General features: G+C 41.9%; 3 protein-coding genes across 7 annotated transcripts; 2 read left to right on the plus strand and 1 right to left on the minus strand.

The window, feature by feature from the left end:
* Positions 1–9,536: 9,536 nt before the first annotated feature.
* ZC3H12B (zinc finger CCCH-type containing 12B) lies at positions 9,537–50,187 on the plus strand. Of its 2 annotated transcripts, XM_074882928.1 has the most exons (6): positions 9,537–9,850; positions 38,427–39,201; positions 42,265–42,404; positions 43,147–43,381; positions 43,473–43,579; positions 44,145–50,187. In XM_074882928.1, the coding sequence occupies exons 2-6, from the start codon at positions 38,591–38,593 to the stop codon at positions 45,563–45,565; spliced, it is 2,514 nt and encodes an 837-aa protein (XP_074739029.1). In that variant the 5' UTR covers positions 9,537–9,850; positions 38,427–38,590; the 3' UTR covers positions 45,566–50,187. The 2 variants fall into 2 exon arrangements, with proteins under 2 accessions (XP_074739029.1, XP_074739030.1); XM_074882929.1 differs by lacking the exon at positions 9,537–9,850 and having other exon boundaries at positions 37,517–39,201.
* LAS1L (LAS1 like ribosome biogenesis factor) lies at positions 36,865–90,253 on the minus strand. Of its 3 annotated transcripts, XR_012630751.1 has the most exons (16): positions 90,057–90,253; positions 89,277–89,402; positions 89,020–89,089; positions 87,739–87,820; positions 86,510–86,701; positions 84,552–84,598; positions 81,700–81,809; positions 72,433–72,518; positions 71,247–71,462; positions 69,877–70,012; positions 68,906–69,285; positions 68,011–68,152; positions 43,772–43,990; positions 42,360–42,431; positions 37,335–37,380; positions 36,865–36,977 (listed from the first exon to the last, which is right to left on the minus strand). XR_012630751.1 is itself a non-coding variant. In XM_074882930.1 (13 exons), exons 1-13 carry the CDS (start codon positions 90,251–90,253, stop codon positions 53,631–53,633), a joined length of 1,875 nt encoding a protein of 624 aa, XP_074739031.1. In that variant the 3' UTR covers positions 53,307–53,630. The 3 variants fall into 3 exon arrangements, 2 of the variants coding, with proteins under 2 accessions (XP_074739031.1, XP_074739032.1); XM_074882930.1 differs by lacking the exons at positions 36,865–36,977; positions 37,335–37,380; positions 42,360–42,431; positions 43,772–43,990 and adding an exon at positions 53,307–53,721; XM_074882931.1 differs by lacking the exons at positions 36,865–36,977; positions 37,335–37,380; positions 42,360–42,431; positions 43,772–43,990; positions 90,057–90,253 and adding exons at positions 53,307–53,721; positions 89,649–89,916 and having other exon boundaries at positions 87,739–87,910.
* Positions 90,254–92,909: 2,656 nt separating this feature from the next.
* LOC141949373 (voltage-gated potassium channel KCNC1-like) lies at positions 92,910–98,183 on the plus strand. Of its 2 annotated transcripts, XM_074882880.1 has the most exons (4): positions 93,117–93,133; positions 94,117–94,237; positions 94,812–95,349; positions 95,956–98,183. In XM_074882880.1, the coding sequence occupies exons 3-4, from the start codon at positions 94,858–94,860 to the stop codon at positions 96,757–96,759; spliced, it is 1,296 nt and encodes a 431-aa protein (XP_074738981.1). In that variant the 5' UTR covers positions 93,117–93,133; positions 94,117–94,237; positions 94,812–94,857; the 3' UTR covers positions 96,760–98,183. The 2 variants fall into 2 exon arrangements, with proteins under 2 accessions (XP_074738982.1, XP_074738981.1); XM_074882881.1 differs by lacking the exon at positions 94,117–94,237 and having other exon boundaries at positions 92,910–93,133.
* The last annotated feature ends 6,092 nt before the right edge of the window (positions 98,184–104,275 follow it).

Here is a 104,275-nt window from a genome sequence, read left to right on the forward strand (position 1 = left end):
TTGAGTTAGGGCTTATGGTTGCGGAACTGAACGCCTTGAGCCAGTTGTATCTACAGTTGCAGACTGAAGGGCAAGTGGTCCCCCTCATGTATGAGTATCTGTGCCTGGAAAGCTAGTAAACTGCAGTATGAGGTAATAAGCAGACAGTGTGAGCCATCAGGGTGTTGTGCTCTGGCTCCAGCACTAAGCAAATAGGATGGTATAGTTGTAGCTCGTAATAATAAGAATAGCCTTTCAGTGTGAAAAAGGTATTAGAGGAGCCATCATAGCAAATAATCCACTAGGTCAGCTGGGAAGAAAGTCTAAAAAGTAATCTATATCATGAGAAATACAGAAAGTTTAGGACAGATTTCAGTAAAATGTCCAACTACAGAGTGCTTCACTAGGAAGGGCCATCTGGGAGGTGGAGGAGTCTCTGTATTACTTTTAAGAACTACTTAGATAAGAGATCCTTGCTTTGAGGTAGGGGTTTTGACATGATCAGGGTTGAGTTACCCTTACAAATGTGGCACATAGCCTGCCACTACAATGACCTGGTCCTGCTTCTTCAGTGACCCCTTAACATGGCCAGGGGCCTGGGGACTGGATGAGTTGCCACACATGAGCATGGATTTAAGCGTCTGCATTAGGTTCTCAGGTCAGAGAGTACACTTTTGAGAGGGCTGAAAAATGAAAGAATGTGTCCTGGCAGAGGAGGACCTCTCACCTGGAGTCACTGAGAATGAAAAAGGGTAGACAACCAGGAGGGTTTGTCTGGAGAAGGGATGGGGCCTGAGTCAGGAGCGGCAGCTGGGAGGAAGGCAGGCAAACAGATCTGAAAATAAAGCTAATTTGGAATTTTTGTCTACTGAAGGCTTCAAAGGGGTAACTTCTACTTCTCTGTAAATATTTCTAGTCCTGCTCATTTATTTTAAAGAAACTGAGGTGTGTTCTCATTCAGTTGCTGATGCATTTATATCAAATATTGACCATAACTTTCCCATTTATTGCCATGATGAGGAATCGGTCTTCTCTTGTGCACTCAGCTGAGCTAAAACTAAGACTGCAATAAAAATATCACTTGCTACCTTTGGAAATGACATGCATAGTCTAAAACAAATACAGAAAACCTACTGAGAAACCAGGCACAAAAATGAAAGCAAAAAAAGAAAACCACTAAATGTTCTGTGTAACAAAAGAGATTTAGGCCTGTAGAAGGGAATGTGACAGGCTAGCGTTCCCTCTGCCTTCTCTTGAGTTCTTGTTAAGAAGGAAGAAAAGGCTTAAATTCCTGAATTCTGATACCAGGCCAGACTCCAAAGAACTTTTGCTAGTATATACCTTCTCTGCCCTGCCCTGCTTTCCTGGTCATGATGTTTAAGCAAACCTTTTGTAACTGAGGCGCAAATGTTTATCAGTGGGATTTTCTTTTTCTTAAACAAATTGTATTGAGTGATCAATGTAATGTGATGCAGACCAGACCCTGTCCCAGGCAGTGTGAGAAGCTGAAACTCCCCAGAGATGCAGTTTGGCCCTTTTTTTTTCTGCTTCCACTGATCAGTGGAAATGAATGATCCAGGAAATCAGGTCAGTCATAAAAACTCTTCAGCACTCGAGGATGACATAAGAACCAATGCACTGCAGCTTTCTGCTCATTTTTTTCCCCGATAAGAATAGCTTGAATAATCTTTTAAAATGGTTTTAATACCTAGTGAAGTAAACAGGAATCTGGAATGAATGCAGACTCCATTATCAGACCCCCATTTATTTAAAAAATTGGGTGTTTTAATAGCAAAAAATGATTCGTTTTCATTAAGCACAGGGAAGCAGGGTTTGGGGATTTTCCCCTCTGGTTTACCTGTGTTGTCCAACATGCTCTTTTCTATTCTCATGTTCTCTGTGGCAGTCTGTTTTCTCTAAGTGCTTTTACTGCTGCTTCTATTTACTGCTGTTGTCCCGTGTGCTGCTTTGGAGCAGGGACCCCATTTTCGTATACACCTGTAAAGTAATATAAATTTGCATGAGGTTATGAAGACAGCATAAATCTCAGAAACTAATGCCATGTATTACTGCAATACTTGGTAACTGAACTCATATAGTCTTAGGTAAAATAGCTGGTTCTGAGCTAAAATCTGTCTTGGAAACTCTTCGCATGCCACGGACTGCAGCATTTCACATGGAAGATTTGTGCAGTATAATGGGCTTCGAGGTCTTTGGAATCACCCTTATTAATTTTCTACCCATATGGGTTTTTTTTCAGGGAAGTTGTAAACTGAAGATGTGGAGAGGCTTAGATGAGGGCATTGGAGTTGGAAGAAATAAAAAGACAGAAAATAGGCTTCAGAGCTGAGCTGCTGTGACTGAGGTTTTCCCTTAGTCTGATGTAGGGAAGTTCCTAATGGCTGGAGTAAACAGCCCCAAACTGAGATTCATAAATAGCCACAGTTAGGGAAAATAGCTGAATTGATTTTTGTATGTCCTGCCTTTCACTCTCTTAACCATAATAAAGATAAATCCCTTGATGGGTTGCTTTGGACTAGCCACTGAAGCACCTGGGTTGGTACAGGATGTGAAACAAGCCGCATTCTCTCAAGGATTAATAGTGGATAGTTTGATTACTTTTTTACACTTTATTAGTAATTTGGTATTTGCTTTTTGAGAAATGTTTTTCATGACAGTAGCAGCGTCAGCTCTGAGACAATGAGAGTTGTAGGCAGTTGGTATCGCTGAACAGTGAGATCTTCCCTGTCATGAATTTCATCACATTAGTGTCTGCAGTCTTAAGCTATGGAGCAGGCTCCCTTCAAAATCAGCACTGTAGAAATCCAAGGACAAATGCTGGTGGTTCCTGTTCCAAATAATTTACCTAAATATAAGGCAAGAAATAAGAAGAGAGAATGAAGGAAAAAAGATGAGGGCACTGGACATCGTAAGAAGCAGTGGCTGAGGTTCACCTAATGCCTGAGCAAGTGGCAGTAGTGATCAAACATTCCCCATCACACAAAAAATTATTAGTGTTGATAATCTATTTATCACTTATTATAATTAATAATCAATAGTTAAAGAGAGTTAAGAACTCTGATGACTTGCACAAAACAGCTACCTTCTTTTTCTATCAATTCCACTAGACAATAAATTAAGAAATAACTTGAAGGTTTCAAGCATTATAAAAATTATTTTGGAGTCTTCTTATGAATCTTCCAAGTAATGATTTTGAGGATTTATCTGTATTATACAAATCCAAGTTTTGCAATTGCACCCTTGCTGACATTGCAGAAAACATATTTCTGGAACAGATAATGAATAAACAGCGGTTGTGAATGGGGAGGTGTTTTAGTTATTTTCTGAATTATTTAAGGACATGGTGTTGTGTTCTTCAATTAAAGAAAAAAGAAGATGAAGGAAAACGGTGGTAGGCATTAGCATCCTCTTCATCATCTCACAGCTTTTGTAAAGAAATTAGAACATACAAGTTCTGATCCTGATGTAATTTGAGTCAATTGCAAACTTGCTGCCTTAAAAATTGAAGACTAGGATTGAGCCCTTAAGTGAGCTGTGTGCTCAGAGGGGGCAGGCTTCTTTGATGCATGATTTAAACAGATGAACTAATTGATTTGAGGGGGTAGGAGACAAGTTAGCTACAGTGGGCCAGTGAATCTTGTTGCTAAGACACTGAGGGAGTGAGAGAAGGGAGGGTGAAGATAAGAGAGGAAAAGAAGGGAAGTCCCCTCTAACAGGAGTGATGAGAATCCCAGCCAACATTTGCAATGTTCATCCTATTTTTCATTTCTGATTTTACAGGCTAAACTGAAGGGTCAAGGACAGAAAATGAAAATGCAGATGTTCTACTTGTTACTTTACTCTGCTTTGAACAACATAAAGAAAACCCCTTCACAAAGTGTTATGAAATATTTGGAAATTCTTAGACAGGAAGTGAGCCTACCCACGAGCATTAGCAATTATTTTTCTCCCCATGTTTAAAAAAAGGACAGAAAATACTACATCTGCATATTTCAAAGTACTTCAAAGTGGTCACGAACTTTGACACTCATGGTATGTTATATGGATTTAGGAATACTTTTAATGATGTAATACAGATGTAGAGATGCTTTTAATGTTATATAAACAACAGCTGAGGAACAGTTCCTATCACCCTTCTTCCTTACCTCTGGGATAGAATCTTCCAGTCCACTCCTGCATTGCTAAAATTCAGATCACTTGTCTGTTTGGGCTGTTCTTGGATGATCTTTTGAGGTCCCTTTCAACCTGGGCTATTCTGTGATTCTAATACTTCACCCACTGTACTGGGTTTGCGTGGCCAGGTTTTGGTAGTAGGGAGGCTACAGGGGCAGCTTCTGTGAGAAGATGCTAGAAGCTTCCCCCATGTCAGACAGAGCCAGTTCCAGCCGGCTCCAGGATGGACCCGCTGCTGGCCAAGGCCAAGGCCATCAATGACAGTGGTAGCGCCTCTTGGATAACGTATATAAGAAGGGGAAAAAACTGCTGTGCAGCAGCAGCCAGAGAGAGAGGAGTGAGAATACGTGAGAGCAACAGCCCTGCAGACGCCAAGGCCAGTGAAGAAGGAGGAGGAGGAGGTGCTCCAGGCGCCGGAGCAGAGACTCCCCTGCAGCCCGTGGTGAAGACCATGGTGAGAGGGCAGGCTGTGCCCTGAAGCCCGTGGAAGTCCACGGTGGAGAAGATACCCACCTGCAGCCCGTGGAGGAACCCATGCCAGAGCAGGTGGATGTGCCCTGAAGGAAGTGTTGGACAGTTGGACTAGATGATCATTGTAGGTGTTATTGAAATGATGCATGTCAGCCACCATAACAGGGTTCAACTCCAGGTTTCTGCATAAGCTGAGAGATTTCTTTATGAAAGTGCTATTTATATTACTAGCACTGCATCTCGAGCTGGGTGCCTCTGAAGAGGGACCCTGAACAAAGAAATCCCTAGGCAATTACACCCTTACAATCTAAGTTCCCCACCCCTCACGTGATAGTTTCGACCAATAGTAATGTTAATGGCTGGGGTCTTCTTGCTTTTTTATTGGTTTGATTTGTTTGCTGTTTTGTTACTAAGTGGTTGCTATGTGGTCATCTTCTTATATGATAGCAATCCTCTTAGGTTGGTTTCGGCCAGTTCTGTCGTTCACTATTTGGCATGTTGTAATCTGGTTGTTACAGTTCATATACCACAATCTATAGGCTTTGACTACTCTAGCTATTAATGTTTAAGTTGCTACCTCTAAGTTTCACCTTTTTCTACCTCAGTAGGTCCCTTCCAACTGAAAATGTTCTGTTCTATTATTCTACGCTATGCTGTGCTGTGCTGTGTGTGCTATTCTATTAAGCTGTCACCCCGTGGGAAGCCCGCGCTGGAGCAGGCTCCTGGCAGGACCTGTGGCCCCATGGAGAGGAGCCCACACTGGAGCAGATTTTCTGGCAGGACCTGTGGCTCCATGGGAGACCCACGCTGGAGCAGTCTGTTCCTGAAGGACTGCACTCTGTGGAAAGGACCCACACTGGAGCAGTTCGTGAAGAACTGCAGCCTGTGGGAAGGACCCACGCTGGAGAATTTCGTGGAGGACTGTCTTCTGTGGGAGGGATCCCATGCTGGAGCAGGGGAAGAGTGTGAGGAGGAAGGAGCAGCAGAGATGACGTGTGATGAACTGACCATAACCCCCATTCCCCATCCCTCTGCACCACTCAGAGGGAGGAGGTAGAGAAGCTGGGAGTGAAGTTGAGCCCAGGAAAAAAGGAAGGGGTGAGGGGAAGGTGATTTGTTCTTATTTCTCATTATCTTGCTCTGATTTAGAGTGGTAATAAAGTAAATAAAGTAAATTAATTTCCCCAAGTCGAGTCTGTTTTGCCCGCTCTTATTGTTCTTCTCTCAACCCATGAGCCTTTCATCCTATTTTTCACCCCCTGTCCGGTTGAGGAGGGGGAGTGATAGAGCGGCTTGGTGGGCACCTGGCAGCCAGCCCAGGTCAACCCACCACACCCATCAAAACATTATTGGAGCATGTTTAAGACAGTCTCTTGGGCCTAGCAGGTCCCTGCAAGCCTTTCCGCTTCATTTCCCCAGAAGAATGAGACTTTAAAGGTTTTTATATAGCTTCATTTTTGTTTTATTTATACAATACACATCTGTTTATATAAAAGCAAGGTCAAAGAAGTACCACTTGTGCTCAATATGCATAAGGGTCAAAAACCAGCTAGGTATGAGGTGTGTTAAGTCTCATATAAAGTAATTAAAAGTATATGAATATGAACTTCATAATTTGTACAAAATTACAAATAATTAGGTGTGCAGAATAACAAGGGGAAGAAACAAGACTTAAAAGCATTCAAAAGAAATGAAGGCTTGAGGTGAACTGTATTTCATGTCGGTAGGTAGATTCCCATTGCTTTCAGCAGGTTTTAAATCAGACTCTAGATAAAATAGTAGTCTACTGGAGCATGCAATTAGCTTGAGCTCAGCATCCACAGGAAATCAGCGCCTGCTTTAGGAACGTATCTTGTGCTTCTCTCAGTTGTGGAATCAGCATGTCTATTTTCTAGTGCTTTCTTCCCTGTGCTGCCTTTGAAGTACTGTGAATCTTCTTTGCTGTTTGTACCCTCTCAAGTCTCTGTAGTTTTGGTAATGCAGTGCCATTTTTTCTCCCCACCATTGAAGAATACAGTCCTTTATATGCTGCTTCTGCTGTTGCTGTCAAATTTCTGAATAACTTTTCAGTGTAACTTTCAGCAAAGTGACAGAGGAAGAAGAGGGAAGTATGTACTATCAGCTGAGGTAACAAGGTGAGGAAAAGGCACAATGTACCCTGGAGAGATTTGTCAGTATTCTGATAGATGTACACTCTGAGATCCCTAGTGTTTCCAGAGGTTAAAATCTTTTTTCAGATTGCAAAGTCAAGAATCAGTACATCATAAGGCGTGTTGCTTTGAGGGTAGAGCAGCAGGCCAGGGGTCTGGACATCAGGATTGCTCTTTCAGCTCTGATGCTCATATTTGCAGTTCAAGCACATTCAAATCGGTAGCATTCAGCTTCTGCTTCATGGCTTTGGTCAAGTGTCTGTGTTTCACTTTTCCCCGTGTACAAAATGGGTCTGACAGTTCTTTATATGATCTGAAATCCCTGCACTGATGTTTAATGTCTATTCTGCTGCTATTTATAAACTTCGATATGTGGGATCTATATAACAATCAGTTTTTCCCAGCATGCAGATTAGATTTTTCAAAAAGAGCTAAGGGACTTAATCACAAAACTGCCATTGAAAAAAATCTTTCATTTGACCCTGAAAAAATCAACCTTGTTTCTATTTGATCCTTTCTAAACTGAAAGCTAATAGGCAGATACATTTCAAAACAAGTTGCAGTATTATGCAGAATTAAATCAATGCTAAAATACTCCCCTACTCCATTGAGCACAGGATTGAATTTTGTTGCATGAAAAAAAAATTAGCCGCTTCCATTTAACAGTCTTAACGTCAGTCCACACAGCCTTATCATTGTGACAACAAATCCGGTACAGAACAATTCCAACTGCAAGAATTATTTATTTTTTCCCCCCTAGGTAATCACCCTGGCTAGAGCAATCAATTTTACAAGACTGGATGTAACGATGAAAATTTTTCTTTCTTTGCTCAGTATATGCTAGATATAACACATTGATGTATAATTTTTTCCTTTTTAATTTCTTCACTATTTTCTTTTTTTGTTGTTGTTGTTTTAACATCTGGAAGATGACCCTAACAAAAGTATACTGATGTTTAATTTGGACATTTCTTCACTATTATTTACAGAAAACTTGACATGTTATAAAGAGCGCCCTGACATAACAAACTATCATCAGAGTTTATTTAAAATAAGTCAGTATGACATATTAATTTGTAGAATAAAAATGACATGTATAGTAATACTGTATATTTTGTCAACTTTTGCAATTTTTTCATCAGAGTATCTGAAACATCTTTACAGACAAATATCAGCAAGTCAAAGCAGCCAACCTGTATGATTTCTTTCTTGCAGATGATAAAACTCAGACGTTTAGTATTTCATAAGGTTGCCCAGCTAGGAGGGCAAGCTTGGAGGGCATGTGAAAATTTGTAAGGATTGACATTAAAATACCTCAAGCACTGAGCGTGGTTCCAGGCCCCACCATTCAAAGATGTGAAGGTGCTTGAAGGCGTTCAGGGGAGGGCAGAGCAGCTGGTGGAGGGCTGGAAGGCAGGTCCTGTGAGGAGCAGCTGAGGACTCCAGAGGGTTTGGCTCGTTTGGAGAAAAGGAGGGTGAGGGGCGACCTCATCGCTCTCTGTGGCTTCCTGAGGAGGGGACGGGGAGAGGGAGGTGCTGAGCTCTGCTCCCTGGGATACAGGGGCAGGACGCCTGGGAATGGCTCAGAGCTGCGTCAGGGGAGGTTCAGACTTGGCGTGAGGAGACATTTCTTTACCCAGAGGGTGGTCAAACCCTGGAACAGGCTTCCCAGAGAGGTGGTCGGTGCCCCCAGCCTGTCAGGGTTTAAGAGGCATTTGGACAATGCCCTTAATAACACGCTTCAACTTTTGGTCAGCCCTGAAGTGGTCAGGCAGTGGGACTAGATGGTTGTTGTAGGTCCCATCCAACTGAACTAATCTGTTATAAAAAAATGTGTGCAACATGTTTTATGAAACAAATGGCATTCACAGAAATATTAAAGACTAACGGAGAAGAGCCCCTAATAAAACACACAACAGGACTGAACCTTGGGTGACGTAGTGCTTGAGGTGCTCGTGGTACAAGTCACCCTGAGTACAATGGGTAGCGATGTTGTCAAACCTAAGCATCAGAAAATTAATGGGTCCAAATGGTGTATCCTAAATTGTGAAATTTGCTTTAAATTCCTGAGTTTTTAAAATGGAAATGCATTGTTTTGGTATCCCATTGGGTTTTTGAGCCTTCAAAATGTACTCAAGTCACACGTGCAGCATTTTTTCCTACAACCGGGCCACCCCAATTGTGCCGGCCCACTTCATCCTTCAAGGGAAAGCTGGTGCTGGTTTCAGGAAGCTCTGGGAAGCCAGAGGCAGTCATCAGCAACACGAAACTGGTAGGAACCAACTGCATGCCAGCCCTCAGCTCTGAAGAGCATCACGTCTTTAAATGTCAGATTTATGCAAAGCCTGCAGTATTTGCCTTTTTTTGGGTCAATCCTTCCATGCACACTATGTGTAAGAGCATCCTGGCGAGCCGAAGGCACAAGTACCTGTGTGCGTTAATCTCCGCCCATTCCCAACTGGGCCTAAACGTGTCCGAGGTCACTCACGTCCTTTGTCTCACCCCCGGCCCCAGGATCTGCACAACCGGCAGAACGCGCCATTCCCGCCGCCGCCGCCGCCGCCCCCCGCGCGCGCACAACCGGAGGGGGGGGAACGTGCCTGCACCGCCCCCGCGCCGGGCGGGAGGGGGAGGGGCGGGCGGGCGCGCGCCGCCGCGCGGAGGCTGCGCGTGCGCTGCCCCCGGGAGCGCGCGGGGCCCCGCCAGGAGCCGGCCGCCTGCAGCAGCGGGGGCCGGGCGCGGTTGCTAGGCGACGGCGCCCGGGCAGCGGCGCTGGCCCGGCTGAGGCGCAGGCAGGGATGAGGCGGAGGCAGCGGCCCCCGGGCTCCTGCGGGCGCTGAGCCCCACTCCCACACCGGCCCCTTCCTCCCCGACCCGGCCCGGCCCCGCTCCTCCTCCTCCTCTCCCCTCGCTCCGGCCTGCCCTTCCCCCTCCATGCGGCGGGAGCGCCCGGAGTGGGGCCCGTGCCGCGGCCGCGCCGAGCCCCGCCGTCCCTCGCCTCGCCGCCTCCGGATCCCGCAAGCAGCCGCGGGCGGTGTCTGCAGCGACGACAGCGGGTGAGGCCCCGGCTGGGGAAAGGGGGTGCTGGCGGGCGGGGGGGGGGGGGGGGGATGTCGCGCCCCGGCGGCTCTGGAGCCCGCTCCGACCCCGCGGCCTGTCGGGGGGGGTGGGGGGGGGGGCTGCGCGCGGGGCGAGGCCGGTAGGGCGCCCCCTGCCGCCCCGCCGGGCCGCCTTGGGGCGCGGCCTCCTCCTGCCGCCCGGCCCCCGCCGCCTCTCCCGGCCGCTGCCCCGGGGCCGCCTGCGCCACCGGGACGGGACGGGACGGGGGGTGGCTGCTCGCTCTCCGCCTCCCCTCCGCAGCGCGGGCGCGGTCGTCGGCGTGCTGCGGCCCGGCCCGGCTCAGGTGCTGCCGGGCGCGGGGCCCTCCCGCCGGCGCTGTGCCCGCGGCTGCCCGCGGGAGCGCGCTGGGGCCCGGACGCTGGTGCGGGGGGCGTAGAAAGGGCTGGGCAGCGGGGTGCGGGGCCGGGGAAGCCAGCTGGCGTCGTTTAGTGGTGATGGGTGCCGGGGCGGGGGTGCGAAGGCTGCGTGAGCACGCTGGCTAAGGTGGTGTTCGGTGTCTGGGCGTGGGAAGCAGAGACAGAAACTTGCATTAACGAAAGCAGGTGGTGAAATAAGGAAATGACTTTTGTAGAGGGTACCTGATGGTCACTACTCGCATCCTTCCATTTTGCTTCCTAGTGCAAGTGTGAATAAGTAACTAGACACTTACTGCAGTACACGTGAGGTTTGAGATACTTTCTCTGATCAGTTAATTAAAAAATGTTATTTTGTGTAGCGTTCTCCTTTTCCAATTGTTATTTAATCCTTTGGAGATTGTATTTCACAAGCGCTGTATGTTTTCTTTGCAAGTTAGCAAACAGTAAAATTGAATCAAAAACTATATCGTGTCTTAAATTGATAAATGTGAATCTAAATTAGTGCAGGTTTACTGAGATACGAGTGATTTTATTTTTTATTTTTTTTTAAATCTTGCGATGTGTTTCAATGATTAGCATGTGTTGTCATAAATGAGAAGTAGGAATAGAAAGAAAATTGAAATACTGGTCATTTATGAACTTCTGTTATGCGTATCAGTAGTTCTGAGTGTCTGGCAGTGTGCAGCATTCCAGATCCACCTGATTTCTTATGCTTGGTATGTTTGTTGATTAAAATGGATGTGTCTGTCAAGGTGTCATTTTTGTATAGGAGGTATCCTTTATTGATGAGATACATCTTTTGCTTGCCAGATGTTATAAATGGACTATGGTATGTAGAACTGAAAGGTGTATTTCACAAATGTAGCAGTGCTGCTTATAAAATTATCTTTGCTTCTTGCTGGAGAAATGGGTTAGTAGGAATGTCAAGGTCATCCTCAAATTTAGAACAATTTAACTGCCATTGGAATATGTCTTTTCTTCTTTGTGGTTCTGTGTTTTCCATATATTGATCCTGTGGCTGTTGACATTTTCTGGTCCTGTGATCTGTTTGTCTTCTAAAATGATCTCATGCTTAGTGAGTTTTAATAGAAGCAATCTGTAAAGCTTCCAAAGTCAATTGCATTTGAATGACCTCTTTAAGATGTATTTAAAAGGAAAAGAAAATCTAAGGGCATCCAAAATCGCTATTCAGACAGAATGGAAACAAAAGGTGTTAAGAGGGTGAATGGATACCAGTGTCATTTTATACCAGATGAACTAGTATGAAAGTAAATTCTTACTGTCAGCTGCTGTGAATGAGGCAAATTCTCTCTTTCTGTTCTTTGATCTTTCTGGATGCCTTTTCCAATGCAAATTACTCCATTGTAGACATCTACTGGTTTTGACTTTCTTAGCCACTTTACAGTTTGCAACTGAAATGTCATTTTGTTAAACACTTATAATTCTACTATAGATCTGTGAATAATAGAAATAAAACAAATTGCTTCTGTCACTGGCAGTCTGTTACTGTTTACATCAAGAGCAGAAGCATTGGAGCTTTTGGGAGTAACAAAGGCAGCAGGTAAGTTATGGAAGCATGGCTTGGAAAGGTTAAGAAATGTAATCTATAAACTCAGAAGAAGTTTCCATGTGTTGCCACAATATAAATTAGTTTGATATATTGCTTTGTCCCTCTCGTAATATAAAAAAAAAAAAAAAAAAGGCTGTAAATGCTACCTAGACCTCACACATATCCCTGAGAACGTGATCCTCTTTTCATCATGGAATATGCTAGACATAAAGGTCTTTGAAGAGCCGTGTGTACAAATATATATTTTTATATATAAAAACTTTTATTTTCTGTAAGTTTATTGTAAAAGGCTATTTTTTGTGGGGCATTATAAATGAAAAGCATGTCTGAGTAATAATACTGGTATTTTGAAAATTCTTTACATTTGTTAATGTGCTTTTTTTAATTTCCTGAGAATTGTCACTTTTTGTTGATAAGCTGTATTTGGTACGATACATTAATCGTAGCACAAATAATTCATCTGGAAGTAAGAATACCATGACCACCTTTACAGATCTAGGTCTTCTGATGCCATGATATGTAGTATTGTGTTTGATATATTTCAGATTTAGGAAACATATTTAGAAGCACAGAACTAAGCAGTATAGCATTTCCTAAGATTAAGTTTTATTGTTCCGAGGTGAACACTTTGTTCATGAGATTGACCATAATAAGAAAAACTCTTCATTAGCTGACAATTTTGAATCAAATATATACATTCTTTCTATACTTAAACAAGTACTTCAGCTAAGTGTCTTTTCGTTTTAAATGTAGATATTGTATTTCATTTTCTTACATGAGTTATTTTTGACATTGCTTGGTAGCAAAGCACATTGAATCACCATGTCAGAATAAAACCTAGGCTTTCCATGGATTGTTGTGGGCCTCTTCTAGAATTTCACTAGGATATCATGGTGCAGTATAACTAAAGCCTTTTACAAATGCTGGTATAGGCCAAGGTGCTTGTTGGTTACATAGCTGAAATATAAGAGTGCCTTTTCAGCATTCAGTCCATCTGGAGAGAGTCCCCTCATCAAAATGAGTATCTGTTCTGATTATCTAAGTCAACTTCAATTTCCTCTGGAGAGGAATGCTAGCAAGGACAGGGTAGCAACCTTAGGCTAAAGCCAAACGTTGCAACTAATTATTTTTAGTGAGGACATTCACAAGAAATTTAACATATATGCTTCTTTAATGAGCCTGCAGACACCTCAGCCAAATCATGTGGTCAAAACTAAGTCTGAGAATTTTAAACTAAAAACCATGTGCAATTTCCCCTCTGACACTCCTGCCATTTTTTTTTTTTTTTTTGAGATCAAACACTAATTTCAGACTCTTTGCCAAGTCTTTCCCTTTTCTGATTTCTAGGTTGTCCTGGTTTAAAAAGTGAACAAAACCCCATCCCTTGAAACAAAATAACCCACCACACCAAAAAAACTTTCTCTCTCAGGCCTAGTTCATATATAGATTTCCTTTTAGAAAGGAAGAGATGAAGCTGCTGGAGCATGGGGATTTGCTGTTTTCATTTTCCAAAGCAAAGCAGTAGGCTTTTTCTCTTGTCTTCTTGAAGGTGACTTTCCAGATTCTTCACCTTGAAAATGAGAAGTGTTGTCATGATGAGAAAGAAGGAATCTTAGAATAAGAGAATAGTTAGTTTGGATTGGTCTTCAGGAGGTCATCTAGTTCAACACTGTGCTCAAAGCAGACCTAATTAGCAATGGACTGACTTTGTTTTTTGCAAAAGCAGAGTAACAAGTGTGAAAATGTAAAAGTCACAAGATGGCTTTAAACTCCTCTTGCTGCTCTCCATAAAGATACTGTTTGATGCTTACTGAGCAAGGTGCCTCTCTGCTTCTGGCATTTTTTAGTAGCTTCTAAGGTGGTCATTTTAGTTTATCAGAAAGCATATGTCCTAACAGCTGAGTACATCCTGCCTCTTGCTGGATGGCATAGCATGAGGATCCACTCCGTATGTTGAGACCTTTAGAAACAGAATACACTTTGTTTTTCAGATTTCTCAAAGATTGCTTCTGGATGAGATTTTTGGTTAAAGGAACATTTGATTTAGTCTATCAAAGTAGTCTTCTAAACATTCAATTACAAAATTAGAATTAGTGTAAGTTAAGATGATAAGATGCATCACATCCTCAATGTCTTTGATTTAGCTGCAATCACTACTTTTTTTTTTTTTTTTTTTTCCTTCCCAGAGCATTAATGAGTCATTTAGATCTGCAGAGTAGGTACTACCAGAGGGCCTCCTATCAGATTGTGGATGACTAGGAGTAGTGTATTGCTTTGGTTTTAGATCTGAATACATGATCTCAGTTTATAAGGAACTGCTAACAAGTGATCTTTTAAGGGGTTACACTCCTGCTCCTATTTTACATAATGTTGTCAGCTGAAGTGTAAATGTTGCTTTGGTAGTGACAACAGACTTTTTGAGTAGCAATAATGCTAGCTGTAACTGCTTAAGATTATTAGAGAAGATTGGTGCAAAGAGGTACTATGTTGTTGTTAGAACACATTTTTTTTAAAGCATGTTTATTGTCTACTTATTTCTGGCTTTTTTTTTCTATCCTGGAAAGTACGGTTGAATACCTAATGCAATCGAAATACTCAGTTTCCTTCCCTTCAGAAGTCTGGCCTGTAATTTATTTATGTCTTGTGCTCAGCACTACCTGTTCTTTCTAAGTCAAGAAATCGGTTAACTCCATACACAAATCATATATCCTAGAAACCAGCTAAAATGACACTTCCTCTATTTATAATTACTATAACAACTATGTCCATTCTGTCCCTTTGAATTCGTACTTAGGAGTGTGACAAAATGAATGAAGTTTGAGGTAAGGTGTTTAAATTCTATACTTGGCGTTTCCCTTCACACTTGATTTGTAGTTGACTCCTGCACAAGTGATTTCAAGTCCTCTATTTATGTGACATGCTAGACATGGCTTGCTTTTATGTATAGTCTAATACTGGTGTCAGGGATCATTTGAAGTATTTACTGCAATAAATTTGAAGTACCTCAAACATTGATGCTGCGTTGTAGTTTCTTAGTACAATTTTTCAGTTTAACCAAACTCCACAATATGCTTCCTACGAGGTTTTCTATTTATGATATTGCTTCTGTTGTATGTTTTAAATTAAATCCTATAGTCATCACCAAAGCAATATTATTTCTTTGCAAGTTTAGGCTTGGTAAAAGGTATAGATTTGGGCATGGGGATTCACACATATTTGCACAGCAAAGAATGCTTTGTTTTATTTAATGTTCCCAATCTACTGTGATCTTAGTGTTTAAGAGGTTTTATTTTGGATTTTCAGAAGTGGCCATGGTTTTGCAAACTTGTAGCTAGTTGAAATGCTTTTACTCATTTCCCTGATGTCTCTTAATGGGACCATGTTTTGCTTTTGCTGGCATTGTCTGAAATGATCTCTAAGTTGATTTCTGAATCCTTTACGAAAGATTAGCCATGGAAAAGTGCCACAGATGTTCGGTCATACTCATTAAACTTGTCAGACAATCCCGCAGGGCAGATACCTAATGTCTGTGACATACAATAGTACAGTTTGAGCAGAGTTAGAAAAACGAAGTTCTGAGCACCTTCTCTGTCTTATTTCTGATGCAGCAAAGTGCTATGCTTTTCTGTTTAGTGTCTTGCTTGTTATGGGGAGGTTGAGCATAATAGCATAGTAACTCAGTACCGTTTCTGCTAAGCTGAACAAGGAACTTTTCATCAAGGTCAGCCAAAAAAAGATCTGTAACTTTGTAACCTGACGGAACTCAGTGGCAGATATGGGAAGTTTTTTGGGTTTTTTTTAAGTCTCGATCACTAGAATTGTTGTAGTATTTAATCTAATTTTGTTCAAATAAAAAGACCAGAGTTGTGCTCATTAACTTTCACAGCCTGGAAAGTAAGTAATGGCTCTTGAATGTAATTCCACTGAATGTCTTACATTGCTGAATGACACTGTCACTCTCTGATGCCTTGTTCAGTCGTCCAGCCAAACACCAGTCCCTTTCCAGCTGGCATGTGTGTAGGGAGAGTCATGGACAAGTAGGTTCCTAGCTTAGGTGTTTTGTTTAAGAGTCTGTCGCAAGATTGCATGAATCTAGGTTTTCATACTCCCAGATATTCTCATCAGATTTGAAAATAAGTTGATCTACTAGCTCAGTGGCTTGCCTTACATCATTGGCAGTGACCCTGAATTTCTATAGTTCATAATTTGTTGTAAACTGAGCCAGCTGTGGTAAAGGGATTTCAGGGGTGGTGGGCTAGGAGTTGGTGAGGAAGAACAACTGTGTGACTGAGATCTTGCAGCATTTGGGAAGGAAGAACTCTATTTCACTTTTCTAAATTGGTCTGTGAAATGTATCAAGTGATACACTGACAGATTAAGAATTTATGTATATGTATGGGTGTATCTATGTTTGTGTGTGTGTATGGTGGGGTTTTTTCCATCACTATTCAGTGTAGACAGGACACATGTAGGGACAAAAAGATACAGAAGATCAGAAGGGTAAAGTTTAGTGGTATTTCTGAAGTCATTGCTAGTTCTATATATTCTGGTGTGTGGATTCCTAAAATTCAGTCCTCTCTGCACAGCTGAACCTCTTCTACTGTTAACAAGTGTTCCCTCAGCATTTGTTAAGAAAGAATATCCCCTTCAAGGCTGGGTGGTGGTGATGATTACATTCATCTGTTAACTGGTGAGTCAATGCTGAAAATCTTCCTTTGCTTTTTGCCTCTGTAACAGAAGTGTGCTAAGTCACATTCCTCATTGTTCTCCTTCAGAGGTGGTTAAGAGAGGGAGAGGGACAGATGCAGAAACAAAAATGGCAAATTTGCTTTTCTTTTAAGATACTACATCTGAATTGACTCAGAAAGGAGGAAGCTTCTAAATATAAGTTATTACTATCCATAGCCAGCAGGCTGTTTCTCAATTGTGGTTTCAATATTAATTTTAAGGACAAAGGTGTTCACTGCTGGTGTTACCTGCTAGTACCTTACTTTAGACTTAATGTATATCAGTGTTTTATTTCAGAGAAGTCATAATGAGTAGAAAAAGTAAAATATTTTTCTTGATGTTGTTCTGAGTTTGGCTTGATAAAAGGCTATATACAATATTAGGCCTCAGGTTTGTGTAAATTTAAAGTTTCTCCATCAAAATGACAGTGTTGAAACCTCCTATTAATGTGTTGAGACTGACATTGCATAGTAAGGTAAGAAAAAAATCCATTAAGCTGAGTCAAAATGCTGTCATTTATATGGTTCATTATCAAGGGACTCAAAACTGTGATCTGCCATTTTAATGCTTCTGTTAAAAATGCTGTTTGACTTAGTGCGTACTCTGGGAATACTGATTATACATGTCTCTAGATGTATAAACGAGCTGTAGATCTGTGCTCAGGTCTTTAGTTTCAACCAGCTCTTCTAGAACGGAGAAGTGAGTTGGTTTAATTTGTTGGATTAAAAAGTACAAGAAGTATTTGAACATGTGTTCATTTTAAGTATCTTAAAATAAGATTATTCCTTTTAAATGAGGAAGCTTCCTTGTTCCTCAGTGAACAAAGTACTATAAGTGGCTAATGCCAGATATTTGCATCAAAAGCCAGCTGCTTTTATCTTGGTTACAGACTGATATAGTTGTATTTCTTCACTGAGCGACTTGTGGAAGCTGTATCAGAATATATATGCTATATGTCTGTCAATTAGTTGATGCTTGTATGAATGTTGCTTGCTAAGTACAAAAGCTCTTAGGACAGTCTTAATAAAACTATGTAAAATACAGTTTTAAAAGGAATAAAAGGGCAGAACTTTTTATTCCAGGTCCTGCTAGTTAAATTTAGAGTGCTTGGTCATGTGATCTTCTTGACATTACCAAGAGGTGCACTTGAAACTGTGACTACAAATTATGAATATTTTATTTTTGCAAAAGCATCACGTGTTGGAGTTTAATTTCAAAATGGCCAGCTTAAATAGGAAAATTATCTGCAAAGCCTATTTTATCCTGTTTTCCTACAGTCTTACAACACTTGACACAGAAAAAGAAAATGAAACATGCGAAGCTACCTCATTTGTTACATGCTGAAAATAATTCATTCTAAGGTTCAAAAAATAAATTGGTGAAAGTGATTAATTCCTGTTGAATTTCAACATATGTATTATTATGGTATGCATGTGTAAACTGTAATGTATTCCTGTTATCTCTGTTTAAAATAATGATAAATATGAAAATCTAGTAGTTCAAAGTGTAAAAACACACAGACAAAATGTTACAAATCACTAATCCTTTTTCTTAAGGACAAAAGATAATTGCACATAATGTCACACAGTGCAGCTCTTTCAATTATTTTTTAATCCATTCCAAAATACCCAAATGTTAATTTTAGAATATTTTCTGCTTTTCTTCAGTTGTGAGTCTGTCCCAGCAGATGTGTACCACCTAAGTATATAATTAGAATGAGAAAAAAACTACCATTTTTGTGACTCACATACTTTGTCAGCTTTAAGTGCTTCTTTCTCAATAGATCAAATAGTTCACTACCTCAGAAAATATTCAAAGCAGCAAGCAGTAACGTGTAATATCTGTGCTGCTCCTGAAATAAGAATACAACAAGAAGGTTGTCTTTAATGCCATGAAAACACCAATGTTTAGTTGTGTCACTTTTTTCATGAGCACTGTAGAAGTGCAGTTTTCAAAATTAAAGGCTAATCCAAAGTCCAGTTCCATCTGTGCATCTTGAGCTGCTCTTTGTCTATGTCCTCTGACAATAACAGCTGCCTAATAAATACTTTTTTGTCACATTCCTGAAAACCTGTGCAGTGCATTTCAGGGTTGGTGGTTTTTTTGTGCTGCAGGTCCAAATTGTAATGTCTTTAAAACAGCAATTAGTCATATGTTGTGGAAGTTTTTAAAGATCACAAAAAGTTCTCTGAGAACGTGTCTGTAGTGTAACCACTAGTCTGTGCTGTGGCACACCGCAGTGTTGCAGATCCTGTTGGATGTAGTGTCTCTGAACACTGAATAATTTTTAAAAAGACTTCTCTTCCTCTTTGTCTCTACTCATATTGTTTCCCTGGTTTTAGACTCTTAATTTACCATAATTGGTATGTGTGTATCTAGGAAGTTGTCAGCATTTATGTTAGTAGGCTTATCACCGTCTACACTGATCATGAGGTGTAGTTGTAGTAGATACATAGTGTACCTGTTGTTTAGTTGTGAAGGTGCTGGAAGGGATTTCATTCATTCACGTGTTGTAGAACAAGTAACCTGGGATCGTGGTAGATTTACACAGTCTGTGTTCAAGTCCATGTTGTTGTGATTTCGTTGCTCTTTGTGCCTGAGCTGGCTACATGAGAATTAGTTAGGGTGTATGTCTTTGTGTACTTAAGTCAGCTTCTGATGATGTAGAAATAGCCACAGTACTCAAAAACTTGGCTGTTGTTTAGAACAGCCTTCTTCCAGAAAGATGCCTCTTCTGTATGCCTGTCTTACAGGGAGGGATCTATACAGAGGAGCACGATAATGATAAGTTAGTGAAATGAAGAGAGATACTAAGACATCAAAATTCATGCTGAAGCCATGGAGGGCATAATTTAATTTTTTTAATAAAAAACATGCCAGGTTTTTTAATTCTTGTGAAGATGTTTATTTGACAGTTTGAGATACAAAAGGAGAAATTTGCAATATTTATTCCTCACTGTGCATATGGAACTCCACTAGATGTTACCATTTCATGTGTTGCTATTCAGTTAGATTTTTTTTTTTTCTTGGAGTGTTACCAAAAAAAAAAAAAGACTTATTAACTACATGTACCTCAAAAATACACAAGGGCAAGCAAACAATCTTCCCTCTCCTTAAAATAAATCCTATAGTATCATTGTCATATGTATTTATTATCTAGGTGAGAGAGACATTTGAGAAAACACTTGGGTTGGGTTTTTTTGGTTTTGTTAATTTATTTTGCGTTTTATATCTGCAGTGACAGAAAACAAGTAAAGCTGCTTAAAAGTTGATGAAAGGAGTTAACGAAATACTTTTCATTTCAAGATTCTTCCTCATAATAGATGTGTGCATCAAATAATTGCCCCTTTGAAGGGCATGGCTCAGAGCACACTGAGGTGGTGGAAAGATAGTGTCATAAGGGATCAAAAGAAGTTGTTCGAGCCATTCTTTCTCCCGTCTTCTCTGATTCTGTTGGTCCTGCTGAGATGAACAGTCTTTGAATAGAGTATTTCCAGCACCAGCTCTTTAATAGTCATTGTAATTCAAATAGTAATTGTTAAATATTTCCCAAGTATTTTTCATAAATATTACAGTACTTTATTACTGAGCAGACATTTTCCTCTGTTTCAATACCAGCAAAATTAAATAGATGCTTTCAGTTTGGTTCTTTATGAACAAAATATAGATAATTTTGCCTCACTCTCTTCTCTGAATCACATTATCAATTCTACTAGTCAGTCGTGACTGTGCTGAAAGAGGTGTTTAGTAAGAAAACTTGGTTGCTTAGCAATGCACATCATGAGAATTAAAATTTTAAAGCTGCAGTATATATATTTCTGAGTTATAATATCTTCAAATCAGAAATTGGTGATAGCTTTGTTTTCTCTCAAGTGTGTATTCATATTTGTTGTCTTTGGAGAGAATGTAACTCATACTGAACAAACACTAAAATTTCAGCAATACAGTGTTACTCTATGATCTGTGAGATGAGCTTTTATTACATCTTTGAGAAAATTTTGAGGCATGGTGACTTATTTCTCAATTTTGTAGTTATCAGCAAATTCAAGTGTTACTAATTATTTATGTTTTTTAATGCTTGTTCTGGTTTTGCTTGTAAGTAGATTATTTTTTTTCTTAATTTACTCCTGTGTGATAACTCCTTAATGCATCTATACTAACTTTAAAAAGTGTAGTGTATAAGCAATAACAAAACAAAACTGGAAAATTATCTGCAATGATAGTTCTGTAAACTGATTATTAGTGCTTTTTTCCAGTAACTTTTTTCTGTGCATATAAGGGCAAAGTGAGCATAAAGGCAAAGAGATAATAGAGAATTCTCAGTGGATCACCTATTGCTTCCAGAAATAGAGCTCAACTAAGATATCCCTGTCCAGAGACTTTGCCTGAAAGCTGTCATTTTGTTCTGCATGATGCATGAATTGCTTGCCCTAGATTAAGCGTAATCCATAGTTCACTCTTGTACTATTCAGTCTGATGCTACCCTGATACAGATGGACTGTGTTTGCAGGCTAACTTTGTATGCAGTTGAGTTTATCACTTTGTCTCTTCACTTTATCCTCCTCTTCCCATCCTTCTTCCTTCTGTAAAGGGTTCCAGAGTCTCATCATTGTCTCCTTTCAGTCTTTATTCTATACCATGTTACTGAGGAGTTAAACCAAATGGCTTGAACTGTTTATTTGCTTCACAAATTTCTCATCTATGGATCTTCTTTCCTTTTGCTCAGCCTTCTGGCTTGAGTAGAATTTTACAATTCCCCCTAAACGTTCAGCTTCTGATTTCAACTGAAAATGGCTGAAATGCTGCTTTCATTTCTTCTGGATATGTGGGCCTGAAATCTAGGAGTCCTCTTAGATTCTTAGACCCGTGCAGCCAGACTACTTCTGAAATTTCTCAGTGTTATGGCTGGGGAGATCGAGTCTTCCGTTTCTGTTAATCCACCAAAACATTTATCCAGGCTCTCACTTCATACTGAGATCCTTTACTAAGCTGCTTATTTTGATGTGTACGTGTACATTTGCACACGTGCATATTAAATGTATAATTTCTTTTCACTTGCCCCTTTAAAACTTCTCCATAAACTCCCTTAGTGTGCCCACAAAGTACTACCTTCTAAAGGTGTCTGAACAAACAGTGAACTGAAACATTACCAAAATGTTTCATGAAGCCTTTCTGATATTCCAGTTATCACTTGTTTAAGTCATTCATAGCCTGTCATCATAATTCTAGATTGTATTTTCTTTTGGGCAGGGACTATAGAGTTAGAATTCCTAGGTACAGCTGTACTATCACTGCTAGATAATGTAATCAGAAAGAAAAGAAATTCTTCATTATTGTGAGTACTCTGCAAGATGACGTGTTTGAATTTCTGAGAAGTGCAGTGTGGAAAACCAAAAAAATTATACTGTTGCAGCTTTGAGGTTTTTTTTTAGTCTAAATGCCAGTGAGTTAACTGCATACATATGTTGCTACTGTCTGGAAGTTCTCTCGGACATGTGGCACTGATAATGGTTGTTTTCACATGTATCAAAGAAATGATGAACTTTGTCACTTAAAGTGGAAAGCAGGAGGAAGATTAATAGCCAGGAGTTGTTTTCATATGAATGTATAAAATGTGAACTACCAAATCATCTTTCATTAAAAAAAAAAAAAAAAAAGGTTTTAAAATTTTGCACGTACTTTCTTTTAGAATATATGCATACAAATTATGCATATTACATAGACGATCACTTTAAAGTTTGGATATAATCTTTACTTCATCTCTTTTATTGTAGAAAAATTTAGTGGTGACTTTGCTGATTCAAAAAATGAATCATGGGGGACCTGATGCAATTGTTAGAAAAGAAGTTGAATATATATATCTTTACCTGTTTCCTTTACAAAACGTGGAAGTTTGCAGGTTTAAGTGCACCACATGAGATGTGTGCTTTGTACAGTTGCTAGTAACAAAGGCTTGTAACTCAGTAACAAAGGTACATTAATTCAGATGTTAAGTTCTTTGCAATGTATTTTTGTATTTTGTACTTTATTAAATCCTTTTTTTAAAAGAATTTAAAGGCAAAATTACAATGTTTGGACAAAACATGATATTTAAGTTGAGAGAAATGTGTGTAATATTGAAGTAATACTTATCATTTACATTGCAATTCTTAAATATTATGTATATTAAGAGTTTTAGTACTAGATCTAGCTTTTGCTGTTTGAACCTTTTCTAACCTTTTGTTTACGATGCTAGAATATTTGATTGTCCTTCAGCTGTATGGAAAACATTCTAACAGAAATACTTGCAACAAATTACTTAGCTCAAGTAGTGAAAATGTAGATATTTATATACACATAATAAAAAATGCATCTTGCCTGAAATGTTTGAAATAAACTGTTACAGTGTGTGATAAAAGGCTCGTCTCCACAACTGCAGAGGAGGATGGGGTCACAATGGCAGGCAAGGGAACCCCAGCAAGGCAGTCAGAGGAATGGTGGCCCAGCACAGACTTCTCTGGGGCCTGTCACAGGAGAGCCATCAGCCCTGTGCTCTGGAGGCGACACCCGTCACAATGAGTTGACTAAGGGTAGAGGCTGTCTGGACCATCTCAGAGTCTGAATGGGTGTGGGACACAGTTGGGTGATGAAAGGAAAGAGCATTTTGTGGTTGCATATGGCTTGCGCAGTCTGAGGAGGAACCAAACGCGTTGTAGGTGTCAGGGGAGAGAATGGACATTTCAAGATGATTTGTGAAGGAACCACCATGGGAAAATAGAGCGATAAGGGGATGAAAGGGACAGGTTGCCTGCAAAGGGGTTGGTGATCAGCATGCTTGTCTGGCCGTGTTATGAACCTGGGCAGCACACTGTCCTGTCGTCACAATAAACTAACTGTTTTTGTGGGTCAGGGGCTCTCTAGGGACCTGTGTGTCTGTGGTGCAAGCAAGTGGAGGATATGCATGTTGGTGCATGACTGCTAGCAAATATGAAGCTGAACTAGCTGGCAAGATGTTCAAGTGGCTAGGAAGCCACGTATATGTGTGTATCTCTGGAGTGAGACAACAGGAAGAGTTGGCTACCAGAGGGACCAGCAGGTCCAGGCCAACTGCTGAGAGACTGTAAGGTCTGGGGGTCGACCAAGAGTGCTGGTTCTGTCTGTCTGTTTGTGGAGGATGTAACAGGGGAGGCTGAGGGAGACAGAGGTGCCACCAGCATCGCTGATGGTCTCAGCTTTGGCCAGTGGTGGGTCCATCTTGGAGCCGACTGAGACTGGTTTTGTCTGACATGGGGGCAGCTCCTGGTCTCTTCTCACAGAAGCCACCCCTGCAGCTCCCCCGCTACTGAAATCTTGCCATGTAAACCCAATACATATGTATGTATGTATTTCCTGATAACGGACCTTCCTCTTTATCAGCAGAGAGGGAACAAGATGAGGCCATTGGTAGTGCTGGTTCTTGTGTGAGTGCTGAGTGTTTGTGTACGTCTGTGTGGCTGGCTGGCTGGCTGTGTGTGTGTGTGTAACCTGGGATGACATGCTCAGCCTTGCTAACGGCTGCAACTGGGGCTGTGCAGCTGCTGAGGGTTTCCTGAACACAAACCACAGTTACTTGGTACAGTCTGTAGCATGTATTTGACAAGTGATACTTAAGAATCTATAAGTGGTGTAGGAAGCAGGAAACAATGCTAGCAACTATAAATGGGTTTTAAATTCTTTATTAGGTTAGGCTTCAACGGCAACAGATACAAACAGTGAAGCAACAACCTCATTTTAGTTGAAGAGGTAGTGAGGGGAAGACAAGACAAGCTACTTATGAAAAGCATAATAAAATACCCAAAACTTGCTCAAAAATGCATTAGAAATTGTAAGAACAGTTAAAAAACCAGGATTTGGACTTGACTTAATGTCAAGATAAAATGTTAATCTTTTATCTGCTTAACACCATTTCACCTTTCCTGTGAGAAGGTGTAAAGAGCAGTAGCCACAACTCTTCCTTGGGCCCTTCTTTTATTTGAGGTACCAAGATAGAATCTGGTCAGTATCTCATTCATTCTTTATTTCCTGGCAGCATCAAGCTTCTTTTAAAGAACTTCGTAAGTTCTTACTTAGGTTTTTTAATCAGCAATTTCTTTAGTTTGACTGTTGCAAAAGAAACAGGTGTACAGTTGAGATAGATAGGTGGTGAATTCAAGTCACTGAGCTTAAATGCTTTGAACATACAGAAAATGCATTTTTCCCTGATAAGCCCGCATAATAGATGACTTCTTTATTTGAAGGAGAACCATGTGGTCTACTAAGAAGGGATAATATACTGAATGCTTGCCACACTGTAGGTGGAGAGGTAATGATAGCAAGTAGGGGTACTTAACTGGAAGTCAGAAATAAACTGAGACCAAATTATGGTTTCAGACATAAAGTGGTACAGAGCAGAGACCTCAGCTTTCCAGGCCCAGGGCATCTGAGCCTTTTGAGAGTGGTGGTACTGATTATGCCTGGATTAATGGTATTGACAAAGGCAGTGACTGACAGGCTTGTTAGATCACAATACTGACTGACTGAAAAGAGATACTATCTGTTCTGGGCTCCAGAATAAGATTGTAGATTTATTTAAAAAAAAGCATGACCGCAATTTGAGGACAAGTAGTAGTCAGTTTCTGTAGCTATGCCTTTTCTCACTGTTGAGAGCTGGCTTGCTCAGGGACAAGGGTGTGGATCATAGTCTGTGAACACTCATAGTAAATCTGTAGTGATAACTGTGGAGCTATAGGTTGTTCCAGAGGTTGCAATAGGGTATAGATTGGACTCTTCAGGGCTGTGAAGAAATGACAGAGGAGACCATAGTGCTGTTTTTGTAGCTGAAGGGTGGTATTACAAGTCTGATCTCTAATCTGAAGGGTGTCAAGAAAGGTGCTGTGTTAAAGTAGTGGTAGTAGATGCTGCTGCTTTCTCTTGCTCAGTTCTTCATTCCGCTATGTTTGCTGGCCTAGGACCAACACAACAGTTCTTCCTTCCTAGGTGCCCTCTCTCAATGCTCAGTGGGAAGACTTGGTCCTGTGCTGTAATTTTGTTGTTGTTTTTTGTTGAATTTTTGTTTGTTTGTTTTGGTGCTCCTGACCCAACAATGAGATGACCCTTGTTGTTTGAGAATCTTAACCTTATGCATTTGGGAACAAATCCTACAATGTTCTTAAGTCTGTGGATGCAGCGGAACAGTTAAGTTGCACAGATGGAGTGACTGGCTAAAGGTGGAGAGGCTTCAGGGCAAGCTGACTTGTTTCCTAGGAGCTCTTTGTATGAAAGTGTACAGGGTTGTAGAGAGAGGCTCCGGAGACTGCCTGCCTCATATTCTGTCAACATGGCAGTTGATGCTAAAACAGGTTATCTAAACTATCTGGCAAAAATCGCCTTTTCAGAAATTGACTTTGTGTGCTGGATGTTTAAAGAAAATGGGGAAAACCTCCTTACTTTTCCAGAAGTGACAATGTCTTTTTTTGTGGAAGGTCTGTGATATATCTTGGTAGAAATGACTACAGTTGATACAGACAGGACCTTTTGACTTTCAGTGCTTCCCTCACAAGATCCTAGATGGATATGAAGAGAGGATTTTTATAAAACACTGTGATTTATTTTTTAAATAGTTTGAAGATAACTAAAAATCTGCTAAAAAAGAAATAAATTTCTAATTTCCATCTCAAATATTTGAAAGATAATGGTGATCATTATGTCAGAGACCAAATATTTTCCACTGCTATGCAAGAGAGGGGTGAGACAGCTAAAATTTCCCTAGTTAGTGGCTTTCAACCAAAGACTGAAAGAGATGAAAAAAAAAGGCAAGAAACTCCAAGATGAATCATAGAAGTAGGCGTTTCCATAGAGTGAGCTTTCATAATAGGTCCACCAATCTATCACTAGCAACCAAAGAATAGTAAACGGCAGCATAAGGACTGGCAGAGAGCAGTCCTAGATACACAGTACTGCTTCCTAACATGGATTGTTTCTATATCTGAGCCGCTTTCTTTGTAAGCATGACAGAAGTGAGTATGCCAGCAGCAGTGATAGTAGTTGTTTTTAGGATTAAATTTCCTTGTTTATTTTAAATAATTTTTGAATTCACAGTTATTCAGATCTGACTGTAATAAAACTATCTTGTTAAAATAAGGTCTTACTTTCAGGGAAGGACAAATTAAATGTATGATAAATTGCTTATATGATGTTAAATAACAGAAAACTAGACATATGTATGTGGAATTGTGACAGTGCAACAAAATGGTGAAATCAGTTTATATGCTTAGATAAGATATATTGTTTTCCAGCTAAGAAAGAGGGAAATAAATTAAGAGCAAAACTTGTATAATTGTCATTTACCAAAAAAAAAAAGGCTGAAAAATCTAAATGTGGAAGTAGTAGTGATACTGTTAACCAGATTATTTTGTTACTGTTAAAAAAAAAAAAAAAAAATCACTCTCTTTGAGTCCGGTTGATTTAATTTCCAGTTGGGAAAGAACATATTATGCTTGTAGTGTAAATTAATACTTGTTTATAAGAGAATGCAAATTTGGTCCTCTAAAAGCTGGTTTAAATGGTTTACTTCTGGAAGATCATTTGCTGAAATAAAACCAAAGGAGAAGTTAACAGTAAATTTGAAAACCTAAACAACCTCCTTTCTCTTCATCATACTTTCAAAGCTCTTTCGAGTTCTGAGAACCTTTGAGTGATCATTCTTATGAGATTTCTGCTGGCAAAAGGTTTAGGATTATTTACTAGAGGTGGAAAAACAGGCATAAGTTTAACAAAAGCCAAAAACATTCTTGTGACATTACGCTTAAAGAAATGATGACAACTTGTGAAAAAGAATGGAGATCTTTAAACTCGGATCCACAGAATTACACCATTCTTTGTCCACTGCCAAAACAGTACAGTGTCATAAATTTGAAAAAGTGAGTCTTACTGCAGATATTGTAGTGTATTCCTTAGTGTAGTATTTTGTAAGCTGAGGGTGCAGTGTGTTGATAACTTATTTTTTTAATCTTCTTTTATAATAATTTTTTATATCCTTTGTTTTAGTTTTGGCAAGGTACAAGGTTATACATGAGACCTAATTATCATCCATTCCAGATTAAGATGATTAATACATCTATGCTGGCAATACTTTGGTTGTAAATATACTGCTGTTAGTGCTATGTGAGAGAAAATCACCTCAAATGAAAATAAGAGGGTACTATAATAATAATGATATCTAAGTATTTAGAGGGATACACTTTGAATGCATAATATTAAAGAACAAGAAGTATCTAAATCTAACCCAGTCTGAGTCTAACCTAAACCGAACTAATAAACATTGGAATTTCCATTCAAATGCAAGGAAACATTTTTTTATTCCATATTGCATAAAGGACTTAGAATATGGTGGTTCTTCATTAAAAAATAGTGTTGATTGACTCAAAGCTTGGCCTTTTAGGTTTTTTTAGATAAGTGATTAGCATTTTCTTTAATTAGCTGGATTTCCGAAGCAAACTAGGCTTTTGACCAGCCCTCTCTGCATGCATGTTTGTGTTTGCATTTATGTGCATCACAAAAAGAGCATAAACAAGTCAGAGTCATTACATCTGGCACTGTTTGGAGAAATTTTGAGACCATTAATGTTGAAAGAACGCAGAGGGAGCCCAGCCATCATTTAATGCACAAAGGCTCAACTTTATTAGTACTCACACTTCTTTTATATCCACAATAATTAGTTCATACATATTGCAAAAAGCAAGCTCCTTATAGGTTGCTAAGGTTAGATACTTTGGTTGCTAAGGTTAAATACCAATCTCTCCCCTTATGATTTCTGCAAGGCCTTCTACATAGTCCTGCTTCTGTTCTTTGTTCTTCTTTGATACTTTTCGGTATTCTCCCATCACGTCGCCGTTGTCAGCAGTTCCTCGGTGCTGTGCCCTTTCTCACGTAGCCAGTTGTTAGCAAACTGCTCCACATCTCCCCCGTTTTCTTTTTGCACTTGTGCTAAAAATATTGCAGAGGCAGTCTTCTGCAGGGCCCTTTGCAGAAGATTGACAATACATGGCAACATCAAAAGCACAACCACAATTACCAAGATCATGACCCCCACAGACTTGATCAGAGATATTAACCATCCTGAAAGTCCCCATCCTTTAAACATCCTTGTTAACCAATCTAATCCATCATCTTCTGTTAAATGTTTGACACCATCCTTTAGCTGCTGTATGCTTTTGAAAATAGATTCTGAGTGGTCAGACAAATTCATGCAACACATTCCTTCAAATTCCTCACATCCATGTCCTTGCGCTAAAAGCAAAAAATCAATTGCAGCTCTGTTCTGTAAAGTAGCATGTCTAACACTATCAACATCAGTTAAAAGACCACTTAAAGCTAAAGAAGTAGCGTTAGTCTGTTTGCTAAGCCAACATCCCAACTTATTCAAAGTAGTTAAGGCATTTGCAACACCAACTCCTGGTGCCAATATGGAGGCTGTTATGATTTGGCCTGGATTCCAGAATTCAATGTTATCTCGACAAGAACTTTCAAACCGATGAACGGTCCTTGGGACTCGCTTATGTTTTCGAGTCATATTCAGAATCATTGACACATTTGGTGTTAATAACGTGAGACGTCCGAGGCTACACGGGCCTCCATTCAGTTTAGATGGGACGCCTCCCCAGGCACGATCTCCACAGATTAGAAACACACCAGGAGGTAATGCAAGAGGAACAGCAAAAGATCGTGAGATGTTAGTCGAAGTATAATTGCACCAAGCAGTTGAATTACGATAAGCAGCATTAGTTGCATTCACATTTTGCCCTCTCCGTGTGGTGTTATAGGAGTAATTAAAAAACACACAAGCATCCATTATAACAGAGCCTAGCAACTCTAGCTCTTGAGGTTCTTGCGTAACCTGTGGAAGGTGACTGTATACACCATCCCAATTATCTGTACAATTTTTTGGAGAGTTGCAAAGAGAGAAAATCTGAAGGGTTTGTGGGATTGGCCATGTGTCTACTGGCACTCCCACCAGACAGGTGGAGAATGGATTTTCCGGATTCGCAGTAGAAAGGCACAAGGTTTCTTGATGTGTCATGTTTGCCAAAGTTACCCAGACATTTTGTTTAGGTTGTGAAACCATCCAGCCTTCAGCTTGATATATTGTCCAAAACAGGCCAATCACGCTGGATAGGATCTTAATGAAGGTTGCCATCTGTGGAGACACAAATAAATTCCTAATCCTGATTAATCAATTGTTCTTTGTACTTCCATCTTTTATTGCTACATAACGCCTTTTCATCTGTCCCCACCTACGGGGAGCAATCTGTATCCACGTAGGAATAGCACTATGTATGAAACACTCAGTCTGTAAACATGCAGATTTTGATTCCTGTTCTAACCATTGCTTATGGTGCTGCAGCCACCAAACAGCCGCTGCCAGGGATAACGACTCTCGATTTTCCCACAAACCAAAACATTCTTGAATTGGCTGTCCTGCAAACCTTGCTAATGCCCTCTGTGGGTTGTCATTAATCCATGTGTTACGACAGTTAATACATCTTAACCCAAAATATAGCTGTGATTGGTGTATCCAATATCTTTTTTCACATCCTCCACAAAACACCTTTACCCACGCTTGATGATCTGGATTGTTGCAGTTTAAACAATTTTGCCCACTTCTTATTACATTCCCATTTAACCACTCAATAATTCTCCATACATCTGACAATGTTGCCCAGTAAAGTGAATGTCCGAGTAGACCCTCAAGTTGGGTCAAAACAGGCTGGATCTTCAGCCGCTGTCGATGAGCTTGTCTCTCCTCTGGTGTCATTGGGAGGTGCGGCAGGTTTCGCCCATCTCGCTGGAACCCATACGGTGCCTGTTGGTGTAGAAACACAAAGATATCCCCTTCCCCATATTACTACTTTAGCTGGTCCTTTCCACAATCCATCTTTTGGATCCTTATAATTTACCCATATCTCTTTCCTTCCCTCACTTACTTTTGCCTTCTCATAATGTAACATAGCTGGTGGTTGTTCTGCGTCTCCAAATATACACAAGTGATTCATTACAAATAATGTTTTTGCTAATCTTTCCTGTACATCCTGTATTTCCTGATATTTTGCTACATAACGTTTCAAGGTACCATTTGCTCTCTCAACTATGGCCTGTCCTGTGGGAGAATGCGGTATCCCTGTTACATGCTTCACTCCCCACTTGCTTAAAAATCTTTGCACTCGACTTCCGACATATGCTGGTCCATTGTCTGTCTTTATAGTATTCGGGACTCCCATTATTGCAAAACAACATGTTAAGTGTCTGATTACCTGTATGGCCTTTTCTCCACTCTGCGCAGAGGCCCATATATATTTGCTATAAGTATCTATAGTAACATGTACATATTTAAGTCTACCAAAACTTTGTATGTGAGTCACATCCATTTGCCATACTTCATTAGATTTCGTCCCTCTAGGATTGACTCCTATTCCAATACCAACCCCTTTATTGTGAAAACTACAAACAGGGCATGTTTTTACTATGGCCGTTGCTTCCGCCATTGTGATGCCAAACTGTGTTTTTAGCCCTTTTGCATTCTGGTGGAATATGTCATGTGCTTCTTTTGCCAATTTGTCTTTCGGCATGGGAACATGTATAACAGTGGATACCAATTTGTCCGCTCGAGCATTACCTTCCCCAAGTCCTATATCCCATTTATGACTTCTAACATGAATTACAGCATACGGTTGTTCCCTTATTTTTATGGCCCTCTGTAATTGTAAGAACAACTCATAGAGACGCTTATTTTGTACTTCCCTGACTTCTGCATCTTCTATCCTTGCTACTATTCCTGCTACATACATAGAATCAGTTACAATATTCAATGGTTCATTAAACTTAACCATCGCCCAAACTACTGCCAACAGTTCCAAAGTTTGTAGTGTGTCTTGTGCTGTGGCTTTTAATATCTCGTGTTTCCATGTATTATCTTCCTGCCACGTTATAGCTGCTGTCTGAGATTTCTTTCCTGCATCTGTATAAACTGTGATGGCATTCGGGATCGGCGCCTGTTGTCTTTTTGGCTGTTCAATCCAATGTAATTGTCCCAACCATCTCAAAGGTTCCATAGATAATTGATCAGTTGACAACATCATTGGCCCATTTAACATGGCTTCCTGCAATGCTGTGCTATTTGCCAGGTACCACTGCATGGTTTCCTTCTGCATTGGACAGTATATGAATTGAGGTTCTCTTCCACTTATTTGAATAACTCGCACACGACCTTTCTTTACTAAATTTGCTAATGCCTCAATTTTTTGAAGTAGAGATTTTGATTGTTGTAATGCTGGCGTGATCCATTCTAGCACCCATGTCTCCCCCGTTTTCTTTTTAGACTGCGTAATAGCTCCGAGCAAATGCTGTGAACCCATCCACACAAGTATGTCCAGGGGGAGCTCAGCGTCTCTCCGACACACTTGTCCAGAAGTAATACGATCCATAATTTGTTGTAACACTCGCTTCTGATCTGCTGATAAAGACACTACCTGTGCAGGATCATTTCCTTTTAACAGTGGTCTTAATTGTTGTAAAAGCTCGTTTGGAATACCCACTATAGGTTTTAGCCATTGTAAATCTCCTAATAGCTTTTGAGCATCATGCAGTGTTGAAATTTCAGGATTAATTGTCAATTTTTGTGGTGCTACTATTTGTTTCATCAAAGACAATCCCAAATATTTCCATGGAGCTGTTTTTTGTATCTTTTCTGGTGCAATTACTAATCTTTGCTTTGCAAGGGTGTTTACAATTTCTTTTATCTGTGCTTCTGTAAATGGTTCTTTTTGTGCAAATAATATATCATCCATATAATGATAAATTATAACATTAGTCCATTTTTGACGTAATGGCTGTAAGGCTGCATCTACAAAAATCTGACATAAAGTTGGACTATTTCTCATTCCTTGCGGTAAAACTGTCCATTCAAACCGTTGATCTGGCCCTTCTCTATTTATTGTTGGTAAAGTGAAAGCAAATCTGCGCATGTCCTTTTCATGAAGCGGAATCGTAAAGAAACAATCTTTTAAGTCCACAATCAATATAGGCCATTCATAAGGTAACATAGCTGGATTCGGCATACCTGGTTGTAAAGCCCCCATTGGTTCCATTTGTTTGTTTACTTCTCTAAGGTCATGCAAAAGTCGATATTTGCCTGATTTCTTCTTTATGACAAATATCGGAGTATTCCAAGGACTAGTAGATAATCTTAAATGTCCTTGCTGATATTGTTCTTGTACTAGCAAGTGTGCTTGCTCAAGACTTTCCCTTTTTAGTGGCCACTGCTTTACCCATATTGGATCGTCAGATGTCCAAGTTATAGGGATCGGGAAAGTCCAAGCAATGGCCATTAGAATAAATGGTGATCGTTTGTCAAAACTATTCCCATTTGTGCTAACACATCTCTTCCAATTAAGCAATTTACCCCTGGAGGTAGTTGCACTACAGCAAGCACCGCTGTGACTGTTTGTCCTTCAATTGTTAATTGTAGGGGCGGCGTTCGATTAGCTAAAGTTAAACCACCCACGCCAGTGATGGTAGTGGTATGCTCTTGTAATGGCCAGCCTTGTGGCCAAGAAGAAGGCGACAGTATGCTGGAATCTGCACCTGTGTCTAACAACCCTTCCACAGTTATTGCGTTACCTTGAAATGACAGGTGAACAGTCTTTCTGGGTCTCGTACTCAGATCCAGTGTTAGCAGGGTCAGGCTTCCTGTGGATCCGAAGCCTTTATTTCCACGACTCTCCTCAGTTATTGGTCGTATTGTTTGAGTCACTTGTGGCAGGGGCACCAGCTGTGCAATCCGTTGTCCCTGTGCAATCTTTACTGGTGGATTCAGTGTATATGCCATAATATAAATTTCACCTTCATAATCTGCATCAATAACTCCCGGTAAAACAAATAGTCCACATTGTGATGCCGATGATCTTCCTAATAATAAAGCTCCCATGGCTCTCCCATTAATAATGATAGGTCCTCGTACATTCGTAGATATTGTTTGAGGATTATTTGTTAACAGAATAACATCTACTGCTGCTGCCAGGTCCAACCCGAGACTTCCCCGGGTGGCGGGTTGAAGGACTGCGCTGCGGCTGCAATTTTGGTCGTCGCGCGGCGGCCGGCGAACGCGCTCCGTGTGGAGTTTCCCGACCGTCTGCAGCAAGCCACCTCATTATGGGAGTTGGATCGGCAAGTTTGACACCATACATTTCTGGCTGTACAACTCTTTCGTACATGCCCTGGAGCTCCGCATCGGTAACACCGCAGCTGCCCCTTTTTAGGTGTTTGCACTTTAACTGCTGTTGCTGCTGAAGTCTGGAGAGGCGCAAGGGCTGCCATAACCTGACTTTGAGTAGCCTGAGCCTGTTCTTTCATTCCTTCCCCTAATTTCTTTATTGCCTCTACAAGAAAAGCCTGAGGTCCAGTGGGTATCGAGGACGCTTTTTCAAGTGCCTCCTCTACAGTCCAATGTGCCCTTAATGTATTCAATAAACTCTTTGTAGCAGGATTGCCATTTTGTGAAATACACTGTTTTAAGAGAGCACCCTGCATGTAGAGAGGTACTCTTGCTCTTTCAATTGCATTTACCAACTTATCTACAAAACTGCCCAAAGTCTCTTCTCTCCCTTGCTTAATTCCCATATACATTGGAACTCCGCCTGGCTCTTTCACTTGCTCTATGGCTTCTCTCACTAACCTCATTGCCTCTCTCACTTTATCCGGACCGAGCAGTGCTTGAGCTTCTACTCTAGCATAAGGTCCTAACCCCATTAATTCATCCATTGTAACCCCTTGTAATGGATCTCCTGCTTGCCGCTGTACCGCTATCGATTCTAACACTTTCGCTTGCCAATGCGCATTAAACAACAACCACTGACTAGGAGAGAAAATTAACTTTGCTATACCCCGACAATCTGCAGGCAAAAGAAGTTGAGTGCTCCAGAGATAATCTAACATTTGACGAGTCGGTTCACCAGTAACACCATAAGAACTCACTGTAGAGCGCAATTGTGATAAAAGCTTCCAATCTAATGCCGTAACAGTAGCATTTAGTCCACCAGCTGGGTTCGGCTGAAACTGAACTGGAAAAGCCATTGCTGTCGCCATCTGAGTCATCTCCTCATCCCCTTTTTCTAACCCCTCTCGTGCCAATGCATTCCAAGCCCGACACCTTTCTTTAGCGATCTCTATCCCCAGCCCATCTTCTGAGCCAGGAGTAGAATTCTCGCTTTCCGGCGTCACAGTGTGGCTGGACGCGTCAGGGCTACTCAGGGCAGAAGCGGGGGGAGCGGTAGGGAGAACTCGTTCTGAGCTTTCCTGTCCCGTCTCTTCGGAACGTAAAGGTGGTAAAACAAGCTCACGAAACGTAGGCGGTAATGGCCACTTAGTTTCCTCCTCCCCATATCTGGTGTTTTTCTCTTTTGCCGCAATTGCGCCCTGTGCAGCTCTTTTTTTCAGCCTGATACCTGAGCAATTCATTATGAACCACCCTCCATAACTTTCCCAACTTTTTTGCTGTCTTTTCATCATTCAATGTTAATTCCCATAACTTATCTCCAAATTTTCTCCATTCCGATAACTCATGAACTGTATGTGGATTAATAAAACAACCTTGCTCTACCCCATAAGCTAAAAGCCCCTGAAGATCCTTTTTTACATCTATTCCCTCAACCCGGCGTTGTGCCAGCCAGGATGCAAATAAATCATATGCTGCTTGCCTGTCCATACCTTAATTTTTTCCGTTGCAGCCTTTCCAGGTCTCGGCAGCACGTATCAGCAGAGCTCACCTCTTGTGACACCCTGGGCGCGGGCCTTTTTAGTCGCCTTTCGCCGTCCTCGCTGCTTAAGGACCTGAACAACCTTCTCTGGTCTTTATCCTTCGTGGTGCCTGATACGTCCTTTGGCACGTATCACGTCGGGGTCACCATTTGTTGAAAGAACGCAGAGGGAGCCCAGCCATCATTTAATGCACAAAGGCTCAACTTTATTAGTACTCACACTTCTTTTATATCCACAATAATTAGTTCATACATATTGCAAAAAGCAAGCTCCTTATAGGTTGCTAAGGTTAGATACTTTGGTTGCTAAGGTTAAATACCAATCTCTCCCCTTATGATTTCTGCAAGGCCTTCTACATAGTCCTGCTTCTGTTCTTTGTTCTTCTTTGATACTTTTCGGTATTCTCCCATCACGTCGCCGTTGTCAGCAGTTCCTCGGTGCTGTGCCCTTTCTCACGTAGCCAGTTGTTAGCAAACTGCTCCACACATTAAGGGTTACTGGCCAAGCTAGTCACCTTTGCTATGTGCTTTTCTTGCTTACTTAAGAACCACCCAGTTGTAGTGGAAAATCTTGCTGTTCATATTCATCAAAAGAAATTTTCACTCAGACTGTGCTTCATATGATATGGGAACTAGGACTGTATTTTAGAATATTCTATTTTTTTCTTCTAAACCTTTTTTTCCCATTGTACAGTTAATGATGGGAATAATGCCCTCTTAGCCACTCTCAAGAGGCCACAAGTGAATTGAACAGAATATGAAAGATCTTTATCCCCAAAGCAAACAAAGAGTGCAAATAAATAAAATTGCAATCTAAGATGTTTACCTAATATTACTCATTTGTAAACATACGTATTCTTAAAATACCTACCTTTAGTAGGTAGGTAGGTACTTTCCACTGTCACTGGAAAGGTGGATTGAAGTTCATTGTATTCTGGATATATACCTGCCATCTCCACCAGTATGTAAATGTATAACTAAAGAGCATAAATTGGAGTGCAGTCTTGTAGAATGTTGCTGTTTGGCCTCTTTAAGGTAATTATATATTACTGTGTAAATGTTTCATGGATTAATAATGTTTGTTTCACTTTGCGACAATTTTAGGGTTTTTTGTTGTTATTAGGCCAAGAGGGGACCTGTCTTAGAGATCCTTTGATGTTTTTATGGTTTTGATCATCAAATTTTACAACTCTTCTAGACCTGTTCTCTGAAATACTCTGATAGGCAACAGAAAACCACCATTTAATGTAGGGAAACAGTCAAGGAAGAAAGCTTTCTGAGATGAGTGATATATCAGGGGCTATGATTTTCAGCATCTTATGACCTAAAAATGAAGGGATACGAAAACTCAGAATGAATAAGCTTTGACTTATGTGCACACCGGTGGTTCTTTCATTTTTCTTAGTGGTTTATAATGTGGTGTAAAATGTCCATACTGTTTTTCAGGAAGAAAAAAGCAGATCAGTTTTTAAAGACAGTTTTAGTATGTAAGATTTTGGTTTTATGTTTATTATATTTGTTTTACATCTCTAAATTAATATATCCATGCATGTCAGCATTTCCATTATTATTCTCTTGATTTCAGTATCTACCAAACTTCATCCTGTGAAAAAATATAAAGTTCTATTCTTAGGAAGAAAATCAAATAAATAATAAAATAAACAATGTCAGAGATGCTCTTTTTCTAGCTACACTAGACACAACTTTCCCCCCAAGACAGATTCCAATACTTATTTTAGTACCTAGATTTGGCATTACTGTACATCAAGGGAGTTACACTGCTCTACATTAAGGGAGTATTTTTCCTATTATTTGCTGGTTTGGTAGACCACAGTAAATTGAATAAGAGACTCTGGTCTCTTGGAGAGATAGGAATCAGATTTTTAAAAAGTTTTTGAATACAATTGTATTTGATAATGTCCTGTATATAAATAATTCATATACTTGGTTGAGAGCTTACGGTGTTTTGAGGAAAATGTTGTCTTCTTTTAATGTTTGCTCATAGCCTGAAAGAGTGGAAGAGACATGAGAGGAGATGAAAAAGGTGCATGAAAGAGATATAAATTTATTCTTAGTTACAATAGTGACCAACAACACCCTACCCCACCCCCCCCCCAGATGTTATGCTTTTGATTTTTTTTTTTTAAAGTGGAACTTGCAGCTTTCTGAAAGTAGGCCTCTAGCTAATTACTTTGGTAATCCAATTTTCTCCAGTTACCTGCATTTATATCTAGGTCTTAGTTTACCACTTTATCTAAAACATGCATTGCTGTAGATGCAATTCCTTTTTAAGAACTATTTTTCAAAGGCTCAGTGATGTCAGTTCAGCCCTTCACAGGTCACTTGAATCTTCTGGTTTGTCAGACCTCTCACTAGAATTCCTTGTACAATTTTTCTTCTGGTATAGGACAAGAATTGTGAGTGTCTATCCTGTCTTTCTGACAAAATGCAGTAATATCTACCCTTGATTATGGAATTTTCAGCGCAGTAGGTACAGTAAACAGAGCACAAAATTGATGGTCATGTAGAACCTTTGTGCATGTTGTTATTGACCTTTACATGTCTAGCAGCCAGCTTGCAGCAAACTTAACTTGCTGGTTCTGATAGTAAATTGTCCTTACTGAAAGAGGCTGAAATGGTTTGTGTTAAATTTTGTGCATACTGGAACTCCACACAGTTGTTCCTGATGTAGACAGGCTGTTCCTGCAGTAGAAGGCTGTAAAGACATGTTTCTGGTGAAAGTGCTGGGGTCACCCTTTTCTGTTTTATTATCTTTAAATATTACTAAGATACTCCATTAATTGCAGCTGTAAGTTTACTGTGTGGGAAGTGTAATTTTGTGTGTGTGTGTGTGTAGAGTAACTGGGGGAGGGAAAGAGTTTAATTTGTGATTAAGGAGGCAACATAATTATATGCTTTATAATGTTCAATTTTTACACAGAAATGTGAATGACTAGGGACCTCTACTGATTTGTAAACACAATCATTGTAGTTGAGTATTTTGCAGAATTTGTCAAAAGCTAATATTTTTTTTTTTTTTTTTTTTTTTAAGGAACTTCATGTTGGTGTTGTTTATGCCAGAACATAGTAAGCAAGGCAAATTAACTCCAGCCTCGTGTAAGCTTTTAGTTGGCCAACACAATGCAACTGAGTATGAATTCCAGGTGGCTTTGGAAATGAAAGAGAACTGAGCTCTCTGGCTGGAAGCTGAACGGGATGACGGCCTGGTCTATGGTAGGGAAGCTGAAAATGGAGAAGAGGCACTCCAGAGAAGACAGAAATGTGGAACAAGATGCTGGGGAATGCAGTGCTGAATCTGAGGAATGGACGAGCTCAGAAAGTGAACCTGAGCAACCATACTTCAGAAGCAGCTGTAGCAATACTCAGTGGAGAGAAAAGGAGGTTTCCACTAAACCACATCGGCCACTCTGTCGATCCCCTTGTTTGGATCGCCCAAGTTTTTCACAGAGCAGTATCACACAAGACTTGAAGCTAGACGAATGCAAAACAAATTTGGACAAGGAATACCAAGCTAAAATGGATTTTGCTTTAAAGCTTGGGTATGCAGGAGATCAGATCCAGGCTGTACTGAATAAATTGGGAGCAGATGCGCTCATCAATGATGTTCTGGCAGAGCTTGTGAGACTTGGCAACAAAAGTGAATCAGAGGGACAAAGCAGTGCCAGCAGTACCACTAGTACTCTGGTGCCAAGAGGCCCTTGCCCAAAGGAAATAGCAAGCCCTGAATTGTCGCTTGAAGATGAAGTTGTGGATAACAGTGATAACTTGAGGCCAATTGTCATTGATGGAAGCAATGTGGCTATGAGGTGGGTCTCCCTGTCAAGACACTTGAAAAGGATAAATCACTAAAATACGAGAAAAATCAGTATTGATGGCAAAGTAATTTTAAGTCATGTAGTATATTTACACTGATAATACATCCTGTTTTATGCACTCTTTAGTCCAGGCTTTTAATTATGCCCTTACTCCCTTATATGTAATCTGTGTTCCAATTCCCCTCCCTGCTTTTTCAAACCAAGTTCTCCCCTCAAATCTTTTGTTTGAGCAATCTAGCTGTAGTGAGCTTTTGTGTGGATGGGTTTAATTTTTTTAAGTCCTTGAACAATGTTGAAAATTATTTTTCTTTAATGCCCAGAGGCAACCAAAAATGGGATGAAAACCTGGTTCCTTCCAAAATGCCATGCAGTGTATGCTGATGATAAGTAGCGGACTTCAGGGTATTTGAGCTCCTGCTGATCAAGCCTGCTCAGAATTCAAAGCAATTGAGCTGTGTCAGGACAGGGATATGCATGAGCTGAACTTGCTGACTCACAGCTGTGGTGCTTGTAGTTTCAGACACGTGCACTCATCTGCTTGGGTCAACACTAGCTCAAGAGTTATCTGTCCTGTGCCACTTCTGAGCATGTCTGTAGAGTACACAGTTCAGCTAGCCAATGGTTTGTTTATCATTGAGAAAATATGATTTTCTGTGAGGGAGTTCTTTAAACAGTCTGAGTGATGAGTGGATACAAAGATTTCTTCAGGTAGTGTTTGCACACTAGATTTCCTTTGGTATCAGCTTTCTGCTCTAAGAAATTTGTGATATGAATGATTTTTTTTTTCAGTGTATTAATAAGAAAATTCAGATTTTTATAGGTATATTGAGGGCTCTGAGTTTTGAAATATATAAACCCACCCAAATCCTGTAAGAATGTCTTATATACAGGATTTTCCAGTGCCGAGTTGTGGTTACATCAATCCAAAAGCTGTTTCTGTAAAGCAACATCACCAATATTGGATTTCACTTTTTTCTTTCCTTTTTTTCCTGTGCCTGTTGAATTTGCAGTCTCTGTACTGCTTGAGTTACTCCTGAGTGTAATGTGGTAGCAACTGGAGAAAAGTGTGTGTACTCTTACTGTTGCATAGCTTAGAACTGATGCTCTATTTATAGAATCGTCGAATATCTCAAGGTGGAAGGGACCCGTAAAGATCATTGAGTCCAACTCATAAAATGCATATGCATTTGAAAATTTTAAAGGATATTAAATTCTGAACAATCTGAAATGTACAAAAATCTAAAGAAAAATGCTTTAGCATCATTGCGACTTCTGTATTCGTAAAGTTGAACGGATTTGGATTATGCTGGTGATCCATAGGCCTTAGTTATACAGATGGTCTTAGATCTGTCTGCCTTTGGTCTCTTTCAGTGTCGCTTTAATGTAACATTTTGAGCCCCGGAAGAGCATGCACCTTGCAGTAATCTGTGATGTTGTTCTATTATAATAATAACAACAACAACACTGAAGTAAAATTTTGAATGATGATCCATAGAAAAATGCTAAAGACAATTTTAGTAAGATGAAAATCTCTTAATTATGCAGCATCTGCTCTACAGACTGAGAACATCTGAAAAGTGCAAGGGTTATACACTTATCATGCTTTAAAATGCTGCAGTTATTGATGATACAAATGGAGGCCTTGCCTATATGGTAAAACGTGTATGTTTTAAGTGAAAGGTGCTATATATGGAAAATATAGAAGTCTCTTCAGAAATCGTGACTGATAGGTGCCAAACTAACTGGGCAGCATTACTTCTATCACAGTTGATGAAAAATTGCAGCTGTGTTGAGAAAGGGGGGGGAAAATTCAATTAACAAATTTTGAAGAGTGTGTATCAAGGAGCATAGCATTGGCCTACTAGTCTACCCTTTTCAAATGGAATTTTGGAAGCAGTTCACTTGCTAGCCACACTGAAATGTAACAAAAGTTGGGTTTGATTGGTTTTTGTAGGTGTTTTTTTTTTTTTTTAGTAAGAAGGGCAGACCATTTTTTCTGCTCAACTAGTTACAATATTAACTGAAAAGAACGAGAACCCTTAGTTTTTTATTATTCAGTTATATGGTGTAGCAGTAATATATGCACTCAGTTTTTCAGACAATGTTGGCTTGAGTCTAAATATGAAATCCAGCCATATTGCAAAGACCTGTGCCTCTCTCTTACCTGTGTAGTCGAACTACTAAGGTTATTATAATTTAATGTCATCTTTTTCTCTTATATATATGCTTATGTATTATCCAGGAATTCCTAAACTACTTCCTGAGAGGATTTAAAACCTGATTCTTTAGTTCACTCTATGTTTAGCAAATCAAGATAGGGTGCACCCATGAGGTAGACTAAGATACATAATTAAGATTCTCCTCCTCCAAGGAATTTCTTTTTTCCTGGCAGAAATTTCTTAGGCCATTTTAAAAATTAAACCCCTTTATCTGAATTGTGTGCTGGTATAGAGACTCCTGTGTGTTTCAGCAAACAATTTTTGATGGGGGTGGGGCTTATACAACTTTGAGAGTTCTTTCTTTCCCTTAAAGAGTTCTAATAAATAATAATAAATATAATAAAAATGCAGAACATAAGTATTAGAGAAACATATTTTTTAATCTAGATGTTTAAAAGCACCTATCACCCATGACAGCCAGCATTGTTAGTTCATTCCTTTTTTTTCATTATTGATAACATTTTATGGTAATATTTAAGGTAAGCTCAATTTGTTGGGGAAAGTGGTATTTTTCATTAGCTCAGCTTATCAAATGAAGAAGTGGAAAAACTTCATGTTTACTTGGTTTTGCTTCTGGGATAGTGAAATTTCACCATTTCTACAGTTTTAAGTAGCAGTGTTGCTGTAATCTGATGGCTGAATAGTTCTGGACAATTGTATTTTTCCAGTTATGCAAACTGGTCTAATAAAAAGATTTATATATCTTTACAGACTTTGCCTCCTTAGACCATGGCAGCTTTAGAAGGAAAAAAACCCCACCACCACCACAAACAAAAACTAAAACCAAATATAGATTTTGTTCTTGCTGTTTCTAAAACTTTTGCATGTTCTTCAGCCATGGGAATAAAGAAGGATTTTCCTGCCGGGGAATTCAACTAGCTGTTGATTGGTTCCTGGAAAAAGGACATAAAGATATCACTGTGTTTGTACCTGCATGGAGAAAAGAACAGTCTCGACCTGATGCACCAATTACAGGTAACAGATTGAGATTTTCTTTGACCCCTTGGTTAAAAAGAAAAAAAAGTATTGCATTAAGACACAACCATGTCATCTTTCTGATGGGTGCTACATACTGGGCTGTGGATGTGATGTTGCACGATCATGTTGTTCGTTTGAAAACACAATTTCACTAGTGAGGAAACCAGTATTTAAGTATCTGCACCTGTAAACAGTGCTGTTTTTTTGTAACATTACACTTTCAACAGTTCTGAGAAGTAGTAGTCAACTTTCCCATTAGCAAACATTGCCAAGCATGTTGGAACTGATTCTTAGTTGCTGTGCAAGTATAAAATAAGTAGTGTCAAGGCCAGGGACTCATTTAGTAGGATTATGGTGAACACTGAAGAGGCAGCATGTGTTTTGACCCATAGAAAGTACTTTTGTTTTAGTCCAGGCTAACAAGGTGGCTACTGTAATACAGTAACAGCTGAGTTCTTGACACGTTCAGAAAGGTTGAGTAAAGGTACATGGTTGTTTGCAGAGAAGGAGAGTGGCTATGAAGCTTAAATATTGAGTATTTACCCAGTGCTTTGAAACCTCAGAAATAAAATGGCATTCTGCATTTAGGTATTTTTTAATGATAATGGAGACTGTATATGAACATAATTACAAAATACTTCGTCAGAAAAGAGGGCAAGAAGTTTCATATTTCAAAGGCTGCATTTCTTTCTTTTAAAACTTTTTTTTTAAAAACTGCTCAACTAAAATTATTTTACAGATCAAGAAATCTTACGTAAATTGGAGAAAGAAAAAATTCTTGTTTTCACCCCATCTCGAAGAGTTCAGGGAAGAAGAGTAGTTTGCTATGATGATCGATTCATAGTAAAGCTTGCTTTTGACTCAGATGGCATCATTGTATCAAACGACAACTATCGGGATCTTCAAAATGAAAAACCAGAATGGAAGAAGTTCATAGAGGAGCGGCTGCTAATGTATTCTTTTGTGAATGACAAGTATGGGTTTTTTTCTTCAAAAGTAAGGGAATTTGCTAACTTGGAATCCTCAGTAAAAACTGAAATTCACATTTCATTTCTCTCCCCTTAGATTTATGCCTCCTGATGATCCTTTAGGACGCCATGGTCCAAGCCTTGAAAATTTCTTAAGGAAAAGGCCAGTTATTCCTGAACATAAGAAACAACCGTGTCCTTATGGTAAGTGCCTAAGTCAGCTTGATTTGTTGTATCCAAAGGTAGGTGAAGCAAGCAATTAATTAACATTTTGTCATTATGGGGGGGCGGGGAGGGAGCAGCCATTTTTGGTGTTGCCATCCAAGCACTATATCCATTTTTATACCCTTCATACACATACTAATAAAAACAATGTAGCAGAAAATTAAGGATTACCAGATATCTTGTGGATAACACAGCTTTTTGCTATTTTCTTGTGGCTTGTGTTCCGGGAAGGAGGTTCATAACTATAAAAACTTGTTAGAGCTGTCTTGTTTTATGTAGCATTGAGTATGTTGTCAATATTGAAATCATGAGCCAGTAGGAAGAGAAGTGATGTGTCTTGCCCTTGGCGCAGTGATGTATGTGGATACAGGTGGCAGAGTCTGTGACTGCCTGTATATACAATACATAGAATTATTCCTTAGGGGGTTAATATAGAAATATTATTACCGAGAAGTGGTGAAAGATAGATACAAAGAAAAAAGATAGCAGCTGGTGGTGTTGATTGGTTTTTGGTTTATTTAACCTGAAAACACTTTTCTTTCAGGTAAAAAGTGCACCTATGGGCACAAATGTAAATATTACCACCCAGAACGGGCAAACCAGCCTCAAAGGTCAGTAGCGGATGAGCTTCGAATAAGTGCCAAATTATCTGCTGTGAAAACTATGAGTGAGGGAGCCTTGGCCAAATGTGGCACAGGGCCATCCAGCTCCAAAGGAGAAATCAGTTCTGAAGTGAAACGCATTGCCCCAAAACGTCAGTCAGATCCAAGCATTAGAGCAGTAGCTGTGGAGCCTGAGGAAAAGTTATCAGTAGCGCGGAAGTCCGAGGCCAGCTCTGTCCCGTCTCTGGTTTCTGCATTAAGTGTACCAACGCTCCCTCCACCAAAAAGCCATGCAGCTGGTGCATTAAATACTCGTTCTGCAAGCAGTCCGGTGCCAGGTTCCTCACAGTTCATGCATCAGAAATCCTCACTGGAACATATGTCCAGTGTGCAATATCCTCCTATACTAGTCACCAATAGCCATGGCACCTCAGTTAGCTATACCGACCAGTATGCCAAATATGAATCCTTGGGGGACCATGGCTATTATTCCTTACTCAGTGATTTCTCCAACTTGAGCATAAGTAGTATCCGTAACACAGATTATTATGGGGCTGATATGGACCAGGGGATGTATTCTAGAAACTCAAGCCCCTGTCCTGACAGTTGCTTAAGCCATACAAGTAATGATTCTTATTCCTCTTACAATGACTTGTATCTGGGTGTAGCAGATGCCAGTCCAGAAGACAATGTGAAGATGCACAGACTGCCATCGCAAAATCGTCTTCAGCCTTTTTCCCATGGTTACCATGAAGCCTTAAATAGAGTTCAGAGTTACGGAACTGAAGAGCCTAAGCAATCCCTTCGCAAACAGTCAGTTTCCCACTTAGGCCTACATGCCCAGCATCCAGTTGTTGGAGCGCGGTCCAGTTGTCCAGGAGAATACCCTGTGCCTCAAAACGTTCATCCGTCAACTGCACAACCAAGCCGTGCCTTGGTCATGACAAGAATGGACAGCGTTTCTGACTCACGGCTTTATGAAAGTAACCCTACAAGGCAGAGAAGACCACCTCTCTGCCGAGAGCAGCATGCTAGTTGGGATCCGCTACCGTGTGCATCAGACTCCTACACCTACCACTCGTATCCACTGAGTAACAGCCTCATGCAGCCATGTTACGAGCCTGTAATGGTGAGAAGCATGCCTGAGAAGATGGAGCAGCTCTGGAGGAATCCCTGGATTGGGATATGTGGTGAGCCACGGGAACCTCATATCATCCCGGAACATCAGTATCAAACATACAAGAACCTGTGCAATATTTTCCCTCCAAGCATTGTCCTTTCTGTGATGGAAAAGAATCCCCACATGACAGATGCACAACAGCTGGCAGCTATGATTGTTGCCAAATTAAGAACAGGGCGTTAAAGCATTACAGCCTCTTTTGGATAAATGAAGCTATATAGCATATAGGACCTGGAAGAAAACTTAGATGAAGGAGGAAGGGGCCAATCTATTGTAAATATTTTCTACTAAGATAGTATAAAATTCTGTACACAGTAGCAATCATATATATGCTGAGGCACTATATAAGAATTGATTGTATTGTAAATTTTAAGATTTTAAATATAGGGATTTTTAATAGTATTTTATAGGAAATGCATACCTTGCTGCATGGATAGCTCATTAAGAACTACAATGTCACATTCAGTGTCTCAAAGCTGTTACTACAAAGTTATTGTTAGCAATTATATTGCATGTATTAGTGTACACTTCCAATTTGCTTATAAATGCCTAATCGGCCTTTAAAAGTATGCTCTATACATACCCAGATGACTTTCAGGGTTTCAGCTTTGTCATTCGACACTGCCTACTGGCATATTAAATATTGAAGAAAAAGTAAACTTGACAAAAATGAAAATACTCAATTTGTAAAAGGAAGACCTGATTTCAGCTTTTCAATGTCAATATTGTTGTTGGTACTTAAATTTCAAAACTGTTCCCCAAGAGTTTGCGTATCTATTACATTGTCCAATACATTGGCTCAATCCAACAGAAGCCAAATACTTTATTAAATTAGGACCAAAACGTTAAGGAGTGTGAAGGCATGAGCGCCATTCAATAAACTAAAAGAAGTTTAATTGTAGCTTCTCTCTTCAGAATTGCCTCTCAACTGTGCAGTAAGCAGCTGCTGGCCCAGATGACTAGACAAGCTGAAAGTAAATTGTCAGTTTTATGTAAATTGGATTACTTGACCTGAAGCAGCAGAAGCTGGATGTTAACATGGAAGTTCATCACTAACTACAGCCCTTCCTCTGGGGGCAAGGATGGTGTTGGCATGAGCCTAACACTCAGGATGGCTGCACAAGGTCAGCTCGAGAAGGGGGTGGAGGGGAAAGGCTGCTTCTTGAACAGAGATGCTATGGTTTGGGTTTGTGGCAAAGCTGGCCCGGTTTTTGCTCTTCAGATCCACGCAAAGGTGTGCATTTGCCTCATGAAGGCTTTTAGAGTTCCTGTTTCAACAGGTGAGATAATTGTGTGGCATTGTTTGCGCAACTGATACCTTGCTCAGGGTGGGAACCTTTGTAGCTAAATGTCTCCAAAAGAGGCGTTTATTGTTTTTTTTAAGCTGCACTGACTGGACGCCCTTTTTTGAATCCATTGTATATTTCAACATTCCGAACCATTACTAACTCGATAAGTCTCGAGCTAGGACTTGTTGACTTCTACTGTAGTTTTTTTCATGAAAGTTGAGAAGGCCTGGTTTATGGCCTTTTGTTTCTTCATGAGAAGGTGTGACACTGCCTAAATGTTTCTTACTGTGAAACACACGGAACGTGAGGCTGCAGTCAGGGTTGTTTCTGGTGTTTTGATAATGGCTTGCATGCTGCTTTCTAGTTATCTGTTTGTCTGAGGAACAAAGTTATATAATTTCCTCCACTTGTGTTACTGTAATGGTTGGTTTGATTCAAAATATCTTGTGGGCTCTTTATCATGTGCAAAATATGGTCCTGTCCTATAAAAAAAACCCCAAACCAACAACAAACCACAATTACAGGTGCAACTACAGTTAATTTACTGATATTTGATAATTCTATCATTTCACACAGGATAAACATTCTTGTGTTGGTATAGGTAACGCAGATAATGACCATGTCATTATGTATTTAAAATTAATTAACTTGAAGATGATTCTGTATTTACACTTGGTGTTTAAAAATAAGTTTTAATTAGTTGGCTATCATCTCTGTTAATGGGGAAAAAAAAAATCTTCCGCCATTTTGTAATAGTTGGGGAAAACAGGTTTAACTCTTGACCAGTTTTCAAAAACATTTCTTACTAACCAGCATTTTATATTTTTAATTTGCAATTAATTCTTATTCTCTTCTCTTGCATGGTATAAGCAGCTGAGAGCAATGCCTCAAATAACCAGAAATGACCTTTTGTTTGTTGATACAAATTGTATCTCTTTTTCTTGATTGTATAAAAACTGTGTATAAAAAAAAAAAAATAAATCTCTAGATTAACTTCAGTATTACATTTTCACCACAATGTTTGTGACACCATGTGTCACAGGGAAGTAGCCCATGAGTAATTATGGATCTTTTTTATTTAAAATGGGCACTTGTAGTTTATAGACAAACAAGGACAACTTTTCAAAACCAGTTTATTATGTGCACAGATACTGTGTGTACACCTCAAAGCATCACATGGTTATCTTTAGTCTATTTATTAAGCAGATACATTCTTGCACTAAACCGTATGTAAAAGTGTTGCTGTTAACTCATCTGCATGTGTTTAAAATGTAACAATATAATAGCTATAGACCCTGCTTTATTCTTAATGGGTTAATTTATAAATTATTTAGGTATAAAATGAAGTTTATTGTACACTCACGTTTTCCATCTTGCATGGAATTAAATATTTGTATGTAGAAAAATGTCTGTTCCCTTTTTCTCCAATTATAAAGATAAGCTATTTTAAGAGAGGTTTAGTAGGTGTTTTTGATGTTTTCTAACATGGAAAACTGAGCAGAAATTTCTGTATGAAGTGTTGGGTGGTTTATGGAGATAACTCACTTTTGTAGGACTTGTCTAGTCATTTTAATTTTCACTAACTTTTGTCTTACTGATAGAACAGTTCCTTTTTAAACAAGGGGAATGCTGTGCTAGTGCAAACCCGGCATACTATTTCCCTAAGGCACTTTGAAGGCAAATTGTCTTTTTTCTAAGAAGCTATTAGCAACTATCACGCACAGAGTTACAGAACGGGCAGTGTAGCCTTGTGGAAATAATTTGCAAATTTTGTGCTTGTTTAGTCCTCATTAGAGGTAACGAAACTTTTGTATGTGATGTAGTCTTTCCTAATCAACTCCTTTAAGTGATAATTCACTCATCCACATCTGTTCTCAGATATGTTTACAAGCCAATTCAAAACACCGACACATTCATCTTCAGCGCATAAGCTTATATTTCTTCTTACGTGGAAGAGTTGATCTTATTAACACCTGATCATAACTGTCTATATTGTAAATATAAGACTTTGTATAAATGCTCTTTTTGAGAGCATGATATTTAAATGTTTTTAAAACTGTAAGAGAACAGTTCTAGAAACTATATTTTAATAAAATCCATGAAATTACAATTCTAGAAGAGAAAAAAAAGTGGGAAGGTAAAATCCTGGCCACCTGCAATCAGCAGGAGTTAAGCAGTAGACTTCAGTGCTTCACTGGGGCCAGAGCGTTCTCTGGGAGTTCTGATTTACTGATCTCTCATCTTTAGCTATATTGCTTTCACATAATTTGTCACTTAAAAGTGTATAACAAATCCATGAATCAAAAATCAAATGCTTTATGGGATGTCAGTCTAAGTTATTTAATGTTTTTTTGTAAGAATTACATGTTAGTAATATATTAAATTGTACATATAGATGATTTCACTACTGTTAGTCCTGTTGTTGTTGTACTGAGCTGCAGTAGTTGGCTTTATTCATTTGTAGAATTAAACATTACTGTTTAATTGTTGTAAACTTTTATAAATCTCTTTGGGTTTTTTTGGTTGACCCAAATATAATGTAAGTCTTAATGACAAAATGAGTGAAAATGGATGTTAAACCAGTATGTGGTATTCGTAAATCTCTGTAGTAATAAGCGTGCACTGCTCTAGCTGCTGCTGCTGCATGTAATTCATTCACTAGCATGAGTCTGTTTAGCTTTTGTGAAAATGCTTTACCTGTAAACTTAAAAAGAGAAGGTGTGGGCATGGTTGCTTAGAACAAGCAGAAGGATCCTCATTAAAAAAACCCAAACAAAACTAAAACAAAGTATGTAGGTGACTTCCCCCCTACATACTTTTAATGCCAGTTTGCCTCAAATCGTGAATTTTGGCATTTTAAAAGTCAGAACGTGAAAAGAATCTGTCCAGATAATTCAGTTTAAAAACACTCGGTGACGTGCACGTATACCAAACCACAAACAGGAACATTTCAAGGGATGTATTTCGACTACAGCAATTTTTAAAACTCCATGCTAAAGAGAAGGAACAAGCATAATTTCTGTGAGACTTTGCTCCACAGAGTTGAAATATTACTTTATCTTGACTTGCCGGAAGTTTACCTGAAGCAGTAGTACTGCAGGACTCGGATCACTGGATCTGTCACTGTTATTTCTGTGGCGAGTGCTCAGCTTTAATACTCCTCGTATGCACCCGGGGCCTGTCTGTGTGACACAGCCCTTATTAACTCTATTGCAACATTTCAACCGGAAAAATACAAGTGCACCATCACTTCAATTATTCTCATGCCAGTGGTTGGTCAGCTTTTGGAGAGCCATTATACAATAGCTATGATTTTGGTCTGTGGTATTTAAAGTTTGTAAATGTATTAAAAGAATGGAGAGAAGAATCTAAAAAGAAATATAGGCTATTACCTACCTGTTTCCCCCCCCGCCGCTCTGTGTAAAAGGTTTGCACAATTATTTAATAATACAAAACATGTTATACTTTATATATATATAAAAATTTGCTTATTTAATAAAACTGAGAGCCATTGGATTATTTGTTTCTAGCTTTTTATTTTGTAACTCTCTTTAGGCAAGAGCCCCAAAAAGCTGTTTTGTCCAAAACAACTGTTGTAGTCTGTCCAAATTATTTCTCAGTAGTTTTAGCTGATTTACTGAAAAATACCCAGATTCTGAAATCATACATAATTTTCCATCTGTGCTTAAATCTGTGAAGGAACAGGAAGAAGAATTTTACTTTAACAAGCAGAGGAAGAAGTAGTGTTTAGGTCCTGCTGTCTTGTCATAACACCCCCCTTTGTCAGGCTCTGTATTACACATATTTTCTTTTGCTATTTAAACACTCATTTCCCTTACTAGGGGGGAGGTGATACAGTATCATTTATTACCACTGCTTTAACTTGTTGGGGGGAGGGGGGCTAAAGCAAACGAAAGGAAAATGATACACAAAGATCATGTCTGTCCAGATTTGCCTGAACTTCCCACCATTACCATGTTTGCTCTCTTGAGGGCCAGGAACCAGGTGATGCAGAAGACAGCACAAACCCAGTCAAAAACCAATAAAATAGCTGTATTACGAAGCTGCATTTTCCTAATCCCAGGCCCTTTGTGCTTAATTTACATCCTCAAGTACACCACTCCTGAAAACAAGTACTAATTAGATTCCACAGGATATTACTGTTCCAGTTTTCTCCCCAAAACTGTAACCCCAGCTGAGGTCCTTGTCAGAGTAGCTGCCTTTGGGAATGAGAAAACAGAATATTAAAGACTTGAATAGCCAGGAGCAGATTATCCTAATTAGTTCCACTACTCTGTCCAATTACTTAAATTGAAAGAAATTCAAGAAGTGGAGAAAGCCAAAAGGGGTCACAGGCCACAGAAGCCCTGGACCCAGGCCTGAACTTCCTCAGCAACTCCTGTTTGCGTGACTTATTCCATAGAGTCCCAGCTTCTACCTCCAATCCTTCCATTAGCTTCCCTTTGGAGATGTTTTTCCAGACATTAAAAATCTGTCTGAAGACAGTAATTTACAGGCAGAAAGCAGTCTCAAGAAGTCCTGCCCAATGCAAAGGAAAAATCAAGTAATTTAGGGTTACATCAACATTGCCTCTCCTATCCCCATTCGGAATATGCTTCTAGCAAAGAAAGTAATTAGCCAAGTAAACTTTTACCAAAGGGGAAAAAAACCCATATGTAGCACAGTATTTGGCCAGCATCACCCTTTCCTTTTTGAACTGTGATGTCTGCACTGACAGACCTCAGAAGTACCAAATAGAGTAACTCTTCACTTACTTGCTTTGCAAGTCATTTGAACTGGCTGGCTTTAAACGTTAAGGTTATCTATGCATTTATTATGTATTATTCGTAGTAACATTGTAATTTGCCAGGTACTTGGGAAAGTAGCTACAAAACTGTTCCTCCTGTGAATTATTCAGATCAAAGACCAAGTTTCATAATCCTGAACAGAGCGATACATAATTGTCTAGGTTTTACACTTTCATTGTTTCAGTAGAAGCTCCTTCTTCACTTTTTAAAAATCAAAACATCTGTTTCTTTTCTCCAGCCATTCCCAACTTCTCTTTTTTTTTTTTTTCCTTTGTTTCAAGCCTGCCTCCCTGCCCCCAGTAACACTTTGTTTAAACTTCATGCCATTACTATGGCTTCTTCTCAGGTCTTGGTATTTTTTCTAAAGCATCTGGCAGTTTCGTGCTTTTCTACGTCATGCACAGCACTGGATTTAACTATTTTATTTGACTCTGCAACTAGCTCAAAGACCAGGATTTTCATCCCGTAATTCAGTGGATGGGTTAATGGCAGATAAGCAGGGCAGCAACTACAGCTGACAAAGAAGCTACAGTAGCATGTGATTTTACCAAGTAAACCTTTACCAAAGGGAAAGAGGTGACGTACAGGATGGTATTTTCCAGCATCACGCTTTGAACTGTTCTGCTTGTTTGCATGGACAGACCTCAGAAGTACCAAATAATAATATAAGTAATTTTACACTCTGAAATTCAGTAATAAAAGAACGAATCCTCTTCACTCAAACTTTCCTTAATAAGCTTGAGGAACTGCTGGGTAAAAGGAGAGATTTCTAAAGATCCTAGAAAGAGGAAGGGCTTACATGAAAAATCCCTCCTAACAGAGAGAAGTTGTTTTGCATTAGCACCGCTTGTTTTCAGAGAAGGAAATGTACACAGTATCTTCAGTTTTACAGAACTTTTGCCTGTCTGGTAAAGAGTAACTGCAGTAGAACAGGATGACAAAAAATTAGAACTAAGAAATAATACTTACACTGAGCTAACCCTTTACCTGAGAGTCAGCCCAAAGCATCCAAGCCATTGTTCTAAACTTGCAATTCAACCCTATCCAATGTTCTGCTGAAGTCATATGTCCCTTTGTGTATCTTTCTACAGAACATCAGCACATAACACCAGCAGCAGCTCTACAGAACTAAGAAGATGCCATTTCACAATGCTGCACTGACATGTTCCTGTTTAGTTTGTAAATAGTGCAAATTGTTACACTGACCCAGAGAAAGGCTCTGTCTTACCCTCTAGTAGATACACTCCAACAAATTCTTACTGAGGAGTCCTGCAATAAGTACATGCTTAAACTCCTATCTTTTGACAGGTAATTGCAGAAGCCTCCAAGTTCCAAAAACCTTCAATACAGGTAAAGAAAACTGAATTTAGGAAAAAGTAGCTGGAAGTCCTTTTTCTCAACAACTTTCCAACAAGGTACTCAAGACCATTTCTGCAGTAATTGCACTAGCTCTCAGCAGAGACCACAGTATTAGTTACCAACCTCAGCAAAATCATGAATAGAAATATCATCAAGCAGAAAACTTCAATTAAAGATACAGTAGTCGCCTCAAGACTATGACTTGAAAAAAAACTGTGAGAAAAAAAATTTTTGAGGATATTTAAGCACTACAGTGCATTCAGCCACGGTATAACTAGGCTTAATCCCTAAAGCTTCCTGTGAAATCCTAGCTAGATGAAAATTGTAGCACAGTCTCTTTCTGGCAAAATCATGCAAACTCACACAGGACTGTCACTGAAACAGGAAGGGCTCAATAGTCTGGCCAATGGGGACCAGAGGACACTTCCAAGAATACCCGAGTGAAAAAGAAAAAACAGGATCCAGAAAGAAGGTTTGCCTTCGGCTGGTTATGTTTATTAACCACGAAAAAAATCAAGGAACACCGCGGGATTCCGAAGTACTCTGACTGTATTTGGCAAACATCAACTAGAGCTAAAAGTTCCTGATAGTGGTTAAGCAAGACAAGGGTTACTAGACATGGAACTTAGTAACACACCACCTTTATAAAATATTGATTTTACATGGTAAAAATCAGTAAATCTTCACAAACAAACAAACATACATACATCCTGGAGTGGCTATTTCCCTATCACCATTACTAGTTCTTCCATGCCACTTATCTTGTGCAATTCCGAAAGCTGCAGAGCTGTCTTAGAAAAGTTGAAGGCCACTTTTTATCTTATGGAAGTCATTCTGGGTCCATAACAATCCTCCTGTCACAGGAATATTCAATTCTGCAGAGCTGAGAGAGGAAGAGAAATAAAGCACATAAGCACTGAGCCAATTTAGAAGCTCACATCACCAAAATAATTTTGATAGCACCTTAAACTTGGTAACAAGTTTTATTTCCAACACAAAATGTTGTTTCTCATTTTTAGCTCTGAACATTTAGCTGCTGTATTGACCTTAGATTTCAATGAGTTTGTTCAAGATAGGGAACAACAGTCCCGAGGTGCCAAAGCACAGACCAAAGGAAAGGTCACCAGCTACTAACAACTGTGAGGGAGACACGACTTCAGAAATAACCACACAACAATTTTAATTAGAACCCTCATCTGTCCTGCGCAGCTAGGAATACAGGCTAATCGGGTGAAATGCTAACACAGCACGTAGTCAACATGAAAACGGTCTGTCACAAGTTACAAATGGTTCATTGCCTATACATTCTGCACACCGAAACTAGCCCTTCCTATGGCTTTGCAAAGTAGTGCAGAAACTAGTGCATTAACAGAGACTTTAAAGGAAGTTTTTTGGTGAATGCACAGCATGCTCAGTAATTTCTAATTTTAGAAGGAGGCTCGTTCTAACAGGTGTAAAATCCCTTTTCATTGCAGAAGTTACCCAGTTAGGGCTGAGTCCCAGGAGATCCCCCAAATAATGACCCATTTACATGACTTGCTAACACAGAACACAAAGGAACATCTAATGTTTTATACAGTATCCTCAGACATAAGGCACTGTCAAACACAAGGCTCAAAGAACAGCTGGAGAACATCTGTAAATCTTTCCCTACCCAAAGTTTTACTATGTGAAGGAACATAAATCACTACCACGTCATGAAGTAGGTCAGATAAGGATTTCTTTTACAATTTCTATTCATTTTACAAGAATGGTGAAGTTATCAATAAAACAAATCTTTAAAGGATCCACTTGAAACCTGCTATCTGACCTTGTGAAGAAAAAGGGAAAGTCTGGCTGTCTTGTACATCTTTTTCACTTTCTCTATTCCTTATGCCCGAGGAGAGCTCATGCACTCCTAGCTATCACCTAGCATCCTCCCGGATAATAATATAATCCCTGCCTACTCACTGTCTTTACCCTTCAGCACGTATTAACCATCCCTCTCACCTACCTGCTTATGCATCTCATCCTTAGGACAACAGAATCCAGTCACTATCCATGACCATCAAATGATGAATCCCATTTTTGAAATGTCAGTGCAACTGCTTGATGCAATCCCTAAAGCAATTGCATGTCTGCAACTCCACCCTCAGAAAACTCTCCAATTGGTCGTTATTTGCCAAATTCGCCCCTGCTGTCAAGTAAAACTGACACTGGGAGTAAACAAAAAGCACATATGCTTATCACAAAAACCAAAACGTCTGTCTGAGGATGACAGCAGCTATTCAGAGCTTCAGAGGCTGTCACAGCAACGCTAAACACAAACTCTGACAACACACATACGCCAGAAAACCCACCAAAGAACACAGTCTTTTGGGACCAGGGAGGAAGGAACTGCAAGCTTTTCCAAAGAATCCAAGCATCGCAGGAACTTATGTCTCATGTTAAAACAAACCCAAAAAACCTCTGAAGACAGTAAATAATCTCTGCAAACAAGACTGAGATGTTTGGAAAGATTTATACAGCAACTTCAAGCTATACACCGAAAAACTCAATGCCTTTTTCAGGTGTTCAGTACTGGAATAACTGGCTAATAACTGGCAGATGACGCTGCTCAGAGCTCCTAAGAGACAGATAATTTCTCCTTTAAGGTCAAAACACTTCTTAGACACTCCTCGTTCAGATGAAACACTGCCAGAGGCCTAGCAGACAAAGCCAACACAGAAACATCACAGCTATCACGCCCGGTGTAATGACTGACAGTCTTCCTCTGGCTGTTGGAAACTGTCCTGGAATTCAGCCTGCTAATGGGATAATTTTTCCTTCCTTGTGATGTATATTCCTCATCATTCATGACTTCACAGGCCTGCTGTCATTCCCAGGACAGGGGCTCAGGGGACAGTCACTGACATCATTCTCTGCCTTAACTGTACTGCAGGAAGGTTGCCAAGAGCAGGCTCATCACCACAGATCGACTGCGGGAGTACTGCCAACCAGAGTAACACAACTTTATTACTTGGGACACATGGGAGAAAGTGCCTTTTCTATAATCAGTGCTACTCTGTCCCCCAGCCACTTGCCTGCCACTAAAATTCACTGCTTTGGGTTGGATTCAGCTCTTTTTGAACTATTTTGCTTCTCTGAGATTCAGGCTATTCTGTTTTGGAAACAGCATGCTTGTCTGGGAACATCTGATGGCAAACCAGAGAAACCGTGTGTAAAGGGTTCCAACAAGAGGCCAAATTGTGTGGTAAGTGGCAGGCAGAAAAACAGGAGCAGGGAAAGACCAAAAAATGACTTATCCGGCAGCCTTGTAGGGGAAAACTTTGTGGATAGCTAGGCTGTTGCTTTCAGCATAGGGAAGGCACATTCTCCAATTTTTGGAACCTCCATAAACAACAACAAAAACAGAAAAAGAAGTGAAACCCCGGAATTGAGATGGGCTTGACTGTCTCTCAAGATTGAGTTAATCTTTAAAAGGGAAGGGACGTTGTCAGCTAAAACCTATTTTTCCTGGTACGCAATCAAGTTTTGCTACAGATTCATAGAAGCTATTTAGTAAGAAGCAGAGGCCTCCAACAAGGCAGACAGAATTCAGGCAGATGTTAAAGAATGCGGCTTAAATGCATCATAAGATCACCAAGAGGTCCACTCTTGTCTGTGGACCTGGTGAATGAGGGAGGCAGCAAGAGGTTCTGCTTCTGTTACACGCCTTGTCCAAATCCCTTTTTCCAAATTAATGTCATACTCCATCCTCCAGAAAACCCTTTGTGCAGTTCGTTACCTTCATTTACTTTAAGTCTGTGGAGCCAGGCCACAGCTTTTAGAAAGGGCATGTCCCATTGCCTGTGCTGCAGATGCTTTTTCCAAGCATCTTATGGATATTTTCAAAGTAAAGCACCAAATTTTCACAATCTCCCATAGCATACTGCGGTACCCCTACAGCGAGGCTGTCAGAACAGCTCCCTGCAGATAGAGAAGTTGGAGGGCAGTATCAAAGAAGTAGTAAATAGCAAACATCTGTTCTGGAATAACCCACATGAACCCTTTTGAAGGGGAAGCAGAAACCCCACATAGGTGCAAGACAGCGGAGAAAGTTTCTGCACAGAAGAATACATAAGAAGGAGCCAAGACAGTCTGCTCCCCTCTGCCTCTGGACAAGTCAGAACCTTTCCGATGCCACGTGGCCCTTGGCAAACGGAGAAGGTGCTGTGCAAGAGAAATGAAGAATGAACAAGCTGCTGTTGTAACACTGATGAAACTTGGATTGTTCTCAGGCACAGCTACAGGAATGAATCAGGTGCTGCTTCTTTTTATTTGTGGTAACAACAGGTTTTCCTCATGTTTCTTTCTGAGCTTTTTTCCTTGGCCTCCTGCCAGGCTGTGATCCGAGTGGCAGAAACTGTCTGCCCCTTTCACCCACACAAAGAGATGCAGAAAACCGTTACTTTTGGCCTGGTATGTGCTTTTTCATTTTCTACATGGGTATTTTCTGGTAACACAAGCTGCATGACACATTACACTGTTCAAAAACCAGCAAACTGGAAGCAGCACATGAGGTGAAAAAGAAAACCACCTCCTTGGCTGAATATAGATGAAGCTCTTGCAATTGCTCCTCTCTGCACCTTAGGCCACATGGAAAGCAATTCCTGGGGGCAGAGGGGAAAGCAACACCTGCTGGCTTTTTCAGAGTCTGCACAATGAAGCACTGAAATCTATTTATCTGGCTTGCAACTTTTTAGTCTGCAGTCAAAATGCAGTCAGTCCTCAGCATGACTAAATCATATTTCAAACTAGAGTCCAGGCATCTTCCTCTAAAGGAACCTAGTGCTACTGGTAAGGGAAGGAAACATTAATTGGTCAATTAGTTTGATCTAGACCGTTGCAGAATTTGATATGCCAACATGAGAGACAGACTTTCCTTTTGACAAAGTATTTGCTGCTTGTGACCCACTTGCTGAAATGGTTTACTGGCAGGCCTAGAAAGAACTCTCAGTCAGAGGTGAAGGGACAGCATAATACTTGCTAACCTATGAGAACTCTACCATTTAATGAAAATAAATATTTAAAGACTTTTTTTTTTCCCCACAGTCAATCATAGATCAAAAGATCTTCAATTCTGAAGCCAATAAAGAAATAATCAGTCTTTCAAAAGTGAGAAAAAAAAAAAAGAGACGTATCTGTTTCTTTTGCGGGCTATGAAAGACTTCAAATACTGTTAAGGTGAACAGAAGTTGCACAATGAAACCAAATCCACAACCTAAACACTCCCATGTTTGCACTCTGAGTAGCCAGAACTAGGTGCTTCAGAAGACAGCACAAAACCAAGCAGAAAAATAGATTATGTATTAAAAGTTGCTTTTTCCTAATCCCAGGCCCTTTGTGGTTAACTCCTGAAAACAAGTACTAACTACATTTCACAGGTTAGTCTTACTGTTCCTACAAATACCTCAAATTAGTTTTCATTTTGGACAAAAGTGGTTACATGTGGAAGCTTCTTTTCAGTTAGTTTTTAGGTGATTTCTAAAACTACTTCAGCAGTTTATTACCAATTTTCACTGAGGAAGTAGGAAAAGAAGTGAGCAGAGATATTTTCACAGAATCACCGAGGCTGGAAGAAATCTCTTAAGACCGTCTAGTCCGATCCTCCTGCTGGGGTCATCTGGAACAAGTTGCCCAGGCCCGCGTCCAGCCAGGTGTTGAACGTCTCCAAGGACAGAGGCTCCACAGTCTCTCTGGGCCATTTATTCCAGTATTAACTACCTTTTAATTCAGAGTGACCGGGATCAAACAACCTGCTGGCAGCTATGCCTTGCATGCCCTTCTTCTTAAGGATAAGAAATGTCACCTTTGTGTGCTCGCTCCTGCTCTTTGAGGATGCTGCTTTCTGTAATACAAATTTGTCCCAGGCCATTCTACTACTGCACTGAGACTGAATTTCTAGAAAACAAATCCAGCACCAGGTCACTGCATACTTCCCATGTCATGATATTATTTTTACTGTTTTTTTTAAAAATATTTAAATAAACAAATTGAGATTGTTCTTTTCTTTCACTGAAAGGTTCCAGTGAAGCTGTTCTCAGTGACTACTACTAGTAGTGATCTTGAACAGTTTAAGCCAAGTGAGAGCCATTCCATGCCTATGAGTAGTTTAAATTGTGTTCAGTGCTGCTGCATCAATGCATTTATTCACACTGATTTGCATCACCCAACTGCCCAGTTTTAAGAGAAGGGGGTAAAAAAAAAATCTCATGCAGCTACATTTAAGATACTGCTTCTAACTGAAATGCATTAATTAGACATCTTCAGCTAAATGCCCTTCCTTCCATTTCAACCCCACAGTTCTCAATGGTACTGGGGAACCACAAGGCAAACAGTATCAAGCAGTATCAGAAAGTATCTACCTTAAGAAGCAAAGCATGTCACACCACTGGAATGTGTGCAGATAACCAAATTCAACTGCACACAGTCATAAAACACGGTGGACTAGGGAAGAACAGACAAGCTGGTCATCCTGAATCCCTCTGCAACAGACAAGTCATTTCCAGAATTTTATCTTCCACTTTACCTTTAAGCTGCCTCCATATTCCCTCTGCTCCCCTGCTATCTTCTTGGATTCCAACTATCTCCTTCTGTCATTTCCTAATAAATGCAGGAACCTCGCTCTCTCCTCAAAAAGGGCTGAAGCCTTCTCCAAAGGAAAAAAACTCAAGCTTAACACTAAGTGCTTCCATTTGGGTAAGGCCCCAACAGCTCTGTTCTGTACCACAACTCAGCTTTTGCAGTGCACCACAACACTACTTGTTTGAAAACACTGTATTAAATCTGTAACAGTACAGAACAGGGTAGGCAAAAACCCTGCTGTGGGCTCAAAGGAATGCCGATGTTAGAGAATGTTTTGAGCCTAATCTCAGTTTGTTTGCTAGTTTAGGGCAGACAGAGCTTAAAGTTGAAACCAAAACTTTCTTGCTTGATACAAGACAACCCAGGGCAGATAGTGCTGAGGTAGGAAACACACCAGCAGAAGTGATAATGAGGAATGAACCTTTTACTCACCACTTCAATCCTATTTTTCTAGTATAAAAATCACCGAGACTGCCATGCTAAATCTTCACAGCATTAGTGAGATAGATTCTTTACTCTGGCCTCTATTTCCAGCATTCAAAAGCAGGCTAGAGCCAGCTTCCTGCTCTGCTGCTGCAGCCATATTTTCCCTTGAAATGAGCACAAGTCTCCCAGATTCTGTTACAACTACTCCAGCTCACTCTCCATGCCCATCTCTGGCAATAGGGGAACGCAGGTTTGTCAGTGAGAAATAGTTTGTCATCTCTCCCTGTGCCTGTTCATGCCTAAATACAATATGATGAAACATGCCTCCAGACATCAGACCATGCTCCTTTTCCACACGTTTGCTTCTTCTCCAATATCAAAAGCAGTTAACAACAATAAATAAAAATTAATCCATCTTCTGGATTTGCCAGAGGGTTTTGATCCTCTTTTTCCTGTCTTTTAGACTAGAAACACTCTTTGAACCAGTACTGCCTTGTATAGCTTTACAGCCATGACACCACTGGTGCCTTAAGGCACTTCAGTGCCTTTGTGCCACAAACAGGCGCAGCGCAGAAGCCAAGGAGGTACAAACGAGAAGAATGATTTGAAGCAAAGTCTCAGGTTCTTTTGAGTTACCTTCCAGTCAACAAGGTCTTGTAACTTACACAAGAATCATGTAAGAGCAATTGTAAATCTTGTCATTGACATTATTTAAAATGAGGTCTCTTCAAAGATGACAGCAGCAAATTCTGATTAAAGCAAGTTTCAAGACAATTTACAAATTCCTGGAAGCAATTAATGATATACCTCTACAGCAATTTCACCACTGAATATACGTTGAAATTGTTTCATATTAAAATATGAAGAAAAGGCATGCACCAATCTATGCAGAAGACTATTTTCAAGACAATATAAAAGAACCAGCCTACAGTTGAGTAAAAACCAGTGTGACCTTTGGTATTTTAAGTCTCCAGGATACTACTTTTCCAGCAAACTTCCGCTATGCTTGTCTTAGCTGCTACCATGTTCCACCCAAGATGTGGCTGAACTTTGGGGTTAGCAAGATGATTCCTTAAGCACCTGCTTTGTAAATAGTTTTGGTTCTCTCTGCAGTAAAGAGTTCAAGAAGTACAAGCAATTCTGTGCTACACAGACCAGGCAACACACTCTCTGCAGGTCTGCAATGCAGCAGTTAGTGGGGACTCATTCTGCTTCTGTAACATAATCATGAGGCACTGCACTGCAGCAGAAATCAGCTCTTAGGCGATTTCTTCAGGAAGGCAGCTACATCACGTACATCACTCTCCCTCTTCTCTTATTTCCATGCTATATGAAGAGAACTGAATACTGTAGGTAAAAAGTGAATGACACCCGCAACCTTAACTGCAAGATATTTACTGGTGGCTCAGGCTTCCCCTCCCTTTTTTAAAGCAAGGTTTCTAAACCAGCTTGTGTCACTGGTTTCACTGATGGCTAGTTCCACGGCAACATCAGTACAAGCCTCTCTGCAAAGCGCGACCATAGAAATTCCACCCTTGCCCCCAGGACAGGCATTGCAGAAAAGGTCTAATTCTCTCCAGGACAATGTATTACTTTGCACTATAAAATGAAATGGCAGCTTCCTTCTAACCATAAAGCTATGAACAATCAATCTACACCAAGCACTGTCCTGAATTCCTTTATGTCACTGCATGTTTTTTCATATCCTTGCAAGCACCAAATAACTAAGCATTACCTACAAGAAAAGCACCAAAGAAACCGGAAAAAACAGATACTTCCAGCTGTCCATTTGCAGATACCAAGAGGAGTGGCTTGGCACACATGAGAATTTATGATGCAAATTATGTCTCCCTCTTCCAGAAACAGAGGAGCTGTGTGCCTTGGCAAACGTTTCCGTTCTGTTACCGGCAGCTTATTCTCCAAGTCAGGGTAGGGGCCACAGTCAAGTCTGCAGACAAGTACTATCCTGAAGATAACCCGTGTTATTCTGAGGTTCTTGCCTCTGCTACATATCTTTAGCAAAATTTCCCATTACACAAGTATGGTATAGAGCAGAAATTCCTGGAAATGTATATACTTCAGCAAAGCCTTGAGCCCAAGAACCTCTTGGAAACCTTCAGCTGGCTGGCAGACAGCTTTTTCTATCCTATAACAACATATTTGCTCTTCTGTATACAGACAGGTTGACCTAGCATTTCCCCATAGCCATGTCTGTTCTGTATGACTTGCTGCTTCTTTTCACATACCCAGAAGCAAGGATCCCTTATTTCTAATTTGTTGTAAGTAACGGAATCATAAACAAGTTTTAGAAAGTAAAACCTAGAGATCATTACCTAAAGTATGGATAAGTAACAACTCGCCTGCGGAAAATCACTGAACACTGCATTCTAAATAACGGCTTACAAATAAAGAAAATGGTTCATTTGTAACTATGAGATTCCATTTCAGTATCTAATTAGCAGTATAAATATTTTTCTCATTTTATTTTAAGACTAGAGCGACTCTAAAGCTATGCATTTTTCTTTTAACTTGCATGTTGCAGGTTGTTTATGACCAAGTACAAATCTGACTTTCCAATGCTTTTTACAGCACGGAGGGGAGAAAAATACCCATGACAATTTTGTTATGAGAGAAGCCTTTTAAGAAAACAGCCATGCATATTTCCTAGACTATATACATTCAGGGAGAAGAGAGGATGAATGCATCCTAGGAGAACTTCCAAAGCGTGCATCATGCTGTTAGGGTCCAGATTCGGCTGCACATCGGCTCCACCATGTAAAAGTGTTTGCACTGGCTGAGATCAAAGGTCTCAGTTGCCCGTCTCCAACTATGTGCAAAAGCAGATGCCTAAGTAAGCACACAAGCACAGAAGAGCAGAACAGTGTTCCCAATTACCCTCCCACCTGCCAGCAGTTTGTGAGTCAGAAACCTGCTGAGCCAAAGGTCAGCCTTGTGTTTCCATGCACTTGTTAATGTGTGGGTGTTTGTTTTGTGTTTGGGGTTTTTTCTCAAGATCCTTTAAATATGTCTTTGCAGACTATTCAAGCAAGAATCTCAAAGCACCTTCACAGACATCGTAACTCCCAGAACTACAGCTCCAGCTTCCACGTTAATGACACTGTGATGCTTTGCTCCTTAAGCATGGTAAGGAAAGCAAGTTTGGGAAAGCCAGAAATCTTACCCACTTTGGACATTTAATGGATTTGCAAAAATCCTAACAAGTTTTACCTCCCCAAACTCTTTCCTACTACCCTTATGTGCCCTCCAAATCCAAATAATTAGATGACATTTATTCTGAAGTCGCAAGAGGTGATATTAAGTCAGGGACAGACTGGGAGCTTTACCAAGTCACCATTTAATCCTAACATTTAACTACTGCTTGCCAGTGCTGTAAAGCTGCTGAGCCTTGAACTGCTTCACATGACTCACTGCAACAACTGAGCATCACAAAAGCAGCTACAAGTGTCAGAGTTCGATAAGAAGAAGAAAGGAACATAACACTGAACGTACAGCAGGACCAGGTGGTTGCTTGCTTCATGGTTCTGCTTTCTAGTTGTTAGGAACTATCATGGAACTCTAAACCCAGAGGACTTTTTCTTGCTGGAACATAACAAAAATACATTGGAAACACTATCTAGAAAACATCTCCAGCTGCTAGTACCCACTACTGAGCCTTTCTTATGAAGGGCTAGCAAGCAAAACTTGTAATGGTAGTAGGAAGAGAGGTTTAGTGGGGATTAAATGAAAGCAGCCAAAACCAAAGCAAAAGCAATGAGAAGACAATTACCTTGCTGATGACAAAGCAGTAGAAGCTGCAAGGTGTTTGGCCAGCGGCAGGAGCAGCTAGCAGTATACTGATGGCACAGACTTTTGAAGAATTTGGGATATAGGAGAATGTTGTCATGGTGATAAATCTCAATTCTTCCCCTTCCCTGTGAGAGTACAGGAGCATATTGCCACCGTTGGCACTTGTGCTCAACGCAACAAATAACTACCTGCTCACTCTCACCACCACAGATGCTGGAAGCTGCAGCAGAATGACTACTGGTACGGGAGGGAAAAGGAGGCAAAGCAGATGGAGCTGGGAGACCAGTAAAAGAACAAGCAGATCATCTCTCCAACCACCTGCGACTAGAGGATTAGAGGTAAAAAAAACGGACGCAGGTTACTGAAGATCCCAAACCACTGCTGTTACCACATAACGTGTGGAATAAAAGCAACAACGATAAAATATTGGTAAGCACACCAGCTGCAAAAATTGGGCAGCTCCATAGCAATAGTTTCTGCTTGCTATTTTATCTCCTAAAATACTCACATTTTTGTGGATTTTTTTCCTCTTCTGATGGTCTTTTGCACTACCCCTCCTGATACCAAGCTTAGCCTATTGATAAGAGGAATCTGGCAAGGATGGAGTTTGTATAATCTCACCTAGGCTCCCTTTCCCAAGGAAGGTTGGACCAGCTGATCTTTTGAGGTCCTTTCCAGCCTGAGCTATTCTATGACATCATGTTACTTGGAATGGAACAAAGACGCACGTGAGATGACTTATATTCCATGATAATTTGACCAAACTTTTCTATTCTTAATTCTAGTCTAAATTTTATTTAGCACAGATGTTTGCACACTCAGAGTAAAGCTGTCAATAATCATACTTCAATATTAGCACTCACTTTAACTCCTGCTAACACTAGCAAAGATTTTGTTCATCTCCAAAGCAAAACAAAAACAACAACAAAAGTAATTTTAGTAAATGTTTATTAACAAATAAATTGAGTAATATGTCCTGTGGATTTTCAGACAACAGACTTTAGTATGGCCAAGTTCTAGCTCCTCTAACATCTACATCAGCGGTATGATATAAAGCTTATATCTAGAGGAATTCCTTTGCTTATAGAGCAGAACCTGGAATCATTAGGTGATTTTTAATTCCCATTACTCCAGAAACCACTCCAAGACATATACTGGGATTATAGAACACCTGAAGCCTACAAGTCACAAAGGGCACATGCTACAGCTGGTTTCAAGGAGCAGCTTACAAACAAGCCAGATCAGTGAATCACACTACTCCATGCACACCTCATTACAGCCTCTGTAATGATGATTCCAGCTACCACACACAGAAAAATCAACTGAGCCCATGAGGATCAGATTAAAAACCCCCACCCATCTCTTGTCAGACCCTGCTGGCTAGATGCCAAATGGTACTGATTACTTCAGTCAATTAGAATTCTGTTGCAGGTCCTTATTCTTATCAGTGGTCTCACCTACCTAAACATCAAGTCAAACAGCTTTATGTTTAAAGTCTCTGAGATCAAGCGTTCTATCATTTGTGACTACAGTGAGGTGCCAGGGCTCTGCAGACTAGAAGCAGATAGGCAGATTCCAGGAATTTGCCTTATTCCCAACACCAAACATGTTGCAAGAAACATGATTCATGGCTGGCTGACATCAAAGGGCTCTTCCGCAGAATCAAAAGGGGTTTTTTGCACCTAGTAAAGACTCACTTAACTTTTGGGAATGAGAAACTATCAGTAGACAAATACCTGCTCTCCTCACAGTCTGAGAGAAAATTCATGCAGTGCTCAAAGCATAGGTCTTGTCAGTGATCAACATCATTCAAGAGAACTCAAAAAAGGGTAACTTATTTAACCTCTTGATACAGACAGCCAGGTTTTGTCCTGCCACTCTTAGAAGTGTTGGAACTAAGGACTTCATTAAGTATTTGGACCATTAGAAAGAGGAGCAGTAGGAAAGGATAGTTTCTTTTTTATTACCTAGCTATCTCTGAGATGCTAAATTTACATTTTGATTGGATGAATCAAGCAGAAACAAAACCCTCTCAGCAGGCCTGAACTGACAAAAGAGCAGACTAGTCCCAGGGAGGATGACCAGGAGGATGGAGAAGAGTGGAAATCTTGCTCTTTGGAAGGTCTGGAACTGGGAGCTAATCTGAGGACAACTCTGAATACGTAAAAATACGAATATGTGCAAGAGCTCTTCCCAATGCAACACCCAAGGCTGCATGACTGTCACTGTTGTTCACATTTTTTGGAAGCTACTAGATTGGGCCCATCAACTACAGGGGAAGAAGCACTGACTATGATGTTATCCTATCAAGTGTTTAAGAAAGTAACTGCCATGTATTTATATTCTGAAGTGTTCCTTGGATTAAAATACATATAAACCCATCTTCTGTTGTGTATGTGATGAAACTGATTTGACAGCTTACAGCATTCAAGCTCGTTTGACTTCAAAGGGTGAAATAATGACCCTATTAAAATGTCTTCAGCGGGATGGTTTAACTGGGTAAGTTTCATTTAGTAACAGAGGTGATCTAAGTAAAGTTTTAGAGAATGCTACCATTATTTCCATGACAACCTGTCTGTCTTTACTGAGGTCAAATCTGCAGCTTAAATTACTAGCTGCAGCTCTGAAAAGGTCACTGAGCAATGCCAACATACTGTGGCTGAGGATCCGAGCCCTAGTTAATAGAGACAGTCTTCACAAGCCTGCTAATAACTTCCAAACTGCTAAACAGCAGTCTCTCATAATCCTTGCAATGGTTTCTTTTAGAAAGAGCGGGAGGAATGAAGATGGTAAGATTATAAACTTTCTCAAAGGATACCATGGAAATCATATTTTTGATTGTCAGTTATGCCACTGTATTTAACTTTCAGATAGTGCAAAAGACCCAAGGAGTGAAAAACAAAAGTACACTCCCAGAGGGGAATGAGAACAGCAGCAATTACAAATAGCTCTCAGACTTGATGACAGGAAAAGACAGGAGACAAATGCAGAGAGGTAAGTGTTGAGTATATTCTTTCAGCTTTGAAGGGTGATAGCTAGGGCTTCATGAATTAACTTCGGATGACACTGGTGAGTTGTCACAGCAATACAGGCAGCAGTAACTTCTGTCAGACTGTGTCCATCAATAATCACAGAATCCCAGAATCATCTCGGTTGGAGAAGCCCTTGAAGATCCTCCAGTGCAACCATGAACCTCACCCTGACCGTTCCCAACTCCACCAGATCCCTCAGCGCTGGGTCAACCCGACTCTTCAACCCCTCCAGGGATGGGGACTCCCCCCCTGCCCTGGGCAGCCCATTCCAACGCACAACAACCCCTTCTGCAAAGAAATACTTCCTAAGAGCCAGTCTAACCCTGCCCTGGCACAGCTTGAGGCCATGCCCTCTTGTTCTGGCGCTCGTTCCTTGGTTCAGGAGACTGTCAGACTACTAAAGCATACTGTCACACTAACACAGTACAAATAAGCAGGAAGAGCTTCCTGTTGCGGTGGAGAAAGGTGAGGAGAAGAGAGGTTGTCTCATGCTGAGTTAACCATAGGATGAATAACCAAGACTGCAGTGGCATAGACCTTACTCAGGAAGCACACACACTACAGTCTCCATTTCACATGTACAGAAGAGACACGTTTGCATTCGCTGATGTGAAACTCTCAGCATATTCACCACCCCAGTTACGTACAGCCAATTCCTTCCTCAGGTGTTAGGAAATAATCTGCAGTCAACCACCTCCTGTGGCCACCTTCTCTCCTCATCTCCAAGCTTTTCCACTAATGCACCTCAAAGTGCTTCAGCAATCCACTGTGCATTTTCGAATGACTCCTCCTTCCTATACAAGATTAGCTAGTCTGGGAACTGACACTGGGGGAGGCTAAACGACTTCCAAGGCTTCTAGTCCTGAACACTTTAATTGCACAGTTCTTCCCATTAAGGTCATTCATCCCAGCGTATCGCCAGGCAGATCCTGCATCAGCTCTCAGTAGCTTGTTTTAAAAATTCTGCACTTCCAGACTGGTAACTCTAAGGGATCAACAGACTGTATCTTACTAACAGCATCAGGCAACACTGAAAGTTGTCAGCAGAGTCTGAGAGCAGATTGTTACGTTATTACACCAGCACTGCAAAGGTCCTTCCAGACACACACATTACTTTAAAAATCTGTGAAAAGTGCAGTTAGTAGACATTAGAAATAGTAGCAGGTATTTGGGTCAAACTACTTAGTCAGAAGTAAAAAGGAAACCTCATTTTGAATTTTTTACATCATACAGTACAAGGCACAGAGACACAAACGCACTTTGTGGTTCAGGGCAAAGTCCTGCCCACAGGACTTACTCACTTTGTGTTGGGAGACTTCCACTCATCTCTCACTGGCTGATCAAGCAGGGACATCATGGAATAATTATCCAACATGAGACCGTCAGGGTCATCTGTCTGACCTGGGAGTTTCCCAAGAGGAAAGTCTTTCCATCGTACTTCATCTGGGTAAAAACAGTACATAAACAAGAAGTCTGCAACCGTGGGGTACAAGAGTTCCTTGTCTTCTAATGGCTGCTCTTCTTCCTTTAAATATCACTTTGCCTTCAACTCCTCTCCACCAGCCTCCTCCTCCTGTCTTCAAGTCCTTCCATAAATCACTCATCCAAAAATCTCAGCTACAGAACCCTCCACCCCAACAAGAAAGTACAGCTACCATAATAAAGCTAACAAAATACTGGCTATACCGTTTATTCCCTCTAAAAAACTTGCCTTTCTCCTTTCTTTTGCTTGCCACGATGTCATAACAGCACTTTTTCTGGAACATGGAACTTATGAGCATGTGACTGGTGCTTTCCAGCACAGCCAAACTGTGCTCTCAAATACCCCCAAGTCTGACAAACAGAAGTCCAAGAAACATTCATATTTTCTTTGCCATTCACAGCTGGCATATATGCTGCCCCATCAACTGAACACACTGAACTTTTAAACAGCTTGGAAAAGCCTGACAAAAAAATGTAATGGGGCAGTAACAATATGCTCCTGGAAAAAGCACTCACAGTATTTTAAGAATTTAAGAGAGGTAACTCCTGCACATGAACAGAAGAATGGAAAAAACCAGTTTTCAGTGATTTGGCATTTAGATGATTCTGAAGCACACTTTAATTCTGCCCAGGCCCAGAGGGCTGAGATGCCTCTGCATTTCAATTAACATTTGCCAGTGACGAAGACTATCTCTCAGAAAGTCATTTTTTTACCTGCAGTAATCTGCCAGGCGGACCCTTGCAGTGCTGCCCTTTTCTCAGCAATAGCCACCATGTTCCCAGAATGAGCCAGTCCTTCCAAAGGATTTGTTTCAGTTACCATCTCTTCTTCCTCTTCCTCCACCTCCTCTACACCATCATCTCTCTCCAGCACATCATCTTGTTTCTCTACAGCTTGCCCTTGATTTTTAACCTGATTTTCTTGCCTGGCCCTCCACTGTAAGCTCTCTATAGTGTAAATTGGCTGTTCACTGCAGTCTGAAGAGAGTCCTGGACTGGACAAAGGGCCACCTCCTTCTGTGTAAACGGAAGCAAGATAGAGAAGATTCTTCCGCGAAGAACGTGGCAAGCGAGGTCTCATGATTGTGAGAATCCTAGAAAGGAAAAAGGCAACGTAAAAAAGTCTTAAAAGCAAAAGAGATTCCAGACTAAGGCTTATCAAGCTGAGCAGCCTTTTAAGTGTGAGCTTCCTCTAGAACAGCTCACGCATATATCTCCTCTAACAGGCAAATCTGATTATTCCCTGGTGGGTGGATGCTGGAATACTACCTCATGTGATTAAAATTAAGGACCTGGCATACTTCTAACTGAATTCTTGTTTTGTTGTTTTCATGGGAAGGTTACCACTTGTGCTAAATTGGTATCACCTGTATAAGCAGTTACATCTCTGCTACCAAGTCACTTTTCTTCTGACCAGGTTGCTTCTTTAATACCTCCTCAGATAATCTCTGCTTTCATTTTGAAGGTGCAATCCTTTTAAATTCTTCTCCTCCTTCTCTTTGTAGAATCAATGGGGAGATGAGCAGCAACAAGCAGGGCTTTACATGTACCTGCCCCAATTTCTACTAGATGCAAAGGGAGGGAAGGGAACGCAGCTATAGCTCAGCGTATCACAAGGGAGCTGGCCTTTGGGGGTACAGAACACCATCTGCCATCCCTCTTCTAGGTCACGGGATCAAACTTACAGCTGAAGAAGGTGTGGGGTTGCCCAGCAGGGAGCTTCCAAGCAGTTATCGGTCAGTCTTATCCACTGCAAAGGAACTTTATGGAGGAACAGCTCCTTCACAGACACCTGTTTGTTACAGGGCTGTCTTTTCTTCCCTTCAAAGGAGATAATGAAAACAACAAGGTGCTTAAAACTCATTACAAATATGCCTTTCATCCTTTTGTATTTTTACTGGAACACTCATTCTCAAATAAGCTGGCATTCCAATCCACGTCCAAGACCAGATGTACTGTCCAAATACATCAAGGCTGTTACCAGGGACTTGTGAACACACTGACAGCTAGGATGTGACCACAGACATTCCCAAGCTGGTTCTGTACATGCCATCCCAAACAGGAAAGCCACAAGATGTGGTTGTACAGTACTGTCCCAAATAAATGCAGTGTACTGCTTCTGGGACCTGAGATCATTCCAGACAGCACTGCAGTGAGTAGACTGGGAGCTACCACCATTCAGGGATCTTGGTACACAGTAGATACGCTCAGCGCTGACAGAAAGCATCAAACATTAACTCAGGACTGCCACAGATACTGGCAAAACCTTGGTGCAGACTGAGCCAGACGCAGAGGACAGAAGAGGTGGCAGAATTAACCAGCTGGAAACCTCCTCAGGGATACAGCATATCGCAGTATGAAAGTCCTGTTAACAGAATTCCTGTGACACGCTTTGAATAATTAAAACTCATCTGTGCCCCTGTCTCTGGAGAGAAACGTGCAGTTTGCCAATTTAAACAGTTCTACAGAGTTAGGAACAGAAAACAAAATATTACTTACTACTTTTGTGCAAGTTCAGAAGGCATGAAAATCCTGTGATAGGATTAAAAAAGGACAGCAAGAGTGCCTAAGTATTTTGTAAAGGCAGGCTTCTGTTAAGTGAGGAAAAAACTGCGAACAGGGAACTCGTAACAGGTTGCATATAACATCTTTATTTGTTATCTGCTACCGTTATTTCCTACAAGTACTAATATCTGGAAAAAATAGCCCTTAAGGGCCTGATCTTTCATGGGAGGGATTGACTTCTATCTTGAGGAGGCTGCAGCAGAGTTGCCATAACAATTTCAATTTTTTGCTAAGAAATGCATGACATAGATAAGCTGCAGGTTGAAAAGTGTACGAAATGCAACAATAAAAGCTCTGCGTTCACATCACAAAATGTAATAATTACGTTACTACACTTTCCATCTGAAGGTCACACCACTCTTCCAGTTTTCGCAATAGTACAGAAAAGACTGTTAGGTTTGGGTTTTTTTTTTTTTGGTTTGGTTTTTTTGGTGTTTTGTTTTTGGTTTTGTTTTTTTTTTTAACACACAGAAGTTCCAGACATACTCACCAGCGTTTACTTTGGCAATGCCAGTCAGCATCTCAGAAATCCAGTTGATCAAGAACTGAGGCCGGAGTTCTGAAGAGTCAGAACATTCCTTCAACTCCATAAACATTTTCTCTATTAGGATCTGTGTAAAACTTCGGGAAAGGAGGCCTGTCAGTAAAGGCTGCCAAAAGCAGTAAAATGTCTGAGGAATTTTGAACTGCCATACCTCTTTATTTGCTGCAATAAGAAGAAAAAAAATAGAGAAGCCAAAAATCACTGTTTTGTAATTTTCTGTGAACCACGGGTGTGACACTTGTTACAAAATGAAGTAGTTTGTTCTAAGATCACTGGTTCCAGGGTATTTCATGGGATCCTCGCTGAACCTGGAACTATTATTTTCTTATGCTAGGGAAGTAAAATAAGCAGCAAATTGATACTTAACACAAAAGCTCAATGAAAACGAAAAATACAATGCCTGATCTAATCACATGGTAAACCAGTGGAAAAATCTACCTCTTTTGCTATTCCCTTTCCAGTTTCAGCTTATTTCACATATAATGGAGAGCTATCCTGTCCAAAAATGTACTGCAAAAAGAAGACACATGGAGCAAAGCAACATAGGATCAAAAAGCTCCTAAATTTTCACTACTATAATATAGTCACAGAAATTTGAGGATGTTTCTTGGAATATTCTTTGGCTGGTGTTTCCAAGAGGTCCCCAGGAAAGAGACAAACTATTAATTCTCATTGACTCTAGATACCTAATACTCTTGCAGAAAATCCATGCAACTCCACATGTACGGGCAGCAGCATGGAACTAAGATGTAACTGGTGAGTGAGGCTCAAAATAAACCATGTAGATTTGGCTCAAATCTTCAGTGTAGAAAAGAAACTAGTGGGAGTTCATTAAATCAGTTAACTATTGCAGATGAGAGCAGAGATGCAAGCTTCAAAAGGCCAGGCAGCATTCAGTGCTGAATGCTTCAATCAGTGCTCAATCCTTCCATGGTAAGAGATTTATGCAAAAGCAATGGCTAAGCATGGCCATAAAGGGGTCTGGAGAACAGGTCAAAAGATGTTTAAGGACCCAGGTATATGAAAAACATGCAGAGAATTACAGATTTCAATATAATGAGAAAAAAAATAACAGACTTGCACATAACACTAGCTATGGACTTTTTACTTATGTGGTGCCCAAAACACTAACCTTCATACTTGATATTTAGCATCTTCAGACAATCCACCTTTGGGATGAGAAAGCCATCACTGAGAAGAGCTTCGGCCACTGTCTCCCTAGAGCAATCAGAGACTCTTATTAATGCCATTACTCCTTTACATATCAAAACACCACCTGTACCAGTTCTGAAGCAAGTTTGATAGCCAAATACCTGGAACTATGAGGTGATGTAGCTTGTTGTAAGGCACTGAAATCATATGCCAGTTTTGGGCTGGATATATCCCACCAGACTTGGAGGGATGTGCAGTTGTGCAAAATGGAACAGAACCAGAACCCTGAAGGAAACATTTCTGCTCAAGCTGCAGAGGCAAATATCTTGGTATTTCAAAAGCACAAGAACATTCGTCATCCTGAAATACCTACAGTTTGCAGTATGATCCAAGTCCTCTGCCAGCAAGCTGGCTAAGATTTGAGGACATCTGACCCACAGAGCTGGTTAAATTTCAGGGGAAAAGCCAACCCTGCTGACTTGCTGGCAAGGCACACCTTCAGGTGCAGTTCACACAGCTCTTCGGCAGATAAGCTGCAGTAGGGTCACCACTGCTCTTCCCTACAGCACCTACAGCTCTTTTTTGGATGTCTCCTGCCCTTACAGCTATCCTGAGAACTTCAGATAGTCTGACAGCACTGAATGATCCATCTCAAGGACCAATTCATCTCCTATTAGGCTGGCTTAATGCAAGTGGAAGACTGAGGGGACCCACATAGGTAGGCTGAACTGACACTTGAAAGTAAATTACAGCAAAAGGGACAGAAGTAAAATTCCCACAACTACCCAATATCCAGTCATGGAATTCTCTTGAGTTCTTCTGTTCACGCTTCTATCCATGAGCTTCTCTATCCATGCAAAGATACAGCACTAAAATAAACACTTCTCAGAACAAAAATCAAGGTGGCCATTTTCAAACACTGAATAAATTCCACAGAAACAACTACTTTTGCTATGACTCAGTGGATTTGGAATGGTAGTACCCATGTTAATCACGACATATTTTGGTACAGAATGGATAAGAAAATTTGTCTTCTCCATTAGGGGTGACTTCCAAATCTAAACATCCAGACATGACTTAGATTCAATAGAGGATTTTTATAAATACAAACAGCAGCTGAAGAGCTCACAGTGCAGAAACAACAACCCAAACACTACACCACTCTGTCATAATGAATGACCACTCTGTCATCTGTAGATGATGTGGTGGAGTATCAGAAGGCAAGTGGTAGAATGTAATTTGTTTCTAAAACCAAAATCCAGTTTCAATCCTTCTCTTTGGAAACTGTTCCAGCATAATTACTGTTATTCCTATGTGCAGCGACTGGTCATCACCAACTGTTAAGGACATCTCCATGCAGATGGCAGCTTCTGAAGAGAATCATTTAAGCAGAAGAACATCTGTCTAAGGAAGGTCCACTGGTCGGTTGTCTGAAGCAGACAGCAGAGGATCCTTTGCAGTTAGCTCATTTTGCTTTAGGTCTAAAGGAATCTTCTGTCCTCTGCACAATCCAAATTACAGGGTATGCTGATACGGGAAATGAAAGGCTTTACTCAGAATTACACAGGCACTCTAAATTTAAAAAGCACTTTCATAGGTCATTTGACATATTCAAGAGAACTCATAAACTGTGTTATCCCTGAGTCCATAATCCAAGTTTCCAAACCTAATGAGGTCACAACCTTGTCAATGCATTCCATGCCAGCCTTCCTCCCTTGCACGTCGTCTGTTTTCCAGGAGTGAATAATCAAAAGATACTTCTTGTTTAAATGAAAGCAAGAAGCTGAGTCCTTAAATTACGTGTCTTCAGAAATACATAGGAGACTGCAGGAACAACCCTGTCTTCAGCTGAGAAGCAAAGTACCATTAGTCCTTCAGAAAACTAGATTCTCACAGAGGCCACTGGGAAGCACTAGCCCAGCTGCATTTGTGATGCACAACAGACTCCATGGACCAAAGGAGTAAACAATTGCAGCATTTCAGGACAGATACGAAGCAAAGCAGAAGCAATTATCACAATGGTATTTGAAAACAACTTCTAGGAACCTCTATTTGCTTATATAAACATATACACACAAACATATGTTTAAAGCTCGTGGAGTTTCTTTAAGTACAAAAAGTGACTTGATTGTAAGTACTTGCACATTCATTGCTGCTTTGGTAGTGTAATACTATTCATCTCCTCAAACAAATGTCATGGTGGAGAATGGACTGGTAGCAAGGGCTACAGAAGGTAGAGCTTTTATTGAGTTTCTGAAGAAGAGAATCTGTGACCATTCACACAATAACATTTAATGGAGAATTCCCCCTAAAGAAAGATAAATCTGCACTTAAGAGAAACCCCATGCCAGATCACTGTACATTGCTACATAAAGACCCATGGAAAACAGAGTGCGATAGGGTCTCCTTTTCAATACTGTTAACATGCTATTACTAATAAACAGAAGTAAAAGGTACATGTATGAATCCCTTCTGGGAACTGTTTTTAATCATTTTGGGCTCTCAAAAGAAAATGTGTGGGTGGTTCTAAAAAGCTGGATATAGGCACAGCCTTCCATTAACTATAAATACAACAGCTTGTGTTCTTTAAAAATTGCATCTGGATGCTGGAATAAAAATAGCATGAGATGAAGTAGGTGCTCAAGGATGAAATATGGGAGTGAGTGCCAAATCCTAGAGTTTGCTCTACCATTCTGAGGCTTCCCCCACCTCTGTCTCTCCCTCCACAAGATGAATGCACTTGTGACTTGCCTGACTGTTCATGCTCAGCCAGCTCAACTTGTTTCTTACTGGGATTTAGCATTTGTCCATAACGACACTTTTTTTATATAAGCTAGTGCAGCATCTGTTGAGATGCAATGTAGTCTCTGTCCTGTTATTTCTCCGAAATAAGCAACACAACAGAAGTCTTCCAACAGAGGAGAGCTTCAGTAGAAAACGCAGATTGATTGAAAAATCATCTTCTCTCTCAAGCAAAACTGTTATTCAAGCAACTTTCTAACATTAAACAACATAAAGGCCTGGAATAGGATTCTTTATTAGGCCACCTGCATGTTGCAAAACAAACAATTGCATGATAACAAGATTCTCCCTTAAGGATCCAGACAGGAGAACAGGGGAAGCTGGGTTTTGAGACCTGGTTGCATGAGGCAAACTCCAACACTTCCTGAATAAGTCATCATGGTTCTGTCAGCAGGCTGCCAAGAAGATGGCAAGAGACAAGTGGTTAGTGGGATTTCTTTGCTTTTCTCCTCCCTCTCAGCTCAAATTTGACACACAGTCAGGTGTTTTTAAAGTGTAGCAATCTCATTGCAGTGCTAGTTCCAGACTTTGCTATAGTATACACATGTTCTTGCTGGGGGGAAAGAAAAAAAGAAAAAAAACCCCAACAACTGTATGCTTGTAGGTTGGTTGGTTTGTTTTAAATAGCTGGTCTGCAGAAAGGACACCCCAGCAAGGTTCAAGATGTGAATTTTTAGTATTTTTAAGCCTTAAACTGATTTTCAAGTAAAGTTAACTGGAGTTAAATCCAGGTGGCAGCTGGTCAGGAGTGGTGTCCCCCAGGGCTTGGTTTTGGGGCCACTCCTGTCTAACATCTTTATTGATGATCTAGATGAGGGGATCAATGCACCCTCAGTAAGTTTGCAGATGACACCAAGTTGGGTGGGAGTGTTGATCTGCTCGAGGGTAGGGAGGCTCTGCAGAGAGATCTGGACAGGCTGGAATGATGGGCTAAGGCCAACTGTATGAGCTTCACTAAGGCCAAATGCCGGGTGCTGCACTTTGGCCACAACAACCCCCAGCAGCGCTACAGGCTTGGGGAGCAGTGGCTGGAGAGCTGCCAGTCAGAGAAGGACCTGGGGGTGTTGATTGACAGCCGGCTGAACATGAGCCAGCAGTGTGCCCAGGTGGCCAAGAAGGCCAATGGTATCCTGCCTGGTTTGCATCAGCACTAGCGTGGCCAGCAGGGACAGGGAACGATCTTACCCCTGGACTCGGTACTGGTGAGGCCGCCCCTCGATAAGCGGGTTCAGTTTTGGGCCCCTCACTACAAAAAGGCCATTGAATGACTCGAGCGTGTCCAGAGAAGGGCAACGGAGCTGGTGCAGGGTCTGGAGCACAGGTCTGATGGGGAGCGGCTGAGGGAACTGGGGGGGTTTAGTCTGGAGAAGAGGAGGCTGAGGGGAGACCTCATGGCCCTCTACAACTACCTGAAAGGAGGGTGCAGAGAGGGGGGATGAGTCTCTTTAACCAAGTAATAAGCGATAGAACAAGAGGTAATGGCCTCAAGCTGCGCCAGGGAAGGTTTAGACTGGATATTAGGAAGCATTTCTGTACAGAACGGGTTGTCAGGCGTTGGAATGGGCTGCCCAGGGAGGTGGTGGAGTCCCCATCCCTGGAGGTGTTTAAGAGTCGGGTTGACTTAGCGCTGAGGGATATGGTGTAGTTGGGAACTGTCAATGTTAGGTTAATGGTTGGACTGGAGGATCTTCAAGGTCTTTTCCAACCTAGACGATTCTGTGATTCTGTAATTTTCACCTTGGAGGATTAAAATGGGGAAAGTAGGCATAAAGAAGGCTTAAATAAGGGGAAGCACGGCAGCATCTGGCCTACATTGCCTGAACCAAAAATAGACATTGAGAATGGATAAAATGCCTCTTTGGTATGACAACAGTCAGTGGAAAAATTACTATACCTCAATGCCCTGCTAAAATCTGGTTCCAGTGACTGCTGCCTCACACTGAAACAACTGTGGAGCTGAGCCTGTACTGTCACTCTGACAAAACATACCCATTACATCACTATTATTTCAGGTACTTTACAGAGAACACTGTGTAAGTGCAACAAAACTCCTGCAGAGCTACCAGGTGATGCATGACTGGATCTTGCCTGGGGGTCTGGAAACTAACACCACCCTCAAGCAGTACCTGCACCAGAGCCATGCCCGTCACTTGGTTTCCAGTTGTGCTAGCTAGAACAGAGGCGGCAAAGGTTAAGGGTGACCTATTCGTCTTTGAAAAAAGGTGTCAATCAAGTCCCTTGTTCCACTTCTCTCTATCTTCTGATAAAGGAATGAGAAACCCACCAGGAGAAATAATAAGCTGAGTGACCAGACTTCCACATTCTCCTATAACACATGCCTCTTCCCTGTTTGGGCTCTGCCAGCACCCAAGAACAAGCACATGTGTGAATATAATCAAACAACTCTGCACAAATCAAGGAAAATGCATCATTACAGCAGCTGGCCTATCTGACATCTATTGTTGACAACAGCAGACAAATACAGAAAAGTACCAAACCCAGCAGTATGTAACCTGACACTGCATTCCTGGGGCTTTCTGGAGCTAATACTGCTAAAAGGAGTGGAGAGAAAGCCTCTAAAGTAAAAGGAATAAAGCTTTGGAAACTCACTGCCAAAGCTTTTCTGATGCAGAAAGATGTATGTTTCCTTTCCACAAGTTTGGCCCAAAGTCTGGAATTGTGGGACCAGTATCTACTAGAAATAATAGGTGTATACACACACATATATATAAATAAAAACATGCTCACCAAAACTTCTCTCTGAACAACGAACACACAAGGCAGTTAAATGCAATTGCAAAATCTCTGCAGTAGCGTCATTCCCGAAGGCTTTGGCTCTTTGCTGGTTTTGCAAGCTGTGAGTTGTGAAACAGTCCCCCATCCTTGGCTGCTGCAAGTGGGGCATTTCCCTGCATATCAGAGCAGCTATTTTAATGAAGTTGCCTGATCATTGGGAGTCACTCAGGAAACCATGAAACAGCTAACAGAAACAAAACCCACCAGACAGAAAAAACATACATTTTTATAGTCACAGAAACCAGCTTCCTCCCCTCTGTTCCCTTTGTCTTATTTGAAGCCTGTGCTTAAGGGAACCATCAAAAAAGCCTTATTCAATGTAGCACAATGCAGTGAAGACAAAGTTCTTACAAAAATGTTTGATTTGGTTTGATTACTTAAGAAATGACAGATACCCTACAGATACTGTATCATCAGACTTTTTGGTTGGAACAAAGAATCCGGTGATGCTGTTTTTCACAGATTCTTTGCCCCCTTTTTGAAGTTCTTTAGGCCACACTAGCATCTGAGTTTCATACCCTTATCTAAGTTACTGGGCTAGAATTCCAAACAAAACTCTCAGAAAACTGACAGTGAAAGCAGGAAATGGAATCAGGCTCCTGGCATGTGCCACCTAGTTCTAGGACTTTCCCAGACAGATGAAAAACTTTTTTAACTGCTTTAATTTTGGAAGCAGCATCTCCTGAGCACACCAATTCACTGGTGCCCTGTAATCCATGCTATCACATACACGTGAAGAAGGAAGGATGTATAAACAATTCCATCCTACTGCCACTTTACCTTCTAAAGAAATGACTGCAAAGCAGTGAAATTCCCAACACACTGTGCAGGTAATAAATGTTTCATTTATAATCTGCAACTATCCTAAAATGATTTCCACAAGTAGGTCTTTTTGAAAGACAGGAAAAGTCTAACACTTCCATTTGACTTACCAACTTATAAGGCCACAAGCCTACACAATGCAATAACAACACTGAAGCACCTTAACTGCTCATCCACGATAACAGCTTTCCAGAAGAAAAGATTCACACGCAGGCACTTTTGGACTAACAGAAGCTGTTCAACGGAACGTGACAACTGCACACATTCCTTCCAAGCTAGAGGTGGTGTTGGGGGCAGGATGGTTACTTTTCAAGTCTTCTCTACAACTGCCAGACCAGAGTTTCCTGTAGAAACAGTAATGCAAAAAACGCTGCCTCATTCTGCTGACAGCTCCCTGTATAGAACAGCATTCCACTGAACCACCTTAAAGCTTGAATTCAAGCCTGTTAAACTGTTTCAGAAGCACCAGGCTGATCAGGGGAAAGCATGCTCTTGCTTGCGTGCCCACTGGGCAGCTACACCACAAGCAGGCCTCTGCAGGCTCCCCCACTATGCTGCTCTCAGAGTATTTGCCACTTGCTCAGGAGCACCCTTCAGCAGCAAGGGGAAAAATGTAACCAAGCGTATCAGCAGAAAAACTAGTTATGACAAGCTGTGATAACTGCTGATAACCGTCGATGCTGTACACAAGCACCGCTTCGAGTCAGACTACCACCAGTATCCTGGAGTTGGGAAGTGCTCTGGAGACATTCAGTCCTCTGCAAAGCAGAAAACTGCCTGTTGATGTCAGGGGGTTTGGGGTTTTTTTGTTTGTTTGCTTTAAAGTTACTACTTCTAAAAAGAGAACAGAGATTCCCCGTTCTACCACACACTCCTGAGTCAGCAATGGCTCCATATTAGGATCGTACGTTATAAAATTCATCACACACCATCATCTTTTCACCGAATGGGACTCTAAAGAGGCTTCCCATCCCGACCTATCTGCCCTCCAGCCAGCATACAGACAGGCACAGTAGTGAAGGTTTAACTGACAGCCCTCCTCAGAATCCCATCCCACTCCCTTGCTGTCCATCCTAACAGTTCAGGCACTGCCGAGATGGTGAATTCAGCCTAAAGAGTTCTTCTGAGAATTGCCCATGAAATATATGAAATATATAGTGTGATGTGCTTAAGACAGAAACTTGAGGTTGTTTAAAGGGAAAAATGTTAGCATGGTTTGGTTGTGCTAGTAGTACAGAGGCAGCATTGCTGAGCCCTGGGAACTGGCTGGGCATTCCAAGGGGTTGCATTCTCAAACATACCACCAGTTTCAAGGGTTTCAAAAACGAAGCTGCCCCAACTCTCCTCCTCACCCCTCAGGATGTGGTATTTTGCAGTTTGATGAGGACAACGACTGAAACATTGCTGCCTCAAAGGCCACAAATACAGTCACTAACATCTAAATTCTGAGTATTCTGGAGGAAGATTGATAGACGAAATAGATTCTTGATTCTTTTGGAAATCCACACAATTGGGACTGAACGTACATTGTGCAGCTGCATGGGACAAAGCAAGAGCTGACGTAACAGGTGCTTCATACAAAGATGATGACAAAGAACTGCTAGAACGGGATTTAACACACTTTCACGGGACACCACCACAAGCATGTTTTGCAGAAGCAGTGCACAGCAAGTGAATCAAAAGCACAATATTTTCCAAATTAAGAACTTGTTTTGATCGTATAGTTATAGGACAGTTTTGCACAGACATAAACTAATAGGAGAGCATGCCTACAAGGCAGCATTAGAAAGACCCCAAATACACGGTTATCTTAAGATCTTCACTCCTTCAGTTTTCCTATATGGAAGGGGACTTCCTATGATCTTTTACCTGTGACCAACGCATTACAACTCTTGCCTGAACGTTTCCTACAAAATCCATTTCACATAATATGAAGTCTCTTGTTCTCACTCGAACCTTTCAAAACCCGTTTTGTACTGTGGCAGCCCATTTCCCCTCTACCATGTAGCTGATGCCAGGCTCAGGTACCTATTTCTGTATCAAACCAGCTGCACTGGGTCCATTCGTGTTCTGTCAGTGGCTAACAGAGGACGCTTAGGGAGAGAGTAACAGAATCACAGGGAAGTGCAATAGCTTCCTTCCACCAGTACCTTCCAACCGTCTAGCAACAGACAGCTGAAGTGATAAAGAAGTCCCACGTTCAGTAAAGTTATGCTTCTCATTACTGAATCTCCATGCCTTCTTGCTTGTTACTCCATGCTCAGCAACCGACAGGCAACGCCACTAAGGTGCAAGTTTCTTCCTCAGGGTTTTCTTCTGGCACAACATCTGATAACCTCAAACCAATCAGCAGCTTGCATGGCATATGTATTTATACTCAAAACACCAGGAGTTAACAGCTCCTATCTGTAATGTGATAGTCTCTCCCCTCTACAGTTGCACTGATTACTTTTCTCAGAGTGGGACAAGATCTCAATGCAAATTTATACAGTAATGCTGCAGTCTCAATACATGGGGTCCTAGAGGCCCTTTAGTAATAGAAAGATAGAAAGCAGAGAAGGGGCCAAGTATTACCCTGCAATTTCAAAGAATTCTAAAGGGTAGTGTGAAATCAAAGTCTACACAAGGTTGTTGGGAAAGCTCTTGAAGACACTAAAGATGCTGACATGCCTCGGGGCCAGCACAGCTAAATCAGGGAAGACACCTTGGAGATGCCTGTCACAGGAAACACCACTCACTAATACAGATTAACAATTCAGTCCTAAAAGATGCTGAGGAAATCAACCAGCACTGTACCTTTCACCTCAGTTCCCTATCAGAGATGTACCTGTTCTCTTGCATCAGGTCTTTGATCTGAGCCAAAATCCAGTCCACTTCTGAAGAGGAATCGGACCACAGTTCTCGAGACTTTGAAACAGACTGTGCAGTCTGCATAACCTGAGTGAAGGAAAAACCCAAACATTAACAGGAAATAACACAAAACAGACTACCAGGTTGTCCCAAGGGTGGAAGAGAGAATACTGGAGGTTAGTACTCCTCTGAGAGTTAGTGATTTCTTGGTTTGACATACTCCGTATCTGAGTCTGTTCAGCAAGGTAAGACATGCCTTCTACTAATGCTCACAACCTGCCCAAGTGGCAGTTCTACCATCAGCACCTTCTATAAAAGATTGGCATGAAGCACATTACATCACCAAGTATCTAGCAGAATCTTTCTGGAAGACAATAACTACTGAGAGAAAAGAAGAAATTATTTTTCCTGCCAGGTAGGAACATAATGTAAAATGAGACTAGAAAACCAAAATGTCATTTTCAGGACTGTGATTAGCTCTCTTAACCTATATATGCAAAGCTACCACTGCACGCAAAAAGATACTTTAGAGGACAAATCAAGTATAAAGACGTGACCTAAAGCGACTAAAGAACCTCCAGCCTACCCATACGAACAATCAGACAGCCAAGTACGCAGCCCACATGACAGAGCTTATTTTGGCCTAGTTTACACCTTAAAGATTTATGTAAAATTTTAAGTATAGTACGTAGTTAACAGAATAGCTAGAGAAGTTTCTGGATCAGACACAGTGCAGTTACAAACGTGACTTTGGTGTAAGTGATTCTTCTTCTTACGTGAAAAAGAGTAGAGACTGACTATACATTTATGCAGGGAGACTCACAGCAGTCTCCCTACAGGGAGACTAGCGAAGATACTGCACTGCTCTTGCTGCGCCAGTCAGGGGTAAGTGTTTAGGTATAAGCCTAAAAGAGCTTCGAGTAGCATTTATTTGATATTTGGAACATTCAGTTGCTGCCATGGTTAAGAAACTACCTGGATGCACCTTAAAGGGCACAAGAACAAGCCCATGTCATTTTTTCCAATCCATTTCTAAGTTTCAGAGATTTCATCAGCTATAAACAGTTTTAAATTACAGGTCTACTGTTGTACAGAACAGAGTTTCAGAGGCCAACAAAGGACCAATATGCTTGCATCTCTTCAAATTACCGGCAATAGTTATTAATGCATAATAGTATGTTTTTTATTAAAGACAAGCTTCAGTTAAGAAGTTGCAGGTATCAGCCATAAGGAGTAACACTCCTTGCCGCTGGCAGATCTTGTCAAGCCCTCTGCCCACCCTTACTTGGTGTACCTCGGAGTGGTAAATATTATTTATTAAAAGAAGCTGTATCTACAACACATGTATCTATAGAGCATTCATTTTTCACAATTCAGCTGTATTTTGTCACAGTTGACAGACCTAGGAGTGCACCACTTGAAATCATTCAACAAGAAAGGCAGCCTTACAGGGTAAACAGAGAAATTTCAAAAGCACAGCATGCAGCACTGAATTAAATTGAGGCATATAACACAGAGTTTACTTTTCAGTCTGTATTTACACCATTTTGATTGGATAAGGAGAGTTTCAAATGAGCTTTGAAACAAAAGTTTTCAAATTACTCTTTAGCAATTGACAGATTACTCCTTTCCCCCATTCAACCCCAGCCAGTTTAAATTCTGAAGTTGCATTTTCCTATTCAGTTTTAAATACTTCTGTGTGTTCTGTTAATATGTTAAGAGGTAACTCACCACATATAATCAATTTGTCTCCTTTACGACGCAACACAAGACATATAAAATATGCCAGTACCAACTACAGAAAGGGAAGGATGAACAAAGGAAAATCATGTTATATACTCCAAGACAATGAAGGAAACTGGTTGTTCATTTTCAGTAAAATTCCTGACCTTAGTTCTCACTGCTGTTTAAGTCTACACTTCACTGGAATGTTAGCACACTTTCACCTTTAGCCCCTAACGATGTTAACAGAAATAAAAGTGAGAACAGCTCCCCAACAACAACAGTACATTGGTGAGCTCACATCCAAAGACATTTTACAGGGTCTATAACCCAGCTTTCACCACATCTTGAGAACTAACCCATTATTAAGAAGGGGAAACTGAACAGAGAGAGATTTCTGGGGCAAATTATTCACAAATCTGAACTGCAGCACCTCAGCCACTGGGCCACTGCAAAAATATGATGGATGATAGAAAACATGGGCTAATGACTTCTGAAGGACAGGCCCCAATTTCCAGAGACACTAGGATGAACGAAATCAAGCTGAGCACTATCCACCTGGACAAGGAAAGCTTGGGATCTCCAGCAAGTACGTGTCTCATTCATAAACATGACCAAAGTATTCACCTTAGAAACCATCACAGCTCCAATTGCTCGTTCTCCGCTGTGAAGCTTTACTTGGCAAGCCAGGTATGACGACCCTAGGAGAGGGATCTGAAGGCGGCACTAACCAAGCCCCTCTCCACACACGCAGCAGTGGCAGCTCTGCTCAGTCAGGAGCACACAACCAGGAAAGCACCGGCACCGCTGCGGATGCTGCATGCTGCCAGCCCGGCAGCACCAGCACATGCATCACTGCTGCATCACTGACGCTTCTGGGAGGATTCTAACTGTGGGAGGATGCTACAGGGAGAAAAAAGGGATCCCTGCAGTTGTGTGAAATAAGCTGCTGGAACAGCACTTGGGTCGTGCTAACACTCAAGTATTTCAAATGAGGCCTGGCCAAGAGCACCAGTTCTTCAGTTTGGGTGAGAATGAAGAGAAGACTCATTGCCCCAAGCAGGAAACAAGAACCACCAAAAGCGCTGGTGGTCAGACTGCACTTACCCGAAACTGCTCATTCTTGTAGGATATCAACACATCTCTGACTTTTTCTAGAAATAAACACAAACATATAGTTTAAACAGGGAATGGATCAACTGTATAAGGGAATTTTGTATCTGGGCAAGCTCCTTAGTTCTGGTGAATATACATTCAAGGAAGACATCAGTCAAATGAAGTCATAAATTCTGATTCAGACAACGGAATCAGACAACTCTGAAGACTCCTACAGCTCCCAGACTTTTCCAGCAACATAAATTTTATCAAGTGGGACTGAACCAGGAGTTCAGTATTTTATCACTAACAGTGGCCAAGGACAGGGAAGTTGGATAAATCCAGACAGCTCCAAAAAAACCCAAACCCTAAATAGATCAGATTAGGAAGAAATTGTTCCCATAGGCAGTTCATGTTCTGATCCATATTTGTATTCCTCACACTTGCATTTTAAATCTATTGTGACAGCACTGTGGCTATTCACAAACCAACCATATCCTTACTGGACTTTATTCAACTTTAATTTACCATCTACATGAAATGTCCTCTCTCTATCGGCAGACCACTCTTACTGTACCTGAAATAGCACCATCTTTCAAAGCACTTCATTCAGGTGTCACTGCCATGTGCTATCAGGTGCCTACGACCCAGCACCAGCTAGATACAACTTCAGATGCACTTGAATCGTAGGACTGAGACACCACTGCCATTCCATTACTCTGGACATATAAATCACAGAATCTACTGCATCATTCTGTGGTTCTCTCTTTCAGCAACCTGGGGTGGGATGTTCTTTTTTTTTAAGGGTAGCCAGGGAGGGGAAGGAATGGCACATGCTTGGATCTCATCCAACATGAAGTCCAGACAGAAGCCCAGACATATACTCTGACGTGAGAAGTGGTAAGTGCTGCTGAGTTCCAAAGTTTAGTACTGCCTTGAGGTTTGGATCGTTCTAATAAAATCTGTATTAAACTCAAAGCGCACAACAAATTAGCTAACATTTTCTGGATCACAGCTACTCTATCTATGTACAAGTCTGTTATAAAGGAATCTAGAAAAGACTTGCAACAAATCCATAGATCCTAAAGCCAGAAAGATCATTACAGCCACTTTGTGTGACCTTCCAGGGAGCAGTAAGGGTCACTTCAGCATTTCTGCACACACTCTGGGCCTTGGATTGGGCTACTGTAATCACTGGGTGAGTTACTCCCCATAGTGTGGGGATAGTGACTAATTGGTTTTACTGTTTGAGGTACTGTTTGATACCTCACATGCTTCAAACTCACAGACCAGCCATGTACTCTGAACTCCCACTTCCTCCAGTAAGTCATTCAAACTAAAAATCCACTTTTAAGGAGAGAAAAGCTCCTTATTTTGGGTTCAAAGAATTCTGGTGATGGAAAGGCAATCACTGGAACAGTTTACCAAAGTTCTCCCATTGTTTTGCACTTTGTATCTTAGATTATCACAGGTTGAGTTACCTGTGACTTTTTTTTTTTTTTAATACTATTGGCAGCTAGTGGTTTTTCTGTCTACATGCGAAGTATTTTGAAACTGGCTAAACTGCCTTTATCCTGCTCTTGCTCAAGTTATGAATCTACAGAGTTCTGAGGGCTGTAAAAGGACCACAGCCTTCTTTGTCAGTAGTGGCCTCAATACCAAAGCTGTGACTGCCAAGACACTACAATTAATTTTTACAACGCTTGGTCCCAAATCATCCTAGTATAACTGTTGCTGCTGATTAGCATTCTGCATATTCAACAGAAGTAAAAGATTTTATGCTACAAATTCAGTGAGCTAATACCAAAAAAGTCAGTCACCTCAAGAATCCACCAAGGCCCAAAGAGGAATCCCAAAACGTGAGCTGAAGATGTATCTTTATGCATCGTCAGGGCTAGAAGATGACACTGCTTCCTCTAGCATGGGACATATCTAACCCTTGTATCTGCCATTGTTCTAGGGACACCCACCATGGAACTCCTTGTGTTTCTGACAGGCCTCATGCTGTGGGGTTTGAATCTCCCATGCATCACTGTCCAACTCCGCATCTGCTTCCACCCCTTCCTGCTCCTCTTCCTCATCCTCACTTTCTTCACACAGGTTATTGCCCAGCTGACGGCTCCAATATGTCTTTCGCAGCCAGTCCAGCACAACATCACAGCCTAAAGGAGAACACAAAACATTCTCTTCTCAGTGAGGTTTTCTTTATTATTGAAAAAAAATACATAGATGGCACATTGCTAACTTGCATTATGAACAGAAATGCTGTTAACAAGTTATGAACCCTGAAATCACATACAACTCCATTAATGAAAAGATGAATGAGTTTTTAAAAAACCCCACAACAAAAAAACACAACAAAACACCCCATAACCCAGTATCGCAGGCCTGGTAACACCCACCACCCATTGTGTCTCTGGCAACAAAAAAGATCGGATACTGCTATAGCACCATTCCTTGCTCAAACTAGGCCAAATTTAAGCAGAAACTAAGTCCCAGCAGTGGTGTTCCAATGAGAAAACTAGTTAATTCTTTAGCATCACCATGATCAACATAGTGTCTATAACATTATTTTTTTCTGCAGTGACTACACTAGGCATACATTAGATAGAATGGAAAAAAAAACTTTTTTCTCCCACCACTATTTCACTACCCAACTTGATCTAAGGACCCTGCTGAAGGTTGTTTAACTGGCTTCTCAGTGCTTAACCCCAAATTCTCAGGAGTCCCTTCACACACCATGAGCTGGTCATTCATTCAGGCTTGCAGCACCTACTGCATTTCTCCCTAAATGGGATTTTTTAAGAGTCTCAGGTATCTCTGAACAATCAAGAAAAGCATTTACCTCTTTCCCTGAGATGAACTTCCAGTGCTGTAAAGACGCAAGAGGGCTGAACTACTGTTTCCAGTATTTTTTTCAGAGGAAGGAGAAAGACTCTGAACACCTGCCCTGTGATGCGCCAAGAGCCCAGAGCCAGCGGACACAGTTCAACCACCCCCCCCAGGGCAGCAGCAAACCCTCCCGGTGTCTCACACCGCAGCTCTCCCTGCCAGGACAAGCCTGCTGCCTGCCCTGAAGCACCCCAGAACGGAGGCGGGGTGCTCCCACAGGGCCCACAGCACTGGCACTGCCACCCCGAGCACGCCAGGGGCCGGCCCCCCCCCCCCCCCGCCCCGAGCCGCCTGCCCCAGCACTCACCCTTGCGGCACAGGGCGAGGCGCGGCAGCTTCCCGTGGGTCAGCTCGTGGCGCAGATCCACGACCCAGACGGGGATGTCCACCTGGAAGAACAGCCGCGGCGTCACCCCGCAGCTCCCACCGCATCTCCCCACAGATGCAGGCAGCCCCGCCAGGCTGTACAGAACCTCCACCTGGGTGGGAACGGCCTCTTGATGCCACTCCTGACCCGCAGTCCCCCCGCTCCTCACTCCAAGGGCAGGCTGAAATCCCCTCCTCTCTGATCCACTCCTCCTGTGGCCCAGGATCCATACAAACCTGGGACTTTACCGTTTAAGATCTTCAATGTTACTTGCAACAACAGATGCCTTTTTAGACAGAGATGCTATGTATAATTTAATGAGATACTGAGAATCAGTTAAATTATATTTAAGCTGATGAAACACTCTGGATGACAGTTTGTATGTCAAAGATACAAAACACATCGTATATAATACTCAAATCATAAACACTCTAAGTTGCGCACAATGTTTTGCAACTTTCCTAAGGACAACTAACTTTAACTATGCAAAACCTCTAATTTTAAGCTTGATCAGTTTTAAAAGGTGAGAAGCAGCACCTTTCTTAAAACCCAGGAAAAAAAAAACCCACATTAATTATTCTCACACAGAAGCCCCAGACAAGGCTGCATATACAGGAAAGTCTTATAAACTGTCTGTTCTTCACTTTCAAAACTTGCTGTTCAGACCCAGATACGATGCTCAGTGCAGCTGGCAACAGAAGGACTCAAGTTGGTCCTGCTGCTACAATTCCACCTTGAACCTTCCCTTCTCCACACAGAAGTGGACAAGCTCACCTCAAGCGAGAGAATCAGATGAAAACACTTACAAATGTGATTAAGTACTTTTTATGTATAACCTTGCTTGTCAAAGACTAGAATTTGTAAACCATAGATTTAGTTCTTTTTCCATATCTCAGTAGCTAAGAAACAAAAATGTGTGGTGCATATGTCAAGTGAGACTATTTACATGTAAATTAAGACTTTTGATCACACATGATTCAGAATGCTTTAATGATCACCAGCCTTTTACTCCTAATCTGACTTTAAAGAACCAAGTTGTAGATCTAGTTACACCAAGTCTCTTTAAAAGTTTGCGGTTGAAAAGCACTGGCATCTGTACCCATTATTTTGGTTACAAAAGAATGACGCCCCACAACTCCCTCCACCCAGTGTTGTTAACAGACAATGCATGTGCTCTCTGTATACACGCAAGTTATGGAGTAACTCTTATCAAATATTTACCTCTTTGGCTAATTGTCTCAGAGGAATGCTGACCATTTTCTGTTTCCTTTCTGTGATCAAGTTGACAAACCTGCGTGCAGGTTACAGAAAAGATAAATGACCATCGAGAGCTGCAGAGAAACTTGGAACCCCAGCAACAAATCCTGCACATGCTGTGTAACACGACGGTTCCAGAGACGCAAAGTGAAATTGGACGGCTGAATAATGCCACCTGTCCAGGTCCCCCTCCCACAGCACAATAGCCTTCAGAGCCCCACCTTACTAGAGCCAGCCCATAAGAGAGGATGAGCTCATGCGACTTCAGTCTGCCAGAGGAATCCAGGACCTTGCAACGAATCAGTTCAGCGGTGCAGTCCACCGCAAGAGGCATTTTGGGACCATACCTAAAGGAAAAACAGGTGAGCAGTCTCACAGGAATACACTCCCTCTGCAAAAACCGTGGCTTTCCAGCTACTTCTTGTGCTCTGTGGTACACAACAGCCTGAGAAACGGTATGCAGAAAGACAGCACCAAAGGCTCTTTGCAGAGGCTTTTATTTAGGACAGAGCGATCCCATGGCTGCTCCCACACGTATGTTAGATGAGCATTTACGGGTATGCCGGGCACACGCACAAGATGCCATTACCTACCCTGGTCGCGTCTATGGGTGCCGCAACACAAAGAGAGGAAGGTGGCCTAGGGGCCCTGGATACGCTCACTGCGGCATCTGCCTCGAGAAACCATGCAGGGCTTCTACCCACCCCGGGGCCCACGGGGCCAGCCTGCCTCTGGCGAGAGCTACATGCCCGAGGCCTACGGCACGAAGGAGGCGCCCTGCAAGGCGGAGCCGCCTGCCCGGCAGCACCGGCGACCCGCCCGCACAACCCCGGCACCGCGGGGCTGCGGCCGGGTCCTGCGGGCCCGCGACAGAGCGCGGCGGGAGCGGCCTGGGGCGGAGGGGCCGGCAGGGCCGCCTCGGGGCCAGAGGAAGCGGCCTGGACAGCGGCACCGCCCCCCAGGCCGCAGCGCGCTCCCCGCGCGCGGCGCGCGGCCCGTACCGACTCTTCCAGGCCGAGACGCGGTCCAGCGCCTCCTGCTGCAGCCGGCTGTCCCCGCAGTACAGCCCCACCATCACCTGGTCCCACTCCGCCCTGCCCCGCCACGCCACCACGGTCCGCAGCGGCTTCAGCCGCCTGCCAGAGGGCGACGGGCACCGCTGCCCGCGCCGCCAGCCCGGCCCCGCACGGCCCGCCATGGCGCGACGCGGTGCGCCTGCGCCGCCCCCGCGCTGCGCCTGCGCCGCCCCCCCGCGCACGCCCCGCACATGCGCCCAGCGGCCGCTGCCGCTCCCCGCCCCGAGGGGGAGCCGCTGCTGGGGCCGTTGGCGGGACTGCGGGGGCTCCCGGCGTGCCCGGGGGCTGTAGGGCCAGTGTCGCGGGCGCAGCGGGGTCTCCTCCAGTGGTTCGCCGCAGGGCCCGCGGCCGGCCGCGGTGGCGCGGTTTGAGGCCGGTGCCGAAGAGGCGCGGTCTCCCCGTCGGCAGCGGGGGGGGCTGAGGGGGGTGCGGCGTGAGGGAGCGCTTGCAGGAGGCTCAACCGCGCTTTCTGGTGGCAGCATTTTACAGGTTTTTGCAGTAGGCTGAAACAATAAATAATCCAGGCTATAAATAATTTCTGGAGGGTTTTTTTAACGTCTCTTTTCACTGATCTGTTCGCATAACCCCAGGAACGCACTTGTGCTAGAGGTCAGAGGCGGGGTAGAACTGAAATGTGGGATGGGGAGAAAGCACTGGAGGTGAAAGTCCACAGGAGCTGCTCGCACTGGTTTTACTGGGAGAAAAGCTAAGCTGTAGGTTCTGGTGCTATCTCCAGCACCTAAAGAGCCTTTCCCCAAGGCTGTCAGAACTTTAAGGTAGCTTAAGCTTTTTTGTTCAATATTCTGATGCAAGGTTTTGTTTGCAAAACTGTTGATCATCCTCATCAGCTCTTTATGAACGTTCTCTGAAGAAATGCCTATTCTGGAAAGCTAAAGCTCCACTTATATCCTGTCACAAATGCAGTTAACAAAGCCCCCCCCCCCCCCCCCCCCCCCCCAATTCAGACTAACATGAGGATGCCCGAGTGCATAGTTGAGACCGTGTGCATCTGAATATGACTGAACAGGAAAAAATCACAGAACTTCTGCCCTGAACTGAATATTTATTACATACCAAAGACTATGGGAAAGAAATGCTGAATGAGTTCTGTTAAAATGCCATCTTTGAAAATTGCTTTCATTCATTTACAGATTCAATCTCCGCCTGCCTCCCCACCAAAAAGTCTACCTTGTTCTTTGGTGTTAATAAACGTAAGACCAGATTGAAACGAGTTCACTCAAAAGAAGTGTAAGGTTGAGGGAACAGATTTGACATTCGTTGCCAAACTTCTGCGGTGCCTCATGCAGTGAAAGTGAATTCTCAGAAGATACGAGGCAGGGAGAAAGCTTGGAACAGGGCCCTGTTCTCTGGAAATGGAGTTGCACTTTTCATCTGCTTAAAAAATGTTCTGAAAGGACAAGCTGTTTACTGCAATCAAAGGGTCTTATTCAGAGCATAGGAACACCATGTGTTACTTTGCTTGCCAGATTATTTCTGGGTTTCAGAAATCAACCGCAGTGCAAAGGTGGTAAAAGGCAAATACTGCAGTGCTGTGGAACAGATAGGATACATCAAACCTGATCAGAACTCCTGCTTCCAGAGCCTCAGACATATCAGAAATCAAATTAAAGGAGTGTTTTTCATTCTTCCTGTCTGTGGGGAGGGAGAAAGATGTGACGAGTTTGGTCTCTTACAGAGATGGAGTAAGGACTGAACCGGGGTAGATTTCACATGCTTCACCTGCTTTCAGAATCGGGATCTAAGGGGAATTGTGCTTGTGCTGCTCCTCTGCTTGTGATGCCCAGTTGGGAGGCTGCTCAGTACAGAATTGCGAGGTAATGGGCAAAGAGGGCTTGTTGCCCAGAATATCCCCCACAAGATTGGCAGCAATTTGCCATTCTAGTTTCTGCAGCCTTGCGGTGGTGTTGGCTGAGAGAAGAGGCCGGGATTGTCTGTGGAGTCCCTGCAGTACTTTGGGAATCTGGATAGTTGGGGTGAGTGAGGTTCCTTGCACCTGCAGGTGAAGGGCCAATGAGGAGCGAAGAACCAGACTGCTCTCTAGGTGAAAGGCCTACATGGAAAACCTGTTTTTTAAAAGAAAAGAGATTTCAGTGTGTCAGAGTAATACAGGTGGTAGATTAAAAAGAAAAATCCAAACCGTGATAATACTTCCTCTAAAAAGCCATGAATCTGCTTTCCATTTGTATAACTGAAAAGGAAGCCCCCAGAGCCTTCCTGAACAGCCTTGCTCTTGCTGCGAACAAGGAAATTCATTTCCCTACTTCCCAGAGAGTTCGAAGTAAGCAGAGGCGACACCTAGAAACGGCCTTGGAATGTCAGCTGAAAGGAAATTTCACATGCAGCATGCCTTTCTTCACTGGGATTAACAACTGTGTGCCAACCTTCTTCCTGGAGTAATCACATAATAATGACAAAAAATGCATTGAAAATCAGTGGGTGCAAAAGAGTAAGCTTTGAGTCCTCCAGAAATGAAGAAAAAGCCCTTTAAACCATAAAAGGAGAGAGTGTGACAAGAAGATGGGAGGTCAGGTGGTTGGTTGGTTGGTTGGTTGGTTTGCTCCTGTTGTTTTCTATATTATTTTTTAACTCAAATAAGGCACAGCCAAGAAAGAACTGGCTTGACAGTTTAACCTCTAGTTGGTCCTAAGACGGTTGAGCTCCACGTATTTCCCAACGGCCCTTTGAGAGTGTGGAACAGCGGGAGGCAGAGTAGCCAGAGCCTATCTGGCCGGGCTGTTGTTGCCTTCTGGTTTGAGTGTTACTCCCTGGAGTGGGGAGAGCAGCTGCTGATAGGGCAGGGAATGAGGGAGAGGGGCCTCTGCATCTTTTCAGTGCTATTGGCTGGTTTTGTTTTCTGGCATCTATGAGACTTGAGCTTTGGAGACTAGCCATCGAACATCCTGTTTTCACTGAATTTGTCTCTGTTCTTCCCAGTCTCTTCTCCTTTCTTCTGGTTGCAGAGTTGCTGCAATAGCACCAAGGTAAGAATATGAAATGGCACTTCTCAGCTCATTTTGCACGTGGGGATTGTTATGTTTGAGCAAGGGGTATCTGGTGTTCTGAGCAGATAAAGGCAAGTTTAGCTGGGATCTCAACAATCACTGTGCTTTTTAGAGAGCTAGGCAACAGGGGCCAATAATGCAACTCCAGATTTGCGGAGTGCTGAATTAATCTAACCTGCTTAGAATCACGCTGTGTAGATTCCTGTGCAGCAAGCCTGCACGCTTTTAGTCCTTATGCTCAACCCTGCTCTCACTGAAGTTAGTGGAAGTTTCAGGGTGAAGTTGCATCAAGCCTCACATGTGTTGGGATTGGCAAGGACAGCAGATGGGCAGTAATTCTCTCATGCCATGAGCTGTGACCAAGCTGCAGCTTCCAGCCTTTTCTGGTAAAGCTGAATGAAGTGCTGTATGTAGTTCTTTACTTCTGGGAGCCCCCCTGGTGAGGGCTTGTTTCCCTGCTGATCCTGGATGGAAAGGTTTGTTGCAGAAGTGACCCGTGACTCCCATACTCAGCACTTTCTGCAAAACAGGGAGGAGGGACAATGGAATTTCTGTGTGCGTGGTCTCAGCACACTGAGCAGCCATCTCTGGGTGACACTCCGAGTGGGAAAGATAGACAGGCTTGCTCTGCTACAAGTAGAGAAGGGCCAGAACTAGAACTGCAGGCCATAAGAGGGTTGGATAGAAATGTGTAGGAATGGAGGAGGGAGGTGGAGGGGTACAGACAGTCAGAAGTGGATATGTGTGGTTGAAAGACAGCCCTAGTCACTTCCTCAAGAACACCCTGCCCATATTCTGCACCTCTTGTACGTGCTCCTGAGGCTATAGAGATCCTTGGTTTCCCTCCCTTCTTAGAATAATGTTCATAAAGCTGGGCTTGAGTTTCTCCCAGGTATGTTGGACTTCGAAGAGCAAAACAGGGGATGTATTACAGAAAATAAGCAACTGAACATGCTTTCCAGTGCCAGAGGCCTTGGCAGCAGGTTCTGGTGCTATTCTGAGATGTCAGCCAGCCCTGAAGGAGGAGGCAGTATGGTGTTCTGCATTTCTGTCTAGTCCAGGAATCCTGCATAGAGATCCCAGGTAAGGAGCAGCTTCCTGCAGAGGGAAAGGTGATTTGCCTCAGTGGGACTCTGTACAGGGAGACTCAAGGAAAAAGCATGACTCAGACAACCTAAATGTTCCCACCAGGCAGCAGGGTCTCTTGTGAAACTTGTTATGCCAGGCTCAACATGGGAGGTTATGGTTAAAGACTTGTTTGGAGAAGAAGCTGTTGATAACTGTTTTAACTCTTTGGCACATCTATCATCTATTATCAACAGTGTATGAACAAATGTGGTGAAACAGACTCTGGACTGTGTGCTCTGTCCCCATGGGGAGAAACTGAGAGAGAGCAACACAAACCAGATGTTTGTCATTTTGTTTGATGCATCTCCTGAAAAGTGCTCAGATAATATGGCCATGGAGTAGAGTCTAGGAATAGGCACTGAACATGATGGGGAATGGCAGAAGTGCCTTCCTCCCTATAGGAGATGCAGGTTTCGGTACAAAATGTGCTTTAAAAGCACTGGAATGAGGTACCCTGGAAAACTCTCCTGTTACAAAACTTGCTTTGCTTTACTTCTTTTAATTTGTGTTCTTCTCTTTTTGACTGAAGATAAACAAGAGCCTGTGAGGACTTGCACCTCCCTCCTCCCTCACAGATGGAAGGCTCCAAGGAAAAAATCATCCTGAATATTGGGGGAGTCAGATATGAGACATACAGCAGCACCCTCCGGACCTTCCCAGGGACCAAGCTGTGCAGCCTAACAGAGCCCCACGCCCCAAGCATCTATGACTATGATCCCACCACCAAGGAGTTCTTTTTTGATAGGAGTGCTGAGATCTTCAGCTATGTGTTGAACTATTATAGGACCAAACATTTCCACTGCCCCACTGATACCTGTAGGTCAGTCTTAGAAGAAGAGTTGGCTTTCTGGGAAATAAATGAGACACAGCTATCATCCTGCTGCTGGCTGAAGCTGAATAACAAAGAGGTGCAGCCAGAGGAGTTTAACGTTTGGGATGAAAATGAACAGACCGATGACCAGTGCCTCATAGTCCAGACAGAAAGAAGGGATTTCAGCTGGCGAACCAGGTGGCAGCCAAAGATTTGGTCTATATTTGAAAAACCCTTTTCCTCTTTCAGTGCTAAGGTAATACTATATGCGGAGATGGACATAGCCTTTGGGATTACCGGAATGAGTCCATGAAAAATGTTAATGGGTTCATAGCTTTGATAAGTATGGTTTGAGTCCCAGAGTAAAAATGAAAATAAAATTCTCTCTTCTCATTAAGAGACACCTCCTTCTTCTCTCCTCCTCTTGCCCCTCTTCTCTGTACAAAATGCATGCCCTGTGCCTCTTTAAAATGTCAGGCATGCAGAGCAACAAACGCAAGTCAGAGACTGCAGAGGATGTTTTCTGTGCTGCTGGTACTTCTGGAGCCAACATTCAGTGCTGAAGAGGCCCTCAGTGTGAATCTGGCTGTGTTACTCCAGCTGTCCGACATTTCCCCTTCCCTGCAAACTCCGATATAGGAGTTCAGGTGTTTTTTCTTTGACTCCGGTCTTCTCTATTAATTTTCAAATCCGGAAGAAAAAAATGCACTCCATGTGAGCAAAGCAATGGTAATCTGAGAAAAATTAGTCTGGGATTGTACGGTGCCTGTGGAGGGGATCCTGGGGATGGGGTGGGGCAGGGAGCTTATGCAATACTTGTTTGTTGAACTCACTGCACGTGTGCCCTTTCCTCCCTCTGCAGTGCTTGGCTCTTGTTTCTCTGCTGTTCATCATTGGAATTGTCATCATATTCTGTGAGGAGACCAAGGCGCAATTTGAGTTCTTTACTGCTAACTTCACCTCCAGTGGCTATTCTGAGCTCTCCCACAACGACCGTGACCACTATTACCACCAGGCTGCCTACTTGCTTCATCTGGAGCTTTTGTGTGTCCTCTGGTTTACTTTTGAGTTTTCTGTGCGATTTTGTTTCTGCCCAAACAAGAAGTTGTTCTTCCAAAATCCCCTGAACATGGTTGACTTCCTCTCCCTCTTCCCAGTTTATATTGAACTCTTTGTGGCTGGGCAGATTCAGAGAATGCCAAGCCTGGGACTTTGGTTGGGCTTTGTTCGCGTTGTCTATCTCCTCAAACTCCTGAAGATATCCAAGCTGATAGAAACACCACTGATCCTCAGGGTTCTGTCGTATACCCTCAAGTCTATCGTCAGAGAGATTTGCATCCTGCTGATGATTTTGGCCTTTGAGACTCTCTTCTTTGGCTCTCTCTTCTTCTATGGGGAGTTGCTGGGTAGCCATCCCTCCTACACAGGGGAGCTGCACTTTGCTGACATTCTTGTTTGCTTCTGGTGGGCTTTGATCACACTCACTACAGTAGGCTATGGAGATATTATCCCTCTCACCACATTTGGCCAAGTGACAGCAGCCTTAGCTGCAGTATTTGGCATGTTAACCATTACCATCCCAATACCCATTTTCCTGGTGAAATTTAAAAGCTATTACGACATTGCTATCTTCAAACAGAAGCTGAAAAGGAGCAGGAAACCTTAGTACTTCAGACCCTCTGTTCCCCTTTGCCTTTGGCAATAAACCTTCAGCATGGTTTATGCCCTTTGGTGGGAAGGGAGTGCAGATAGTTCTTACTGCATTTACCTGCTGCCTCAGCGTATCTCAAACCACTGCTGAGGCCTCAGGCTGCACTACTTGATACACAACTGATCAGACCCGTTGAATCCCATGGGTCTTTCCCATGTTGTACTTCATTCCACATTTTTACATGCCACAGTTTCTCATCTAGCTGTTGGGAGACAGGCTGTGATGCTGCATTACAGCCTGAACATGCACTGCATAGCTGAGTTCCATGACCTGGGGCCCCAGCACACTCCCTCGGCTGGCATACAACCCGTGATGCTAGTGATGCCTCCATCGCCTGACAGACAATAATCTCATTTTGCACGCTGGGAAAAAAGATTTGTGCACACTCCTGCTCTGACAGCGAGGAGGAAACATGGGTTGGCTTTTTTTTAAACAATGTTCTGTTCCCTCATTTTACCTAAACAAGCCAGTGCATCTGATTTGTCTGCGCTCACACAGAGAGGTAAAGAAGGCAGCAGGCTGAACTGAGTATCTGTGGTCCTGAGAGCCAGCACTGATAACCTGCTTTGCGAGCTCACAGGAATCCATAGAATTATAGAATCATAGAATCAAAGAATGGTTTGGGTGGGAAGGGACCTTAAAGCCCATCCAGTCCCACCCCCTGCCCTGGGCAGGGACACCTTCCACTAGCCCAGGTTGCCCAAAGCCCCGTCCAGCCTGGCCTTGAACCCTTCCAGGGAGGGAGCAGCCACAGCTTCTCTGGGCAACCTGTGCCAGGGCCTCACCACCCTCACAGGGAAGAATTTCTGTCTTACATCTGATCTAAATCTGCCCTCTTTAATATCTAATCCAAATCTACTGTCTTTGCTGTGGCACTTGGGTGGCAGCAAGGGAGCCCTCCAACAGCAAATCCTTTTCGCTCTGCTGAGGTCAATAGCAACCTTTCCTTGACCTCAGTGAGATCAGCATTTCATTGGGCACTTCCAGTGGATCAACACATTTCAACAGTTCTTGATTTTTATGTAACAAAGTCACTGATCTATTAGCCAAAATATCTGGTTTTTGCTGTTCAAAAGGAAGAACATAAGCTACAGTACTCAATATAATTTTAATGTCATTTACTTTCTTAGACATAGATGTAAACTAGGAATATTTGTCTTTTAACTGGATAGTCTTAATTGTTACTTATGGTTAATTTTGAAATAACAAGTACTGTTAAGCTGTGAAAAAACCCCACATCTCATTGTTTATATAGCAGGATGATGTGCTAAGATTGTTCTGTTTAGTAAGTTTAAATTTCTGTATACAATAATGCTTATGTATTTACATTTCATTAAGGCTGTATTTTAATTGCAATTTTGATTAAGTTTTGTCTGTCACTATGATTCTTCTGTTCAGGACAGCATTTTAAGGCTCGTTTATTTTTATTGAAATACCAGGTAACTTCCCTCTATTCCAGTGCAATTACAATGAACTAGTTTCTGTCTACAGAGAAAGAAAGTATTTCAGGCACAAAGCAGATGAGAAGTTGGAGATGCCCTGACAGTGGAAGGAAGGTCTAGGTGTGCTCCTGCACCTACCTTTGCTGGCTGTGAAGTTAGGAGGTGGTTCAGAATGCTGCAGTGCTTACCTCTGTGTTTAGCCAGCTCTGCTGGTGTAAATCCATTCTTCAGCAGGTGCTTCCAGGCTCTCTGGGCCCGCCCGCACCGGCACGGCTGGCTGAAGGCGGAAAAAGAGGCCGTGCTGCCAGGTGAAGGTGAGCACAAGGATGAAACGGTCAAGCTCACCTGCCACACGCTTGGTGCGGCAAGCTTAGCCTCCAGCGATGGGTCCTGGAGCTAGAAATCACGGAGGAGATGACTTCCCAGCACATGTTGTTTGTGTTGGCCTGGCTGCTGTGCCAGCCCCTTTCTCACAGCTGGGCCACGGACACACAGTCCTTACAGAGGGCATGGCAGGCTCGTCCTGAAAAAAGAGGAGAGGAGATGAGCTTTGACAGCAGACTGGAAAAGCCTCTAGCAGGTTTCAGTATTGAGAAGGCTGGGATTCACAACAGGGAGTAAGAGACACCGGTGGCATTTCACATCAGAGCTCTGCCTCCACCCAGACCTTCAGCCTCCCAGTCACCAGAGCACTGGGCGTTACCAGGTGCTCTCTGTGACAGCATTAACCGCCCACATGGGATTCAGGCACGAGTCGTCCGTGTACAGTGAAAGTAGACTTTGTGAGGATGCCCATCCCAGATGGGATCCCAGCAGATGGTAATGTGCTTTTATTTTGAAACAGAATAAAAAGTCAAAAAGTGGATATCTCTTAAGAATCAGATTGTCAGGATGCAGTGCGGGCCAGTGGCTCTCGAAGGGTCAGGGAGCAGGTGCCAAATAGAAACCCAACGCTAGAGCAGGGTCCCTGTCAGCCAGGACCCAGCTACACAGTACCAAGGGAGGTGAGGGGAACAGGACAGACCCAGAGATGGCAGCCAGATTCATCCAAGACTTCTGCTCATGAGGAAAATTTGTAGTGATAAGAAGTGAATCTGCAGAGCAGGGTCAGGATCATGTCCAATGACGGTTACCAGGGTCACACAGCCCACTGATCACCAGGCAGGTCCAGAGTGAAACAATCACTTTGAGAATACCAAACGGTCTCCTTTTGATTCGGTAAAACCACTTGATTGCAATAAAGGCAAAACAAGAGAAAACATCTATATGTGTTTAACATGCAAACACAATAATGTATTAATACAGATGTAAGATCCAAAATAAGAAAGATGTAATGCAGCATTTTTAGCTCATCAAAATCCTTCCATCTTTATTGATCAGAAAGTAAAAAAACTACTTTTCATAGAATTATAGAATCATGGAGTATCTCAAGTTGGAAGGGATCCATAAGAATCATTGAGCCCAACTCCCTGCTCCTTGCAGGACTACCTAAGACTAAATCATATGACAAAAAGCACTTTTGACTTCTTTCATGAAAATATCAGTAAAAAGAACCTGTTCCTGCAAAACAGTTTAGGCTTTCCCAGCAGAAAATTCCCTTGCACATGCTGACCAGTGCTGCTAACTTGTGCTGACCTCTGAATCGTCATGAAAGATACAGCTCCCCCTCCTGTCATGTTCCCAGTGCTCCCCAGTGTGGAAGGATGAGGAGTTGCTTGTCACTGGGAAACACCAACACAGCTTCACACGGTGCAAAAGTGATGGGAAAAGGGGTCTGTTCTTGGCAATACAGCTTTGCCAAAGCAGATGAGAAGAGTCCCTTCCCCTCTCTAGAGCACGCTTCTCTTTCTCTTGTGGAGTCTCTTAGCTGCAGATTTCCCAAGCAAGCGGAGCTCTGCGGGGAGTTGTGCTTTAGTGAGTGATAAGGGTAACTGTAGCCTCTGATCAGCTTTCGGTCTCCTCTGCAGTGCTTGGACAAGGAGCAGGGAGTCAGGGCTCAGGCCACAGGTGATCTAGGAGTAGGTGAGAGCAAAGTCATGGGGACGGGTTGTATTGGACACCTGACATGGTTTTTAGGTGGGTGATTTCCTTAACCAGCCGTATCATGCACTTTGTGCTTAGAAGTCACTATCTTCCTAGGTTGCTACATTCACCCCCAAGGTTTGTTTTCTTATCCTATTCCAAAATTCTTTCCTCTTTCACTTAAAAATAAAGTATTTAACACAAATTGTCTCGCAGTGGGTTAAGGACCAAGCTGTTTCTGATGCTGTGCATGATAAATAAATTTGTGCCATGAGGTCTCTGCTAGACCCCCACACCCTTTGGCACCTCCCTGTGAGCTTGGTTTCCAGGCAAGGTTTCTAAAGGAGTCTGTTTTGTGGCTGGTCCCTGTCCCAGCCAAGCACCTTCAGAACAGCATTGTCTACTCATCGGGAGCAGCAGAGAGAAAGAATAAAGCCTTCTGCAGTAAGACAAAGTGAGCCATCCTGGTTATCAGTTTTCTTGCTCAATGAGATTTTGAGGTGTAACTGCACACAGAGAGGTTCTTTGCTGCTGCTGCAAGTGGGAGCCTGACCAAGGCAGCCAAGTGTGCTGTGTCCCACACCCTTTTCTTGCATTGATTTGCAGCCAGTTTCATGCTCCATCTCCCTACCCCTTTTGCCACAGAGTGGCAGCAAATTAGCTGATGGGGTTTGATCTTGTGTCTTCGAGACACATGCAGGGCTTGTGAGGTGAGCAGGGTTCAAACTGAGGTAGAGGATGTTCACAGTGGCCATTCATCACTGTTAGATAATACTAACTCCTACTTCTTCCCAGCCACTGACAGTCTGAAAGCAGTTAAGAGTTCAGTACTCCGGTCCCTCTCTTCTGAGTCTGTTTTCTTACTATTGTCTACACTCGATGGGCTGACTTTCCAGTGATTTTAGCCATGTTAACTCCATAGCAGCCCCAAATACTCCAACGCATGTGCTTTTCGAGGTTGTGACAACTCTCTTCTCCCTGTGCATTGCACATGGTGCAGTTACTGGACCCAAAACTGCCCAAGGCTGCAATGAAGAAGCCATAAGCCCCTTGCAAGAAATCTCTTGGTCAAGTGTTTCATTATGGGAAGGACCAAACCCCATCCACTGTTTCTCTCATCCCCTAACAAAGGCTGTTACAGAGGCAGATGCTGTTCACAGAAGGGATAGGATGTCAGACTTACTGTACCCATGAAATGGATGAGAGGGGCCACTTACACAGCTCAGGACACTTTCAGAGAAACAAGCCGTGTTCTTGGCTACCCTGAATACTGCCAGCACCATGACTGGCGAGAGCTTGTGCCAGCGAGGGCACTGACTTTCCTGGGCCCGCAGGGTATGGAAAATTTAGGGTCTGGTGCAGCACACTCCCACAGTCATTTAGCTTGCACGTACAGGGCATCTGCACAGCCTGGCTGTGGGCAGTGACTCAGCAGCAAAGGGAAATTCAGTTGTGGATGATGAAGTCAGAACCTGGTGAAGCCCCAGGCTCTGACTCACAGAAAGCAAATGCATTTGGCATATGCTGGAAGTGAATGAAAGTTCCCAAATCTGGATCTTTCTCAGGACTCAAGAACAAGCACCCTCAAGAGATACACTGACTCTCAGATGGTCATGCTGTTAAACTTTTGCTCACTGAGGTGCAAGCAGTGCCCCTTCCAGATATTTATGCCTTTCTGTGTTTCTGTGCAGTTGTAGCCCTGCTCTCGTGGACACATTTAGATTTGATGTTGTTGTACTTGTCTGAAAAGTTTTTCATTCATATGCCACAAAGTTTGCAGAGAAGTGATGGGAAATCCTTGGTGACTGAATGATGGGAGAGTGTGTGTGTGGGTGGGGGGCCCCATCCACTTGCTGTGGCCAGGCAGCTTGTAACCACTCTGATGCTACTACATGTTGAACAAACCTTTTTTCAGTCTAATGGTTGTGCCTGGAAAAACAGCTGCTTGCAGTAAGGCTAAACCCTTCCTACCTAACACTGAGTATCCTTCTTTCAGCCTAACCCTGCCTGCAGAGAGCACTGGAGAAAAACTTGTGAGCAGTGACTCTCTCTCACAATTCTCCACCAAAGGCCTTAATTGCAGCCACCCTCCCACCTGGCTGACAAACTGCAGAAGTCATTCTCCAGTGAGGCCACCTCTGTTACTATTTAAGAAGGAGACTTGAATGAGGTCGTGAGGTTGACTTTAATCGACTGCTCGCTTGGGTTTCTTTGAAACAAATCCCCACCGTTCATTTGGGAGCAAAATATGAAGCAAACATCCTTCCCTCACCCCAGCCTCACATGAAGTGGACCCTCTGTGCCCTCTGTGTTAGCAGCGCTAAGAATCATATCCATATCCATATCTATTCACAAGGTTCTTGGAGCCAGTATGGTTTTATAATGTAGATCAGGTTGCAGTTTTAGGCTATTGCTTTTTGTCTGTTACAAAGCTTGTGAAAGAGTGCACAATTCTCTCACACTGCTGCCTCAGAGTTGTGCTTAATAACAACAGAGTGGGCAGGACTCTTCATCTTTAAAGTGCTTCCTAAAGATGAACCAATTAGTCCACACAACTTACCAGTGGGTAAACCCAATTTGTCTTTGGGATTACTAAAGAGGGGAAAGCCTCAATCCCTCATTCAGCAAAGCATTTGAGATTGTGCTTCATTTTAACCATGTCTGGGAGAGAAGTACATGTTTAGGTGGGCTGAGGATCCCAGCTACCTGCTTGGGGCAAAAGCTTCCTGTTTATTCTGGGCCAGGAGAGACCCATGCTGGAGGATGAATCTGCGAGCATTGCTGGGATGGTCCTTCCCTCACAGCACCGATTAGCTGCCTCAGGTAATAACACCATTGTTAATAACGTTGAGGACATAGCACCAATGGCTTTAATGCCGTTTGTATCACCTTGTCACTGACCACAGATAAGTATTTGAGTAACTTAAAGTGATGAAGCCACATCTTCATGGTTCCTGTTCCTTCCACTAACTGCTGTATGTTGCACTTCACACCTGCAGCATAGATGCAGGGTTTAAGTGCCTCTGACTATATTTTCTAAAAGGTTTTCCTGCCTTTCTGCTCTGGAGCTTTATGAACTAGAGATCTGCAATTTCTAAATGCACTGAACAGAGCCATGGTGCTCTGCAAAAGGCTTCCTGCATCCTAGTAGTTTTGCAGAGTGACTGTCTCAGGCTTTTTGCTTTTCCCTTTGGGAGATTTCTTTGAATGATTTAAAGCTGTCAGTGTTGCTGATGTTGCATGAACAGAGAGAAATAGGCAATAGACAGGTTAGAAATTGTACAGCCTGACTGTACAGCCCGCTGGTCCAGTCTTTGTTTCTGTATGTTATACACCATGGTCCTTTTTACCTATGAAAAGTCCAGTTGTCTCCTGAACGGGCAGAAATTCTGTAGCCTCTCTTCTGTAGTGATACCCTATGTCAGGTTAAATTCATACTGTGCTAAAAAAAAAAAATCTTTAAAGTGAATTGCCTTTTCAGTTTCTTTGGATACTTTGTCTTGTGACAAAGTGTAGAAAGAAGACCGCAGCTTATCTTGAGGTATGCTTCTTTTACACGTCTTTGTTTACAGAAAACTTCTCTAATATTTGTCATCTTCATCTCAGACTTTTTTCCACATTGCTGTAAATGACCTGTCTATTCATACATCTTCCTTCAGCTCCAGCAATCCTGACACCTGCTCTAGAGTTAGCCACCCCTCGCTACTGCTTAGTGTCCCCCAACTCCGAGCTGCTGTGCGTGCCCTGCCTAGCCCCCTGCAGTAACACGAGCTGGAAGGATATAGTCATGCTGTGTTCTTCAGGGAAACATGAACTGCCCAAAGCCAATTAGTCTAGCAGTGCTCCTGTTTTTCCTCATTGAAATCCCTTGTCTTCTGGATAGTTCCTTACATCTTCCTCCTTCTTCCCTCCATACTAGCAAGCTGGAAAGGACAGAATATCTAATATTCATGCTGTTCCTAGTCCAAGTGGTGCCTGAAACCCAGCCCAAAACCAGCACCTTCACC

This window comes from Strix uralensis, chromosome 13 (genome assembly GCF_047716275.1).
Source record: "Strix uralensis isolate ZFMK-TIS-50842 chromosome 13, bStrUra1, whole genome shotgun sequence".
NCBI classification, from domain to species: Eukaryota; Metazoa; Chordata; class Aves; order Strigiformes; family Strigidae; genus Strix; species Strix uralensis.

Bases quoted from the DNA above. Each gene is read 5' to 3' on its own strand.
- ZC3H12B (XM_074882928.1), top strand. From the start codon at position 38,591: ATGACGGCCTGGTCTATGGTAGGGAAGCTGAAAATGGAGAAGAGGCAC. The intron at 42,405-43,146 runs GTAACAGATTGA...ATTATTTTACAG, and splicing joins ACCTGATGCACCAATTACAG to ATCAAGAAATCTTACGTAAA. The intron at 43,382-43,472 runs GTATGGGTTTTT...CTCTCCCCTTAG, and splicing joins TATTCTTTTGTGAATGACAA to ATTTATGCCTCCTGATGATC.
- LAS1L (XM_074882930.1), bottom strand. From the start codon at position 90,253: ATGGCGGGCCGTGCGGGGCCGGGCTGGCGGCGCGGGCAGCGGTGCCCG. The intron at 72,519-81,699 runs GTACATCTCTGA...TGATTGCTCTAG, and splicing joins GACCTGATGCAAGAGAACAG to GGAGACAGTGGCCGAAGCTC. The intron at 68,153-68,905 runs GTAAAAAAATGA...GTTTTTACCCAG, and splicing joins CGCCTGGCAGATTACTGCAG to ATGAAGTACGATGGAAAGAC.
- LOC141949373 (XM_074882881.1), top strand. From the start codon at position 94,858: ATGGAAGGCTCCAAGGAAAAAATCATCCTGAATATTGGGGGAGTCAGA. The intron at 95,350-95,955 runs GTAATACTATAT...CTCCCTCTGCAG, and splicing joins TTTCCTCTTTCAGTGCTAAG to TGCTTGGCTCTTGTTTCTCT.